The 144179-nt window shown below is 35.4% G+C and overlaps 2 protein-coding genes across 11 annotated transcripts; one reads left to right on the forward strand and one right to left on the reverse strand.

The window, feature by feature from the left end:
* The first annotated feature begins 3942 nt into the window (after positions 1-3942).
* MIA2 (MIA SH3 domain ER export factor 2) lies at positions 3943-85324 on the forward strand. Of its 10 annotated transcripts, XM_010983774.3 has the most exons (31): positions 3996-4011; positions 4153-4268; positions 6310-6443; positions 8537-8623; positions 11459-12677; positions 18847-19065; positions 19172-19272; positions 33928-34059; positions 35826-35847; positions 35936-36024; positions 42251-42319; positions 43884-43910; positions 44486-44596; positions 45226-45297; positions 45828-45932; positions 49988-50110; positions 51857-51965; positions 53439-53485; positions 54238-54328; positions 57228-57366; positions 61818-61919; positions 62840-62900; positions 63479-63514; positions 66725-66792; positions 68010-68092; positions 69733-69861; positions 72970-73128; positions 78235-78357; positions 82708-82766; positions 83381-83618; positions 84709-85324. In XM_010983774.3, the coding sequence occupies exons 2-31, from the start codon at positions 4154-4156 to the stop codon at positions 84873-84875; spliced, it is 4236 nt and encodes a 1411-aa protein (XP_010982076.2). In that variant the 5' UTR covers positions 3996-4011; position 4153; the 3' UTR covers positions 84876-85324. The 10 variants fall into 10 exon arrangements, with proteins under 10 accessions (XP_031309498.1, XP_031309497.1, XP_010982076.2 ...); XM_031453638.2 differs by lacking the exon at positions 69733-69861 and having other exon boundaries at positions 3943-4268; XM_031453637.2 differs by lacking the exon at positions 43884-43910 and having other exon boundaries at positions 3944-4268.
* An 11253-nt stretch (positions 85325-96577) lies between these two features.
* Positions 96578-126170, reverse strand: FBXO33 (F-box protein 33). Its single transcript, XM_010983798.3, has 4 exons — positions 125374-126170; positions 101376-101486; positions 100208-100893; positions 96578-98622 (listed from the first exon to the last, which is right to left on the reverse strand). The coding sequence occupies exons 1-4, from the start codon at positions 126003-126005 to the stop codon at positions 98351-98353; spliced, it is 1701 nt and encodes a 566-aa protein (XP_010982100.3). The 5' UTR covers positions 126006-126170; the 3' UTR covers positions 96578-98350.
* Positions 126171-144179: the final 18009 nt, after the last annotated feature.

Consider the following 144179-nt stretch of genomic DNA (forward strand, 5'->3'; position numbering starts at 1 on the left):
CAGCTGAGGCAGACCTGGAAGTAGCTGCCAGCCAGAGGCTGTCTGATAACTGCACTCCCTGCAGTTGGGGACAAAGTCTTACCTTGAAGATGGGATGTGGGGGCTGTCTCCATGTCTTCCACACCGGTTTGATTTCAGTCTCTCCTGGGCCTTATCTATCACTATGCACCTGTCTATCATGGGAACTGTTTCCAAAGGCTCTGTTCTAGTGCCCCCCTCCCTAATAAGAAGTACCCCAGCTTAATTAGTTCAACTTATTCCAAGTACCTTCTACAGTAGTCCTCCTTTATCCATAGGGGACACATTCCAAGACCCCCATGTATGCCTGAAACCATGGATAGTACTGAACCCCATACATGCAATGTTTTTTTCCTATACATACATACCTATGATAAAGTTAATTTACGAATTAGGCACAGTAAGAGATAAAAAATAATAATAAAAAATAGAACAATTATAACAATTTTTTGTGTTTTTTATAATGATATATTGTAATAAAAGTTATGTGAAGTGGTCTCTTTCAACATTTCTTACTGTACAAATTTAATGCCTTTTCCATCTTTTTAAAAAACTGAAATATAGTCAGTTTACAATGTTTTGTCCATTTCTGGTGTATAGCATAAAGTTTCAGTCATACATATACATACATATTTTTTTTTTCACTATAGGTTACTACAGGATATTGTATATATTGTATAGTTCCCTGTGCTATATGGTATAAACTTGTGTATCTCGAACTCCCAGTTTATCCTTTCCTACCCCTTTCCCTCCCTGGTAACCATGAGTTTGTTTTCTATGTCTGAGTCTGTTTCTATTTTGTAAATAAGTTTATTTGTATCTTTCTTTTTAGATTCCACATATAAATGATATATATGCTTTTTCCATCTTAACTAAGCACTTACACACTATATGGTCATAACTTTTGCAGTTTGAGGTGTGATAGCAAAACGAGCGCAAACTTCTTTTTCCTTCTTCACGGCTTCCTGATAGAAGATTCATTCTTACTGTCTATCTTAACAACTTCAGCATATGACTTTTATTTCTTCCCTTAGTAAGTCAAGAACGTTCACCTTTTCACTTAAAGGGAGCACTTTACAGTTTCTCTTTGGCATATCCAAATTGCCAGTATCACTATTCTTGCGCTTTGATGACATTATTAAGGAAACCAAGGACTCCTTGAACACAAGCACTGTGATATCTTGACAGACGATCTGATAACCAAGACAGCTGAGGGAGTGACGGGCAGGATGTGCTGCACAAAGGGATAATTCATGACCAAGCAGGAGGGAGCAGACAGCATGAGCTTCATCCCGCTATCTAGAATGGTGCACAGTTTAAAACCTGTGAGTTATTTCTGGAATTTTCAATTTAATATTTTCAGACCTCCGTTGACCAAGGGTAACTGAAACCATGGAACTTGAAACCGTGGATAAGGCGGGACTACTGTAACCAAGTTTCTTTGTCTTATAAACTGCCGGAGTAAGAGGCAGCTGGTGAAGAAATATGTTCCCGCTTCAGGAAATCTGAGGTATTAAGAGAAAAGATAGTACTATGTAGTACCAGAAATAACATCACCAACCAGTAGAAGTGCAGCACTCGTCAGTACGTCTATATTCTCATGGACAGTGTTGCTTTGCGATTATTGTCTCCAAGATTTTGAACATGTGTGGCTTTGATGATTGATTCTTAAGCTTTACGTAGTGGGCACTCTTACCTCCTGTGTGGTTTCTCAAGAAAGCTATAGCCTTGCAAATCAGTATTCTTGACAGTGTTACCATGAAGTCTTCCTCAGTAGCAGTATTATATTTTAATATTGACACAGTACTTGAGCTGCAAAATGCATCAGCAATTAGATAATGTGTGGCTAGTTAACAAGACTGTTTTTACAGGGGAAAATTGATACTTTGGTTTCTTTAAACTGAATGTTCTTATCCCTTTTATGTACCATCTCTTTGGATCTGTTAGAGACAGTTGACATTGGGCTCCCTCTTTTTCAGATATCTTGTTAAAATATATTTAAATAATGGTCTGAACATAAAATGAGATAATCTGAGTGCATTAAATAGCAAGAAAGTGGGAGCATTTCTGGCAGGAGTAAATCTCTCCAAGCTGGTATCTTAGGCAAGAGCTTTTTTTCTTGTTTTTCTTGACTCAAATTACCAGGCAAATTAAAATTTACCTAGGTTCTTCTCCCTCTTATCTTAGAACATAGTTAAATTAACTAGTTCAGAATTTAGTGGTAACGTTTTAAATACTGAATACAGAAAATGATAAAGTCATTCATTACTCAGTATTCTTGATTTGCTATCATAGATTATGTAAATAATTCTGTGCCAAAATTTGAAGCTGAAGAGCCAGTCCTTCTTTGTCTTTGACAACATAGTTTACAGATTTGCAAGTGTTTAAGAAATGAACCTACACTTTTTGAGTGTGCAGATGTACAGCTATGCAGTGCTCTGCTTGGAAACCAAAGGAGCCTCCAACTCAGGCTCTATCAGATTCTTTCTAAGGATGTAAAAATCTTTGATCTCAGAGAGCAGGCTTCCTACTAATGATTGGTTCTGGAAAACAAACAGAAAATACACTTTCTTCTGAGGGACTTTGAAGGCAAGTCTTTCACTTTAGCTTGCTCAGGCACTAGAGGGGAGTGCAGTGTCATTCAAGCACTGAGTTCTGTGAACCGCATGTCCTCTGGCATGCCCAGACCCTGGGGAAAGGTACTGCAAAGAAGGGCTGACAAAGATATCTTCTCAGGATTGAAATAGGACAACCTTGGTTTCCAAAAATCTACTGAGATCTAGTGTGTTACACAAAAGTTCCCAATAAAGGGATTTGATCCCTTTTAAGAGACAATAACATTCAACTAACTTGATTTTCATAACTTTATTGATATTTTAAAATGTCCTATGCTCACTGATTTTTAAAAAGAAAGTCAAACAATATGGAAAAGTACAAAGAAGAAAGTGAATACAACTTGAGCTCACATGATATACTCCCACCATATGGGGGAGGATTCTTTCAGATTTCTCTCTCATTCTCTATGTACAAAAATATACATACAATTTCAAATATATAAAATGACATTGTGCCTGCTCTTTCTGGAATAGTACTGTTGCAAACAGAGTAGACCTCTTTCTGTGGCAGATGACGCGGTGTTGAAGCACAGTGGTTGTGAGTGGGAGAAGTTGCAGAGCCCTGGCTTTAAATTTCTTCTCCACTCACTATGTGACACTGGGCCAGTGAGCTAATGTATCTCTGTGTACCTCAGTTTCCTCATAATGCAGAAATGGGGACGATAATATTACCTACCTCAGACAGTTGATGTGAGAGTAAAATTAGATCACATAATTGCCTAAGATAGTGCCTAGAACAAAATGAGTATTTAACACATTCTAACTATTACTCTTAACTAAATACAGATTTTAACTTCAGAGAACACTGAAGGCTTTTAAAATATGAAAATGGAATTTTTTTCAAATAACTTTCATCATGATATTCAAAAATCATGCTTTTAACATGAATTATTATTTCTTCTACATATAACTATATACTTTCTCCACTCTTGCTGTTATCTGTCTGTTTGTTTTTTGAGGAGGGGAGGTAATTAGGTTTATTTATTTCCTTGTTTTCAGAGGAGGTACTGGGGATTGAACCCAGGACCTTGTGCATGCTAAATATGTGCTCTACCTCTTGAGCTAGACCCTCACCCTCTCTTGCTGCTATCTGCACGCAGCAAATACTATGTAATTCTTAACTGATTTGCTGGAAAAGTTTAACGGAAAGAGATGAAGTATCTTTTTGTGGAGGCCTGTTTAAGAATTGCCGCGTGGAGTGCAAGGTGCCTTTAAGCCAGAGAGTTTCACTTGGGCCAGCTTTATAAGACACGACTCCAACTAAGAATTCCTGTTAATTATTAAACCCTTGTGTGTAATCTGGGTACCTGACACTGCAGACACTGCAGATTGAGAACGGAGCGTCCCTCAAGTTAAGCCTAAACACCGATAGAAAAATGTAGTTAACAAGGGATTTAAAAAACCGAAATCTTTTCCTTTAATACTTAGTAAAGAGAGTGGGGTGTCTCCTGTTTGGGCTGGCATATCTACAGCCTAAACAATCAGTTTAACTCTTGTTTGGGATTCCTTCTTGTTTTAGCATGGCGGAGCTTGGAGTTCACAGAATCCTCCTCTTGGTTATTTCTCTGACAAAGTGTCTGGAAGGCAAAAAACTGCTGGCAGACTTTAAAAAATGTGGTGACTCGGAATGTGAAAGTAAGTTGCTTTTCTTTTTTCCTACTTTTCCTCTTAAATGAAGCTTTCAAATGATGTAAAATGTTATTGTGAACAAGTATGACAAAAATAAACATTAATATCATTGAGAAATAGGTGTAATTATAAAGTATAGCTCACTATGAAAATGATATGCTGGAAGCAAAGCATTTTGTGATAGTTTTTAATGTAAATATGCAAAGGGACAAAGATCAGCCTGATATATAAATAGATCAGAAATTATAAAGATATTTATCCAGACCTCAAAAACAAACTAATCAGCACTTTTACTATTTTTTTAAGATAAATGTAATTGATTTATATTAAAAGAGATAGCAAGCCATTTGATAGTTTCTATGAAGCCTTTACATTTTTTTAGTTCTATTTCACAATTAGAACTTTCTGATTCTCATGAGTTTTCTAGGAATGTTTTTATTTCAAACCAGCATGATTTATTGTCTAAACTTTATCAAACATTAATCATTTCTGTGTTCACTTATTATGCAAAAATACTAAAATCAGTGTTAAAGTACATAGTTTTATTTATATCCTTTAATATTAAAGTTCCTCTATCTTCTACAAAGGGAAATTAATTTTCACTTTATTACTTAAGGACTTCGTTTATTTTCTGACATTAGCATTATGGTACAAAATGAATAGCATCCCAATATATTTAGAATTGCTTTAAATATGTTCTCTCTCTCCAGTATGTGAGAATTTCTTATAATTTACCACGTGTAAATTAAAAATGCAAATGATTACTAGTATAAACAAATAACTTAAATTTTTTATGAGTAAATAATTTCCTTAATCATTTGGATATGTAATTTAGTATGCAGAAAAGGTTTACTAGGTGATATCTTATAATAATAATAATCATCATCATGATCATCATCATGATCATTATCATCATCTTTCTTTCCTTCTTTACAATCTCTTTTTAGTTTCCTTAGGGCTGGAACATGGAAAGAGAACATTCAAATTTATAGTAATTGCTACTGTTATTTTAACTTTAAGTGTGTGACAATCAAAACGTTTTTTATATTATATGTTAGTATAATTATGACAGTTAATACGGTATGTATATTACTTTATATGTTGAAGGGCTAAATCTAGCATATGTGGTTAAGATCATTCATGGTTATTAACAGCCTATTATATTCTGAGTCTAGGGGTGAGGGATGTGTATCTAACAGAAATAAAATGAAATGTAAGATAAGTTTATTGTCCTCCAGGAATATTCATTCTGGTGAATAATGACAAGACAGGTCAACATGAAACTGTAAACAGTGATACAACAGACGGATAGTTGGTAACACTGAAATTCAGAGAAGGGGCAGAGTAGGCTGGGCCAGTTAGGGATGGCTCCTAGAGGAAGTAGGATGTGAGTTGTCCATGAGGAGAGACTGATGGGTTTCTCGGAAGGTTTAGGAAAGAGTAGAAAGAAAAGTTCAGCAAATGGAAGGCAAATGTTGCAGTGAAAAGAATGTCAGTGCAAATCTGGCTCCACCATTTACTATGTGTGTAACCAACTCTTTGAGACTTAGTCAAAGCTCATTTGTTAGTCTAAGATTAGATTATTTACCTCATAGGTCTGTTTTGAAGATATAATAATAATAATAATAATAATAATAACAACAACAACAACAATAATAATAATAAGGCATGAAAGAGCTTGTCATGATGCCTTGAATATCGTAGGTGCCAAGAAGAAAACTAATTATCTTTTCCTTCCCTTTCCACTGACAAGAATTATGACACATTCCAGGGAAAATGGATAGACCAGCGTGTCTGTAGAGGAATAAGAGAAAGTCATTTTAAACAGGGAGGGAGGACTTGGTCATGGACAGCCTTGGATACCAATCCAAAGAGCTTACAATTGATTCTGTGCAGTGGGAAGTCTATGTAGGTTTTTGAGGACATCAATGAGATGAAGAAATTAGCATCTGGAAATGCAGAGGATGTTTTGGAGGAGGGCAAGATGGGAGGGGGATAAAGAACATTTTAATTTAAAATGTGTGTTTTTCTTTGCATGTTTACATAGCTTTAATAAGCAGGGTCTTAGCCACAAGAGACTACAAAGGATCTGACTGTCGATACCTGAACTTCACTAAGGGAGAAGAGATATCTGTTTATATTAAACTTGCAGGAGAAAGGGAAGATTTGTGGGCAGGAAGTGTAAGTATCTAATCTTATAAACTGAATACAGAATAAATCACCAGCTTGCACGAGGATGCCTGGTTTTCATCTCTAGAGGAACTTCAAGAATTTCAAAGCACTTTATATATATACCCTTAAACATATTTAAACAAACAAAAAGTGGCCATGTTTGGTGTTGGTTCCAGAATTTCTATAAAAGTAGCTTCTGGGAAGGCAGTCTGGCTGGAATGAAGGATTAATAGTGCCTTTAAATTATTTTTACACAGCATGCACAGTTTTTGGACTTAGGTTTTATATTTACTTGGAGACACTTTAGAGGTGTTGATGGAGATTATGGGATGACCAGGCAACCTCAGCCATCTCTTGGTGCTGCCAATGGCCAAGTTTAAGAGAGACTGGGAAGTTTTAGTTAATCAGACTAAAAGGCATGTCTTTCTGAGCAAATAAAGGACTGAATTGCTGAAGAGAGCCTCAGAAAGATTAGTAGCCTAGGGAAATGAGGTATATAAATTTTTCATGGAAAAAAGGAATAACTGAGAGAAACTTTTATTTGGCCAAAAGTCCTATTACACTGAAATTCTAGAAGCCTGACTCATCTCTCTAAATACCACAAGAAAGGTGTTTAAACTCAGAAGGGCCAAGATGGCCCACCATTACACCTCAGTTGTAAGTCTTCCAGCTCCAGTTGCTGTAACTATTTGGAAACTGACAAAGTGAACTCTACAATGTTGTTTCTTAAACGGGTATCTGCCTGGATTAAACATCTAATGCACAAAATGAAGTGTGCTTGGAACTTCTCCCTGGTTCTACACCAAAGTACATGCTGCTTTTGTGCAGAAGTATTATTTTCACACAGAGAAAACAAGAAATAATGCTTTCTTTTCCTTCTGTGTTAACTCCTGTGTCATTTTTATTATACCTGCATTGTATACCTCCAATGCATTCAAGGCAGAGAAGTGGTATGTTTAAGGCACCACAAACGGTAGGAAATCTTGGGAGCTGCAAAGTCCAGGCAAACAATTCTGGCCAAGGAGAGGTTCAGTCATATAGTCCCTGATGCTAAAAAGCAGGATAGACCCAAATAGATTCTGTTCCTTCAAATAAAGATCACAGAGGCTACACAAGAAAGAAATCTTAGTGTGGAGGAAGATACAGCTCAAGTGGTAGAGTACATGCCTAGCATGCACAGGGTCCTGGATTCAATCTCCATTACCTCCTCTAAAAATAAATGAATAAATAAACCTAATTACCTCCCTTCCCTCCTCAAAAAAGAAACAAACAACAAAAAAAGAGGTCTTATGTATACACAATATGGAAATGATGTAAGTATCAGACTGGTTATACTTGTTCAGCTTGGGAGTAAAATTTCTCATGGCATCTTTTCATTCTAAAGCATAATAATGTAATATAAGATACAAACCTATTTTCAATTGAAAGCTTTAACCATCCATTTTCCTATGATGCTGGATTAAAGGACCAAAATAAATATGTTCTTTAAACTTTGACAGGTATAGGAAATGGGCTTGTGAGATGCCTTCACTCCTGGGGGACATCTTGTAAGCACTTAAAAGGGATTAAGAATATCATTGTTACCTAGGTACCCTCAGAAGAGTTGAATGGAACCAAATCCCCCCTAGAGGACTCATAGATCTTCACCATCTTGATGAATCCACCTTGGTCCTTCAGAGTTTTAACATCTTACCTGATTTTGACATCCTGAAAATGCTGAAATGTCACAGCTCCATCGAGCATGGCTACTGTTACCATTCCCTTGCCTTCTGATATTCCAGGTTACTAGAGTAAATCTGCGGTCCACCTGGGCAAGAAAGGTCATTAAAGAACAGAAAAAGGAAGAAAATGAGTGGTTTTCCCTCTCAAATTTGAAAAAGTGGCATTTTATAACTTGGCCCTTTATTCCCTCAAATTAATGTTCTTTTGAATAGCAAAAAGAATACCATTTCACGCACTTTCTTTTATGTGGCAAATGAAAGCCAATTAATGTCTGTAATTTAAAATAGATGAAAGTCAAGGACATGAAACAAAATTAGGCTCAATAGCTATTATTGCTTTGATCACTCTTACTTGCTAATCTTTGTTCTTCATTTTGATAGAAAGGAAAGGACTTTGGATATTTCCCCAGAGATGCAGTCCAGATTGAAGAGGTGTTCATATCTGAGGAAGTTCAAATATCAACTAAAGTGAGTAAACTCATTTTGGTTATTAATTGAATTAAAAATGTCTTGGCTGGAACAGTTTTCTGTAGTGAAAGTGCCCATTGGTCATGCATCTTGTATAGTGGGTCCATAATAGAACTTGTGACTGAGAACTCACTCTAAGAATAGTTTGAGATATGAGTAAAGTTAGGTAAGACTAAGGTGATGACAAAGATTTTGCTTTCCGGAAAATTAACAGACAGGTTAAAAACATGGATTCTGGAGGTGGACTGAGTTCAAAGCCCGGCTCAGCCACTCAGTAGCTATGTGGCCTGGTGTGCTTTAGTTTTCTCTTCTGTAAAATGAAGATGATGATTCTAACGTAGTGCCACCTCATAAATTTATTGAAGAAAAATGAGCCTGTGTAGAGCACATAGAACAGCACTCAGTAAGTGCTACATAAGTGTCAGATATTATTACTGTTGTTATTGTCCTACTGGGACAGAGCCTATTATTTCCCATCACACTTTCTAGGTCTCATATCTCATATCTAGGTCTCTTTCACTGTTGGAGTTTTAAATGGGCTTCATAATGTTGGGCTTAAGAGTGAGAAAGGGCATCAGAAGGTGGCTTTTCAATATGTGAATTTGATGAGCCTGTTTAATTCAGATTCCACGTTAAGCCAATTTCCCTTAAGTGAGGTCAGTGTGAAGGGAGTCTGCCTAGTTCAGTAAACTATCATCTGGCTCTCTACCAACACAAAGTCTGGGATTAACTGTTCACTGGTCCTGTCAGTTCCGTCTTCTCTTCATTTCCACTCTTCCCAGAGCTTGCATTCAAGGCCTCACTATCTCTTGAGTAGAACTGTACAGCAGGCTTCTTACTGGTCTTCTTACCTCTACTTTTGCCTTTTTCCAATTCATTCTCCAAACGACAATGGTTCTTGTAGATACAAAAATGAACATAAAAATAAGCAGATCATGTCATACGTTTGGTTTAAAGCCTTTAAATGGCTTTTTGTTGAACTTGGATTCAAGCCCTGACTCCTTATCCCGGCCCTACATGATCTCTTCCTGCCCCGCTGCTGACACTGTCTTCACCACTCTCCCCTCACTCACGGTGCTCCTGGCCACACTGGCCTATTGACTGTTCTTAGAACATGCCAAGCTCTCTCCCAGCCCAGAAACCCAAATAGGCTGTCCCTCTGGAATGCCTCCCCTAAATTCTTCACTTGGCTAGTTCCTTCTTACCTTACTGGTCACAGCTTAAACGTGAGTGCCTCAGAGAGGTCTTGCATGATGATTCTAAAGGAATTACTGCTTTTTAATCCCAGCTTCCTGTTCATTTCCTGCAGAGCACTTATCACAATTTATAATTATTTTTTCCTGTTGTTTACTGTAGAATGCCAGCACCTGGCACAGTGCAGGGCACACAGTAGTCATATGGAAGGCCCGAAGTCTTAGGTCAAGTTCCCTGGAAAACAGCCTTTGAGCTGGACCTTTGCATCCAAGAAGTTTACTGGAGAGTACTCTTGGGAATGGCACCTGTGACAGAACAAAAGAAAAAGCAGGATTGGGCAGACAGAGAAGTTGAACCGTGATGTAGTTGCAACAAAAGTTTCAGGTGATTCCATAAGGGTATTTGAAGCTGGGATGGCCTTTCAGAGTTGGCCTGAATAGAGGCAAGGGGTTAGGGCTTTTTATCCTTGCATTACTGGCTCATCTGGGGTAGTGTGACCTTGGGTTAGGTTAGGCTAGTATTTACTAGAGATGGTTACTATTTTAAGTATTTGATTCATTTAGTCCTCACAACACCCCTATAAGATAAGATAGGCACCGTCATTATGCTCATTTTACAGATGAGGAGACGGAGAAATAGAAAAGTCATCTAATTCACCCAAGGTCACAGAGCAAGTAAATGTCAGGATCAAGATTTGAATCCAGGGAGCTTGGCTCCAGAGTTTGTTATTAATCACCTACTCTGTCGCAGTGCCGAAAACATAGTATAAAGTTGCAATTCTGAAGTTTCTTTTTAAAAATTCTGAGCTTTATTCTCATTTCATATTGGTGCTATCCAAAGAGCAGTGTGTATCACTGTTTCACACCCTCAGATGAAAAAAAAAAAATGCTCCACCATTTTTCTTCTTGATGATTTGGTTGTTCTGTGAGATGAGCAAGGGGATCCCTATCTCCACTGGCTACATGCAATTTCTCAATAAAAGAAGTCTAAGTGTTTCAGTGCAGCTTGTGACCAGGCCTTCATGCATTAGAGTCTCTGGTTTGTCTGAGTTGTGACCATGTGCCGTGAAATTCCACACCCTGAAACCACTGCACAGCTGCATGTGTCCATTCAGGTACCCTTACAAGGAGCAAGATTGTGTGGACATGTACATCTTTTCATTAAAGTTTATTTGCAGAATATACACAAAGCCTTGGTTGTCTCTGCTTCTCAAACTGTTCAATAACATTAATGCCAACAAGCCAGTTATGATACAAGTGTTTGAGATTAGGAGATATATGATTTTAGCTTTTGCTCTGTTGTTGAGCTAGTTGTGTGGTCTTGGGCAAATCATACTCATCCATCTTATTAAAAATTTTTTTTTAATTCTTATTTTTTATTGAAGTATAGTCAACTTACAATGTTAGTTTCAGGTGTACAGCAAAGCCATTCAGTGTGTGTGTGTGTATGTATGTATATATATGTATATATATATTCAGATTCTTTTCCATTACAGCTCGTTACAAGAAACTGAATATAGTTCCCTGTGCTATACAGTAGGTCCTTATTGTTTATCTATTCATACTCATCCATTTAAAATGATTTAGGGAGAAACAAGGAATTTTGGTATATTAATGTCAATCATAATTTTTTTTCTTTCAGGAATCTGACTTTCTCTGTCTTCTTGGAGTAAGCTTCGTATTTGAAGATGAAGATAGTGAATTAAACAGTGATAACAGTGAAAATATATACCCATATGGAGAAGATAAAGACACCAAATCTAATGTATATGAAAATGATTTTCAGACAGAACCTGGCTTTTATTCAACTCTTGAAAGTATTTTGTTTGAAGATCAATTTCCAGCATCAGAGGCTCCTGAAGATGTCAGAAGTACTAGTGAATCAAAAGACTGGGAAGCAGTAAAAGCTGGAAGTACGGAACAGTATCCTAGTCCAGAAGTGGATCATGTCCCACCATCCTCAGCTGTGCCTGAAGTGAGAGGATGGTTTGGATTTGGAAAGGATCAAGCTGATGGAAGGACTTCTGAATCAGTTACTGAACCTCTACAAGAAAGCTCATTTCAAAGTAGAAAAATAGCAGTGGAAGAGAACAACTCAGAAGAATTAAACAATGGTGAGTCCCAAACAGAACATAAGCAAGAATCTGAATCAGAATCTGATTCAGTGCCAGAGCAGCAGTCTGAGCTAATGAGTGAGTCAGAGCACATTCTCAATCCTCAAGACACTGGTTGGTTTGGTGGTGGATTTACAAGTTATTTTGGTTTTGGAGGTGAGGATACAGGGCATGAATTATTGTCCGAAGAAAGCAACCCACCATTACAAGATGTTCCTAATTCCATATCCTCTGAGGAAGAACCCACAGTTCCATGTACAGAAGTGGCAACAGAAAAAGAAGACACAATCACTAATGATAGCTCAATTCTCAAGCCAAGTTGGTTTGACTTTGGTTTTGGTATGTTAGGTTTTGCATATGCTAATAAAGATAAAATTACATCAGATGATGAAAAAAATGAAGAAGGAGGTGGGGGAGATAAAGGTGGACATCCTCCAACAAGTGAATTTGACCCTGAAATAAAAATGATAAAAATTATGGAAACTGAAGATCAAATAGTCAAGGAAAGAGTCTTAGAGAAAACAAATGATTTGGATACTTTACCATATTTTAAAAAGTTCTTGTATAATTTTGACAACCCCTGGAACTTCCAGAACATTCCAAAGAAAACAGAATTGCCATTTCCCAAGCAGACATTGGATGAAAATAATGTAGGTGAAAATGATGAAACAGAAGAATTTTCACTTGAAAATTACCCCACAGATAATATGGAAGATACGATGTTGAAAAGCAGATACAGTCAGTCAGGTTAGTATAAAAATATCTGTAATTTATTTCTAAAACATAATTTATTTTTCAAAGTATGTATCACATGAAGAAGTCCAAGAATCCATATTTCTCAAAATACTCAATAATCAACAGCAACCTTATTAACCACCCTTTTTTCAATTTCTAGTTTACTCCAGGACAGATCTTAATATTATAAAATAAAATCTCAAGGGAAAAAATAACTGGATATATATGGATGTTTCAAGGAAATCTCAAGTTATTTTACAATAAATTTTTATCAAATACTATATGTAAACAGGTCAAAAAATATAAATAGTGCTAAGGCTTTTTTTTTTTTAAGCAAAAGCAATTTCTGTTCACTCTGTCCATCTCTACTCACACCTCTGTCCCAGGGATAATAATTTCTCTTATTTTTTTAAGCAAATTCCTTTTAGTATTTACATTTGTTTTCTAAGTAAAATATTTATATTGTTCTGCTTTGATTAACCTTTTTTAAATAATGTCCATTGACTTTCTGTTCTGGTAGGTGAGGGCTTGTGCTTCTTTACCCTCACTTTTTAGCTCATTTACACCTTCCCAATACAGCTATATTTGAATGGTGTTCCTAGAAACCTAAGCAAAGGAAGACTTCAGTAATTCAAAATAGTCTTGATTCCTAAATGATACTTTATTCTAGGTCTGTATCTCCTCCCCGCCCCTCCCCTAGAAGAACCAGGGTTTACTTTAAGTGTATGAGATGATAAGGAAACTCAAGCAAAAATAATGTAAAAAGTTTTCAACTTTCTCCCTCAAATTTCTCAGTTCTGGGGGCTCAGCAGAGGGCAGCAGAAGAGAGCAGAGTATCAGAGGACACTTCTAGATCTAGATATCCAGGTATCTAGCTCTCCTTTGGCTAAAAGCCTGTGGATTATATTTTAAGTAAAGAATTATATAACATGACTTTTCCATATCTCCATTCTGATGTCTATATGAAGGGCAGATTAGAAACTCAGCAAATATTGGCCAATAATACAGAAATAGTTGAACCCCAGAATGACAGGAAATCTTTCACAAGAAGAGATCAACAATCAGTTGCAAAACTCAAACACATTTCCATTAGAGCTAGTTGATTTTTTGAAGTTTCAGAAGAACTGTATGTCATTTCTTTTCTTTCTTTTTTTTAAATTGAAGTATAGTCAGTTGCAATGTGTCAATTTCTCGTGTACAGCATAATGTTGCAGTCATGCATATACATATATTTGTTTTCACATTCTTTTTCATTAAAGGTTATTATAAGATATTGAATATAGTTCCCTGTGCTATACAGAAGAAATTTGGTTTTTTTAATCTAGTTTTATATATAGTGGTTAACATTTGCCAATCTCAAACTCCCAAATTTAACCCTTCCCAACCCCTTTCCCCAGTAACCATAAGATTGTTTACTATGTCTGTGAGTCTGTTTCTGTTTTGTAGATGAGTTCATTAGTGTCCTGTTTTTCCTTTCCTTTTCTTTTCTTTTTTTTAAGATTCCTATGAGTGATATCATATGGTATTTTTCTTTGTCTTTTCTGGATTACTTCACTTAGAATGATGATCTCTAAGTCCATCCATGTTGCTGCAAATGGCATTATTTTATTCTTTTTTATGGACAAGTAGTATTCCATTATATAAATATACAACTTCTTTATCCAGTAATTTGTCAATGGACATTTAGATTGCTTTCATCATTTCTTAATATTCTACAAAATGTAAGTTTTTTACTTGATCAACATCCTTAACCAGATAATATACTTTAGATTCTAACTCTTTTCTAAATAAGAAAGATGTAGGTGTGATGATTTTCATCACTGAAAAACCTTAGAGACCTAGACTGTCAAAGTCTAGAGGAAATTATTTTATTCTAAACTTGTTAGATCCTAAAGGAATATTTGTGAAAAAGCATATAAGAATAATTGGAAAGAAGAGAGACTAAAACAAAGCAAAACAGTATCAGGCCCAGAAATATAGAAGATTCAAAATATAGATATATAAAAATATTTTAGAGCCTATTTATAGAAACTCCAGGGCATTCTGAATATCACTTTAGTAGAATTTATCATTTCATATAGTGATGCTGGGAGAATTTCTAAATATGAATAACTTGGTGAATAGTCAAATGAGAACAGGGCATTGAGGCAATTATAACTAGTTTTTGCAATTTGCAGATAGTAACTACTATATGTAAAATAAACACATGTTTCTTCTGTATAGCACAGGGAACTATATTCAATATCTTGTTGTTACCTATAGTGAAAAAGAATATGAAAATGAATATATGTATGTATTTGTATGACTGAAACATTGCTGTGCAGCAGAAATTGATACAACATTGTAAACTGACTATACTTCAATTAAATAAAACTAGTTTTGAGGGATTTTTATAAAAATATTCAGAAATTCCTTTAAGTTTCAAAAAAAGTATGTCTTTACTATATAAACAAAGTGAGTTTTTTAAACATTTCAATATTAATTGAATGAAAAGCAACCTGGAGTCATGCAAAGTTTGTTTTAAAGAAAAAATACTAAAAGGGGGATTCAGATAAGGCCACAGACTCTATTTTCTGGATATTGGAGAAATAGTCAAAACAGCCAATATTTTCAGATAATTTTAATAACCTTTAGAGAATAACAAATGGAAACTTGACTCAATTAGGAGTACATAAGAAAAATGAATCACTGATCTTGAATCAATATTTGTGAAAAGTTGAGATGTGAGATAACCACATATACAAAGAAACTAATATGCTGACATAAGAATTTGCAAAACAGATAAATTAGGGAACAGTTATTTATATCGCAATATTAATAATTATTTTATAAGAGGACTCAATTGAGCTTAAATAATGAATTTCCCAAGTACAGTTAAATATGAAAAATTATTCATTATTTTATTTGACATAAAAATTCTGTTTATTAACAGTTTTAAGAAAGTCTTACCTCTATCTAATGTAAATTTTAAAGCTTAACTTTAAGTCATGTGAAATTAATACCTCGAAACTAATTAAATATGAAAATACTATAGGAAGTTTTCATTTTTCTTAACATATATTTATTTTAAATGCAGTTTAAAATAGTATCTTAAAGGAATCACTTTAGCCACATATAAATTTGGTGTAATTAATTGTTGAATAAACCTTTTTTCCTCTAACGCCATTAAACATTAATGTAGATCACTCTTTGAATCTTGTATTTACAACAGTCCTATTGTATTCAGACTCTTGAGTTGATTGCTCATTTTCACTTTAATGTCCCCAGGTGGCATTATTAAACTACAGATATGTGTTTGCTCAGCTGGGACTTTCATCTTTTAAACGATGCTAAACAACTGACAGCATCAAAGCAATGTGTTAAATTCATAACAATGAGTTAGAGATTGAATAATTCACTTAGGACTATTCTTTAATACTGTTTTTCAGGACTGCACTGATACTTTTCTACCTTTGTCTTAAAAAGTAACTGAGAAATAAATCCCACAATTTACTTGAGTACTACACTTCAGGCTAGGACTAGTTAAAATTTTTTTTTAATCCTGTTTAATTCATTCAATCAAGTGATCAGTTTAAACTGTTTGGAAACTGAATTGTCTTAAATTGATGGCTCTTTGACATGGCATGCACTAAATATATGACACAACATTACAAACATGGAAAACTTTATGTCTCAACATTTTTTTTTTAATTTTGGGGAAGGGTAATCTTATTTAAATGAAAGTTCTCAAGATGTGCATATATATATCTTCATTCTAAATTTGAACTCAGGTGTATTTTTGTTTAAAGGTGTAAATCATTTAAATGTTTAATATGTAGCAGTAGAAAAATCAAGAATATTTTATTTAAACCTCTATCAGCTTTGTTTAATTGAAACGCAAAATAAAACTTACATTTTCCCTAAAGTAATGATCATATTATCAGCTGAGTAATATGCATTTTTATCAATAGTGTAGATTTATATAAATTCTGTAAAAAAAAAAGCAATGATGATATTGATAATTTCTTGAGTTTTCTTTCTGAAATTTTTGACACTCTTATCTTACTGAAGCAATATGTGAATTTCATGATATAACCAAGTTAAGGAAACATAAAATCTCTTGTGAAGTTTTGACTTTGTCAGACACATTTATAGCATAGAAATAGAATTCAAAACACAACTTGGTATTGATTTTAACTTGATTTCTCAGCACAGCTTTATGCTGTTATTGTATCTGAAGGAAAAATAAGCATATACCTGTGTATATTCATGGCAGCATGTACTTTACTGACAATTGTATGAGAATATATTATAGTTGTTATTTTTATGTTCTATTTATTTATATAAAATTTTGGGGGGGTAAGAATTAGGTTTATTTATTTTTTAAGTGGAGGTACTGGGGATTGAACCCAGGGCTTCAAGCATGCTGATCATGTGCTCTACCACTGACCTATACCCTCCCCCTATATTCTAATATCAGTGTTTTCCCTCTACTGAGCTAGCACAAATACAAAATGTTATTTTAATGCTGTCAATCTTTTCTTGATAATTTCTGAAATAAATGGATAATTCCTAAAATAACTTAAATAATGATGTCAAGAAAACGTTTTGGATTTATATTATCGATATTTGTTTTACACAACACACTCTAGTAAACTAGTAAATAATATAATATGCTTTAAAATATAAAACATTTTATCAGTGCTAACTAATAAGGATTGCTCTCAATTATATCTTCCTCCAAAATTTTCACTTGATATAAAGAATGTAGTTGATTTTGGGATTGAAAAGGCTTCTATTCATTCATTGTTTCTTGTAATATACTTAGTAGATGATATATGATGTATGGTATGGTATACAATGATATACTGGACACGGGTTGAAGGGAATAAAAAGATTGAGATTTGAAATTACTAAAGCTCCAAGAGAGTGGGAAAAGTTCAACACCTGACATTTGATTGGTACCTTATCATTTTCAAATTTGTTTCAAATATCTTAAGAATATGGGTACCTTTCTGTGCAAACGACTAATATAGTTTCTTTAGTAGCAGGCAATTCTTCCACCTTTGGAGTAACCTCATTAAAAGACTAAGTGATAATGGCTTTTATGTTTAATAGTACATATTAGCAAATATGTGTTGTTGATATGCATGATCCAGTGGATTAGATTTGAGAACTTGGAAATTAATTGCTGTTAAATTCTAATATTGCCTTTCTTTATCCAACTAGCTCAGTTTGTCCTATTTTACTAAACAGAATTAACTATCAAGTTGGATGTAGAAACTAAATAATTTTGTTCATCCTGACTCTCTGGTTCTCTAACAAATAGAGCAAGAAAAATCTAGCTCACCAGTTTTCTTGAGTGTCAGGAATACATATTTCTTGCAAGCATTTAAATATTATACCTTCTTGGATAATAACTGTATCTTAGAACAGTGAAATCCTGTGGGGATCTATTTACTGTCTGAATTCATAGTCATAAGCTTTTACATGGTGTAACAGGGTTGTTAGTAATAGTTATGTTTTTTAAAAAATATTTTTAGGCAGTGTAGAGAATAGAGTAGTATACAGTTTAAAAAATTCTTCAAAGGTCAAAGAATAAGGGGAAGGCTATGTGTAGGTTGAATAATGGCCCTTCAGTCTCCAGACACTGTGAATTTGTTACTTTACACGGCAAAAAGGTCCTCGCAGATGTGATTAAATTAAGCATCCTGAGCTGGAGAGATTATCCTAATGGGCCCAATATAATCACAAGGTTTCTTACAGAAGGAAGGCAGGAGGGTCAGAGTAAGAGAGAGAGGTTAGAAGATGATGCACTGCTGGCTTTGAGCATGAAAGATGGGGCCATGAGCCAAGGGATGCAGGTGGCCTTCAGAAGGTAGAAAAGGCAAGGAAATGAATTCTCTAGCGCCTGCAAAAGGAACACAGCCCTGCCAACTCCTTGGTTTTAGGGTTTCTGATTTCCAGGATTCTAAGAGCATACACTTGTAGTGTTTAAGCTGCTACATGTGTAGTAATTTATTATGTCAGCAGTAGGAACTAACACAGGCTACAAATTTATGTTTTAATGAATTCTTTCCATAATGAAGTAGCACAAGGACCACAAAGGTTCAAAGAATGACCTTCCTAGAAAACAAATAGGAAGCCCACAACAAAGCAAGTGTCAAAAAATCCCCAAACATTTCTCTTTATTTATTTGCAGATAAGGTCTCTAATACAGAGTTACCTATGAAAATTCCTGAAGAAGTACATTTCAAAACTCTGTCTTCTAAAAGTAATGATGAAAAATCGGAAACACCACTAGATGCTGAAAGGCCTGCTCAGGTAGAAATAGACACACCTGTGGAAAACTCCCTGCCAAACAGCCAGATCTTTTCAATTGATTATTCTTTGTCTTCTCAAAATTACATTGTTCAAAAAGGTAAGAAACAGGTTATATGTTCTCTAATGCAGCCATTTAGGAAGAAATTAGATTCAAAAGTTACATCATATCAAATGTTAACGTATTTTTATTTACGAACCGACAGAAGATGCTTCTGAGTGTCAGATTTTGAAATATTTATTTCAAATTGATGTTTATGATTTCCTGAATTCTGCGTTTTCACCAATTGTAATTCTTACAGAAAGGGTAAGTTGACCTTTAAAATTTTTTTTCAATGATTTTACCTACTTTATTAATATAGGAGCAACTGAAAATTATATTTGAGTGAATCCTCCCTATTTAAATGTTAAATAACTTTTATCTTTATGTAAAATCTTACATATAAGCTTTCTCCTTACATGAATGATTTGTTGCATGGATATTATTAACAATTTTTAAAAAATTTTTTCCTTAAGCTTTGTTGATCTTGAGCATTGGTTTTTTTTTCTTCCTTTTTTTCAAATCAGGGAAAATTAAACTAACAGTTAACTCAGAAATAAAAATTAATCTTAACTTATTAGTATTTGAATGAGAGCTGTGACCCCAAAATGGTGTAATAGGAGAATCCTGCAAAAGCAACTAGTATCTCAAAATTTAATCAAGTCATAACAAATTCCAAAATCTATCTACTTTTTCATTTATTGTAAATCCTATTAAATTCTAACTCATTTATTGTAAGTACTGTAGTACTCGACACATAGGAGGCCTTTTTACAAATGTTTGTTCCTTTTCTCATCTATTGCTATTATGTAAATAATTGAGGAAGTACTTTAGTTCCTATTTACATTTTAAGATGAAATTTAACACTGGTTCCCTTCAAGGAACTCACTCTAGTTGGAGGACACAGGTAAGAAAAGCAGTAATTGTAGTACGGTGCTGGAATAGCCACAGGATGCAATGAATATACAGGAGGAGCTGTCTAGTAGACTGATTGGAAGTGGTAGGTAGAGAGAGTGGAGAGCCTGGGAAAAATGTCCCAGGGGAGACCTTATTTGCGTGATCTTGAAGGAAGAGTAGGAGTTAGCCAGGCAAGAAAGGATGAACATTCCAGGTTGAGGGGAGAGCATTTTTAAGAGTACAGAAGTGGGAGAGATCCTGGTATTTTTGAAGAATCTATAAGCAATTCAGTCTGATTGAATATAGGGGGAGACTGAAGTTGTATACTGGGATTAAATAAAAAACAGCTTTGCATGTTATAGGAAATTCAACTCTATCTTTTTTTAAAATTTTTTTTATTGATTTATAATCATTTTACAATGTTGTGTCAAATTCCAGTGTTCAGCACAATTTTTCAGTCATTCATGGACATATACACACTCATTGTCACATTTTTTTCTCTGTGAGTTATCATAACATTTTGTGTATATTTCCCTGTGCTCAACTCTATCTTTTAAATGATGGGGGCACTACTGAAGAATTTTAAGTAGGGAGTAAAATGAAGTTTCATTTATAAAGTCTATCTGTCAACATTGTCAAATAAGAATTGAATGGGTGAAGATCAGAGGCAGGGAGCCAAATCAAGAAGGTATTGCTTTAGTTCAGGAAATAAATAGTAGAGGTCTAAACCAGGCTTTATAAACTCAAATGGGATGACTGTAGCATAGGTAAAAGTGGGAACTGTAACCAGCTGGAGAGTATATGCTTTCTCCAAAGGATGTAGGTAGCTACTACTTATGTTCAGCCTGATTTTTGCCATATCTTTTGATATTTTAAGAAAAGTTAGAAATCTAGGTATTTTGGGTGTGAATGTCCCGATTGTTAATGCTGGCAAATATTCAGATTTAAAAAAAATACCATGCAGTTTAGACAAAACATTCTGTGGGTTGGGTTTGGCCAACATTTTAAACCTTTAACCTAGTATCTGATAGTGGTTGTTAAAATGATTGGAAGGACAATCTAGATAGATCTTTTGTAGATAAAATTCATTAGATTTAATGATTGATTGAATGTAGTAAGGAGAAGAATTAATTCTACTTTTTAGTAGGTCCTACTGACATATCCCTCCTCTCTCATTCCCCTCCCCTAGAAATTATACCAGTGAAGTTACTAAATTAAAAAATGAATTACTAGTTAGTACACCATAGTCACCTCTCATATAAAGTGCTTATTTAATAAAGGCTATGCTAAGTATGCTTACTTTTGTGGACTCAATAAAAATAGCCAAATAGAGTTTAATTGAACCATTTCGGCTGAAATCCTTTAGACATGAAAATATTAAATTTAAATTTATGTCAATTATCTTGTGACCTTGAAAAGTCACTTAATCTCTGAGGGAGCCTCAGGTTTAAAACTCTAACATCAGTAGCTGAGACTAGATGACAGGCTACTGGTCAAAACTGGCTTGGGCATTGTTTAAAAAATTATGAACCAGCCAGTTGCTAACATTTAAAAGGTGAGTTCATATAAAAAATATGGATTTCTGGGTTCTCTTGAAAAAGTGGAAGGTTGTAATACATAGTCTCCCATTTTTCTATGACAACAAGAAATTCAAGCCGGATAGTCCCTGCATTGAATAGACATGCATTTTTCATTTCTCTACACTTATTTATACTGTTTGGCCTCTATAGGCTTAAGTTCATAATGTTAAGACTAAATGCTCTGAAGAGTTTCTGCAGATCAGGAATTCTAACAGTCTTAGTGTGTTTATTAAGCACCCATAATATAGTTTTGAATAGCTGTAGTAAATAGACAATTTAAGCAATTTTTCCAGCTAAATTTAGGTGAAAGGGTTTCCTTTTCTTCTTACCTAAATGTTTCAAGTAATGGTTTCTATTCGCTGGTAATTTCAGTTAGATACTTCCTGTATCTGTATGTATTTTCTAACATACTCTCACTGAAGGGTTTAAGTAATGGGAATCAATACCACTTTTTATCTACTATCTTTTGTAATTGAGGAGGCTCTTTAAGTTATAACATTTATATACATATTTTTCCCTTTTCAGTTTTGTTAGGTAGAATTATTACTGTTTGACTGCACATACACATTATATATATATTTATATATAACATTTATATATTCTTAACTAGAATGCTTCATTTATCTGTGGAATAAACAATGGAAATTATCCAGCTGTTGTTCAACAAGTAGCTCCTGATGTTATATGTTCTGAGAACACTCTTACATCATTAGTACAGAAAATGAAGATGAAGCTCAGCATGTTTAACCTCCTTTCAAAGACTAGATCTTATAGCCTGTGACAGTGCCTGTTTAATTAAACGGAGTAACCGGTATTTACAGTTTAGCAACAGGGCCCTTCATGGGGGAAATCAGCTTCTAGGTTGTGGCCAAGGTTTACTGGTTAGCATGTTTCTAATGCTCTTGTTTGCTTTCTTTCTTTTTTTTTTTTTTTTAAACATTTTTTATTGATTTATAAACATTTTACAATGTTGTGTCAAATTCCAGTGTTCAGCACAATTTTTCAGTTATTCATGGTTGTTTGCTTTCTGATAGCTGTCGCAACACCAAGGGCATTTGTTCTCCATTTCCTTTAAAGCAGGCCTATATAAGACAACAAAATCTCATGTCTACTTCAGAACAAACCTTGACTATCTTTTTCATGGTAAAAATCATGTACTCTATATAAATATACTGTAGCATAAAACATTCAATGTTATTTTATCAGTTACCAAATTCAGGATTTCTCTTTTCAATTGTCGATTTTGAGAGGGTAGAACTATGCGTAATATTTAAGTAAAAATTTCATCAGGACTTATGTCCATGAAATTGGATTATGGGTTGGTAGTCACAACTCCACCTAAAGCACCCCTTTACCAAACAAGTGTCAGAACAGGATCACTGTCAGTGTGGAAACAGAAGAGTGAGTGCAGGATGTATTAGAATGTGAAATCTTTCGCAAGGATATGATGTCCTTAGTAGAACTTTATTTACATATTATGATATTTTAACATGAACTTTTTAAAAAAATGGAATTGAAAGATCTAGAGGAAGAGGTAAGCTTCTATATGACTATTAAGTGTGCAGCAAAGAAATTAGGTTTAAATCTGGTGTTGTCTGCTTGACTGTTTTTGCCATGGGGGAAATTTTTGGATTTTTCTTTAAAATTTCACTTATTCTTTTGTCCCTGTCTATTTTTAAAAAAATTTGGAATGGTAATTATTGAAAAATCAGAAAAAGGCACAGACTGCCTTAGGGAGGGCAAAGGGATTTTTCCAAAAAGTGTTTTAGGTTGTAAGTCCTGAAAGCTGATAACGATTCTAGAGTTCCCATGAAAACGTTCAGACTTATTAAAGAATTTTCATTCAGTAATACAAGGATCTAATTGAGGCACATATTGCTCTAAGATTCTTTGAAATTCTAAAGTTTTGGTTTTGCTTCTGTTTTGACTTTAGTAAGCTATTTACATAGTTTAATTTCAATACACACTGTCCAACACATTTGAAGGTTGTGTGAGATCTTAAAAATGGATAACTGTTAAGCAATTTCTGCTCTTTGATACTGATGGTTCCGGAAACTTTTTAGGCTGATGTGGCAAAAGAGAGAGAGAGCACGTTGAGTTTCGAGAAACTAGGTTGCATTTTGGTGCTGAAAATCATTTGTTGTGAACTTGGGCCATTTTTGGATTTTTTTTCTGGCACAATAGTTCTGTGGCTGCTAGAGCTTAATATTAGGGAAGTTTCCCAAGGATCTAAGATTTTGTTCAACTGTTGAGTTCTTTTGGGTGATTTGTTTAGGAAAGAGTATCTGTTCCTTTTTGAGTTGCTTCACTGAGGACTTCAGTTAGAAGGCTGATTTGGTGAGAACGATTATTATGGGGGCAGGGAAGACTTAGAGATGGGTTATACTTTACACCTGTGTCAGTTAAAACCCATTCCCAAAACAGATCCAGCCCTGGGTACTTTATTCAACAGATCTAAATATAGGGTCCTAAATTTAGAGGGCAAGGTGCTACTTTTAGCTACACTTCTCAGAGAAAAGCACGCGCCCAGCTTCGTTTCAGCGTCTGGGTTAACTAGGAGCTCATCGCGTTTAAGACAGTTTTGCTGAGCAAGTGCCCAGGTAACTCAGGTAAAAGTGAGTATACCCCTCGAGCCCTCCGCTGGGCAGAGGAGGCCCCATCGGTATTCTCTTGCGTGGGAGAGGTTAAACTTTTCCCAGACCGCAGCTAAGCCAAGACGCCTTCCTGTCCAAAGTCCAAAGTCCGGACACGGTTGGCAGGACGCAGAGGCGCGGGGCCCTACTGGCCATTCTCTGACTGGAATGGAGGCGGTCGCCGGTTTCCCTGGGCCGGCCGGTTCCCCCGGGGTACGACGCCGTCCGGGCTTCTGCAGAGGGCCGCAAGAGCAAAGAGCTGGGGGTTGGGGCTGGGCCAGGCGCCGGTCCCAGGGCAGATGGGGCGCGTCGCGCTCACTCCGCGGGGCTTCGCCGAGGGGCCTCCGCCGAGGGGCCTCCAGGAGAAGCCTCGCCGCCGCCACCTGAGGTGGGGATTCATGGGCCATAGCTCTGGTCTTCGGGGCGGTGCGGCCCACTCCGCAGCGCAGAGCCCGAGGTCGAATCCCACACTCAGCCTCGAGCCCCTCGGTTTCCAAGGGTGGGTAGCTTCGCCAGGTAGAGCGTCGGCCCCTTTAAGAGATAACGACCAGGACACGTCTACCAACCTCGCGCGAAGAAGGAGGGGAAATTTACGCGGCCCCGCGACCCCGCCCCCTGCCGCGGTTTGGCCGAAACCAAACTGAGGGGTAGGCCGGCGAGGAGAGTGCAGGTCGCAGGCTTGTGCTGGAGGGCTTGGACCTTCGAGTCTCGGGACGGAAAGCATAACATGGGGGCTGAAGCTCCCCTGGTGGGCAGCGTGGACACTTGAGGCCTGTCGGCGCCGCTCACCTTCAGCATCCCCCCGCAGCCGGCTCCGCAGTGGTCTGCTCCGGTTGCCGGGTGCGGGTTTGGGTTCCGGACCGAAGGCTGCGCGTTCTTTGCCGCTTGTTGTGGCTGGGCCAGGCCCTGGTTACGGCCGCCACGGCCAAGGCAGCCTTATCGCCATGGAGGGGCCCAGGACTGCCCCTCAGCCGTACTTGGGGCTGGTCCTGGAAAAGCTTCGCCGGGTGAGTCAGGGCGCGATCAGGGTTACTTGGCCCAGAGGTCGCGGGAGCCTAGGGAAGGAAGCAGCAGAGTTTGGGTTTGGGGTCTGAGCGGCAGGGGTCGGAGGTCCTGAAGTAGGTTCTCACTTGCCGCCGGGCTCCAGGCAGTAGCTAGGTTCGTAGGATGCTTGGGCGTTTATTTGTGTGTGCGGTGGAAGGGGACATGGAGATGAGGAAGGTGAAGAGTGGATTTGCTTAGCGGGGCTTGACAAAGGTGTGTTTCCCGGTTCCTAAAATGAATTAGTTTTTCCTTCATGTTATTTATTTTGAACAGAGGTCAATGACACGTGGTTTCTCTGGCTGTGAGAAACTTGAGGACTGATCCTCTGAAATGATTTCCTTTTCGTGCTGAAACTTCTCCTTGCTTGAATGGACAACTAAACCTAGTCAAGGAGTCAGACTTCTGATTCTGTATTTTCTTTTAATAAAGAATGCTCTTTTGAGATGCTTTACCATAAGTGAGATTGTTTTTCGCTTTTTTTCCTGTGTCTTCTTAATGTAAAAGGTTGTGTTAATGTAAAATCTGGTGATATTAAACTCCCAGTGTTCACAATTTTCCTCTTCTTTTTTTTTTTTTTAGGTTCACTTTGTAATCAGGTTGCAGGGATTTTTCTGTTTACACCTGTCTTTATAGACATGCTTAGGCATATTTATGTCACCGTGTTTTAAAAAACTATTTAGATTAAAAATTTCAAAAGCCCCTTTAGATATTGGGGCAGTTATGATGATTGGTTTCTTTTTACGTAAATTAAAAAGTTCTGTTGCCATGGCGTTTATTCAACCGTAGTGTGCCTACTGATTTTACATATGTATACATATAAATACGGATGACAGGTCCATGGAGATTCTAAACGGACTAAGATATGGTCTGGGCCACTGGTGTCATACTGTCTGTTAAGGTAGAGAAGACAAAAACAGTACAAAGTAAAAACTGATGCATCCATACAAAATGCTGGGGGAATAGAGGGGTAAGAGAGATTACATTTTTTTAAGTGTTTATGAAAGCCTTTTCAGGCTGAGCGAATAGCTTAAGCAGAGTAGGCATGAAACAATATGCTGTGTACAGTAAAGTAGGAGCTGTATTATTAGAGTGTAAAGTGGGCTCAGAGAGTAAGGCTTTTGGTTTAACTATATCTTCCTGATAGTAGTATGTAGGTTAGATGTAAGGACAACAAAAGTAGAAACAGGGTATATGGGAGAGATGACAATGTTGTCAAGTAGAGCTAGAGAAGAGGGTACTGAATGGGAAATATTTAGGAGCTAAGAGCTAAAATGGGTAGGAATTTATTGATGGGATGCAAAAGATAAGAGAGAAAAAAGAAATCTAGAATGACTCCTAGGTTTCTGGTTATGGCAACTTACTCATTTGAAGAGTTAGGGTTTATAAGAAGAGAAGGATATTGTGGGATGAGGTAATTTCAGATTGCACACATTTCCCTTTCTTCATTAAAAACAACAATAATCAAAACTTAGTTTTTATAGGACCATCAATGGAGAGAGACATGGAGAAGGGTAGCCAGATTTTGTAGAACTTTTTTTCTAATCCATGAACAGTATCTTCACCTGGATTTTTTTTTTTTTTTTTTTTTTTTTTTTTTTTTGTGTGTGTGTGCTAAATATGCTATGCTCACAATACTGGCCTGGGACCTAGGATGGCACAACACTGCTCTGCTTTTTGATTTTTTTTTTTTTTAGTTACATTATTTTTTGAGATATAATCACATAACATAAAATGTATTCTTTTGTACTATCAAATTTAGTGATTTTTTTTGGTATGTTCACTGTGTTGTGTAAACCATCACCACAACTTGCAAATACTTTTATCACCCTAAAAAGAAACCCTGTGCTTATTAGTAGTCAGTCCCATTTCTCCCCTCACTCCATCCCTTTGCCGCCACCAGTCTACTCTGTCTCTATGAGTTTGTCTTTTTGACATTTCATGTAAATGGAATTGCTCAATATGTGGCCTTTTGTGTATGGCTTCTTTTACTTAACACGCTTTTGAGATTCACCCATGTTGTAGCATATGAGAGGACTTCATTAATTTTTATGGCTGAAAAATATTTTCGTTGTCTAGATATACCACATTTTGAGTATTCATTCATAATTTAATGGATATTTGGGTTATTTGCACTTTTTGACTATTATGAATAACGCTGCTGTGGACATTCATGTACCAGTATTTTTAATGAATATATATTGGATTTATATCTAGGGGTGGAATTACTGGATCATGTTTACTGTGTGTTTAACATTTTGAGAAACTGCCAAGTTGTTTTCCACAGATGGTGCACCATTTTACATCCCCACCAGCAGTTTATGAGGGTCTAATTTCCCACATCCTCTCCAACACTTTTTTTTCAATTGCTACCCTAAGATGAGTGTAAAGTGGTGTCTCATTGTGGTTTTGATTTACAGTCCCCTCATGACTACTGATGGTGAGCAACTTTACATGTGCTTATTGGCCGTTTGTGTATCTTTGGAGAAATGCCTATTGCCCATTTAAAAAATTGGACTGTTTGTCTTTATTGTTGAAGATAAAGGGTTCTTTATACATTCAGGATACTAGCCCCTGATTAGGTATATGATTTGCAAATAGTTTCTTCTGTTCTGTAGGTTGTCTTTTCACTTTTTTGATGGTGATCTTTGAAGCACCAAGGTTTTAAATTTGATGCAATCCAATTTATCTTGTTCCCTTTGGTTGCTTATGCTTTTGATGTCATATGTAGGAAACCATTGCTTAAAATAAGGTTACAGAAATTTACATCTGTGTTTGCTTTTAAAAGTTTTGACTCTTACTTAAGGTCTGTGATCCATTTTGAATTAATTTTTATATAATATAAAGTATGGGTCCGGATTCATTAATTTGCAAGTAGATATCCATTTGTCCCAATACCATTTGTTGAAAAGACCTCTCTTTCCTCATTGATTTTGTATTGGTACTGCTGTTGAAAACCAATTGACTATAATTTTTTTAAATTGAGATATAGTTTATTTACAATATTATATTAGTTTCAAGTGTACAACATAATGATTCAGAATTTCTACAGATTATACTCCATTTAAAGTTACTATAAAATATTGGCTATATTCCCTGTGCTGTACAATATATCCTTGTAGCTTATTTATGCATTGTAGTTTGTACTTCTTAACTCCCTCCCACTATCATTCCCCTCCCTGTTCCCTCTCCCCACTTGGTACCACTAATTTGTTCTCTATATCCATAAGTCTGTTTCCATTTTGTTACATGTATTTGTTTGCTTTATGTTTTAGGTTCCACAAATAAGTGATAGCATACAGTATTTATCTTCTCTGTCTCATTCATTTTACTATGCATAATAGTTTCCAGGTTCATCCATGTTGTTGCAAATGGCAAACTTTTATTCTTTTTTATGAATGAATAGTATTCCATTGTATATATGTACCACATCTTTATCCATTCATCTACTAGTGGACACTTAGGTTGCTTACATATCTTGGCAATTGTAAATGATGCTGTTATGAATATTGGGGTGGGTATATCTTTTTAAAATTAGTGTTTCTGTTTTCATTGGATATATGCCCAGGAGTGGAATTGCTGGATCGTATGGTAGCTCTAGTTTTAGTTTTTTGAGGAGCCTCTGTACTGTTCTCCATGATGACTGAACCAATTTACATTCCCACCAGCAATGTGCAAGGATTCCTTTTTCTCCACATCCTTGGCAACATTTGTTATTTGTGGTCATTTTGATAATGGCCATTCTCTGAGGTGATACCTCATTGTGGTTTTGGTTTGCATTTCTCTGATGATTAGGAATGTTGAGCATCTTTTCATGTCCCTCTTGGCCATCTGTATGTCTTCTTTGGAAAAATGTCTGTTCAGGTCTTTCATTTTTTAATTGGGTTTTTTTTTTTTTTGATAATGAATTGTGAGCTGTATATATATTTTGGATATTAAGCTCTTATTATACACAGTGAGCTGTGTATATATTTTGGATATTAAGCTTTTATTAGTCAGATTATTTCCAAATATTTTCTCCCATTCAGTAGTTGTCTTTTCATTTTGTCAATGGTTTCCTTTGCTGTGCAAAAGCTTTTAAGTTTAATTAGGTCCCATTTATTTATTTTCACTTTTTATATCCTTTGCCTTAGGTGACAGATCCAAAAAAATTTTGCTGTGAGTTTTGTCAAAAAAAGTTTTCTGCCTGTGGTTTCTTCTAGGAATTTTTATGGTTTCTGGCTTTGCATTTAGATCTTTAATGCATTTTGAGTTTACTTTTGTATATGGGGTGAGAAAACATTCTAATTTCATTCTTTTACATATCACTGTCCAGTTTTCCCAGCACCGCATATTGATGAGACTTGTCTTTTCCCCATTGTATATTCTTGCCTTATTTGTTGTAGAGTAATTGACTGTAAGCGTATAGGTTTATTTCTGGGCTCTCTGTTCTGTTCCATTCATCTATGTGTCCGTTTTTGTGCCAGTACCATACTGCATTGATTATTTTAACTTTGTAGTTTAGTCTGAAGTCAGGGAGCATGATTCCTCCGGCTCTGTTCTTTGTCAAGTTTGATTTGGTTATTTGGGGTCTTTCGTGTTTCCATATAAAATTTAAAATTATTTGTTCTAGTTCTGTGAAAAATGCCATTAATATTTTGATAGGGATTGCATTGAATCTGTAGTTTGCTTTGGGTAGTATTGTCATTTTAACAACATGAATTCTTCCAACCCATGGGCAAGGTATATCGTTCCATCTATTTGTGTCATAATGTTTATAATTTTAATAGTTTATTTCTGGATTCTCATTTCTACTCCATTAGTCTATATGTCTTATTTGTGTCATTATGTTTATAATTTTAATAGTTTATTTCTGGATTCTCATTTCTACTCCATTAGTCTATATGTCTATCTTTTAAATCATTACCAAACTGTCTTTATTACTGTAGCTCTGTAGTAAGTTTTTAAATAGGGAAGTATAAATACTCCAACATTGATCTTCATTTTCAGTATTGTTTTGGCTAATATGTGTGTGGATAGATAGATAGCCATGTGCTTGTATGTATGTATGGCTATATATCTGTATATAAAGAAATACTATTCCTTGCATTTCTATGTGATTTTTAGGATCAGCTTGTCCATTGTTATGAAAGAGGCATTGGAATTTTGACAGGGATTGCATTGACTCTGTAGATCAATTTGAGGAGAACTGCCATCTTGACAATATTAAGTCTTCTGATCTATGAACATGGGATATATTTTCCTTTATTTAGATCTTATTTAATTTCTCGCAAGTATTTTGTAGTTTTCAGAGTAAATTTATTCCTAAGTATTTTATTCTCTTTTTGCTATTGTAAATGGAAACATTTTCTTAATTTCATTTTAAGATTGTTTATTGCTATTGTATAGAAATATGACTAATTTTTCTGTTTTCATTTTGTATCCTGTGGCTTTGCTGAATTTGTTTGTTAACTCTACAGTTTTTTTTCTTTGGTATGTCTACATGGATTATTTAGGATTTTTTATATATAAGATTATGTCTTCCTCAAAGGTAGATAGTTTTACTTTTTCCTTTCCAGTCTGGGTGCCTTTTAATTTTATTTATTTATTTTTCTTTCCTAATGGTCTGGCTTGAACCTCCAGAACCATATTGAATCAGTGTGGAGAGAGTGGACATCCTTGTCTTGTTACTGATCTTCAGGTGAAAGGTTTCAGCGTTTCACCATTAAGTTTGATGTTAGCTATGAGTTTTTCATAGTTGCCTTCAGTCCTAGCCTGCTGAGTGTTTTCATCATGAAAGGGTATTGCATTTTGTTATTCCCTCCAGGATATCCATGTAGATTTGTCCAATAATCTGGTATTACAAAACTCACAGTTGGAATCATAGATTTGTGCATTATTATCATAGTGGTAATTAAAGCCATGGAAATGGACAAAGTTGAAAAGATAGTATGTTTTTTAAAAAGTATCTGGAATATAACTTGTTAATAAATGTGGAATTAGTAGATGGGTAGATGGATGAATGACTGAATGAATATTAGCAGTTTCTAATGAGGTAATTATTAATTTTACATACCCCATTTCATCTTGTTTGGGTGAACTCTAATTCTACCTTAACTCTTTTTAGACCATTTGACTCTAAAGCTCTTTTGATATTCTTTTAAAGGCAGAATTATTATTTTTAATGGTCACCAGTTTACATTTTTGTAAAATAAAAAAATTAAAGAAATTAAGAAGCATACTCAAAATAGTTTTTATCAAACTTAATTATGAATAATGAGTGAATCAGTACCTCTTTTAAACTTTTTGGTGGTTTATTACTAATTACAGGAAAAAAATCTAATTTATTATGTAAAGGAGAATTCATTTTTCAATTTTTATGTCTTGGAGAGTGTAGCTTCATGAAACTGCATTACAATCTGAGGGCCTGTATGTTGACATTCAATTATATTGTCTTTATTAATATAGATCATGTTTACTTGCAATTAGATGAAAAACAATTTTAATTTAACCTTACAATATTTTGTCAACTTGATTAATTGATTCCTTTAAGATGCTTGGTTTAGAATTCCTTTAATACTCATGTTAGGGAGTAGAATTGATTTTAAGTATTCTGTGATTAATCACTACCGTATTTTATGGAGGGTTACCCATTACTTCTAAAATTTAGGACCAATTTATAGAATCATGTGTAATTATGTATTTCATTATATTTATTGATGTTTGTTAAGTTTGGGTTTTTTCCCTATACTTTTTTTTTTAACGTTTTTTATTGATTTATAATCATTTTACAATGTGTCAAATTCCAGTGTTCAGCACAATTTTTCAGTCTTTTCCCTATACTTTTGAAGAGATAGGGTTCTATATTGTAGTTAAAATTTAAGGGTGAAAAGTCTCTATGAGAAAAACAGAATTACTAAGACTAGAGCAATGGATTTAAGATCAATTCTTGAGACTCAGATTCTTTTCTATTTCTCAGTCCGCTAGATCTCACTAGATTCCACTGGCTGAAGGCTTTAACCTAGGATTTGCCATTTCCTTTCAGAAGGAGTAATAAAATGCTACTGAATATAAGAAATATCACCATACTAAAGATAATTGCTTGTTTAATCTGAGAGATGCTCTTAGAATTGTCCCTTAAAGTGTTATAGTATTGTAAAGAGATCATGTCAATTGTTAGATTTTTGAAGTGATGTGCATTTTATGTTTTGACATAGTTAGCTGAAAGTAAGATGGTTGGAGACTATATAAACTGTAAAGAAAACTCCTTTTCTCTTCAGTTTTGTGGGTTGAATACCTCTTTCTCAGAAACAGAAGTTTTTTTTTTTAATCATTGATTGTTTCTAGTGATGTCACAATTCTATGAGCTGGTAACCAAGGTAATGTAAGGAGTGGCAGAGGTAGAGATAAGGGTAAAGGGGTATTTTTTTTTTAGAAGATGTATTTAGGTTTTTTTTTTTAATACAGTTGAATGAACTATAAATAACATTTTAGAAGAGAATATATATAGATCAGAGATATAAAAAAGATTTTGGAGAGGAGAATAGTTGATAAAGGGTGTTTTTCTAGGTAGAAAAGGCCTAAAAAGGGAAGATTTGCCATAGAGGTTTTGGATTGAACCCTGGAAAGCATCAAACCTGACTTGAGATTGTTCGTAAAAGGGTATTTTTTTTTCCTCCTGTATTTTACCTTTGTATGTGATTGAGAACTATGTGGGCCTGGTAACAAAATAAAAATAACCACATAGGATGAGGATGAAAAATGAGGTGACCCAGAGAAAGATGAAATACAGAACTGCAAATGCCTTAAGCTGTTTTGTGCTGAAGACTTGCTAGAGAGAGGGGTGTAGAAAGGACATGGTTACAGGATCATGGTCTTTGGAGGAGGAGTAATAGAAATAGTTCCCTTTATTGAGTACCTGCTGTGCATTTCATGCAGCATTATTCCCATTTCTAATAGAAGGGAGCCACAGAGGTAGGGTGGAGGGATTCAGATTCTAAATCCAAGGCACCATCAGTATTTTCCAAACTTTTTACAAAGTGAAGCAGCAGATCCTTTTTGCCACATAGGGAAATTGTGTTTGGAACTCAATATACAGAAAAAGCCGAAACTGGTTGAATCAGGGTCAGAGCACCTGATTCAGCTTCTTTCTCTGGCCTTCTCTCCTCTTACTCTCCGTTTCAGAAGCTCGGAGGCATCTGTTGAATACCCGTATGAAAATCGTTGTATTTCATCATACTGCTGTCCTTTATCACTTGTAAATAGTGGTTGAAAATTGCCAGAAAAATACCTCTGATACCTTCTGCTTGGTGGTAGCCTGGTAGTCAATTTCATGAAGAGAGTGTTAATAGTGTTTACTTGTAAACTTGTAGTTATGTTTGTGTCTTAGTCCATTGGCACTGCTGTAACAAAAGTACCATAGAGCGACTTAAACAACACGCATTTTTCTCACAGTTCTGGAGGCTGGGGACACCAAGATAAAGGTGCTGTAGATCTGGTGTTTGGTGAGGGCACACTTCTGGTTCATAGACTTCTCACTATAACCTCCTGTGGTAGAAGTGTCAGGGGAGCTTTCTGGAGCCTCTTTTTTAAGGGGACTAATCATTCCCCTTTATGAAGGCTCCACTCTCATGACTTAAGGCCCTACTTTCAAACACTATCAGATTGGAGATTAGTTTTTCACATAGGAATGTTGGGATTGAGGGGGCACAAAACTTGTGTATAGCAGTTTGTAATCAATAGTTTTTATCAAAAGTGCATTTTTTAAGAAGTTGATTTTCTTTGTCTTGAAGGTTGTGGCAGTATTGCCTGAGAATATGAGGCCGGGTTCTAATTTCTATGGTTTTCCATGGGAATTGGTGATATGTGCAACTATTGTTGGATTTTTTGCTGTTCTCTTGTTTTTGTGGAGAAGTTTTCGATCGGTAAGTAACCAATGCTATATTAAGTTATATAATACATAAGAGAATGTTCATTGTGTCCTCATATTGAACAAATAATATGAGAAACATACCTTTTGTTTTAATGAAACAAGTTCAGTTGTAATCTGGGCTCCTCATGTTAATATGTGGCTCTTAGAAACTGAATATGGATTTAGAGGAATTTTTTAAAGTGTAAAAATTAAAAACAATTTATTTGTAGGAGTATTCCACACTAATACTAAAACCTTACCTTTATTTCTTAATTGTTTATTATTTGGGGTCTGTTTATTTTTAGCAGTATATTAAACACCTGTGAATGTACCACCCAAGCTAGAATCAAAAACATTGACTGCCACTTACATATAGGTGATCCTTTCTCATTTCATCCCCCTGCCTCCTAGTACTAGAGGTAATTCTGTTCTGGAGCCTATGTTGATTATTCCTATGCCTTAAATTTTTTTTTTCTGGGGTCTTATCTACATATATCCTTCAAAAGTATGGTAATTTGCTTAGTTTCATGACATATATCATGTCTTGAAACTGTTTTTTACTCCATCCTGTATTGATTGCTAACATTCCTCCATATTTTGGGCCTATTTTGATTGTACTAGAATATGACATTGTAAGAATATACTACAGGTAATTTATACTTTTTATGGGCATTTGTTTCCAGATTTCTCTATTACAAATAATGCTGTTGTGTAGATTCTTACACATGTTTCGTGTTGTATATTTGTAAGAGAGTTCTGTCTTTTTAATACTTGAAAACCCTTACTTCCTTGTCTTTTAACATCAAATGTTACTTATTGAAAAGTCTAGTGTCAATGGGATTCTTACTCATTTGTAATTGATCGGTTCTCTGTGGAAGCTTTTAACTTGATATTCTTACTTCAATATAATATGTTTAGGTTAGATTTTATTTCTTCTTTAGAATTTTCTTGAATATTTAAATATGAGATCTTTTGTCTTTTTTAATTCTGGGACATTTCTTCTGCATTTTACATTTTTTTCCTCTGTGGGATTATTATCTTTTTAGATATTGGCTCTTCTCCTGACTTTCGTTATCTCAACTTTTTCCTCCTTTTTTTTAATGGTTTAGTTACCTTTTGAGATTGTTTCTGAATCTGATGTTTCAGTTCCCTAACTGTTCCTCATCTATACTTATTTTCTGTACCTTGACTTTTAAATCTTGTTTCTTTTAATTTAATTCCTATACATCTTCTGTAGATGATTTATGTCCCCATTGTTTGTTTGTTTGTTTTTTTAACTTATATTACCTTAGCCCTAAGCCTGGTCCCCTTAAAAATGGAATTTTTCCTTCATTGTTTGAGAGAGAGGTTAAAGAAGAAAAAAAAATATTTTTTAAGCTTTTCCTTATGGTTATCAGATCCATGGCCCCCTAGTAACATTTTTTAAACTGTTATTTTGGTTATTAATACTAGGGGAGATGATAATAGGGGCTTCCTTAAGTAGTTTGTTTTAGGGTCAAATACGTTTGAGGAGCAGTGGGCTAAATGAAATGAAACAGGTATGTTTAAGGTAGACTTTATTTCAGAGCCGTTAATGTGCTAACACAGTGAATCCTCAGTAGGGAGACTTTAACATGTAGCATTTTTTCTCATTGGAAATAGAGCACTTGTTGACTAACTTATGTTTATACTAAGGCAATAAGAAACCTGTTGTTTTTAAGTTGGCTGTAGAAGGTAAATAAATTATATTTGCTTGAATGTGTATTTGTTTTAATGTAATTTTTGTTAAAAATTTTTCAGATTAGAAGTCGGCTTTATGTGGGTAAGTTTTCTTTTCTGTTTTAGAGATCTCATCATTGTTATTTATAATTGAATAAATTAAAAAACTTGATAACATTAACTTTTTTTAGGAAGAGAGAAAAAGCTGGCTGTAGAACTTTCTACACTAATCGAAGAAAAATGTAAACTACTTGAAAAATTTAGCCTTTTTCAAAAAGAGGTAAGACATTTTTGAAAATGTTGACATTCATGTTAGAGTCAGAGGGCTTTATACCTTTCAATGCAGCTACTTCTGTGTAAGTTTATTAATGCTTTGTTTGCAAAGAATGAGAGTTCAGTTGCTCTCATATTACCAATCTTAGTAATATTAACCCTTGTGGTAGGTGCATAGTGGTTTCAGTTTTTGTTTCCCTGACTAATGAGGTTAAGCACGTTTTCATATGTTTATTGACCATTTGGATATCCTTTCTGTGACATTGCCTGGTCAAGGTGTTTTTTGTTTTTTTTTTTCCCTTCCAATTTTTAAAGGTATGGTTATCTATCTTTTTCCTTTTTGGTATGTAGGATTTTTTCTGTATTTTGGATACAAGTCTTTGTTAGATACCTGCATTGCAAATATCTTCTTCCACTCTGTTTTGCCTTTTTATTTCAAACGGTGACTTGGTAAGCAGAAGTTCTTACTTTTAACATAGTCTTATTTATCCATCTTTTCTTTATGTTGACTGCTATTTGCTTCCTATGTAAAATTTTTTTTTTGGTCTACTCAAGAATATGAAGTTATTCTTCTGTGTTATCTTTTAGAAACTCTTTTGTTTTACTTTTTTCATTTAGTCTTTATATTAGTTTGCTGGGACTGCCATAACACAGTACCACAGACTGGGTAACTTACACGGAAATTAATTTTTTTCACAGTTTTAGAAGCTCTTTAGTCCAGGGTCAAGGATGTACACAGCTGTACATCCATCACTACAATAATTTTTGAACATATTTTTTACCCCCAAAAGAAATACTGCACCCCTTAGCTGTTACTCTTTATGCAGTCTCTCCCACTCCCAAGCCATAGATGACTCACCTACTTTCTGTTTCTATAAGCTTGCCTACTCTGGATTCCATTTCATGTAAGTGGAATCATGCAGCCTGTGGTTCTTCATGACTAGCTTTTTAAACTTTGCATAATGTTTTCAGGAGTCATCCATGTTGTAGCATGTATCAGTACTTAATATCTTTTGTTTGCCAAATAATACTCCCTACCACAGTTGATATATCCGTTTTTCAGTTGATGGACATTTGGATTATTGTACTTTTTATTATAAATGGTGCTGCTCTGGATTTTCTTGTACAGGTTTTTGTGTGGATATATGTTTTAAATGCTCTGGGTATTTGCCTAAGAGTAGAATTACTGGATCTATATTTAACTTTTTGGAAGAACTGCCAGACTGTTTTCACAGTGATTGTGCTAGTTTATATTTCCACCAGCAGTTTGTGAGTGTTCCGTTTTCATATCCTTCCCAACACTTGGTATTATGTCTTTTTGATTATAGCTATCCTTGTGGGTGTGAAGTGTTGTAGCAGTGAAGTTTTAATTTGCATTTCCCTGATGGTCAGTGTTGTTGAACCTCTTTTCATGTGCTTATTGGCCATTTGTATATCTTTTTTGTAGAAATGTCCACTCAGTTCCTTTGCCTATTTTTAAATTGTGTTATTTGTCTTTGTTACTGAGTTCTAGCTTTATATATCATAGATATGAGTCCCTTATCAGGTATATAATTTGCAAACATTTTTTCTCATTCTGTGGGTTGTCTCCTCACTTTTTTGGTGGTGTCTTTGAAGCATAAAAGTTTTAAATTTTGATGATTCAGTTTATCTAGTTTTTCTTTTGTTGGTTATGCTTTTGGTGTCATTTCTAAGAAACTGTTGCTTAAAACAAGGTCACAAAGATTTACGCCTATGTTTCCTTCTAACAGTTTTATAGGATTAGCTCTTATGTTTAGGTCTTTGGTCTATTTTGAATTAATTTTTGTATATTGTGCAAGGTAGTAAGGGTCCAGCTTCATTTTTGGCATGTGGATATCTAGTTGTCCCAGTACCATTTGTTGAAAGAATTTATCTTTCCCCATTGAATTGTCATGACATCCTTGTCAAAAATCAACTTACCGTAATTGTGAGGGTTCATTTCTGGATTCTCAGCTGTATTTCATTCCTCTATATGTCTATCCTTAATGCCAGCACCACACTGTCTTGATTAGTGTAGCTTGGTAGTAAGGTTTGAAATCGGAAAGTATGTGTTCTATAGCTTTTCAAGACAGTTCTGAGCTTTTTGCATTTTCTGTGATTTTATGATCAGCTTGCAATTTCTGCAAATAAATTAGCTGGGATTTGATAGGGCTTATGTTGGATCTGTAGGTCAATTTGGCGAGTATTGCCATCTTAACAGTATTAAGTTTTCTGACCCATAGATATGAGATGCTTTTCCATTTATTTAGGTCTTCTTTGTTTCAGTTTTGAGGTTTTCAGAGTATAAAGTTTGGACTTTTTTTGTTAAATTTATTTCTAAGTATTTTATTCTTTTTGATGGTATTGCAAATGGAGTTGCTTTTTTTAAATTTTATTTTTGGTTTGCTCATTGCTGGTAGGGTGTTTATTCTCTTGTTTTTCTAAACATTTTTGGGACTTTTAGAAAGATCTACTCTTTTATTTCTGATAATTATTTGTCCTTCTTTCTCTCTTTATCTTCTTAAAAGCCTTGACAGTGGTTTATCAGTTTTTTAGTGTTTCCAAAGAATAATCTTTTGGCCCAGTTGATTCTTTTTACTTTATTTGCTTTCAATTTCGTTACTTTATTACTTCTTTTTTTCACTTCTCTTTCGTTTATTTGCTCTTTGCTCACTTCTTGGGATGGGTACTTAAATCATTGAGTGTTTAGCCTTCTTTTGTAATTTCTGTATTGAAGTTATAATTTACTTGGGAAGTTTGGCTTTCATTAAAGTATCTCACCACTTTTGCTATGTCATGGTTTCCTGATATTCAGTGTAAAATATTTTTACAATTTTATTGTGGTATCTTCTTTGAAGTATTGGTTATTTGTTAGCATATTTATTAATTTCTAACATGAGGATTTCCCAATAATTTGTTATTAAGCTTTAGCTTAATTTTACTTAATTATACTTAATTTAGAGAATATATTCTGTATAATTTCGGTCCTTTGTTGTTTGTTGATACTTATTTTCTGGCTTTACATAGTATTGATATTGGTACATGTTTCATATACAGTATATATGTATTATCCTTGTACCAATACCATTCCATTTTTTTTTACTAAAACTTTTTGTTATATAAATATAAAAATTAAATCACTTTTTAAAATTCATATTGTTTATTGGTTATTGTGAGAAATATGTTAACATTTCCCATTAAGATTTTGGATTTCTTTTTCTCTTTTTTTAGTTTTGTTAATTTTATGTATATTTAGGCTATGTTAGGTGCATACAGATTTAAAATTATTTTATCTTCCTAGTTAGAAATGAACCCTTTTATCATGAAACGCATTAATGAAATTAATATCATGAATTATTTCTAGTAATTCTTGACTTTTTGTGGTATATAGTGTTAACTACCTTAGTTTTCACTTAGTGAATATTTGCCTGATAGATCTTTTCCCACTATTTTACTTTCAACCTTTTTATATATGTATATTTAAGTTGTCTTTTTGGGAAATAGTATATAGTTGGGTTTTGCTTTTTTTAATCAGTCTAAAAAAACTTTTTATTTAGACTATTGAATTCATTTGCATTTAATGTAATTTCTAATTTATTAAGGTTCAAATCTATCATTTTAACTATTTATTTTCTATTTGACCTGCTGTTCCATGTGCCTTCTCCTCTTCTCTTTTGTTTTCTTTTAGATTGAAATAGCTTTTTATTAATATCTTCTGTGTCAATGGGTTTATTAGTTATGGATTATTTTCTATTCCTTTAATGGTTACCTTAGAGATTTGCAACGTGTATCCTTAACTTATTAAAGTCTAATACAAATTTGTGTGTTTACTACTTACTGGACAATGCAGAGATATTAGAATGCTTTAATTCCACTTGCATCCTTGCAGCCTTTGATCTAAGGGCCGTTGCACTATATTTTGATTTTATATTTATGTAACCCCCCAAATCATTTTGTTTTCCTTTGAAACAGTTAACAATCATTTGGATTTATCCACACATTTATTCTTTCTGTTGCTCTTCATTCTTTTACTTCCCTTCCAGCTTACATCTGGGATGATTTTTCTTCCTCCTAAAGAATAATAAATAGAAAGACCTTCTGGTCTTTCCTTTTCTGGAATAAGAAAACTGTTGATAAATTCTCTTAGCTTTTGCTTGTCTGGTAATGTCTTTATTTCTTCATTTTGTAGAATACTCTTATAGTAGTCTAAATTGGCAGTTATTTTCTTTAAGTGCTTTGGACATCTCATTTTACTTTTTTTTTTCTTGCCATGTTTGTGGGCTAAGTCAGCAATAAGTTTTGTTGAAATTTGATGATAGTATGTCTTTTTTCAGGATCTTTTTTCTCTTTCAATTTTTAAAATTGAGGTATGATTTTATAGTAAAATGGAGAGTCTTAAATAAGCAGTACCATTAGTTCTGACAAGTCTGTTCACCCATGAATCTGCCACTTCATCAATATATAAAATATTTCTATCACCCTTAAATTTCCCTGTGCTCATTTTCAGTCAGTCCCTTACCAGTACCCACTTTGTTTTTATCACTATACGTTAGTTTTTGTCTATTACAGAGTTTGTATAAATGAAATCATACTTCTGTGCTTGTCTGTTTTCATTTAGCATGATGTTTTTGAGATTCACTATGTTGTTGCATGTATTAGTAGTTTTTCTTTTTACTTATAAATAAATTTGTGTTGTAGCAACCTAACGCAATTTAAAAAATCCATTTATCTCTTAATATGCTTATTTTCCAGCTTTTGACCTTTATGAATAGTTACTATGATCATTCTATCAGGCTTTTTTTTCTTTTGTGTGTGTGTGTATATATATGTTTTCATTTCTCTTTAGTAAATATCTGTATTAGAGTTGGTGAGTCATAGGGCAGATATTGTTTAACTTTATGAGAAACTATCTGGTTACTTTTATGATTTTCTCTTTGTCTTTTATTTTCAGCAATGTTACTAGTTGTCTGGATATAGTGTTTTCTGTTTCTCATTCTTGAGGTTCATGATGTTCTGGAATCTGTGACTTAATGTCTTTCATTAGTTTTGGAACACTTTCGATCATTACTTTTTCAAATTGTTTTTGCCTTTTTTCCCCCTTCTCTTCCTGGGATTCTAAATACTTATATTTTAGCTTTTTACTATATCCCATAATGTATCTATGTTCTTTTCTGGATTGTCCGTCTTTTTGTTCACACTTCATCCTGGATATTTTCTTCTGATGTAGCTTCCATTTTACTAATTCTCTTCATCTGAATCTTTTAAATCATCTATTGAAATCTTTTTTTCTTATTTTTTTAATTGAAGTATAGTTGGTTTATGATATTGTATTAATTTCTGATATACATATATATGTATATATTTATATATTCCTTTTGATATTCTTTTTTATTATAGGCTCTTAAAAGATACTGAATATAGTTCCCGGTGCTATACCGTAGGACTTTGTTGTTTATCTATTTTATTGTTTATCTGTTATTGTTTATCTATTTTAGTAGTTAGTATCTGCAAATCCCCGACTCCCAGTTTATCCCTCTACCCTCCCCTCCTGTAACCGTAAGTTTGTTTTCTGTGTCTGTGAGTTTGTTTCTTTTCTGTAAATAAGTTCATTTGTGTCATTTTTAAAAGATTCCCCATATAAGTGATACCATATGGTATTTTTTTTTTCCTCTTTCTGGCTTATTTCACTTAAAATGATGATCTCTAAGGTCCATCCATGTTGCTGTGGATGGCATTATTTTATTCTTTTTTATGCATTGTGTGTGTGTGTGTGTGTGTGTGTGTGTACTGCAACTTCTTTATCCAGTCATCTGTTGATTGAGATCTTAATTTTATTATTACTTTTTTCAGTTCTAAAGTTTCATTGTGGCTCTTTTTATAGTTCTTTTTCTCTGGTTCAATATTGTCTTTTAGTTCTTCTTATATATTCAGCTTACTTATTTTACTGTCCAAAGGAGAAATCTGTTACCTACATCTTCCAAGAGTCTTTCTCTTGCTCATTTTTCCCCTTGCTTCTCAATCAAATCTTATTTTCTTGAGTGCTGGGTTATTTTATGTTGAGTGTCAGTAATATCATAACAAAAATTGTAGAGGTAAATTTGAAGCTGTGGATGATGTTCTCTTTCTTCAGTTAGGATTTACTGTTGCTTTTCATAGAATCAGTGGATTGTAGGGCATGTGTAGGTTGGAGTAAAATTTATAGAACTTTTACATATAGTGTCGCTTTCTTTCAGTATGAAGGTTTAGAGTCATCTTTAAAGGATTCCAGCTTTGAGGAGTCAACAGAAGCACAATGTTTGGAGGTAAAAACAAATAATGTAGTTATAAAAGTTGGAGAAGGAATCTTACTAAATAACAAACTTTAAAAGTAATGTATCTTCTCAAAACTGTTTCAAAGGAAATGTGAAAGAGCATTTCTGGATGTTAAAATGTAAAGAAAAAGTTAAATATAGAAAATAGACTATTAGTAGTTAGCAAAAGATATCCTAAAAATTTGAGCTCTTGTTGATAACTTGTTTCGAATGAAGCATATTCAGTTCTCTGGAATCTAGGGCTATTAAATTGAAGCTCTTTATTCTTCATCCCTGGGAAATATATTGAGGTAACTATCCCTTTTTGACTCAGTTTGCTCCAGGATGGAAAAATGGAATTCATTTTTGTAAATTTAGGAATAGTTGGTGACAAGAAGTTATGTAAATTGAGGCAGTACTTTCTTTTACTTCATCCCAGTATTTTAGGAGTTGACTAGAATTAGACCATAGATTTACATTACACACAGTGGTTTGCTGCTAAATGTTTAACACTTGGTTCTCTAAGAAGCAGGGGCCCTTAGTTTTGCTGAGTTCTGTTGTGTAACTACTCCCACCAATTCCAAGGTACCAACGATGCCACTGAATGTGGAATTTGGAAGAGATAATGCATAGTTGGCTCTCCTGAGCCAGGTATGATTAGGCGAGTAGTAAGGAGGGACTGTGGTAATTTGTGATCGAGCTAAACTACAACAGATTAGGGTAAGTAATAGGTGTGCCTTACTACTGTTTAGAGATTGAAGCATTGTAAAAAGCATATTCATTTTAAAATAGAAAATGAAGGACTTTGTGCCTTTGGTGTATGTGTTTATTAGTCAGTTCAGCTTGACAGTTCTCAATCACTGATGTCTGCAATCACCAGAAGCTTATGTATCATGATTCAGAATTTCCTAGTAGAGTCCAGAGGTAGTTATAAATTGAATTCCAAATGATACTAATTTCTCAGTCTTCTCTTTCTTCATTTGTTACCTGTTAATATCCTCAAGAGCTTGTTGAAATTGTTTTATCTGTTGACCCTTTGTTTTAACTACTGTTCCAGTAGTAATTTATTGGATTGATTAAAATACAGTTTTACAAGGAATTTGGTATACTAACAAAAGAGCAAAAACTGGAGAGCATAAACATTTTCTCAAGTTTTGTGGCATTGTGGATGAAATAAAACACACCGATTTATTTTCAGGCATTGAATTTACATAATCTGGCAGTAAAATTAGCTGAATTTTTACTTTAAAATGAACATTTTGCAAGTTTTTCTCTAATTTTAGTAATTTTTTGAAACATTTAATGTTTATTTTTAAGATTGGTAAACGTAAATTAAACATAAACTATATTGTGATACAATTAAAAATTGATATTTGAATCTGTAGATAAAATCAAAACAACAAAGTAATTTGATTCAATTCAGAATTCATATAATCAGATAGTCAAATTTGAGTAAATATATATAAATAAGTTTTTTAACTACTATAATACAGTATGTACTTGTTCTGCTTTTGTTTTGACCTGCATTAAATTCTTTGATTTTTTTCGGTTTGTTTATTTATTTTTTTTTGACAAGTTTGTTGAAGGATCACAAATACCGGAGGTATGTTTATTACAGTATTTGAAATCCAATTGGAATAATCCAATAACTAATCATTTTAAATTAAAAAGATCACAATCATTTAAAATGAAAAAGTCTTAATTTAGTGTAGAATATTATGAAGCAATCTTGATTGTTTTTTGAGTTTATTTTTTATTATGTCTTTAATGACATTAAATTAGATTTATTTATTTATTTATTTTTTGGTAATGCTTTAGAGCAGAGGTTGGCAAACTAGACTCTGGGCTCGCCACCTGTCACTGTAAATAAAATTTTATTGAAACACAGCCATGCTCATTCATTTACGTGCTGTCTTTGCTTTCTCACTACATACACATACCCCTTGAATAGTTGGGACAGAGACTGCTTGGCCTACAAGCCTTAAATGTTTACTCTCTGCCTTTTTATGGAAAAAGTTTGCTGACAACTGCTAGAATTGCTATTATTTCGATGTTATAAAAATGAACAGATATACAAACTGGGACTTATTTAATATATATTTATTTGATTATATTCATCTGATTTATCTTAACCAAAAATTCCTATGTCTGTCTTATAAAGTTGGCTTCCTCTTTTAGGCAGTCTGTGAAAAGCTGCTCAAGTCCAAATCTGAACTTGAGGATGAAATTCATTTTCTAGAAAAACAGTTAGAAGAAGGGAAATCTAAACATTCGGAGCAAGATGAATTGGTAAGACTTTTGTGTTTGAGGAAACTATACGAAAAAGAAATTTATTGAGTTAAAAAATGATATGATATTAGTTAAACTATTAAATGCACTGTAAAAAAAAAAAATCCAAAGAATACTGACTGCTTTAAAGAGGAGAGTAAAATTTTCCAGATTCTCTAGCTCTTTTTGTTTGTTGGAGGTTATTACCATGTTACATTTCTTGCATGTTCTTATAAAAATTTGCTATTTGCACTATGAAAGTAGCTCACATAAATAACTTAACTTGCACAATCACATACGTAGTGGATTTTTTTTTAATTACTCATAAAGTGTGTTAAAAACATTTTAACTTTGTCATTCTGTTTTAAAATCCATCTTAAGGAAGACCTTGATGTGTGTGAGATTAGTAAGATATGATGCTAGTGGACTTCTTTTGAGCCTATATAATGTAAACATTATGAAATATTAAAGATGAGTTGAAATACTATTGTTATATAAGTTTCATATGAAATTCTTTTAAGCAGATGGCTGAGAATTTTTCTTAATTTGAGTCCTTTTTGTGCAGTGTTAGTTATACCTAATATATTGGTATCTTGGAACCTGGAGGAGTCTGGTAAATACTTGTTAATTGACTGATACTGTCTTTTTAGATGGTGGATATTTCAAAAAGGATACAGTCCCTAGAAGAGGAGTCAAAGTCCCTCAAATCACAAGTTGCTGAAGTAAGTTGAATTGGTTTAATAGGTTTATTGGTTTTGAAAATCATTTACATTTGACTATCACTTTTATAATGAACGAATAAGTATAATATTAGAATTTAGATTTTTAAAAAAATACAGTATAGCTCAGGAAAGTTCATTTTTTCATTGGACAGGTATTTATTGAATTATTGCTGTGTACTGGTCACTGTTGAAGGTGATTGGTACTTAACATTGTAGACAAAATAGAAAAGCCCTCATGGAGTTTACATTCTGGTATGAGACAGACAGTAAAAAGTTAACAAAATTTGCTGCATAGTGCATAGAAGATTATGAGAGGTTAAATCATTTGTCTAAGGTCAAGTTAGTGGCAGAGCCAGGACTAGACCTTGATTCTAGGCCAGCCTTTTTTCTGCTAACAGCATGCTGCCTCTCCTGTTAATATAATATTTGGCATAGTTTTGACTTTAATTCCATGTTTTAGGGAGTGTGTGTAAAAAGAGCTGTTGTATTAAACTAATTCTGATAATCTCATTCTGTTGTATTTTACTTAGGCCAAAACAACCTTCAAAATATTTCAAATGAATGAAGAACGACTTAAGATAGCTATAAAAGATGCTTTGAGTGAAAACTCCCAACTTCAGGAGAGCCAGAAACAGGTTTGTACTGTAAAGGGACTCTTCTGCTTGTGAATATATAATTATGAATGTTTTGGGTGTACTCATAACTGACTCGTGCTAGGGGCAAGAGTAGGCTCTTTCTGGAGACCACGAGAGCAGTTCAGTCTCCCATGTATTCTGTGGCGTCTCTTTAGTATATGATACAAAGGTCTATACTCCTCGCACCCTTTTCCCCCATGAGTGGAAGTAACCCAGGGCATTCAGCATTTTGATAATCACAGCAAATAGCGTTTAGCACTAACTCCTCAAAGCCAGCCTGAAGGAGGGCAGAGAACACCTATGAGAGGTACTGCAGCTGTGGGTGTGGGGCCTAAGGACAGAAGCAGCTGTGATGACAGATCTAATGAGGATTTAATTTAACTTATACCCTCTTCCTCTCCCACACATGTAGAACAGTCACACACCCATAGATGTTTCTTCTCTCACTGTTCTCCCAATACAGTTAGAATTTTTCAGTGGGAAGAATTATCAGTGATTGCATCATTTATGATTTTACAAATATTACAGCCAAGTCACGTGATGTGCTCTGAATACATACTCTGTTTGACCCCATGTTTTATTTGCCCTAGAGTTAATAATTGTCTCATTTCCTTTATATCTATCTGTGATTCATCTTTATACTCTTCTAGGGATTATGTAAGTATTTTATTTATGTGTTCAGATGCTTTGGGTGATCTGCCAATTTCATTTTTGTCTTGAAGCAGTTCTTCCTGGGGTCTTCATCCTCTTGGTCCAGTAGGAACTTGTTCTCTAGGTCTGTTGTCCTCTGTTGTCCTAAGATTTCACTTCACTCCATCCTTCTCCTTGTCCTTCTGTGTTGGATCTTCTATTTCCTGTCCTAGACAATGGAGAAAAGGCAGTCCCTTCAGCAAGTGGTGTTGGGAAAGGTGGGCAGCTGCATGTAAATCAGTGAGGAACACTCCCTCACACCATTCACAAAAATAAACTCAAAATAGCTGAAAGACTTAAACATAAGAAAGACACTATATCCTGTGTCCAAGCTGTGCTCTTATGTGGGTAATTCCCATGATTAGCTTCTTGAGAAAGGTAGAGAAGGTAACTTCTAAAAAACTGGCATACCTTAGAATGTCTTCTCTCATACTTACTGACATTTTGGTTGGGTATCTTCTGTGTTGAAAAATTTTTCTCGAAATTTTGACATTATTGCTTTATTGTCTTCGTTTTCTGGTATTGGTTTTGCAAAGTCAAATGCTGTTTGGATTACTGAACCCTTTTTGTGATCTACTCTTCTTTCTTTATCTTTACACTTCTGTATCTTTCACTTTCATTGTTTCCAGTTCTCTGAAATTCCATGGTGATGTGCCTTAGTGTGCCATACATTTCTTGGCTACTCTCAGTTTGGAAACTCCTGCTGTTGATTTAGTTCTGGGAAATTTACTTGAATTATTTTATACTTTTTGGGATATATCTTCTATGATACATGTAATTATTTAAAAATGTCCTTTTTGGTTACTTTGTCTCTGTGGAACTTTTGTTCACTTATTCTCTGATATTTTTCACTTATAAGAGTTTTTGTTTTCTTTTGCTTATGCCTTTTTCTGGTTTGATGGATTCAGTATCTGTCTTTGCTGAGGATATTATTTTTTCTTTGAAGTGTTTTTCAGATCTTTGAGTTGTCTTGTTTCCTTTGAGTTCCTTTATTTTCTGTTTTGGCTTTTGTATTTTATGTAAGAGTTTCTTTTTTCAGATGTTTGGTGATTCATGGGTGTCTGCTCATTAATAGTGAAACTCTCCAAATCTAATTGGAAGCTTTGTGTGTGTTTCTCCTGGGCCCTTCTATGGGGTAATCTGGCTAGAGTGTTTCATTGGAGGATCCCCAGTTGTTGGTATCCAAAGACCACCTCCCACAGGCGTGACTCCTCCATAGTTCCCATTTGTGGGGTATAAGCCTGTTTGCCAGCATCTAGGACAGCAGCTTAGTGAGGTGGTGGTGGGCTGGTATCTCACTACTCAGTAAGTCAGCTTTCAGTTAATGCTTTTGCGTTTTCAGTATGTTACTCCCACCTTCTCCTGGTTCAGATGTCCCCGAGTTTTAGGTTCCAGCTCTCCAGAGAACAACCCTCTAGGCTTTTGACAGATGTGTATGTATGTGTGTAAGTATGTGTTTGTGCATGTGCATGTGAAAGACAGTGGGGTGTGGCGGAGGAAGTGGTGGACCGAGAATTAGAATGTGTGTGTGTATGTACGTACAAGGAGAACATGGGAGATTTTCTAACTGCTTTTCATGCAGACTTTTGGGCATTCCTCCTCTTTTCATTCCACTTATAACCCAGTGCTTGTGCCTCTAAATTCTGAGTCTTTCTGGGTTGTATCCAATCAAGCTGCTTTTAGACTTTCCTGTCTTCCACCTTAGATTTTAGTTCTATGTAGTCTTTTACTATGTTTCCGTCTCTTTCAACTTTCCATTTCTGGAGTTATCTTATTCTTCATCACCTGTTCTCTTTTTCCTTATGGGTTTATGCTTTTTTCTCCTAAACCTCTTTTCTGTCATCTTAGTAGATTTCAGGAGAAAGTGGTAAGTCCTGTGTTAAATTTGCTGTGTTATAATCAAAAGTCATCTTTTCTAAAAATTTAGCCCCAACCCCTCTCCCACCTCCCCCACCAAAAGGATTGTAATGAAAAATAAATAAACGAGGGACAAAAATCAATTAGGATTTTCTCTATTAGTGAAATTAATTGAACTTTGGATGTGACATAGACTTTAAAATTTAAAATTTTAAAATTTTCTGTGTAAATCTTCATTTTATATTTTACCTATGATACCTAAACAATAAAGATATTTGTTTTTGTTTGTGAAAAAAAGTGGACCTTTCTACTTTGGAAAAATTTCACATAGATTGTCTTAACTCTTTTATAGCTGCTTTCATCTAACTCTTTTTTAATCACCAAAGTCCTTGAAACAAACTGTTCCGTATTCACTGATTCCATGTTCTCATACACTCTTACATTAACCTTAAAAAACGGCTTGCTCTGTATGCAGTCTCTGTAGTAACTCACGAGAGACCACCTAATCACCAGATGCAAAATTTCTTCAGTTCCCATTTATTTTTATCTGTTGGTGTCATCTTATACATTAATGGAAAAGGATTAGTTTTTTCTTGTGCTAAGGAATATGCTGATGAAGTCTGAGTTTTGCAGAGAAACCCAGTAATTGCTATTTGATAGAATAGTATTTTAAGACTTTAAATTTGGCCTTTTTTTTCATATTTGTATGGCTCAATTTTTTTTATGAATTGCTTGCTCATTCGTTTGTTTTGTTGTTGTTGGTTTTTTTTTTGGCCCCTAATTGACTTCTAAGAGCTCTTTGTATGTTAATTGATTGATACTGTCTTTTTATATGGTGGATATAAGAATTCCTTTCTAGGAATCTTTTTTAAAATTTTATTTGTAATTTTTTGATTTATAAAGCTTTTAAGCATTATGTAGTTAAGTCTATATTTTATAATGATCTGTATATTTTGTGTCATGTTCAGAAAGTCTTTCATCTCCTGTGAAAGTATATATAGTGAAAGATTGTTTATGTAGAATTTGATCTGTGCCAGATTAATGGTATTTCTGAAGATTAGTTATTTTAACTACAAAACAGCACATGACTAAAAAATAAATTTTAGTGTAAGGTATGGCATTTTATGTGGAGTATAAGAAATGGTAAGGAGTGGCTGAATCTAATGATATGTTTGTTTCAGAAAGCTTTTTATTTGATGTAAACTTGTTATGTTACTCAGTTGAAGAATATTTGTGTCTGTTATTTTACATTACCCCTGTTTTGAAAGTTCTTTGAAAACCGGAGGCCTTCCTTCCTTCTTTCACTTCCTTCCCTTCTTTCCTCGTTCCATTCATCTGTCCCCCTCTCTCTTCTTTCCTCCCTTCCTTTTTCTCTCTCCCTTCTCAGGGACACGTTGTGTTGTATGATATTTATTAGTGATACACCTAGATACATAAATAAGTGCCTCTACACATAAGTATGATAAGATAATATGAGTTGCTTTTCTTTTTCTGGGTTTGAATTTTAGCTTTTACAAGAAGCTGAAGAATGGAGAGAACAAGTGAGTGAACTTAATAAACAGAAGGTAACACTCGAAGACTCCAAAGTACACATGGAACAAATTCTGTGTGATAAAGAAAATCAGATTAAGGTAAATTCCCCTGCTGGTTTGTGACTGAGTCAGCCAGAATTTTATGCTAATTCTTAAATTTGAAAATTTTTGTTTTTAGCAGTTTTTATTTTGATAATTTATTTGGCCACATTTGAGGAGGTGTCCTTTTTGGCATATGTTCCAGTTTGTACCAGGGTTGTTATCCTTGCTGCCAAATGCTCCTTGAAGACTTATAGATTTGTAGCATATATACATATCTACATTCTGCATGTCCTTCCCCATCCCCCTTCCCCTCCCAACCCTGTATTTCAGCCTAGGTATTTAATGAAGCAAGACAAGAGATTGAGGGGAGAGGGATATAGGTCAGTGGTAGAGCACATGCTTAGCATGCACAGGGTCCTGGGTTCAGTCCTCAGTACTTCCATTAAAAAAAAAAGAAGAGGTTGGAAGGAATTTTAGAAATTAGATTAATGAAATTATATGTATTGACTGACTATCTTTAATACCTAGACTAACTGGTATATGTACTTTCACAGAGATGAGTACTTTGTAAAACGTAAACCTAATTGAAATTTGACTCCACTAGGAATAAAATAATTGATGTAACTGTTAGGATTTGTTGACTTTATCCTACTCCCTATCTCTCCCTCCTACCACTTTTTCCTGCCTACTCTTTGAAATCTTATGCAGTCAAGCTGCAGACAGATACTCAGATGTGAGTAATGAGTGATAAGAGGTAAAGCTAACATTCCGTAGTCTGCACAGAGAAGTAGACATTGTCATCTTGAAAGCTATACATTTATGCTGTTTACGTTGCTACTAAGAATATTTTCAAGATTCCATCTTCAGGAGTTATATTCATAATTTGCATATTGTTTTATTTTTTTCCCTAAACTCACTCTGTTAGAGGACTTGTGACTCTTCCTAACAGAATAAGAACTCAAAGCTGTAGGCCATGATATTTGTGCCTGGAACTCTCAAGAGGGTGGAGATCGAAGGGTAGAAATTGTAGAGCAGGGTTTTTAGGTGGGTCCTTCCACAGAAATACTGGAATAGTCTATTTTATTCTCTATAGTGTTTGAAAATCTTCCTTTATTCAAGAAAATTCCAAAAGTTTGTTGGAAAACCTCTAATGTTCCAGTTCAGATTCTTTTTTATGACATTTTTTTCCCTTATGTCAGTTAAGTGCCTCATCTAGTTGTTTACTTGAATAAGTTGAACCTGAAATCTGATCTTTTCATATGGCATTTATCTCAGTTGTGGGTATGTGTGACTTCACGTAAAATTTACTCTAATGTTGAGGGGAGAGTATAGCTCAGTAGCAATATAGCTCGTGCTTAGCATGCATGAGGTCCTGGGTTCAGTCCTCAGTACCTCCATTAAAAATAAATAAATAGATAAATAAATAGGTAAACCTAATTATCCCTTCCCCCCACCCCACCAAATTTACTCTCATGTTAATACCACTTATCTGTGGCAAGTGAGAAATATTATATAAGAAAATGTTTTGTTACTTTATAGTCATGTGATACATTTAGCAAAAATGGGCCGTTATCAAGTATTTTATTTGCTTTAGGAATACCCAGTTTTGGTTTTTTAACTTGAAAAGTTTAATAGTCAATAAATGTTTATTTTCCAGAGTATTTACATAGCTTATGCCAGGTGGAGAATGAGAACTCATGTACTGTTATCTATGTGGACTGATTTTTGAACTACAGAAGTTGTAAAGCCATTAGAACAAGTCATTACCTTCTCTCTTTTTTTCCCCCTTTGCTAAATGTCAAGTCTCTGACTGAGCGCTTGCTAAAGATGAAAGACTGGGCTGCAGTACTTGGAGAAGACATAACTCATGATGATAACTTGGAATTGGAACTGAAGAGTGATTCAGAAAATGGTGCGCACTTAGGGATTACGTCGTGACTCACACTCTTGCTAAAAATGATGCCTGGCTCTTGTGCTTCCTTTTAGTTCCCCATGTGCACCACATTCTTTATACACTTGTGTGATATTCTGTCCCTCTCTCACTGTCCCTTTTAGTTAAGTTTCATCTGTAATACCACCTTTTCAGTTGAATCTTTCTCCAACCCCTCAGACAGACCTACAGCCTCCCTCCCTTTTATTGGCTGTACATATGTATCTTCATTACGGTGGTCTTCACACTGCATCATAATCATTTTCGTGCCTGTTTTCCCCTGTACTGTAAGGTACTCAGGTGGATGGGTGAGTAGTTTAAAAATGAGTGTTATATAAGTGAATGCCTCAGGATACTTTTTTTTGCTTTGGTTCAGATGATCACAGTACTTTAATCTTGGCCATCCCAAATTCTTACTGCCATTGCTGGTTGCAGTCTGGAAGCTCAGGCAAAGGTTAGACTCACTATAGCCACTTAGTGTATTTTCCAGCCAATTTCTTAAAAATGGAACATCTTGTTTTGACATAATTATGGACTCATAGAAGTTGTAAAAGCCGTAAAGAGAAGTCTTATGTATCTTTCATCCAGTTTCCCCCAGCTTTAGTTCTTGTGACTTCTGTGTGCTTTCTCTTTTCTCTCCCTCCATCCTCTGTATAATTAATAAATTTATTAGGGAGAAGGTGAGATTTTTAAAAGATTTCCTTTAATGATAGCATGAATGTGTTAGAAGAAAAGTACATTCCAAAGTAAATACATATAGTTCTGTTTATACTTTTTCACTTCTGCTTTATCTCATAAGAAATAATTTTTTCTTTTCTTAATGTTTTTTTAAATTCTAATTTTTTATTGACATGTAGTTTATTTACAATGTTAGTTTCAGGTGTACAACAAAGCAGTTCAGGTGTGTGTATATGTATACACACACACACACACACACACACATATTTTTCAGATTCTCTTCCATTATAGCTCATTACAAGAAATTAAATGTAGTTCTCTGTGCGATATAGTAGGTCCTTGTTGTTTATCTGTTTTATACATAGTAATGAGTATCGGAAATAATTCTTTTTCTAAAGAGAAAACTCCTGCTTGTTGAATGTTATTTTAATTTGAAGTATAATTCCACTTATATTTTGTATGCTGAAGGATTCTAAGAATAATTGAGACTGTGGGCTGTATTTAAGTGAATACCAAGTCCTTGCTATAACCCTGTTCTTAGAGTTAAGGGTAAAGAACCTTGTTAGATAATACTGTGGTACTTCCAGTGCTTTCTTTGTTTAGTTTCTGCTTCCTGAGGGCAGGTCCAAGACCGTTGTGCCTTATATTGAATTCTTTATTGTAGCAAGAAGAAGGATTATGAGGCTCTGGCTGAGTGAACTGATAAAATCATTTGAATGTATGTTGTGGCATCGCACTATTTTCTCAACTTATTATTGTTTCTGTTTTTCACTATAGATAATCAACCAAAAGGAGCTTTGAGGAAACTGATTCATGCTGCTAAGGTTTGTATTGCCACATAAAACATAAAGAATATAGAGAAAGAAATAGAACGTGGATTAAATCCATATGTCCTAGTAACCGTTTTAAAAGTCTATTTTATAGTTACCATGTAAGTGATCAGAATTTTTAGAAATGATCAGAATTTTCTTCATTTGCTTTTTTCTTTTTATAATAACTAGAAATTTATATTGTTAATTTTTAGAATTTCTTATAATAATTTTCAAAATGTGCACTCATTTGTTTGGGTAAAGAGTATATTTTAAATGTTTACTGTATTTTCTCCCATACTTCCCTGTATGAGCATTCTTCATCCTCTGGTCTCAGTATTTTCTGATCGCCTATTGCCTCATACCGTGTTTCGAGAAGTGAATACTAGATTCATTTTCTTGTGTTTTATCTCCTCTCTTTTTCATCCTAATAGTGGTATCCTATCTTTATTGATCTGTGTGATGGCTTGGTAATGTAGTTTGAAGGTTGCCTTAATCAGAACTTAGGTGCTGAAAGCAAATAGCTACTGTTTAAGCATCTGTCACTGATCCTCTCTGTTCTTCTTCTGAGAGTTACAACTATTGATGACTTTGCTAACTTTCCAGGACGGAAGCTGCATTGTTGGTGTATGTAGTCTAGCTGGTAATTTCATCAAAATGATAAAAGAGCTTCAAAAGTTTGGGATGGTATATTGAGTTTTTTTTATTTTTTGTTTTATAATTGATTAATGTTACAATTTTTCCTTCTCCTTCTCCCTTCTTTGAAGTTAAATGCTTCTTTAAAAACTCTGGAAGGAGAAAGAAACCAAATTTATACTCAGTTATCAGAGGTGGATAAAGCAAAAGAAGAGCTTACAGGTAGGTAATCTACATACTTATGAAGTTTTTCTGAATAAATACATCTCTTTATAGAGAATGGTAGCATTAATTGACTCAGTTAGGAGATACAATTAGATTTAAAAAAATTTCTACTTTTGTTGGTTATTTGTGGAAACTTAGTCCTGAGTTTTCATTATTGTTTGTAAAGTCATCATTTTCTCCATATTTATATAAAATTAAAATAATGGCATTATTTAAAAAAATGGTAAAACTATACTTTAAATTTCAGTGTCATAGGTGTGGTATGGTTTTAGATATTAAAATGTAGCAAGTTAAAACTCTTAATTAAACCTGTGTTAATTGTAAAATTGATTTTTAGTACTGCTATACTTTATAGATCCTTTTATAGTATAGTTTTCTTCTTTAATGTACATGAATAGCATATTAGCATCATATAAGAGTGAAGGAGCAATGTTAGACCTGTAGAACTGAAGTGTTTTTTCATTGAAAACATTTTTACTTATTTTGGTGGTAGTGGTTTTTTTTTTTGAAGTAAACAAATTCTGTTAGTTATGTTTGAAATTTTTTTAACTTGATATAAGTAACATTCCATTTTTTAAAAATTTCACTGTAACTGTTAGCATAAAAAAATAATGGAAGGACATTCTTAAATATCAACAATGACTCTCTTTGAATATGGGATTATGAACAGATTTCTGTTTTCTCTTTACTTATCTCTATTCCCAAAAATTTCTACAATAAGTGAACTGTATAATAAAACATTTTTGGAAAGATTGAACCACCAGAGATACAGATAATTTAAAAAATTGTCATATCCCTATTCACATGATGTTGGTAATTGGATTATTTTTGGATTCTGAAAAACATTAATATTAACTTTAAAAAGTTTTGCTGTATGTAAAACATAGTACCAAAAGCCAAAATTTTCAGGAGGAAAAGATACAGATATGCCTGTTTTTAAGGAGCTGTATTTGAGTACATTAACAGACTCGTAGTGAAAAATTGTGTACTAAGTGCTATAATAGCAAGGAATTTGCTCACCAGTTACCCCATCGCTTAATAGAGTTTCTTGGCAAATCTCTATTAGTTTCTAAAATTAGCATTTGGAGATTTTGTGTTTGTCTGTACCCTTCTTCCAAATCTAACTTTCTTTTTTTAATGTGTCAGGAAAGATACATTTCTGTAATTGATACTCCGTTTATAACAGGAAGGTTTTCTTCTAAACTGTTTTTCCTCTCATTTGGCCCTTTTTGGTAATCACTTACAGTGCTCTTTTAAGAGGATTTGAAACCAAATAGTTAAGGTAGAAGTACAAAGATATAATGAAGATTTAAGTGTGGTTTATTTATTTATTTTTTTAAATAGAGATAATCCAATTAAACATTTTTAAAATTGAAGTGTAGTTGATTTACAGTGTTGTGTTAGTTTCTGGATACAGCATAGTGATTCAGTTATATATGTATATATTTTTCGTATTCTTTTTCATTATAAGTTATTACAAGTTGTTGAATATAGTTCCCTGTACTATACAGTAGGACCTTGTTGTTTATCTATTTTATATATAGTAGTTTGGAAGTGAGGGAGGGATAAATTAGGATTTGGGGATTAGCAGATACAAACTACTATATATAAAATAGATGATCCAATTTTAATAGAGACAATACTCAACATTATTGTCTGTTAAGTGACTTAACAGTGGCTTATTAGGAATTAAGACTTAGCAATGGCAATGGCTAAAAGCCTAGGTCAACAGACTTTTAACAGATGTAGATTTAAAAATTTCTATTTTTAATAGACAGATGTGGACAATTTTCTGCACACTTATTTAATGTTAATGTATTTACCTAAACTATCATTTTGGTGTGTACATTTTTAATAGGTGTTTTAGAATAATTATATACTATTACATATAATTAATAATATTTTAATACTTGTTAGTATGATTTTGAAGCTGCCCTCTTTAGGCAGAGTGAATTTTGACTTGTATTAAGATATGTGGTAGTGATTCATACACATGTTGTAGGTGATGGCACCCCAGTCTTAAAGGAGTTAGGTTATGTTGGAAGAGAAATGAGGTTTTAAAAACAGTTGGTGCACATTCAAACTATTATATATGAAGTAAGCTACAAGTAAATATTATACAACACAGGGAGTATGGCCAGTATTTTGTAATAACTATAGATGGCGTATAACCTTTAAAAATTGCAAATCACTGTACTGTACACCTGTAACTTACATTGTACATCAACTATACTTTGATAAAAAAATTAAAACAATATAGTTGATGCACTAATTATAAAATATAAACAGTTACTGTTTAGAATTGTTTATTTTAGTTTCTACAGATTATTCTTTTAGGTGGCTTAGCAGTTGAAGCAAACCTAAAATTGATATTTTTCTCTTCAGTCTTGATCTGGCTTAAGCTAGCAGGACTTTGGAACATTTGTTATCAGAAGATCTAAATTCCCAGCTTGATTTATAGCATAGTATCAAAATTTTGGCTTAAAAGGGGCTGAAGTTATGTATTAGCAGAGAAACTTAAAAAAAAAAACGATTAAAAAAAAGCATTGTTCATTTCTGTGAAAGTAGTTTCACAGAAAATATTGAACTAAAATATTTGCCTATAAAACTCTCATCACTAAAACCTTGAGAATTTTATTGGCTTTTAGCTCCTAGACTGAAAAAATTAGATAGTAGAGTTAGAATATTGAAGATTTTGGAAGATCTTTAAGTGATAAAAAATTTTATAACAATTTATATAACTTTAATTAAAATGTTAAAAGGCATTTGGGTAAACAGTACCTTATAGATTTTCTGTTGTTGGAAAGAGTTTATTAATAATTTATTTTTATGAAATATTAATGTGCAACTTAGAATATTTACTTCTTTAATTGTGATTTTAAAACATTTTCTATAGAGTGTATTAAAAATCTCCAGACTGAGCAAGCATCTCTGCAGTCAGAAAATACACAGTTTGAAAGTGAGACTCAAAAGCTTCAGCAGAAACTTAAAGTAATGGCTGAACTGTATCAAGAAAATGAAATGACACTTCACAGGTAATAAAATTACATTGATAACTCCACTAAATGGCAAGTAAAATAGCTTAAAAATGTCACATGTTGAGTTTATGTTATTATTCAAAGTTCTCAATTTATTATTGGGTTACATTTCATCAATTCATTTTTAAGGAGGTTATTTCATCTTGAAACACTTTTTCTTCAAGGAAGAAAATATAAGTGATATTGGAATTTCCAAGCTAATTCACAAAATCCTCTTTAACTTCTACTAAATAGCCGGCACATTACTGCTGATTAAATGTCACAATATGGCTAGGTAGGTCAGGGAATCTAGGTGGACATTCTAGTAATTGAACTATCCATTAATTCCATCTCTGATTATGTAAAACCGATTCTCTCCCTTGTGTAAATTGCTCCTGCCCAGCTGCTCCTTGTCTCAGTAAATGCTAGTGTCATTTGCTGAACTGCTTAGAGCAGCTGCTTATGCCTCCTTGACTTCTTTTTTTTTTTTTTTGACTTCTTTTATATCCAATATTCATTCTCTCATTAGATTCTGTCAGCTTTTCTATATCTTGAATCTGACCACTTTCCCCCACCTTTCATTCTAGTACTCTGATCCTAGCCGTCATGCATTAGTACCTGGTTTATTGCAATACCCTCATGAGTGATCTCCCTCCTTCCATTCTTAGCTTCCTGTACTCGCTTTCAGTAGCATAGCCCTCTAAAACGTAAGTTAGGGGTATTGGCACTCTCTTGCTTGGAACCTTCAAATTCCTGTACATCACACTCAGAATTTAATCCAAAGTTTTTACCATGGCCTATAAGACCCTACGAGATCTGGCCCTGGGCAGCCTCTTTAACTTTAGCTTGTTTTCTTTTTCCCTTATTATCTTCCAGCCACACTGGCCTTTTTGATGATCTTTAGCATGCTAAGACATCTGTACCTTAGAGTGCTTTGTACTTCATCCTGTTGCCTTGGAATGGTGTTCCGCATGTAAGGTTCAGTCCTTCACCTCATTTGAGTGTAGGTTCAAATGTTGTCTGAAAGAATCCTTCCCTGGTTCCTCCAACTGAAATAATACCTGCCCCTCCCTATCCTCTTGTCTTGCATCTTGCTTTATTTTTCCTTATTGCTGCTGTTGTCCTCTGGTGATTGATTATCTTTTTAAAATTCCCTACATTTAATGTAAACTCCATGAGTGAGTTACCTCATTCTCTTCTCTTCTTTATTTCCAGTGCCTGAAACTGTGCACATGGTATTCAATAAATATTTGTTGGATATATGAATAAATATGTTTAGTGCTTTTATATATTATATTGAAAGATTGTGTGTGCATGTGTATACTGATGCCTGAATGCATACTTACACAGAAGACCGTTGAGATACCTATCTGGAGACAGCAGATTTTCAGATACCACTATCACATTTTTCATTGTTAAATGAAACAAAATGTAACAGACTTGCAAGCCTCTTTAAAAACTTAACGGAAGTTACTACAGTTGATTCTCATTATCTGTAAATTCTGTATTTGCAAATTCACCTACTTGTGGAAATTCATCTGTAACCTCAAAAGCAGTACTTGCAAAGCTTTAGTAGTCATTTGCAGACTTGGACAGAACAGTGGAAGATCTGAATTGCCCAATGTGCATGTTCCCAGTTGAGGTCAAACAAGAACTCTGCCTTCTTGTTTCAGCTCTTACTCTTGTAAACAAGTGCCCTTTTTGCAGTAAATTTATTTAGTGCCACATTTTTGTGTTTTTGTGTGTTTTTTTTTTTTAGTGATTTAGCCATTTTAAATGGCCCCCAAGTGTAGTACTGAAATGCTGTCTAGTGTTCCTAAGTGCAAAAAGGTAGTGGTGTGCTGTGCCTTATAGAGAAAATACATATGTCAGATAAACTTTGTTCAGACATGAGTTCTAATGTGGTTGGCCATGAGTTCATTTTTATGAATCAGCAATATATATTAAATGAGATTTCTTTAACCAGAAACACATAAAACAGGGTTATATGTTGATTGATAAAAATGCTATGATCCGAGCTCTTAGGAATCTAATGGTGTATTTCCTTTAGGAGCAGTAGTTCAGTGTTTGCTAATTTAAGACTTGTGGTGACTTTATAGACTATAACCAGTGGGAATAATGAGATTCTGTTGTATGCATTTGGAAACTGGTAGAGAATATTGAAACTCCATTGATGTCAGGTGCTGGGTGGTAGGTTACACTCTTTCACTACCAAGCTGTATACTTCAATCATGCTTTGGATTCAATTCAGAGTTTAAAAACTTGCTATTCATCATGGAATTCTGGGCCTTTTGCAACTGCTCTGGGCATAAAAGAGAAATAAATTAGACTAAATGGAAGAACTACAGAGTAACCTAATAGTTTCTGTCAGTAAACCTAGGAATGGGCCCTTCTTTTTAGGTTAGGATGAAAGATATTGTGAGTAAACTTCGGACAGAAAAAGGGTTATCTGAGGTGAAAGGAATACTTTTGAGTGTATCTTTTTTTTTTTTTAAACTGATGTATTGTCAGTTTACAATGTTATGTCAATTTCTGGTGTACAACATAATGTGCAGTCATATATTTGCATACATATATTATTTTTCATATTCTTTTTCACTATAGGTGGTAGACAAGATACTACATTTAGTTCCCTGTGCCTGTGCTATACAGTATAAACTTGTTGTTTATCTATTTTATATATAGTAGTTAGTATCTAGAAATCTCAAACTCCCAATTTATCCCTTCCCACCTCACTCCCCCGCCCCCTGTAACCATAAGTTTGTTTTTTATGACTGACTTTTTCTGTTTTGTAAATAAATTCATCTCTTTTTTTAGATTCCATGCATAAGTGATATCATATAGTATTTTTTTTCTCTTTCTGGCTTCTCTTAGAATAACGATCTTTAGGTTCATCCATGTTGTAGCAAATGGCATTATTTCATTCTTTTTTATGGCTGGGTAGTATTCCATTGTATAAATATACCACAACTTCTTTATCCAGTCATCTGTCAGTGGACATTTAGGTTCTTTCAATGTCTTGGCTATTGTAAGTAGTGCTGCTGTGAACATTGGGGTGCATATATCTTTTCAAATTAGAGTTCCCTCTGGATACATGCCCAGGAATGGATCTTGAGTGTATCTTTTGAACAACAACAACAAATGTTTAATTATAGAATTTTAATGAGTAATGTTTAGAATTTGAAAGAAAAAAGGTATTCTCTGTGGATATTCAAAGCAAGGATGGGAAGCTGAGTAGAATCCTAGCTGCATGTGTGTTGTTCATTAGTTTGAAATGTGGTGAATTCCCAATTTCCATCATTAATGAGCCCACCCACATTCAAGAGGAGGGTTCATAGACTTTACTTCTCTGTGGGAGGGGTGACAAAGGGATTCTGGCCATTTAAAATCTATATAGTTTATAGGAACACACCTGTCTTCCGTCTCCAAGCCCACTACACTTTTATGGTTTTCCTAAGGAGATGGTTTTTATTTTCTTATAACACCTATGAAACAGTTGATCTGAGGAGTGCCTCCTAAGCAATAGATAATGTAGTGTGTAGACTAGAAAACAGTTACCGTTGTACTGTAGAATTTCTTTAATGGTTTGTCATGTTTTTCCCCAAAGTCATGAAAAAGGTGAGGCACCCGCCGTTAGGACTCCAAATGCGTTTTCTGGTGGTGTTCAAGTATTTCTTTAGGGACCAGTGTTATTAATGATACCACGTGAAACAACATGGGTGATGTAGTATAATGGAATCACTATTTACTAGCTCTATGCCTCAGTCCAGTTATTTAGTTTCTCTGTGCTGCATTTTTCTTTTTGTAAACAGTACCCTTTGTGTAGAGCTGTTGTGTTAAATAAGATACTGTACGTAAAGGTGTAAGAAAAGCTTTACTCGAGGGCTCATTAAATTAGCCATTATTGCTAAAAGAACTAGCAATAGTAAGTTGGACTACTACTGTGAAATTTTATTTACTTTGGGTTCATTATGTGTAAATTTGTGTGTGTGTGTGTGTGTGTGTGTTTGTGTGAGAACTGGCCTGGAAGTCCAATCACTATTTTAACAACTTAACCAATTTAAAAGTTATTGAAACACAGTTCATTAATGACTTCTTGTTTAATAAATGCAATACTTTATACTGGAAGGCTTGGTAAATAATATACAGTTATAATAGTTTTTATTAATATTTACCTATGATAATCTTATTTCTGTGATGAATTCTTATAGAAAGCTCTTGAAAACTTCTATATTAGTAGTACTGTTTTAAACAAGATGCTTTACAGTGTGAGTTTATAGTATTAAATTCCACACTCAGAATCTTTACACAGGTACATTTTTTTTCTTGCATGTGATGTTTTCATTGGTATTATGCATATTGCTTTATGGGAGCAGTAAAGTTAATCACCAGTTGTCATATAATTAAAAATATATAATTGATCATTTTATGACATACAGTAAAAGACATAAAACACTTTGTGTTTTAAGGAAATTGACAGTAGAGGAAAATTACCGGTTAGAGAAAGAGGAGAAACTTTCCAAAGCAGATGAAAAGATAATCCATGCAGCTGAAGAGCTGGAGACCTATAGGTATTGAATATATTTTTCCCTTCTTTTTGATGTTTAAAGCAACCAGACAAAGCCTGTATTTTTGTTTCATTATTTTTTGTTCAGATATCTTGCTGTTACACACTTATACAGGAAATATAAAAAGGAAGAAATGTTTTTCTTTCAGTGTATGATTTTAAATCTCTCACATTAGTTGGATTTGAATATGGGTGTCCTATTTTCTGTTAATGTTAAGAACTTTATTAATGCAATTAGTTTTAAAGTCTTTCATCTTTGGTTCACATGGGGGAAGAATGTGTATGATGTTAATCAATTTGAGAAGTATGCCATGAAAGGGAGAGTAAGCCTCACTTAAAGTTATGAAGGAGTATTTAAAGACCATAAGCCTAGTTTTTATGTTAGCTTAGTCCTCAGTGAGCAAAGGTAAAATTATAGAAATAGTAAAAACCTTGAGAAAATAAGAGGCAAGATTCAGCAGTATTCCAAATAATTGTGATGCTTCATTTTACATTAGGACTAGTAAGCTTGAGTTTTATCCAAAAGAAGGAATGGTCTTGTTAGTCTTATAAAAATAATAAGTAACATTTTATTTCTCACAAATCATTAATTTGCTAACATTCTTTTAAGGTTATAGACATCTGAATAAATCTCCCAATATCATCCTTCTTAAGAATAAAAATGAACCAGTATGCCATCTAAATCTTCTCATGGTCTTTGGTTTAGGTAAACCCAAGTAGTAGTACTCCTAAAGCTTAATTAATGTCGAAATTATCTCAGGCAGAAATAAACTTTAGAAACGCATAAAGGTGGTTAACACGTGGAATTCTGTAGTTATATGAAACAATGCACTCTAGGTATTTTAATTAATATTTTCAGTAGAGGTAGTGTTCTATCATTTCTTAGTATATGTTAATAGCAGAATGATTATTTGTTCTTTATAGAAAACGAGCCAAAGATCTAGAAGAAGAATTGGAGAGAACCATTCGTTCTTATCAAGGACAGGTATGTGTGTGTGTGTGTGTGTGTGTGTGTGTGTGTGTAAGTAACCTAAAACAGTTGTGATTTGTTTGAATTAGTATCTCTCTGTTTTGATGCAGGAGTGTACTTATTTGACGAATTGTATACCTCTTGAGGTTTTGCATGGAGCTGTGGAACATTTCTAGGGAGGCAAAGATTCTGTGATAAGAGACCTTGTTTAAAGTGGCCATGTGTCCTGCTGCTGCTTTGGGAATGTGTGTTGTGTAAATAAACAGATATATATCAGCACCGGGGTCTTTTCCACTTCAGTCTCCTTGTTGTCTCTTAATTGGCACTTCCTGTTGTAGTTGATTATTGGATAAAATAGACATGTACTAGACAAAAATTTTAGTTGTCTTTATTTTTCCAGTTTTGGTTTTAAAAGCAGAATAGAGTAGATCATGTGTATGTGAAAATTTGCTTTAAAATGTTACTTATTTTTTTAGGGACACTTGAGTTATTTTTGAGTTTATGAGTTGTATACTGAATCACAGCGGTAGATGTGCATTTTTTTAATGAAGAAAAATAGTTATCAGTAGTATTTTAATGACTTTGTTTTTCAGATTATTTCTTATGAGAAAAAAGCACATGATAATTGGGTAAGTACTAAATTATCTTAGGCTCTTTTGCCAAATTGTTCTTTTTCCTAATTGAAATGAGCAATGTAAAAGGTCTACTTTTACACTGAGAATAGAGGTAGTATTTACAGAAATCAGTTTCTTTTAATTTTGCCAGTAGTGAAATTATGTTCCTTATGAACTAAATACTTCGTTATGACACAGTTATTCACAAAATCTGATTTTTCCTTCTCTGCTTTCAGCACATAGCTTCTTTTCAGGGAGCTTCTACTTTCTTTGGGGAGGTTAATATAATGTTCATGGACTTGTTTCAGGCACTGGATTGCCACTAATTGTGGACAAATAACTTAAAGTTCCTTAGGTCTGTTTACCTCTCTGTAAAACAGTGGGGCTGGACTAAGTGATAATCTAAAGCCCTTCTAGTTCTAAAAGTTGTACCATTCAGGTATCTGATTCTCACTGTTGAATTACTTGTTACACATTAAGAAAAAGACCATCGTAAGAAATGACATGTCAGAGCCTCAGAGGAACTGTATGAGGAAATAATAAGCATGTAGGTTTTGACTAATTGTCCGAATGATCCCTCTAACGTGAAGAACTGTAGAAATAGCTGGCCCTCGGAAGAATTGTCCCTCAGAGTCTTCAAGGGGAAGCAGTTTGCACAGTGGGTGAATGTGGGGTCTGGCATCAGCCTGTCTTGGTTGATATCCTGGCTGTATCACCTGCCACCAGTTCTCTTACCTGTAAGATAAAAGATATCATTAGTATCTATTTCATAGTTATTGTGATGATTAAAAAGGATATTTCTGTTAGCCAGGTACCCGACATATAGTAAGCACTCCGTAAATGTCAAATTATCACTGTTATACTGAAGCTTGGAAGGTATTTTTTAGGCATGGATATTTCTTGGAGTAGAGATTCCAGCTTTGAGTGAGAAATTAGATACATCGAATATCAAGGTCCCTCCCAATTCTAAGATTTTGTACGCTTCTATATTGAGGTTTCAGTGAAGATTTGTTACTGAATTAAGCTGGGCTTGGAGATGAGTTTAGTCTTCTTTGGTACTCTTCACCACTTTCTAAATACTAGATGCAGACTATTTTTAAAGATTGAGAGGAATTGATGTTTATTAGTATCTGTTATGTTCTAGGCACTGTACTTAAAAACATTTTATATATATTGCTCATTCAATCCACACAGTAACTGTAAAATAGGTATTATAAATTAGGTCTTACAGACGAGGAAACACCCTGAGGTCACATGATTAGCGATGTAGAGTGGAGATTGAAATACTGACCTTTTAGTTTCTAAGTCTTGTGCTTTTTCTTTTCAATATATTGAATTTCTTGTTTAGTAAAGAATGACATTGACTTTAAATTAAAACATGCAGAAAAATATGCCCTTCTTGTCTCAAAAATCAAAAGATTTTTTCAGATTTATAAAAATAATACATACTCATTGAACAAAAGTTTATACCGTGTAGAAGGGTACAGAGAAGAAATCAGCAGCATCACTTTAATTTGTTCTGCACTTTTTGGACTGTTTAGACATAAAGCACATATATATGTTTAAAAAATGAAATCACATATTAGTTTTATAACCTTCTTTCTTACTGTATCATAGATATTTTCTGTGAATGTTTTATAATTTATATAAACCTTTCCCATTTTATAAACTTTGTTTCCACCTCTTTACTGTTATAATTTTATAATTTCAGATATTACATTCTCTATTGAGCATTTCTTTGCTCTATCCTGTTAGATTTAATTTTTTCTTCCTTTAAACTCTCATAGTACTATGTTTTTTTGTGTCCTATGGCAAGTACTGTGGTCATTTATATTTGTCCTTACCACAGATTTAAGCCTCTTAATAGAGGGACTGGTTCTTTTTCCTTCACACCTGTACCTCATAGAATGCTATTTTGATATTGTAAGTATTCAGTATCTGAATACAGTGATTCAGAATACAGTATGGTCATTCACTGAATTATAGTTTTGTTAATCTTTAGGTGTAAACTTTTCAAGTTTGAATCACTGCCATCAGTTTACTTTTATATTTTTTTGTTGTAGGTGTATTTTTAACAAATACTATTCTATAATCATAGTAGAAGTTACTTTTGACTTTATGCATTTTTTGTGCCATATACTTGAGTAAATATGTTACACTATAGGCGGCATGTAGAAATAATTTCGGTGCTGCGTTATACAAAATTAAATGAATTAGTATTTTGTTAACTAAAATTGTTGGTGTAGTATTCTTTTTTGTTAGTACAAAATTAGGTGATTACATACTGGAAAAAGATGATTCATGGAATCGCTTTGATAGTGCTAAAATGTGGTTAAGCTATATTTTAGATGAATATTTGCCCAGTTAAAGTTAATTTTATTTGTGCAGTTCACAATTTTAAGTGAACGCATTTGATAGTATAGTGCTTTTTAATTGTAAAAAGTTATAGACTGAGTTAATTACCTATGTTTTTGTGATTTTACATTTGCTCTAGTGCGTTGCATAACTTCGGCAGGCCTGATGTGCCGCATACTGCCGCTTCTAATCTGTAGAGTCCACAGAGTAACTGGGAAACATGCAGTATTCTGGACAAGTTTAACCTTTGCCCACAACTGTTTGGGAGTATTGCATGTTCTTGGTCTAAGTGTAAGCTTTGTTTTCTATAACATATATACTCTGATTTTTATTAAATAAAAGTGTCACTAAACAAATGTAAAAGACTGTAGAAATATATCTGTATAGTGTTGTGCACTTAATAAACATGCAGCATGCTGTGATTATATTCAGCCATTTAAAAATAAAGACCTGTATCAGCTTGCTGTGAAGCTATTTGAGACCTTTAGTTTCACAGAACGATAGTGATTTCTTTCCAGAGGTGGTGCCATAGCCAGTGCTGCTGTGCATAATGATCCCTGGTCTCCATTCCAAAGCTGGGATCCTCTTACATTGTCGTGGTGTTGGATATTTACTGCACCAAAAGCATTTATTGGCAGGTACATGATTAAACTCCAGCCTTAGGCTCATGTCTTCTGGTTATATGAAACTCATTCCCTTTTAAAAGAATTCTCTGAATTAAAACATTTTTACGTTGAGTTTATTAAAATGGATGCTTACTTACTCAAGTGATTGTGATATTTGTTTGCCATTATTGAGATACTTAGGTGTGCTCATCTTTCATTTTAAATGTTCATAAATTTATTTTAAAAACGTATTATTTTCCTTAAGTTGGCAGCTCGGACTGCTGAAAGAAACCTCAATGATTTAAGGAAAGAAAATGCTCACAACAGACAAAAGTAAGTATCTTAGTGGAAACACTTTAACAACTTCAGTTATGACTTTTATTCTTAGTTTTATTAATTAGTTAACACTTTTATAAGGATAAACAGGATTGTTTTCAGTGAATCCGGCATATCTACTGGTAAAATATCTGTTATTTTACCAGGATTAACTAGATTTTTTATTAGAAATACTTGTCTCAGAGTGATTACTCTAACAGAGAAGGAAACTTTCAAAGATTCTTCTGTAAAAACTGAAACTTAAAAAAATTGTTTTTGAATCAGTATAGGTAGGAGGAGGTTACAAAGGATGAAGACAGAAAGGATGAATCTCTCTGACATGGTAATTCTTGGAGTATCAGCATCTTTTAGTGGATGAATGGATAGAATAAATATTTATTATTTCTCCTTGTCCCTGGTTTTATTGCATTGGATGGTATTGCTTTACAATAACAAAATGAAAGAGGATAAAAGTATACAATGTACAATTGAAGGGAATAGTAAATGCTTTTCTATGAAGATTGTAAAAGTCTTCCCAGAGTGTTAAAATTTCCTGCCAGCATGTGCTATTAACATTATCCAATATTAGTTTTAGTCTTTTTGCTTGTCTTTTCTACTCAGAAATTAAAATGGAATGATTAAATGTTTTATTTAGATCTGATGGTCAAGATTCTTTTAAAATGTCGTATTTTTAAGATAAGTTCAGGAGTAAAATAGCAGGATGAATTAATCAGATTCCAATTTTACGGTATGATTGGAATCATATGGGTAACATTACAGTGGAAAGCATATATGACTCAGCAGTGGGAGCTCTGTGTTTTAACTCTGGTATTTTAATTTTGCATAAATCATTTAAGCTCCTAGCCTCAGTTTCCTTGGTTTTAAGATGATAGACTTGAACTGATTGACCTTAGAGAATCCTTCAAGATCTTCCTAAAATTTGGATTCTGTGATTATATCACTTTCTGTAGTCTGGTTTTGAAGAAGAAAACAAAACAATGCCAAACCTCAACAGAGCATCACTATCACTAGGCAAAAAGGAATCTGTTACCCCAAAATAAATAGTGGGGGGTATGGAAAGGTGTTTTGGTCAGAATAATTTTAAAGGGTCTGTTTCTTCTATGCAGATATTGAGAATAGTGAAGAGTAGCTTGTACTCAATAGTGGCATTTTTCTTGAAATGTGGGTGCTTCTCTTGGATGAGTAACTTAGAGATGTTTGTTCTTTATTTGCAGATTAACTGAAACAGAGTTTAAATTTGAACTTTTAGAAAAAGATCCTTATGCACTTGATGTTCCAAATACAGCATTTGGCAGAGGTAGTCTTTTTTTTTTAACCCCTCATTTAAAATACATATATTTTTATATATATTGTACATATAGTTTAAATTAGTATAAATTAACACTATTACTTATACATTTTTCAGATTTTGGAGCTAGGGTTCTAATCTAAGTTCTCTCACAATCTCCCAAGTTTCTGAATTTTGTTTCCCAAGCACTAATGTAAATAATGGCTGCCTCCCTTTCTCAGTGCATTTTGTTAGATGATATATTAGTGCCTTGAGTTCCTTGATAAGCAGAGTGCTTGGTACATAGTAAGATACTCATTAATTATTTTTTTTGGGCATGAATGGGTAAGGAGTGCTTAAATGGTGTTAACATTGTGACTGTTTACATAGTAACTATTCTTTGGAATTTGCTTGAATTATAAAAATAAGAATTAAAACAGTTGGTTTAAAATTATTTAAAAGTATTAATTAAAAAGGTGGAAAAACATTAATAATCAGAGTTTTGTTTGCTTTATTATCCCCAAGAGAGAGGACCAGTTCTTTGGAAAATGTATATAGTATTTCTGTCCATTCATTAATGAGTTAGCATTTTTATGATCTTAAGTTTTTCAAAATAATTTTGGTTGACTTGGAGTTAAACTTCTAGGGCAATGAAAACAAACCTTATCGTTATATGGGTAGAATCTTCTTTTAATAACTGTTGAAAAGTGATAAAATTCACTTTTGAAAGTCCAATTTCATTAAAACGAAAGTTTATTTCTACATTGAAGAGATAGCAGATTGTTTTGAATTTCAAATAGTAGCAAAATCTGGAGTGAGGGGAATTATACAGAAGGGATTTTGATCTGAATCTAATGCAAAAGTCTCAGGGTAAATAATGCTTTGATGTTTTGTTATAACTCCATTTGGATATTATATAAGCTATATAATAAAATTGACCATGTTTTGAAAAGTGTTATTTTGGTGGTATTTAAGTTTGGTTTTTGATGTTGTTGCTGATTTTTGATCTTTGAAAGCATAACCATTATTTGGGAGTGGTGAAGTTTGTAAAATAATAAGGCTCTTGGTTATATGGTTTATAGGTAAAGTGATTTACTTAAAGAACTAGTAAATGTAAACTGAATTTTCACTGGTGATGAGATGATGAATCAAAAGTAATTTCTGATGCTTCAGAGTATTTTCTATTTTTTCCCCTACTTTTCAAAACCCAAGCTTTATTCAAGTAATTCATGGCCCAGTGCAGCCTATCTGGCCCTGATTTAAACTGAGCCCTTCCATGTTACAACCCTCACCAGCTGAATGAAATATCAGGAAGTGTACTGCCACTAAAAGAAAGCAAAACAGAATGCCATGCCCCTCAAAACCTCTGTAACTCAAAAATATCACCAGTGTCCTTTGCTTAATATGGTATGGTTATTTAAGTGTATTTAGTTACCAAGAGGATGATATTTTTATTTACTGAATGTCCATTTGGTAGATAGACTTTAAAAACATAGGGTTCCATTTTTAATTCTAATCAGCAAAGCCCAAGGGATGGTTAGTATTTAGGACATGGAATAAACTTAAATTGGCAATAGGATGACCCGATGGTAATTGTTGAAGTGAGGTTCTAATCTGTAGTATAGGTGATTGAAACTATGAATTTAAATATGCTGTTTTAATTATTCCAGAGCATTCCCCATATGGTCCCTCACCATTGGGTCGACCTTCACCTGAAACGAGAGCTTTTCTCTCCCCTCCAACTTTGTTGGAGGGTCCACTCAGATTCTCACCTTTGCTTCCAGGGGGAGGAGGAAGAGGTATATTGTTTAAACATCTTTATTACTCTGGATTTCTTCCTTACTTTATATTTTCATCTCAACTTATCTTTAAAATGATCTTTAAAATAAACCTTTGGGTAATACAGGCATTCCTTGCACTTATTGTGGGTAGTTACTTTTGTTTGGAAAAAGGGAGCTTTATGACATCTAATTTTAATACATTTTTCTCTTAGAAACATTGGTATAATAGATTACATTTTGGTCAAGGACTCGCTGCATCTCTTTTTAAATCATATTTTAACTTCTTAAAAACTACTGTGCTACATAATATATAACTTTATAAAGACTACCTAAAATACATAACAATATAACCTAGCATAAAATTTTATTTTAATGAAACATTATTGGAATATAGAATTTAAAACCTTTTTTTACTTCATTATAATGACCTTCTTTTTTAGAGTCAAGGAATTCAGAAGTGCTCTCTTGTAGGCAGAATTTTGTTGGGAACCTTAATGGAGACCTAAATCATTTGTTAATAGGTTGAGAAACTGACCCAAGATTGTCTGCTTCGTAATCCCCCTTACGTGTTTTTGAGAACTTCCAGAGCCACGTCAAGCCGAAGCATTAGCTGTTGATCTTTCTGCATTTTTTTCATCAGCGTACACCCTGATGTACTTGTGTACCTTGAGTTTTCCTCTTTTGATCTCTCACCATATTTGTTTACTTTGTCAAGTTGCTTTAAAATTTTCTCTTGGAGTGTGGCAAAATTGAAGCCTATTTATTCCAAAATTAGGAGTCTTAGATTTTTATTTCCAAATCTGTGTTTATATAATGTCGTATTACACACCAACATAAGTGTAACTGAAACCAGTTATATGCTACCCTTACTACTTTTGATGCTCCCTGGTATCTTCTATTCAGTTCTATTCCATTGCATTAAAAAGAGAATGCTGATTAAGACAAAGTTAATTTCATGCACTAAAATGGGTTGCAGCCAGCAGTCTGGTGCCCTCTCATAAGGGTCAATTGACTAAACTGCCAAATGTCAATCACTGGAAGTTGAAGGACATAAGTCAAGGATTGCTTGTAGTCAACTGAATATTTGGAATAAGGATACAAATTACCTTTGATTTCTCCTCTCCTATTTAAATTACTTTCCTCTCCTTTTTAATTACTTTCAAGATACAGTGTGGTTCGATCATTTGCAAGGGTGTTTTACTATTTGTTAGAAAAGCTACAGAAGTTTTAGGTAAGTTATTAGCAGGTCTTAAAAGAGTTGCTTTGGACTAAAAGTTTCTATGACCCACCAAAGAAGAATGACCTTTCTTTACCTTCCTCTTACTATCTTTTTTCTTTTTTTTAAATTTGAAAGTTTGGATGCGATATATGTTTGAATAAGATTGCGTATAAGGAAAATAATTTCTTTTTAGAGTAAATTGTATATAACTTTTGGACTGAATGAAAAATCTTAACCTTTAGCAATTTCATGTTTGTAGTTTTTCATCTGGTAGTCAGTCAGTTGGTCTGTACTTTATTCCTTTGGAAGTAAGCAATCAGGAGAAAGCCTTTGAATGTCTCCTTTAAAGATCTGTTCTTCATTCTAGATGAACTCAGCCTAATTGACATTTGCACATTTCTTACTGATTTAACTTTCTGCTTTCCCAGCCTTTTTCATCTAATGATTTGATTACAAGGATAAGCAAGCTATATTTGAATATTCTTGCATTCTTAAAATGCAAGAAATATTTGAGAAATTTAATAGGATGTACAACTATAAGGAAAAGTTGACCTTCTGACATAAAAGTCAGTTGGCCTCCTGACTACTCTACAAAAGAGAGTACATAGAAAAACCTTAAAAGATTACTACTATATATTAAAAAAAAAAAAGAATGGTATACTGATTTGCACAAGTTAACCATGAAAAGGTCAAATTAGTTTTATTCTCTTAAAGGAGGTACTAAAATGTGGCAAGCATTTTAGAAAGATTTCTGTTAAAATAATTTTCTAAAAGCTGTTCTTTGAAAGAGTAAATAAGCTTTTATTTTCTGGGCACTATAATTTTGAGAGACCTCATTCCCCATTCAATGACAGATGAGGTATTGATATATTTTGTTATTTAATATATTAAATTTTTTATATTTGTCTTTTTCATTTTAATTGTATGTGGGCTATTAAATGAGGTACTGTTTTTTTCTAGTGGTCTTAGGATGGGAACTTTAAAGTGATTCCCCTCCTTTATAAATGTAAGCATGCCAGATTTTCTTATACAGATGAGAGTTTTGGGGTGGGGGAGATAATTAGGTTTATTTATTTTTAATGGAGATACTGGGGATTGAACCCAGGACCTCTTGCATGTCAGGCATGCACTTTACTACTGAGCTATACCCTTGCCCTTACAAATGAGTGTTAATCTTGTTCAAAATGTTTATTCCAACAGTGCTGTTGTCTTGAAACTTTTTTTATATTTGCCTTTAGCGTTGTCAGCTCTTTCTGAAAGTGAATTTGATATTTAGAAATTGCTTTTTAAAGCCAAATTTATTTGGTGGGTATAAAGTTTTGTAATCAGAGTGGTTAAAATCATTTTGAGGCAGGAGATGAGTCATGTAACATTAAGTTGTAATTTCTTGAGTTGCTCTTAAATTAATCTAATTAACATTTCTAAAAGAGTTGTTTACTTTGACTAGTTACAGAATTATTGAAATAGGTATATATCTTCTAAGATGACTGTTTTAAAGGACTCATGCTCTTTTTGGCTTTTGACATATTTAAAGAACAAAAAACCCATTTTACAATTATCTTGTTACATTGGTATAGCAGTCTTTACTTTGCAATTTAGTTTCTACTCTTACTTTTCAGACTTAGTATTTATAATTTAACCACAAATTTTATGTGTAAACAATGATGTTGATAACATTTAAAATGAATTTTGTAGACAAGTGCTTGTATATGCACATGGCAAAATTATTTTTTCCTTTTGGTCTTAGAAATGTCTATGGTAGGATAGTTATAGTCTGATGTGTCTTAGGGGAGCTTTGTTGGAACCTGATTGTTTTCCCTTTTTAAAACCTGTCTGCATTTTATTTGGTATAAGTCTTATAATACTTTTTTAGATAAAACAGAGTTGTATTTTTCTTCTTTAATTAGGCTCAGGAGGCCCAGGGAACCCTCTGGAGCATCACATCACCAATGAAAGAGGAGAGTCAAGCTCTGATAGGTTAACTGATCCCCACAGAGCGGCTTCTGACACTGGCTCCCTTTCACCAACCTGGGAACAAGATCGTAGGATGATGATCCCTCCATCAGGTATGAAAAGAGGATAGTTACTACTTACATTTGAAAGACAACTAGTATGTGCAACATACAGGAATGGAAGAAATGAGGTGTACAAGTGTGTCCTGTCTTAAGAAAAATCATGGTATATATAATAAAAAACAACAATACACAAATTTCCAAACAGAATAATTAGGGGTAATTGTTTATATTACCTCCATGCCCCCCCCCCCATTGAATGTCTCTATTGTTTTTGTTGCTCATAGAAGTGATATGTGTTTATGTTTTTGTTAGAAAATTCAAACATTGGAGAAATATGTAATTAGGAAAATGAAAAAGTCTCCCTCATCATCTTAAGCATGCCCCTCCTAGAATTTAGTTTTATATCTTTTTAGGGAGTTCTTTTTTTTGATATGTGTTCAGTTGATTGAATTATAGTTTGTCTTAAGTTAGATTCATTTTGATCTCCTTATTGAGATTTTGGAGTCTTCATGCACTTAATAAGGCATACTAAAATCTACAGCGATGCTCTCATCCTCTTAGAGGATGATATTTACTTCAAGTTGTTTCCAAATTTTTGGTCTCTCACTTTTTGAGGAGTGTATATTTCTTGTATCACTTATATCTCTTCTTGTGTAATGATCCTTTATACGCTCTGATGATTAGTATTTGGTTGATAACTTACTGTCTGCATATTTATATAAAATTGAAAGATCTGTGTTTAATTTTTCAATCTTCCTGAAGAGAGTAGATTGAGGAGAGATTAGGATGTGGGGACAAATGTAGATAAGTTTTTGAAAAAATTTGCTTTTAATAAAAGAAGGAGATGAGATAGTAGCTGGAGGGAGAGCTATTTTTGTTTTTTAAAGATAGAAAGTACTACAACACGTTTATTTGCTGATGGGAATAATCTAAGATTGGGAGAGAAGTTGATAATATGGGAGAGGGTGTAATTAAAAAAATGAAACCCTTGGGTAGTACACAAAGAGGATGGGATCCAGAGTGTAAGTGAGAAATTAAACAGGGACTGAATAACTTTGTGAAAGGAAGGAAGGCGGAGCAGATATGTGCAGATAGAGAGACTGGGCAAGGGTGAATGAAGGTGTTCAGCTGTGTCAATTTTCTTGATGTGGCAAGGTTGTTAACTTGGGATGGGAGGGGAGGGGACTGTCAGAAATTGGAAGAGGGAGAAAAAGGTATACAATAGCCATTTAGGAGAGTGAAGGAACTTAAATGTCAGTAAAATGTGATATGATTACAGGGCAATCTTGAGTCTCTATTTGAAGTTTATGGTCATAATTTTGAGTGAGGTCAGTCAATACTATATTTTGGTATAGTTTATAATCATAAGAATTTAGTTTATCATTACAGCTACTTTGGGATATTTGCTTTGTGCCAGATGTTAAGTGCTTTTTATTAATCCCTTTAACAGAGTATTTTTCCCATTTCACAAATGAAGAAACAAAAACACAGATAATGTAGCACAATCCTGTGTATTACCTCCCAGAATTTCCATATTAATACTTGTTTCGTATGTGTGTGTGTGTGTGAGAGAGAGAGAGAGAGAGAGAGAGAGAGAGAGAATGTGTAAATAAAACAAACAAAAAAAATCACACACTATGTGAGTTGAAGTTTATTCTGTTTACCTTCTCAGGGTCATTACCTTCCTTCTTTCCCAGAGGCAACTACTCATGAGTTTAATGTGTATAAACTAGTCTATATTTGATTTTTTTAAACGTATGTTTCTATTTTATCAAGTTTTTAATCAGCATATGTTCTTGCATTCTTTCCATTTTCATATGAAGTTTGTTATTTTAATTGCTGTACGATGTTTAAATATATGAATATACTGCAGTTCGTTTGTGTAGTCTTATTCAGTCTCATCTGATGAACATTGAGGGTGTTTCAGTGTTTCACCATTGCTAACAATTCTGCAGTTAACATCTTTTTTGTATATATATTCTTTAGAGATGAGTCCAGGTAATGAAATTGCTGGGAAGTAAGATATGCATATTTTAGGTTTTAATGGATATTGTCCATTGTCCTCAAGAGTGATTATCGTGAAGTATTTGAGAGTAGCTTTTTCTTCAATACTTGATGTAAAACTTTTTTTGAATATTTCCAGCCGTATGAGTTAAAATTTTTCTCATTTTTTTTTATTATTCCTTGTAGCTCTTTGATTATTAGTAAGCTTGAACATCTTTTCTTGTTCATTGGTCATCTGTATTTTCTCCTGTAAATCACCTGATTTATTTCTCTTTTGCTTACTAGGAATTCTCAGTATACTTTGGATACTGTTTTGTCTTTTGCTTATTTCATTATTATGTATGTTATTGTTATACAACAGTTTCAAATTTTGTTTTAGGTAAATTAATCCATTTTGTTTTTTTGGAATTTTTGTTTTGTTTAAGACATATCTTTAGATCAAAAAGATATTCTCTGTTTTCTTCTAAAAATTTAAAGTTTTGTTTTTGGTTTTTAAGTCTTTTTAATCTGTATATTTTTTGTTTTGGGACAGTGTGAGGAGTTCCTTTTTTCCCCATTGGATAGACAGTTTTAATACTGTATATTAGTTTATCAATTTGAAATATCACTTTTAAATTAAATGCCCTTATTTGCACAGGTCTGTTTCTTAGACATTCTCTTTATACCATTGGTTTCTTTATTCCAGAGTCATAACCTCTCCATATCAGTGCTTTCATCAACTACTTTCTGGAAGTTTTGCTTTTCCATTTCTTTAAATTCCTTAATCATCAGATTAAACTATTTCTTCACATTCTGTTTTAAGTGAAGATTCTTACTATACTTGATTAGTAACCATTATTGAATTAAAAAAATTCAGATCCTTTGTATATCTTTATAATTCTTCTTAACCATGTTGATATTCCTGTTACGTGATAGACTCCCAAACTGTTAGATTGTTACTCAGGGAACTATTGCTGTCCAAGATTTGTTTTGGAATGAAAAGACATGAACAACATTTTTGTTTTTAACTAGACATGTTGAATTTTATTCTAATTTTTAGTTTATGAAATTGCTTCACAATGCCCTGTACATTTCTTCCCACCCTTTTTTTTCCCCCTGATTCTTTTTCTCTCCCTTCTTTCTTTTTAATCATCTCTTCTCCTATAAGCCTGGTAGAAAAGGTAAGAAAGCAAAAAAGAAAGGAACTGTTCACGTCCTTATTTGTATTTCAGTCTTGCGTTGGTCATATGCCTTCCATACAGTTTTATCTTATTACATTGTCCGTCTGTATATATGTACACGTACTTAAACATGTATATGTATATTTGAGTGTCACCAGAATACCCTTATTTACTCATTCATCCTTCCTTATTTTTCTTTCAGAGCAAACTTTTCCTCCTCCGTGACACCATTTCTGATTCCTCCAAACAGAATTAGATAGGCCATCTCCCATATTATTTGTATGCCCCTTTATTTAAAACATTAATTTGTTTCTATTTGTTTCTATCTCTGTTAGACTATACACAGCCTGTATCAAAACCAACTTTGTGGGGGAGGGTATAGCTCAAGTGGAAGAGCGCATGCTTAGCATGCATGAGGTCCTGGGTTCAATGCCCAGTACCTCCTCTAAGAATAAACAAACAAACCTGATTACCTCCCCCTACCAGAAAAAAATAAAGCTTAAAAAGACCCCCCAACTTTGTATCACTAATGCCTGGCATACAATAGGCACTGGGAGATTTAAGGAATGGACTGTTTTCACCAAAGGAGGACAACATGGGCATATGATTTATAAAGTAAAATACTTGCAGCAAAATTTTGTTTTTCTGAGGTTACCGATATTGTGGGGAGATGTTCTTTAGCAACAAAGTAAGGATATGGTATCTTGAGACACCTGATTAAGAAAGAGTTGGGAAGTCTTCAGGTTTCCCCACTGTATCCCCTTGCCCAGCTGTGCCATTTAATTAATCCCATGTTTAAAGTAGGAAGGGAGAATGCAGGTTAGATCTCACTGGCTGGTATTGGCCTTTTCTTTCACTGGGCCAATTCAGACCGTTGAGTCAGCCGTGAAAAAAGGGGGCAATGAGCCTTCAAGACTATGTGGATCTTTCTGTCCTGTTGCATCCCTTCGCCCTTGGGAGCTCATTAAATACAATTCTCTCCATCGACTCTGGTTAATGTCAGGTGGTTTCCTTGGCTTTGTGTGGGACAGGTCTGTCAGTAAGGTCCCAGTGGCAGGATCAGAGGACAAGTGGCATACCCAATATTGTATGGCATTCACATTATGAACCATTGCCTGGACAGTCACGGAAGGCAGTTTTAGGCTTTTGTCTGTATCTGTTAGGATAGGAGAGAGTCACACAGCTCATTCCCTTCGACCTTTGCCATATTTTGGGGATGGGCAAATGCCTACTTAATGCATTGAAGTCTGCCATCGTCTATCAGAGATGAGATAGACTACCTATGTTTTTTCAAGTGTGGTGAACGCTACAAGGATCCATGGATTATTACCATTTTGTCATCATAAATGACACCTGGGGACAAAGAAAGGTGGTTTAGAATCCCCTGAGTCTGAGTCTGTACCAGATTTGTGTCTCTCCAGATACCCTTAATCTTCCTTCATTCTTTGAGTCAGAGATCTTTCCCTTTGGTTGTAGAGGGAAGTTAAATTCCAAAATATTGAAGTTACTGAAAATCTGATTACTTGATGACCTCTGAATGATGCTCTTTCTGCTTTGGTGACCATTTCTTTTATCATTGTCTGTTCTGCTTAATTTCTTGCTATGTTTACAACATATTCTGTTTTTTCTTTCTTTGCTGATAGCTAGCTCCTAAAAGTCTTTTTTTGGTATATTGATGTATCCACTAACTTCCACTATTATTAAAATTGAAAGCTGAATATATATAACTAATTTCTATTCATATATTCTAATTTACACATAGTAATAGAAATTTTCAAACTCCAGGATAGCATTACACTTGTGTTTACTACAAAAACAGTTATTGCCTTTAGTAAAATGTGTAATTTTCTTAAAATTGTTTACTATTACCTACCAAGAATATGGATCAAAGTCTTTTAGAAAGCAAGAAAAACATCTACATTCATATATTAAACTTCAGTTAACTTGATTTATTTTTATTCTAATGGAGATATTTTAAAAACGTGTTTTCCAGGCCAGCCATATCCTGATGCAGTTCTTCCTCCACAAAGGCAAGACAGATTTTATTCTAATTCTGGTAGACTTTCTGGACCAGCAGAGCTTAGGAGTTTTAATATGCCATCTTTGGATAAAACAGGTAGGTAATACTTTGTGTGCGTATATGTGTTTTTTGATAATGGTGGCGTAGTAAAGAACTGGAAGCTGAATAAAGGACTAATTGTGATCTCTGCTTAGCTCTTAAGGCCAAAATCTCTTTCCTGAAAATTTCCTGGTTTTAAGTTTCTTGTTATACTGTGTGTATCCACGGCATCTACACATATGTAGATGGTTGGTTTGGACAGCATGATAATGAATTTACTGTATGTACCTATAATGGTTAATTTTACTGTGTTTCATGATTAACTTTCTAGTTTTTCAGTCTACTTGTGTATATCCTGTTTAGTAATCAGGGAAGTTAGACTGGCATGAATGGATATGTGAAAATCCACCAGAAAAATAATTTGAGTAATGCTCTGTTGTTGGGTTAATCAGTTACCTTTTAAAAACATTTTCATGCTTATATAGATTTAACTCACATTTACTGAGCAGTCGTTTGTCAGGAGCTCTTTTACTTAAACCACCTCACAGCAACTCATTGATATTGAGAAATATAGATAGCCAGTGTGTCAATTAGGAGTGCAGAACATTAAGAAAATAAAAATATTAAAAGTAAATAGAAAAGTAAAGTAAATTTATTGGTAAAAGGGTTCCCCGGGAAAGGATATATATATATTGAGGAGGGGGATTATCCACCTGAGGTACATACTGTTTTAGGAAATCAGTCTTTTTTTGAATAATAAGCAGAGAAGTAGACTATGGCTTGGTTTTCTGCTGTTGGTTATAATTAAGTTAATTATTTCTGTTTGGGTTTTGAAATTGTTTTCCCCCATTAGTTCAAGCTTAATGGAATAAAAGTGTATGTATGATTGAATCAATGTCTAAACTAATGCTATTTAAAATTTTTCACATGTCCTTTTTTTTTTTTTTTTTTGGTAATTGAACATTGTCCAATTTAGCAGATAGCTTTTAGGTGCCTTCTGTTTAGAAGGTATCCTGCTTGACATGTTAGCTAATATGATTTTAGTAAGGCATAGTTTTTAGCTGTAAGAAGCTAATAATTAAATAGGGGAGAAAGACAAATATATATGCTTAACTAATACAGGTCAGAATAGCAAGTCCCACTAGAGAACATGGCTGTGTTCACAGAAAGGGAGAACTCCCATATAGTTGGAGGATCAGGGAAGACACCATCAGGAGGTGGCATTTGAGCTGCTTCTGAGGGAATCTGAAAAATTAGTTAAGAAGTAGGGGTCTGCGTCAGTAATAATGAACAGTATAAGTAAAAACAGAAAAGACAGCATGACTTATTGATGGATAATGGCTGTAAAACTGAGATATTAACCCCTTGCAAGGTCTTATGAGGGTTAAATGAGTTAAGGTGTGTGAAAGTATTTTGTAAGTAGAAAGATGCTATATATATGTAATACGTTGTTGTTGGTTTATCAACATTTGGTATTTACATGAAGGAGAGTGGTGAGTGATACAGTTGAAGCACATTAACTAACAGTAGTGCTTAGTAAACGTGTATTGAGTGAAATGAATTATCTCGTTTAATCTTCACAATGAACCAGTGAAATAGATACCGTTACCCTGATTTTATAGATCAAGAAACCAAGGCTCAAAAAGGTGTTCAAAATCTCACATAGGAAGCATCAGAGGCAGGATTTGATCCCATGTCTGACTCCAGAACCATGGTCTTGATCCCTGCACGTCACTGGAATGAGAGGGTAGTGGAGCAGTTTAGTGCATCAGCCCCGCCACTGATGCACTAAATGTCTGTAGAATGCTTACTGTATGACACGCATTATGGTAGCTGCTGTATTTCAGCGGTGAATAGGTCAGCAGTTCTTATACCTTGAGGTCTAGTAAAGGTCTACAGGCATTTGCACTATGTACTGACAGAAGTAATGAGTGCATGATGTTATGGGAGCACGTGAGTTGCTAACCTGGATGACAGGTATTGGTGTTTTGAGTGTGAGAGAGTCAAGAAAATCTTTTTGGAGGAAGTGACATATAAGGTGAGAATTAAAGGAGTAGTTAGCTGGGCCAAAGTATGTGGATTTTCTGGAAGGAGAGAATTGCATCCTTAAAGACTTAGAGTTGAGAGTGTCCTGTAAATTATGGCTGTAACACGGAGTGGAAGTCATAGAATATTGAAACAGGTAGTGAAGAGGTAAGTGGTGCATAAAGTTTTCAAGGCCTTGCAAACCTGTTCAGAAATTTTAGACCTATCTGCAGGATAATGGGAACACACTAAAGGATTTTAAACAGAGAAGTAATCAGATCTGCATTTTAGAGAAATAATTTTAGTTGCATTGTGGTGAAAGGACTGGAGGGAGCTGTTGAGACTGGAGGGAGGGTATAACCTTTTAGGAGACTGTGATGGGAATCTACCCTAGTGACAGCGGTGCCTTAGCGGAGGGGATGGATACATGAGAAGAGACGGGGAGAAGACAGAAGTGGAAGGACTTAGGATTGAAGGCATGGAGCAAGGGAGAAGGAGGAGTCTTGGCTGTTGCCTAGATTCTCGGCGGTGGCATGTGGGCCATTCGCTGTTCTGAAGCAAGGAACGAGGAACAGTGGAACGTTTGACAGGAAAGATTGTTTCATTTTGAACTTAGAAAATTAGCAGCACCTGTTCTACACCTGCAGGACTATCCAAGTAGGCATGTCAAGTTTTGAAGTCTTGGGGGAAGTAGCTCAATCTGAATTATACATCTGGAAGTCATTAGTGGCATCCGTCAAACTAAAGCTGTAGGAGTGGATGAGATTTCTCAAGGAGAGAATGAGAAGGGATGGAGGGCCGAGGGTGAACTCTGAGCTGACCACTGTTTAAGGATGGTCAGAGTAGTGGAGCCCACCAGTGGGACTGAGAAGGAGCAGCTAGAAAGGAGAGACAGAGAAGGGTGCCATCAGAGAAGCTGAAGGCTGAGAGGAGTTAAAAGAGGGAGGCAGTAGTCTACAATGGAAAGAATAACATTAAATAAGGACTAAGGAGTTAGTTCTGTTTTAATTTAGTGAAAGAAGAGCTTTTTCTTTCTTTCTTTTTTTTTAATCTGGGGGCAATAATTTCAGTGGAGCGGTGGATGTTGCACATAGATGGCAGTACAGTGAGGACAGAAGGGGAGGAATTCTGAACTATATATATGTATATAGAACAGCTTGTGATGGTGAAGGGAGAGATAGCTGTAAAGGGGTGATTCTCTTTTTCTGTCTCATTTTTAAATAGTAGTTGGGAGAGCCTTGCTGATAGGATGGGTCTAGCAGAAAGGGAGGGAGGAGGGAGGCAGTGGAGAGAGGAGGGTCCCTGCGGAACCTGGAGGGGAGGGATTCTGAGTACAGGATCAGGGTCTTAGATTGTCCAGAGGAATCCTTTTCCATGACAATAGGAGGAAAGATTATAGGACTGTAGTTGCTGATACATTTATGTTTGACTACAAAAAAGTTAGGGGAGTTTCTAGGTGACTGGTATAGCAGGTTTGAGGAGATTGGAGGTTTGAAATTGTTGAGGAGAAAACTGGCTTAAAGACAGAAGAAAGGCGAGGCATTTGGCAGCTGGAAGTATGGCTAGAGCTCTTGTCAGCCTGGAGTGGCTGGAGCTGTCTCCTTGGCTCTGTGATTTATTTTACCCTCAGAAGTGCTGGGTGGCTCAGGTCTAGGCAGAGTGGAAGCAAAGAATTGAATTAATCTAGGGCTGAATGTGGTGAAGCACATGTGAAAAATGGCCATTAGTAGGACGTTAATGACTGGCTATAGTGATGGAGTTTGAAGTCAGTCAATTAGGGAAGGAAATGAAGAAAGGAGGATACAGAGTTCGATCAGAGGACTGGAAGCTTCAGTGACATCCAAGGACAGGTACAGTGAGAGGAACTACTTGCGGTTGGAGAGAAGGCTGTTTGAATTTATGTTCTCAGAGACTGAGCAGTTCTTGATGATAAAGTCTAGGAACACTTATTTAGAAACAGTGACTAAATTCAGTTGCTAGTCTGTGTTACCTGATGGAGGAATAAGGAAGGAAGGATGAGAGGGAAGGAGGGAGGAAAAAAGGAAAGAAGTAAGGCAGGAGAAAAAAGAAGGAAGGAATGGAAGAAAGAAGGAAGGGAGGAGAGGAATGCTGCCTCCTAGAAGCCTCCCTAATGATGCTGCTCGCAGGATTGCCTTGAACAAGCTAGGGAAACCACTGCTACACGCCTTTGCAGAACTCTGAGTCTGCCAAAATTTATAGGGACCGACCTCAAGCTTTCTTTAGGCCCTTAGACCGGATGCTGGTATCAAGCTGGTTTATGCACTGGCAAGGGGAGGGGAATATCAGGAGATACTGTGATCTGGAGATCTAAGCATGGAGTGATAAATCAAGTATTTTTCATGGTTTAACTTTTATGTCTAGATGGGCCAGTGTCCTCAGAAATGGAATCCAGTAGAAATGATAGTAAAGACGATCTTGGTGTAAGTATTGTAACTAGAATTTTATCCATGTATTTTTTATCCATGTAGTTTTTGATTAAAAGCTGCTTCTTTCCCTTTGACAAATATACTTCGTACTCAGCATTATAGCTGTTTTCTTTCTAAATTGCATCCTATAGTGATCAGGTACAACTTGCAGACTCTAGGTTTGAGTTAGTTCATATAGTTAAACCAGACTTTGAATTTTCCTGCTTGGATTTTTATTTGAATGTTTTAAAGTATATTTTTTGTTTACTATGCTTACAATCTTGGTTTTGGTCATGCTGAAAATATCAACATAAGCATCTTTTCTTTTTTTCAGTACATGCTTGGTAAACAAATGTATATTTTGGTACTCTTGGACTATTCTTTGTGTTTTATCTTTAGCCAGACTATTAACTTTGTTGGTTAAGGCTATTTTCTGTTGAGTTAATAAAATATTCATGATAGCTGAAATCTATCTAATATGAAAAACTGAGTCCTTCTCTGGAGCCCTTTAAGATGTCGTAGACTGCTTTCTGCCAAGGTGCCTAGATTCTTTCTTCTAAGCCTAAGATTTTCAGGAAAACTATTGCAAATTAGCTGTTTAGTGACTGCCATATGTCAATTTGTTATAGAATTTAAGTGTACCTGATTCATCTCTTCCCATCGAAAGTGAAGCAACTGGCCCTGGCTTTGCTCCTTCACCTTTTCCTCCAATCAGAGGTCCATTGTTCCCATTGGATACAAGGGTCCCTTTCATAAGAAGAGGTCTTCCTTTCCCTCCGCCTCCTCCTCCAGGAAGCATGTATGGACCTTCCCGAGATTATTTTCCACCAAGAGATTTTCCTGGTCCACCACATCCTCCATTTGCAAGTATGCTTTTTTTTTTTTTTCCCTTTAAGCTTAATATATGTCTTATAGAGTAGATCAGAGATACTAATTTTACTTTCTGTACATGTAGTAATACAGTGGAGGAAAATTTTTCTCATGTTCTGTGAATGTACCACTACTTTTCCAAATTGGAAAGATAGCCAGCCATCAGTAATGAGGCTTCAACTTGATTCATCTGAATAATGTGAAATTACTTCTTTATTTCAATAATCAAGAAAATGGTGTTTTTTTGCAGCAATCTTATGTTAATACTAAAATGATTTGTATCTTATTTGATAGAAATTGGGTACTGTGTCAGTTAGTGAAAATATAATTTATACTTTAACATTAAAATTACTGGCTAAAGTATTTTTAAAAATCTTTTTTCACAAGTAGCTCCCATGCAGTCCTGCTTATTTACAGCCTAATATGTGTTTATTATGTTTTGACTAATTGTTGAATTTATTAAAGTTATTTCATAGCTTCACATAAGAAAAGAGGAATAATTGTTTTTATATCTGTCCATTACCATTTAGAACTATAGGTTTTGGCAGAATAAATACATGGTTACCAAACACTAGGCAAAAGCCTATTATTTGCCTGAAGTAGTCATTCTTTTCCACATTCCTCCTCCATTTTTCAAGTTCAAAGTGAATTAAAATGAATTTTATTTAGGGAATTTGAAGACAGTTTTTGATATAACTGGAAATGTTTTAGGGTAGTATCCAATTAGATTTGGGAATTACTGATCTGGATTTTAAGTCTGCTAAAAATTATATTACCTGAAAACCTTTTTTAGAGTGAGTTACTATCTTTTGAAATAATTCCTCTCCTTTTTAGAAAGTGTTAAGATGTTAAGATTTTCATAGGACAAAAATTGCACCTAAAGTTAATGATATTCCCTGTAATCATGTGTAGTTGAAGAAAGTATGTTTTACTTGATATAAAAATTCATTTGTTAGATCAGGTAGTTCTTCCAGTGCCAGTTTTTAAAAATAAAGAGAAGTACTAGAAGTTATAAGGTAATGATTTATTGGGGCCACAGTTCAGGTGCTTAAAGTTAAAAATGTCTTTTACCAATCTCTTTGAACAGTGAGAAATGTCTATCCACCGAGAGATTTTCCTCATTATCTTCCCCCAAGAGCTGGATTTTTCCCCCCACCCCCACCTCCTGAAACTAGGGGTGAGTTCCCATCAGGGTTGATTCCACCTTCGAATGAGCCTACTACTGAACATCCAGGACCACAGCAAGAAACTTGACAATATTTTTGGCCTCTCTTCAAAAGTAATTTTGACTTCTCTTTTATTTTCAGTTTAAGTAACTGCTGTTACTTAAGTGATTATACTTTTGCTCAAATTGGAGCTTAATGGAATTATAATTCTCAGGATAGTATTTTGTAAATAAAGATGATTTAAATATGACTCTTATGAGTAAATTATTTCTATTTTATTTTATTCTAGATAGTATAATTATTTTAATTTGATTAACATATCCACTATCACATAAACAGTAATGAGAGTTTTATATCTGTAATCTTGTAGGTGAGGATGTTTTAAACTCCAAAGGCTGTGTCTTCATGCCAAGAACTGTATTTACTGTGGTTGTAGACAAATGTGAAAGTAACTTTATGCTTAATTAAATAAATTTTAATTGATTTAAAGATTTGTTTGGCATTGATAACAATAAAATCAGCTAGTTTTTTCATTAATATGGCTCTGTTAGTTAGTTTTTTTTGCTTCTCCCGATAGCTTTGAGGCTCAAAACTAATGCTTTATGAGCCTTTCCCATTCAATTATCTTAACCAGAAATGTGCCTTCTTTCTTGCAAATAGACATGAATGACCCAAAGCAACAAATTAATACACTTAAAAGTCAAAGTTGATTATATTTTAAAGAAAACCAGGATGTTATCTAATGGCAGATTTCAGAATTTGGATCTTCTTAGTTCATTCACTGGTTTCCTGTACAGTTTTATTTTTTTTCTTGGTTTTCTCTTCATTTGGAAGTATATTTACTGCTGAGCGGGGTATGTTGAGGTTTTCTATAAGAGAACTGTATGAGGCAGTGTGTCATCATTTTGGGCTTTGAACTCATTATCTTTAGAATGTTTTTCTAACTCAGGTTTGTGTTCTGTTATTAGCCATCTTGCACATTAATATGATTATGACAAGAAAGGCACTTAAATATAGCTAATAGATGGTACACTATTTATGTCGAAGTTGATTGTTTTTAATTGTTTACTTGGATTTTTTCTTCAGTGCCAGAAGACAGAAGAGTTAATATTTTTGCACCAAGCAGTGATGCATGTGTAATTGGCACACTTGGTTCCAGCACTTTTCAGATGTTCTTCGAAACACTGCTCTTGTGAGGTGTTTCCACTCCCTCTCCAGGCTCACCCGTGCCTCTGAAAAAAAGGCTGAAAAGAAAGGCTCTGTGGGAAATGCTTGGATAAAACAAGAAGTAGAATGAGGACTATAAAAGCTTTGTTACATTTGGTGTTAAAAACCAGATTTCAGGGGGGCATGAAGTCTACTTTTTTAACTTGGGAAGTGAAAGGAAGAAGGGAAATGCAAGAGGAGTGGTGTGGAGTGTTCCAGTCAAGTGAAAGTTTTTCGTTTGCCCTGGGATAGGGGAGACTTGTCCTGGCTTAAGACAGAAGAGAAGGGGAGAGAGGAAGGCAGATCAAACATAACAGAGAGTGGACATAAACTGAGGCGGAGGGTCATGGAGGAGGCAGGGAGAGCGCTGGGTGAGAGCCTGGTGGAAGAGAAGACTTGATATGGGCTCAGTGGTCTAAAATGCTTCGGGGATTCCAGAGTAAATGAACATAATTAGCTTTAAAATGTTTTATTAAAGTAACATAAACTAATAAGAATACATCAGATAATGGTATTTTAGGATGAATAGCAGGTTTTCCCCATTTACTTCTTATCCCCAGTTAAACTTCCTAGTCAGTTTCTGTTTGAACTCTTTTTTTCCCTTTTTAATTCTGATGATTTTAGAATTTTAGAAGATACACTTCTACCTCTAATTCCTGATTTATCAACTTGATTTTTAAAAATTTATCAGTTTGATTCCTGGAAATGGAAAATTAGGACTTAACACACTTACACTATTCCCGTCCCCATTTTCCTTTCCTCTTCATGTTTGATATTTATCCAGGTTAAGGCTTTCTGTTGTTACCTTTGTAATTAATATATTTAAACCTCTATTCATACCCCTTATCTTTATTCCACCTCCTTTCTTCCCCTACCCTGTCCAAAATCCTGTTTTCTCTTGGCTGTACATTTATGTTTTCAAGGTTGCTAATAATTATATTATGCCTACAAGCATAACCTAGATTTGATCTACAATTTGAAAATCATAAATAGCATTTATATCATTATCATCATTAAATATTATTCACCATCAGGCCAAATCATATATATTTGACCCTTGAACAACATGGGTTTGAACTGCCTGGGTCCACTTATACGCAGACTTTTTTCAATAGTAAACACTGCAGTACTGCACAACCCATGGCTGGTCGAATTTGTGGGTGCAGAACCTTGGATATGGAGAAACCTCGAATATGGAGGAATAGCAGATAAGGAGGGCTGACTATAAGTTATAAACAGATTTTCAACTGTGTTTAGGGTCGGCCCCCCTAACCTCCAGCGTTCTTCAAGGGTCAACTATACTAAGTTTACCTTTCCTCCTCTCCAAATCCCAGTCTTATAATTTTTGGGTCACGCTGAAGAGAATGTTTTTAAACATCAGGGCCAAATTAATGATTTCTTCTTACCTGTTCTCTCTTTCCGCATTTACGTTTCTGTGATACATTTTGGTTATCTTTATACTTGGGCCAAGAATACAATACCCCCCCCCCCGCCACTTTTCTAATGTACTTTCTCTCCCCCCCACATTATTTGCTATTATCATATCCTAATTTATAAAAGTTCTCTTCATATCTTTTCTGTTGGATATATTATTATTTATGTTTTTGTTAAAGACTTTTCTTTTGCAGACCTTTGTCCTCCGGCTGCAAACCAGACTGGCTGCGCTCTAGGCCTGTGAACGGAGACTGCCTTTTTTACTGATTTCTTGGAGTTTCTCCTGTTTCCTGTCTTGCTGTTTTTTTTTTTTAATTAATTTAAGTCTTTTGCTGGAGTTCACAAGTAATTTCCTAAGAACAGATGGGGAATGAAACATTTGTGAATCCTTGCATGTCTGAAAATTGCAATCCTTCAGCCCCCTTTTTGGTGTTTATATGGGTGTAGAATTCTGTGTCAGAATTTTGAATATATTATTCTTTTAACATCAGTCAGTTGACATCAATATGTTGTCTTTTAACGTCCAGTGTTGGCAATGAGAAGTCTGAAGGGAGTTTGATTCTTTTCTCTTTGTTGGGGACCTGAGTTTTGTATAAGACACTTTTAGGAATTTATCTTCAGTGTTCTGAAAATCACAGTTTGATGTGTCTACACTTGAGACTTTTTTCACTTATTTTTGTGTTAGTTCAGGTCCTCTGAGGAGGAGATTCTAAGATGTAATTAGACATAAAGAGATTTATCAAGGGAGAACACCTGTAAAGGATTTAGGGGTGAGAATGCAGAAATAGGTGGAGAAAACCTTCAGACCTTGGTTCAGATTGACTTCTGTGAAAGCAGAGAGAGTGGGAAGCTCAGGTAGGAAGAGCGTCAGATTACAGTGCAGCTCAGAGAAAGCTGCCATCTTTCAGATTCAGAAACCTGGGGAGCCGCGATCCCCAGGGCAAAGATTGCCTGTGAGAGGAGTCCCTCGTTGGGTAGGAACGGCTCTGCTGTAGTGCCCATGCGTGTTCTGTCCTGGCAGGGAGCTGTCCCCAGGGAGAACCTGGTCTTGGTGTGAACCCTGTAGGTGCAGCAGCTGGAGGCTGTCAGCTCACTGCTCCTCACAGCCATCTCTCTTTTGGAGGCGTACTTGGCGCACTCCTGGCTGCCATGTTGTTAGGCACTTCAACTCTGAAGACTCATGTCCCATGTCCTAAAACTCTGGGAAATTCTTTTTTACTTTTAGTAAATTCCTTGTCTATCTTTTCTGTCATATTTTTCATCTCTCTCTCTCTCTTTTTTTTTTTTTTTTGTTTGTTCTGGAAAGTTTTCTTAACTATATGTTCCAGTCATTCACTTAAAATTTTTATCTTCAACAATCCTGTTTAATCTTTAAGAGCATTTTTTAAATTATACTTTGTCCCTTTTTCATAGATGCCATCCTTTTTGTAAGAATCTAGTATCTTGAATTTCTCCATAGTATTTTAGAGGTTTCTAAAAGTACTCTTTGAATTATGTGTTTCCTTGGAGGTTAAAAATTCTGTTTGCTTGTTTTGGGCTTTCTTTCTTCACATGCCTGGGAAGCTTAAGTTGTCCATGTTTGGTAAAGATGAACTGGTGATTCCTGTATTAAGCCTCCTGTTTCTTTCATAGTAGCAGCTACTTTGACAGAATTTGATATGAATGCTACAAAAGAGATGGCGGGTTTTGGGGGAAACATGAGAGCTCTCTGGTAACTCTCTGTTTCTCTCTCTTTATCCATCCGTCTATAGACACTTAGATTGTTTCCATGTCTAGGCTAATGTAAACAGTACTGCAGTGAACACGGTGGTACAGATGTCTCTTCAAGCTATTGATTTCATTTTCTTTGGGCATATACCTTGGAGTGGAATTGCTGGATTGTATAATAGTTCTTTTCATTTTTTGAGAAACTTCCATATAGTTCCTCCATAGTGGCTGTGCCAGTTTATAATTGCACATAGTGTACAAGGTTTCCTTTTCTCCACATCCTGTCAGCGATTGTTATCTTTTGACTTTTTGGTGATAGATATCCTAACAAGTGATTATCTCATTGTGGTTTTGATTTGTGTTTCCCCGATGATTAGTGATGTTGTGTATCGACAGCCATTTGTATATCTCCTTTGCAAAAATATTTGTTCAGCTCCTCTGCCCATTTTTCAATTTGGGTTATTTTTTTATTTTATTTTATTTTTTTGCTATTGACTTGGATATGTTTGTTGTATATTTTGGATATTAACTTCTTATCAGATTTGTGGTTTACAAATATTTTCTCTCCTTCAATAGATTGCCTTTGTTTTGTTGATGATTTTCTTTGCTATGCAGATACTTTATAATTTGATGTAATCCCACTTGTTTTTGATTTTGTTGCCTTCATTTTCGGTGTCAGATCCAAAAAATCATTGCCAGGACCAATGTCAGGGAGCTCACCCTCAGTGTTTTCTTCTAGGAGTTTTATGGTTTCAGGTCTACTGTCAAGTCTTTAACCCATTTTGAGTTGATTTTTATGTGTGGTGTAAACTAGGGTCCAGTTTCATTCATTTGCATATAAATATTCAGTGTTCCCAACACCATTTATTACAAGAAGAGATTATTCTTTCCCCGCTGTGTATTCTTGGTGTCCTGTTGAAAATTAATTGACCATATATGCGTGAGTTTATTGCTGGGTCCTCTGTTCCATCCCACTGGACTGTCATATTTGTTTTTATGCCAATATCATACAGATTTGATTTCTATGGCTTTGCAATACAGTTTGAAATCTGAAAATATGATGCCTCCAGCTTTGTTTCTCTTTCTCAAGATTGCTTTGGCCATTTGGAGTTTTGTGATTCCATAGAAATTTAGGATCTTTTTTCTACTTCCGTGGAAAATACCACTGGAATTTTGAATAAGAATTGCATTAAATCCCATAGATTGCCTTGGGTAGTATGTACATTTTAAACAATATCAGTTATTTCAATCCATGAACATGGAATATTTTCATTTATTTGTGTCTTCCTCAATTTTTTTCATTGATGTCTAATAGTTTTCAGTGTACAGGTTATTCATTTCCTTGGTTAAATTGACTCTTAAGTATTTTATTGTTTTTGATGATACTGTAAATGGATTTGCTTTCTTAATTTCCTTTTCAGATAGGTCACTGTTAGTGTTTAGAAATGTGACTGATTTTTGTATATTAATTTTATGTCGTAACTTTGCTGAATTTCTTTCTTAGTTCTAGCAGCTTTTTGGTGCAGTCTTTAAAAAGGTTTGCTGTACACGCATACCTTGGAGATACTGCAGATTCAGTTCCAGACCTCCACAGGGAGGTGAACATCACAGTAAAGTGAGTCATGTGAATTTTTTTGTTTCCTGGTGCATATAAAAGTTGTATGTTTCTACTGTACTGTAGTCTGTTAAGTGTGGAATAGCGTTATGTCTAAAAAAAAATGTACATACCTTAATGAAAAAAATAATTAATTGCTAAAAAATGCTAACCATCATCAGAGCCTTCAGTGAATCATAATCTTTTTGCTGGTGGAAGGTCTTGCGTCTGTGTTGATAGCTGCTGACTGGTCAGGGTGGTGGTTGCTGAAGGGTGGGGTGGCTATGGCAATTTCTTAACTAGCCTTTTAGAAGTTGCCTCCATTTGTTGGGCCCACAAGCATAGCTAGGACCAACATTATATATATTTCAATCACTTGAGAATCTCTAATAATATATCATCCCAAGTAAGTGGAATTCGATTAGCTTCCAGAAATAGTTACAATTACAAGGTAGTGAGTATTTTAATTTTATAGTTATCTTGCCTGTCTCTTGCCAGTAGGTAGGCTAACCATGTAGTAACTATATGCTTTTTCTTATTATAAAATAAAGCAGTACACATACATTAGACTATGTCGTGTATTTACATTTTCAGTGTTTTTTACACACACACATAACACACTTTACATGTGTCAGACAAATTCACACACCTCCATGATCATTCTGTTGCTTTGTGGTTCAGCAGAATTAGTGATACACACACACACACACACAAATATACCAGGGGCAGTTAATACAGTTAAGAAATAAATGGAGAGGATGAAACTTTAAAATTTAATATCTGTATGAAAAACTAAGTTGAATAATAGTATTATCTGCCTAATAATGGTATAGTTGTAGTACTGATGAGTGGCAGGATAGAGGTTCTATAATATAGGGGTCCTGCCTTCTGGGTTCAGATTTTGCTTGACCACTTACTGTTTTATGACCTTGGACATGATTCTTAACCCTTCTTTGCCTTAGTTTCTTCATATACTAAATGGAGATGATACGTCCCACAGGGTTGTTAAGAGAGTTAAATAAAAAATTTTCTTATAAAGTGGTTAAAGTCATGCTTGGCAAACTAAATATTCACTATGTGTCAGTCATGATATTTCTCGGCTAATTTATCCAGTGTTTTCTTAGAAAATTTCACTTAAGTGAATATTTCTTGATTAACTAAAATGCATTCTTTTAAACATAAATTTTTACTTTAGCTATCTTTAAATATCTTGAAAGTATTTCTAAGATGTATTAAATATTCTGTTAACTCATTACAGAGATATTTTGAAGACAATGTATTTTCCTGTTGATTCAGGGTCATTGCAAACATTTATCATCGCTGTGTAATTCAAGGGGTGTTTGTTTCACATTCCTCCACAGATGGTTTAGGATTAGTCATGTTGTCTTTTCAGTGTATAAACTTCTATGCCTTTCACAGTCACTCCTCTCTACTTCTAATCCCTGTAGACTGAGAAACAAGACTAACAGGCTTGTTAGAATTATGCTGAATGTAAGAACAAATGGGCTTAAAGGAAACAGAAGTGGCTCTTCTGAACGTGACACCTTTAAGCATTAGTTCAAGGGAATAATCAGGTCCCCACCAGCCCTTTGTATTTTTTGTGGCTCCTTGGCCACACCCCAAATAGCTGAGGTGGTTTTCTGTAATGCCCATATTAAATAAGCATTACTCCAATGACGGTAGTGCTTTAAATTGAAATCTGAGTCAACTGCAGGGACGTATTAAAAAAAACTATTTAGAACTTTCCTACCTACAACTAAACTAGTCTTGACACTCTCAGTGGCTCTCCAAGCCTCTTTCAGCTGTGACGCACTCACCTGTGAGTGGAGGGGAACAGTCTGTCCTCCAGCCTTTGTCACATTTTAGACTCAGCCGGGATCACAAACCACGTCAGTAGCTTGGGTCATACTGATGCTTTAAGTTACAAATTCTTTAAAATAGAGGAAAGAACTAAAATTAAGTAAGAGATACCCTTTTATTCATTACCTAGATAGAGGAAATTTAACATTTGCCATATTTTACAGATGTTACAGATACAATTGTCCTCACGCTCCAGACGTTTAAGCTCTTGTGAAGAGGATGATGTGAATGTTGTTTGTTTCTCCGGTTAAGTGTGTTTATGTATGTATGTAGGTTTATTTTTTCTGCCTTTTAAAAATGTATATCAATAGCGTCTTTATATATACATATATCTCCTTTAGAATATGACTTTCTTCACTCTACTTTTTTTGTGATTCATCCATGTTAATAAATGTAGGTCAGGTTATTTCATATTGACGACTGTGTAGTACTTCACTGTCTGGCTATGCCACAATAATTTTGTTCTGTTATTAATGCTTTTCATTATAAATAGTATAGAAATAAGCATCTTAGTATGTTTGTCACATGAGCAGTAGTTTGTAAAGCTGTAGTTTTCAAACTGGGGTACATCCCCTCAGAGGATGTAAAGAATTTCCAAGCAGCATGCAGGTATGCTTTTAGGAAAATTCAGAGTTTCACCTTCCAGGTGTATTCTTCTCTAAAGCTTTCCGTCTAGGGAAGAACTTGGGAAGAAGGTGCAGACCCTCCTTTCCTACTCATGGTAGGACAAGCAATGGAAGGGGTTCAGCCCTCCTTGATGAAGGTGCATTTCCCAGGATAGCAGAGAAGATCGCTGGTTCCACAAGGCCTGAGCAGGTCTGGAGATGCTGAGCGAGCGATAGGCACTGTCCAGAGCACAGGTGGGGAGCAAGCAAACAGCAGCCATTGGCACTGGATGTGCAGTGCGAGTCTGGGTGCCAGAGACGAGGAGGCCTTCAGAGCAAGTGGGTGGGCTGGGCAGCCCCACATTTGACATGCAGGCCGCTCAGGGTAGGCAGGAAGCCTTCAAAGCATGTGGGTTGTGCAGCTGCTCTGCTTTCTGTGTCAGGAGGGTGGAAGGAAGGTCAGGCCGAGCCTGCAAGGTGGCAGAGGGACCACGTCTGGGCCCTTGGCTGGGGCAGGCTCCACCGCAAGTCTCACACCTAGGCTGCCTGCTCAGGGAACTGTAGGAGAGCCTCTGCCTTCTGCCATGTCCCCCAAGGCCCTTACTGAGAAAACTTAACATCATGCTGACTTTAAAGGTGTGTTACTTAAAGGAGTTCCATTATTGGAGAGCATATATTGAAGGGTACATTCAGAGCTGAGGCAATAAATTAATAACTGACACATGTATGGGTTTAAGGAGGAAAACAAAGTAAAATTTCCAGATGATCAGGCACTTAGTGCATTTTTTAAATGGATGAGTGGGAGCAGATACGGAATTACTGTGGCATTTAGATCCCATTATATACATTTTTAGCAGTGATGTTTACATTTCATTTTAAATTAATGTTTATATTGACTAAGATTGTGACCAGTTGTATATATATGTAAATATATATATAAAATGTATTATATATATGTATATGAAATACAAAAAGGTGTACAAAGGAGTAGATGGTTTTTCAGAATTCCTTTAGGATTTTTAGGGACTATGAGAATGACAACAAAAAATCAAAAACATGGTATTAGAGAATACATCCAGAGGTGAAATTTCTGGGTTATAGGACACAGGCAACTTCAGCTTTCCAAGGCATTGCAAAGTTGCTCTCTACAGTGGATATACCAATTCAAGTTCCAGCTGTCAGTGTTTCCCTCTTCCTTGTCAGCACTTGGTATTTATTATCTTGCCCTCACTTGTTTAATTTTTATCTTTCAGGAAGGAAGGATGATTCAAGTGAAAATTTATTCACAATACACCTTCCATTTTCTTTCTGCAACCAGCAACCCGTTAGTATACTGTACCAGACTGATGCCCTTCCAGGCTACCTGAGTTCTGGGATGGCCAGGAGCCCCAGCTGGTTGCCTCTTGATGCCTTCAATTCCTTCTTGGAGGGCAGCTAGAGTGGAGCTGGGTCTGATGGTGCATCCTGGATAGAGCGCATGCTCAGGCACTCACTTTGCCCCAGCCAGATGCAGAATTCCGTCAGTCATGGACAACAGGGGGCCTATGAAGCTGTGAGAGAAGCATCCTCCAGGTGTTCAAAGGACAGGTAGGAAGCCCAGGTGTGAAGCTCCAGATGCAGCTGGTGGGTGTGAGCTGGAGATAGGGGGAGGGCTCCCTGCAGGCCTCTAATTGCTTTCATATAAATCAGATACTTCTGTCAGTGATGTGTGCTCTCAGCGGTGGCTAAACCAGCAGCAGGGTTATGTACGAGAAATTACAAATTCGAGCTTCATCATTATTTTGAAAGACTTTTATGTAATGAAAAAAAAAACCACTTGAATTTGAAAGTAATTCTCATTACAAGAAATCTCAGCATTATACTTATCCTTACATTTAGAGCTGTTAGATTTTGTAAGTGTAATTTCAGCCCCATAAAGTTTTGAATGGTTGTGGGGAAAAAAGTTTTAAAAATTATCACCTATTTGTGGGGTTTCGCTGGGTGGCAATATTAAAAATTTTTAGTAGGTTATCAAGTAAAAACATTTGACAAGATTTTATTTGAAAGTTCTATACAAATTGAATAATTATTTCCTCCAATCCTTTGCATTTTTTCCCTCATCAGTTATGTAATGAAGGAAACAATGATTTTTTTTTCTTTGTTCAGATTCCTTCTAGTTATACCATTATTGCTGTATGGTATTTTCTGTATGTGTCAGGACATGAAAAAGGTTGGGAAGCATTGGTATCAACAATGTGGTGTGACTGTTGGGTATTACTCATACCTACTGTATGTGACTCCATTAGCACCATTTTATATCACTGGCTTTATAAAGATCCAGTCATGCTGGAGTCATGCTACAAGCCCCAAGCAAGTTAGGTTCTGAATCTCCGTTCAACCCTAAGCACCCTGTCCTTCCCAAGTCCTACACCACCAACTCTCTAATTTCTTCATTCTGAGGGTGGTGGAAGAAATGGGAAAGTAATTTTAGATCCATAGATTTCATATTGTTTAGCATGCTATGTTTTGAAAATATTTTATTTAATATACTTAAAGATGATCCTGCATATGTCTACAAGCTGTTAGGCTAATAACAGTTGAAACTTTTAGTGAAGAATCGGGGGTTTAGCTAACTAACCAAGTCAAATCCTTCATTTCACAGATGAGGAAATAGAAGCTCCAGGAAGAGTCTGTGCTCATGTAGCATCAGAGTCAGAGCGTAGAGGAGAAAAGAGATAGTGAGCCTGTTTAGTGCTTTATTATATACAACTTCACTTGTACACTATTTTGGTATTTTAAAGACAGACAGGTTGACTTGGTCAAAGGAGTTAGATATGTCCAGGAAATAAGGGAGCAGCAGGTATGGTGACAGTTCTCTGGGAACACCAGGTTATTCCATGATGAGGCAGTGTCTGGAAGGGTGGAAGGAAGGACAGCTGGAAGAAGGAAAAGCAGCCCTTTCCTTTCTCATCAGTGACAACTGTTTGTCTCAGCAACCAAGACTGGAGGTTTGCAAAGCCAAGCAACACAGGGGTTTATAAACTATTTAATACTGGCATGTTGAAGTATTTTCTCATCCAGTATAGGGATTTTAAAAAATATGTTCCTATGGTCTACAAATTGTTTTATAGTATCAACAGTATACTCTAAATACAAAGTAACTTGGATTTTGTCCTAATCAGTTTATCGCTTTTAAGCTTATAATTTGCCATAGGGAGTTAAAAAATTTAAAACCTTCCAAACTATTTCTGCCTAAGACTTTTAATGATATTTTCTCAAATTTCAGCTTTGCTGCACCAGACTACAGTATGTGCTAACATGGTTATGCACAGTGTAAGGATTACTGCAGTTTATTTAACAGAAAAGGTTTTCATGCTTCATGTATAATAAAATATGCTACAATGATCACTTTTAAATGCTTTATTCATTGATTAAAAGAATACACATTTAACATAGACCATACAACATCAGTCATCAGGTCAAACATTCAGCTGGTTTCCTTACAGTTTCTGTCAGGAGTTATTTTATCTGATCACATTTATAAGATAAAATCTCACCACATCTGGCATTTACACACACTGTGCCAGTGGATTCACACTACTGATGTACATATAAAATCCGCATGGTATGTGCTCACTGGAGACAAAACAGTGCACACCTGTCAAAAGGTCATTTTAATATAAGATGGTAAAACCATTTGTAAAATACATATAAACTTTTTCCATAAATAGAATCATATCTGGACATCTGTTGCATAAATTGTGTTTCCAAAGCTTACAATAGAGCAGCCAGGTCTCAGCACTGCTGGGCACCCACGTTGGCTACTTACTTTATTATTGCAGACTGTCCTTTAACATTAAATGCACAACATTCGTACCACTTAAAACTGGGGTCAGGTGGAAGTCTCACAGAGACCACGTCTGTACCGCGGTTGCCCTGAAACAGTTAAATCGGCTTTTAAAGCCTCTCAGATATAACAAGGTTTTAAAACATACTTCATGGAATGTTCTTCATGTATCATAGCAGCTTATACCTGTGATAGAACAAGCTTTCAGTTTTTCCTTTCCTTTACATTCACTATTCACAGTGAAACAGGTGCATGGTTTTTTTTTTCTTTTTTTTTGTTTTGTTTTGTTTTTTTTTTCAGAGTTCTGAGGTTGCTGACTGAGCCACAGCACAGCTGTGTACCACAGGTCGAAATTCGACCTTAAATATTACAATCTAGCAGTATCTGGCTGGCCAGAGTGGGCCGGCCCCTGCCAGCATGTGGGCACTTCTTCAGTTAAGTCTATTCTTTGGCAGCTGACACGCGCGCTGACAGAGAAAAATCCAGTGACTTGATGCTAGGGATTTCACGACTAATGTTTGTTTGCAAGCATGTGTGTTTACAACTCTGTGTTTTGATATTTTTTAAGGAGGTTTTTACCCTGGAATAATGTTTTTTTCTTCCTCCACTACTTGAAATCTGGGCTAAAAAGCTAACTTGAATGTATAATGTAATTGATGAATAAAATTATGTCAGATAATAGTTTAAAAAAATCCAAACAATTTCAGTATTTATGTAAATGCATTAAAAAAAAGATTAAGCAGTGTTCGAACCTAGTACTATACAAAATTCAGAATGGTAACTGGTGATACCAACTCATATATGTAATGCAAGTTAAAGTCTTGGCTTTTCTGTTAAAGATAACTCATTTGGGATCATATTATCCTCCCTTATTCTATTTCAAATAAAAATTAATGAAATGCTATCAGAGTGCATGAATGCAGTGCATTGCATACAAATCCACCAGGTTACGGATATATATCTATATATGTATAAAAATATTTTGGCTCCTGAGCTCTGAACTCTGACACACAAAGAATAAAAACATCAAAAGGCAGAGTAACTCACTGAAAAATAAAGTTAGCCAGCAACCTCAGACAACCTTCGGTTGTGTATCCTTAAGGTTTGGTAGCAAGTCCATTAACCGTGAAAGCCCTACACATTGTCACTTTGAACTTCTAAACCAATACCCGACTACGTTCTTTGATCAAGAAGTAGAATATACATATATAATTCTATAAAGCTAATACTGATTAAACACAGCACAAAGGGATTAATTCACACTACTGAAAAAAACATAATAGGACCCTACTTGCATATGTAACCACAGGAATTGTACATTTTAAAAAAAGCTAAATGTCTTCGCTGAAGCTTTGCATCTCTCTGTAAAAATGACGATTTGGTTCAGTGAAGACACTGAGTGATTCGATGTCCATGACCGCGTGCCAAGGTTGACCGAGGCCCAGGGATACCTGCTCAATAAGGTTGTGTACTGGATCCACATCCTGGTCAGCCAGTTCACCTTGGTCAAAATCAATGCTTTCTTCAGTGACTTCAAGTACTTTTAGATCAGAGCCACGAAGACGAGCTATGGCAATGAGGTTGTGCGCCCACACGGTGTAACCTTCGGAGTAAGCAAAAGACAAGCACGGTCATTCCCTTGTGTCTGATTTTGTCTATTTGATGGGCTAGTCTTTCCCACAACTTTGTATCTCACTTACTACTTTCGTCCTTTTCCTTTAAAAATAGACTGAATTGAAAAAGGTAGTATGATTGTTTAGCCTAGGAAAAAACGACTAGAAGTTTGATGTTGTCTCCAAGAATATCACTGTAGGTGGTGAACAGGTAGGTAACTGTATTCTGATATCATGGTATTTAGTAAAACTGAAGACATTTAAAGTATAATTTTATAGCTTTGGATAGTGATGTATCATAAAGAACAAAAATTTTATGCATATATATGTAGCCATTAACAATACATAGTAAATTGGTATTTCTCATTAGTAAAAAATCATCTCCTATGGTGCTTCACAGTCCAAAGTTATAAAGTGACACTTTGAACTATAAAGATAAATTTTTAACTGTCAGTAGCAAATATGTAAAGTACGAAACAGTTGTGGGAATGATATGTGCTAACTTTAGAATAGTGGTTACCTCTGGGAAGGAATAAAGGTGAATAGATGGAAGGGCTTTAACTGCAGCTAACATTTTATTTATTAATAAAACTTTAAAAAGACTGGCTTAAACTAACTTTAAATAACCTGACATTTCTTCATCCTATACAAAAATCCCCATTTTAATTAATACCTTCAGTATTGATCTGTTCTTTGCTATTACTTCTGATGACTTGTCCAATTTATAAAGCAAAACTTGAAAATCAAGATACACACATTCCTATACTAAAATGCAGACTAAAAAAATTTCAAAAATAATGAAACAGAGCTAATAAAGTTAATTTAAGATGTTTAAACAGACTTTTTATTTTATATTCTGTAAATGTCTTTAAGTTCCAGAAAAGGAAGTAACATGTTTTTCTCACTTGTCAGAAGAGGAACTCTCTCCAAATGAGAATAGTTCACATTAAGATGAAAAGCACTCAAATAAGAAAAGAGCACATCTCAACCAACAGAACCATCATTTAAAAACCTGTAATGTTGTATAAATTAAAATGTTGATACATAGATTCTAGAAGATAAGGCAGGGAGTATGAAAGAAATCATATTTACTCTTCCTTCTGTGTTATGTTTTTAAGAGCTCTTATGATTAGAGGAAGAAATATACCCACTGCAAGTAGATACATTAAGTTTAAAAAAAATTTTTTTTAAATTTTTAAAAATGGAGGTTCTTGGGACTGAACCCAGGACCTTGTACATACTAAGCATGTGCTCTACCACTGAGCTATTACCCTCCCCACTATATGTTTTCTTAGAAAAAAATTAAATTCAAATGTCATTTTTGTGAAATACCATCGATCACATGGTAGAAGAAAAAAACACAAGCTGGAACAGAACACTTGGGGTAGAAATATGACTTTCCATTTCTAAGTGCTGTATCTTATAAATGTTAAAAAATATAAAAACCTGCATATCAACTTGTTATAAGAGTTCCTGACACTACATAAATGTCACTGCTGTCTTTTTATTGTTGTAAAAGGTTTTAGGCGTGATATCAATATCAATATCAAATTATAGTGAACAGAAATCACCTACCATGAATTGCCAGAAGAGAGAGCTTTGTGCACCTCCATGCTAATAAAACCAGTGGGTCTTCATTTCGGTTGTCACTAATATCTGGAAAACCAGACGTGTCAATCACATCATTCATTAGTATAAAGTGAGTGAGGAACTTGTCATACTGCCTGGATATAAGATCAACAATAGCTCCTGAAACACAGGTGATGTAGCTGTCAAAGTGAATCCTCTCGAGCGGTATACTGGGTTTCAGAATCTTTAACATATCTTCACTCTTGATATCAAAAGCCATCATATAGACCCGAAGGTTGGTGCTCTTTCGTGACAAGGCTTTCCAATGCTCATCATTTGGCATGTTGTCCAGAGACTTGTGCATCACGGAAACATTGTGGACCAGGAGAGAAAGTCGCTGCAAAGGCACATGGTTGCTATCGGTTAAGACTCTTGCCATCTCAGCTGTGAAGTCACAGAAATCCAGGGCAAGTGAGCACAGATTCACGAATCGCTCCAGTTCGACTGCAGTGATAAGGGTGCTGTTACCGGGAATATTGTTGTCCAGTAAACTCAGGTGCTCCATGGTGTTGGCAACAGAGTTTGAGAGAGATGACAGTGATGTTGGGGTTACTATCTCCAGCATAAACCCACAGGACAGCCATTTCAATTGCCTACTATTACTCAGTATTTCTTCAAACAGCTGCTGAATTCTGTAAGGAAAACATGCCACATGATCCTATTAACATTTACCTCTAATCTTTTAACACTGACTTTTGAAAACAGGCAATGAAATAGCATATGATGTTGAGATTCATTTTCTTTTATTAATTTCTATCCAACCAACAAGTAATATCATAAATACCATTAAAATTCACCTTAAAACAAGGACTATGAAATATTAAACATATAGACATATGTTCTTCATCCAAGTAAAGGAGCATTTACACCAGTATGGTAGAAAAGACTGATGATATATAATTTATGTTATAGCAAAGACAAGTAGAGAAATGTTTTAAACAGCAATAATGGTCATGGAATGGCATGTACTGATTACTGTATTTCATAATTAAGACATTTCCAGGATATACAGTTTTAGAAAAAAATATTACTCTTCTGATCGTATCTTACAATTTCTCATAAAAACTAAAATTATTATTAATATGAGTCCCTTTCCACTATCTATATAACTTACTGTTTAATTTTTTTGCCATCAGGGTCCACCTTGCTGAGGTATGTATTTGACAAACTTCCTTGCTGTTGTAGAACACTTATGTCTCCAAAAAGGCTGAACTTCTGGAGGTTCCTAAAAAGTAATTTAAAATGATTGTCTAAATAATTAACATAAAATATGAACACTTAAAAATAAAAATATGCAGAAGGGATATTCTAGAAATGCTTTTACCTTATAACCCACTAAGAAGTCAATTAAGTACTTTCAGATTGCTTTTTACATACAATGTGATACAAGAGAAACAGCGTAAGTGTTAAAGAATGAGGACTGGTGCATAATGGTTAGTTCAGGAACTCAGTATTTTAATGACCATGGAAAAGTCTTCTTAAGGTCTTGGGACTCAATTCCTCATCAGTAATAAACACCTACTTTAAAGTGCTTAGGGATGAATGAGTAACAAAATGACATATGAAAACTACTTAAAGCTCTAAGTTTTATATAGATGTTAATTATAATATAAAAATTACCCAAACCAGTTAACTTAATGTGTTAAATGCTCAAGGGTGGGGCATTGCCCTGAAGATAATTTTTAGTAAGAAATATTCTTGGACTAAAATCCAGAGAAACTTTCCCAGTTTTCTGATCAAACGTATAGCTTATCAAGAGAGGTTAAAGAAAAAAACTACATAAAAATCTTTCAATTTTGGAAAACTATAGCTATAAAACATACTTTTCTAATAGTAAAATTCTAAATAAAGTAAGAGAAAAGTAACAACAAGATAAAGATAAAAACTCCTAAATTCCAATAATAAACACAAAAATTCAACTAAGTAAATTTAAAGATCAACTTGGCTTTAGTAAATGATCCATTAATCAGGCAGCATCCTATCTAGCAAACGGGCTCTGCAGAGCTATAGAAAAGTAAAGGGTTTTTAGCGGTAGATAGGAGGTGGGAAAAAGGAAGTTATTAGCAAAGACTTCACTGTTTCAAGCAACAGTCACCCTCCTAAAGGGAACTGAAGGGCCTATGGGTGGATTTCCTCACTACTGCTGACCAGGTAATTCCAGGCTGACTGATTAAAGGTTACTTTCCTGGGGGAGACTGAAACTGCAGTTAGGTTAAGTCTTGGTTTGGTGACCTGGGGTTGAGCACAACTGACTCCATTTGGGGTCCACTGTCTCCTTTTAAATATAACAAATAGAGATTGCACGTGTAACACAAAAGTCAGGGATAACTTTAATACAGAAATGTATAATCTACAAGAGTGATAAAATAAGATTTAAGAAATGCTTCAAAGTATGTCACATTTTCCCAAATTAATAACCTTAGTTTCACTAAAAAGCCTGATGTTTCTAAAACAACTTGAAATAATCATTAATTCATTCAACCTAATACTCTGAGGGCCTACTAAGCATCAGGCACTGTGTACCCTATCAGAGACAGGACAGTCATCAAGTGCTGTGAAGGACAAGCTTGTGTGACACTGTACGTCAGAGGAGGCTCCCCTAAGTGAAGTGATTAAAATGGGACCTTAAGGATATGTGGGACCTGACCAGGAGAATGAGTGTGAGGAGAGGGTGTTACAGGGATAAGGAAAAGCTTATGCAAAGCCCCTGAAGTTGAAAGGAACAAAGTGACCTTGAGACACTGAAAGTAATGTGGAATATAGAGAGTGAACACAAAATGAAATGAGGCTGTAGAAGTAGTCAGAGTTCTATGTTAAATAAAAATGTTTGGTTTTTGCCTTCAAAAATAATGAGATGTCCCCACATGATTGTAATCAGGGAATATCATGATTAAATTTGTGTCTGTAAAGAAGTTGGACCCTATGGGGCCTTCCAGGGACAGACCCCTCCCGTTTATCATCTGCTGTAGCTCCTCTCTGAAGTAGCCAGGTAACAGTATCTGATGCGCATTCCTGAGCTGTTTTACTGGTGCTAAAACCTCCATCAAGTGGAAGACTACTTGATGATTAACTACTTGATGTCTGAGACCACAGAGCCCTCGGGCCTACCGGAGCCTAAGGACTGATAATGTTAACCCCTGTGACAAGGCCCTGTTACCTCACCATCAACAATATCAGAGAATTGTGCGGGAGCCGATCACATATCCTGCGACTCTCCTCCATCACCTGACCTTTAAAAATGCCCGAGTTCAGGCTTTTTGAGCACTAGCTGTCCTGGCCTCCTTGTAGAGTGCCCTACAATAAATGCTGCATTTTCCTTCACCACAACCCGGTGTCAGTATATTGCTCTTGGCAAGCAGACCCAAGTTTGGTTCGGTAACATCTGGAAAATATTTCTGTAGCACCGGAACAGCCTGGAAGGAGGCAAAGTGGGGAGACTGGTTAAGAGAGTATTTTAGTAATAGCGATAAGAGATAATGGTAGCTTGAATTAGATTTTTGGTGGTAGAGATGAAGAAAATGGACAGTCTCAAAGCTGTACTCAGGAGCTAAAACGGACAGGAAAGGGTCTTGGATTAGCTATAAAGGGGTGAGGGAGAGAGTAGTCAAGAGTAACTCCTAAATTTTCTGGGTTGTGGAACTGAATAGATGGTAGATTTTCATTGAGACAGGATTCACAGAAATGAATCAGAAATTAGGGTTTTGGAGGTTTCAGGGGGTTTGGTGAGGTGGTAGAATAGTTAGATTGTGAGCTCTATTTTGCACATGTTGAGCCTCAGGTGCCTTTAAGATAGTCAAGATGTCAAGTAGGCTTTTCCAGGTCTGGAGCTGAGCTGTTATCCAGACAATAACTGAAGTCATGGATGGGAGCAATGGGGCTTAGGATAAGAGCATAAATGAGAAGAAAAGCAGGCAAAAAGTTAAGTTGTGAGGAACTCCAATAATTAAATTAGAGATGGATGAGGCTGCAAAGGAGTGGCCAGAAGTTAGAGAAAAGCCAGAAATATGGAAATCATAGAAACCAAGGGGCAAGTGTTTTACAAAGAATAAAGTGATCAACAGCAGAGTCATGAGGTCTTAATAAGATGAGAACTAACCATGTCCATTTGGCTTAGCAACATGGTGATCAGAATGGAAGTCATTTTGTACGGTGTGATGAGAAGAGGTCAGATTGGATGTGAAGAAATGCTGACAGTGGGTACAGACAAATATTTTTAAGAATATGCTGCGAAAAGGAACAACAGAAGGCACTAGAGAATACATAAAAGCCTCCAGATAAGACGCAAAGAAATAAGAGAATGGATGTGGCTCCTGGTTAGGAAAATAGGGATGAATGAAAGAACTTCTGTTAGGCAGTTAAATATGTGGGGGCACCGGGCAGACAGGTGGAGGAGAGGGAGGATGGTCCTGAAGATGATGTCATGCCCACTTCCAGCATAAAGGGACTTGACTTCTTCTAAATGAATGCCAGCAAGAAACCAGTCAGAACCTGACAGCCACGACTGCTCGTAGCAGAAAGGACTTAACTGGACATGACCCAATGTTCATTGTATTATGATTAACATTGGGATTTAGGCTCCACCCATGGGTTTTTCCATAAGTACCATGGGTAAGCACATGTGCAAAGGGGCCAATCATGACTAAGCATTCTAGAGACAAGGGCTATCAATCAATCAAGAGACCACCTCTAAGCGAGCGTATAAGAAAAAGGGGAGACAAAATGGCCACTTTTCCTTCTTGGATCAGCCTGCCTCCTGTTCTTGGAGGTGTAGATTTCCTTTTCTAGATTTTAAAAAATCTTTCACTACAAAACACACTGTCTCCTGACTATGAACTTATCTTTTGAGTATGACAAGAACCAGGGTCTTTTCCTTTTGGGGTAACACTTTCATACCAGATAGTGAAACCACAGTGTCAAAATTAGTAGAAAACAAAAAGACAAGTCAGCAGAATAGAACAAATACCCAGAAACAGACCCTTGTACATGAAAGAGTTTAATAAATGATAAAGAAGGTATTATAAATAACAGGGAAGGGAAAGGCATATTTGATATGTGATTAGCAGTTTCACAGAAAAATCAAATTGGAGCAAATTCTGACTCAACAGACCAAACTAATCTGCAGACATATTATTACATACTAAAAGTCAAATCAAAGTAAAAGTCATTTCCCTTTTACCCTTCCTTTATTCTGAAGTTTCCACATCCATCAATTATAAAGAGGTTGATTTGCTTCTCACTACCTCTTCTAGAAAGAAAAATAAATTTAAAGACCTCTAAAAGAATATTTATTTTTGGAGAACAAGTTTTCATATAAAGTACAAAAAAGATACCACATTCAATTTCTAACAATATTCAGAGCTCTTAGAATTTTTCTCCCTCCAACCTGATTTAACTACCACTGTATATCTGTAACATTGTCCTTGTGATATTAAAGAGAAACTATTACTTCTTCCACTAAGGATTAAACAGCTACAAGAACTACCTTTTCACTGTAAACAACTAGGAAACTGGACAAAATAAGTGAGGCAACTATTTTCACACACTGGATGATAAGCAGTATACGACCCTGATCCCTGAGAGATGAAATAAAATGAGATGACCACTATGACTGCCTCAGATAATGGCCTGGAGAGAGTTTCCAAGCTGCAACACATGGTCAGGGAACCCAAAAAGAACCCAGCAGTCTCCCTAAGTTGAAGAAACAGAGATTTGAGAGAGCCCAAAGTGGCTAGACTTTGCAGGGCAGAGTACCAGAGACAAAGAGTTCTAATGATTTGCAGAGGGATTTGCAAAGATAATACCGAGGTCTTTGGCTGAGTAATAATGATTGGAACATGCGTGGGGTAAAACTGCACGAGAGTGGAGAAAGTACTACTGAAAAGTACAGCACACGTGGTGGTGGGAAGAGTTTAAGTTCCCACAAGCCAGAGTTAAGAGATGTTATAACACAGGTAGACATCTCAGAAAAGCCATTTGTTAGTACTGGAGATTAATTAGCTCTAGCTAAGAGGTGTTTCGGATCTACACTAACAAAGCTTAAAGGCAAAGTTCAAAAGGATCAAACTCATTTCACATAAATTAACTACGTCTAAGATTGAAGTTCAATACTCTTAAAAAAAAAGAGGACTCAACAATGTAAAAATAATGTCTGGCATCCAATCTCTGACATGGAGGAAAAGGAAAAATGAATCACCATTAAGGAAAAAAATTGATAAACTTTTTCATAAAAATTAAAATCTTTTGTTTTTCAAAAGATAGCTAAGAAAATGAAATGCAAGCAAAAGACTAGAGAAAATATTTGTAAGACATACATTTAATTTAAAAAAAAACCTGTATTCAAAATATATAATAAACTCTTACAACTTAAGACAGAGCACCCAGTGGAAATGTGCGCAAAAGATACGGACACTGTACTAAGGAAGATATACGAGAGGCAAATTACACATGAAAAAATGCTCATCCTGATTATTCATTAGGGAAATGCAAAACATCAATGAAGGGGGTCAGCTCAAGGTGGCGGAGTAGAAGGACATGGAGCTCACCCCTCCCACAAACACATAAAAAAATTCATCTATGTGTGGAACAATTCACACAGAAAACTGACTGGAAACTGCCAAACTCCTGTACAACCAAAGCTGCAAGAAAGATTTTCAAATAACTGAATAGGATGGCGAAAAGTCATAAAGTTGGGACCTCTTACCCTGGAAGGAATCTGAAAGGAAGAGAAGGTCCGCAAGGGTGGATCCTTGCCCTGGGGAGTAAGTGGGTCAAGCCACAGACTGGGCCTCCCAGTCCCGGGGTCCTACACGAAGGAGACAAGCCCTTTGGCTTCTGGGAGAACAGCTGGGTCAGACAGAAGGGCTGGAGAAGCTTAGATGCTACTAGCGAAGAGTGCAAGGGTACTGGCTTACCAATATTCAGGATGGAGAGAGCTTTGCACTGGTGGCTGCTGCCTTGCCACTCTCCCCAATCCGAACGAGGTGAACACACTGGTCCTGCTCACTCCACATCACAACTTGGCTTGATATCTGGACCAGCCAGGCCTGGGAAAAAGACTCAGTCTAGTACACAGGCACAACCTAGGGGAGCCTGGGGTGTGGTCTGGGTGTGGCAGCAGTGACCAATGTAAGCACTTGCTTGAGTAGTGCCACAAAAGATATTGTGACCTGCATGCCATGGTCTGTCTTCCAGCTGAGAAAGCATTCTGGCCCAGCCAACTCTGTGCCACAGTAGGGTGCAGGGTCTGGGGCAGATAGGCCCTGGCAGAAGACTCGATCTGGGGATGCAGAGATGGCCTGAGGGCCTGGGGTGTGGTCTGAATGGGACAGTGGTGGCCACTGTCTCCACTCGCTCAGGTGTTGCCACCAGGAGACTTGGTGCTGGATCTGGGACAGACAAATGCTGGGAGAAGACTGCCACACAGGCAGCCCAGATCACTGGCAGCAGCATGGCCACCTCAATTCATGCAGCCACATGAATTATTATCATATAATAATATATAATAATAATATATTATTATTGTACTTCTCATTCTGTTCATACATTGTTTCTCTGATTTCACTTAGCTGTCTATGTTCTCCTGCATCTAACTGTGCTTCTTTAAGATGATTATTTTGAGTTTTCTGTCAGGCAATTCATAGACCTCCATTTCCTTGGGGTTGGTTACTGGAGCTTTATTAGTTTCCTTTGGTAGGTCCATGTTTGCCTGATTTTTTATCTTTGTAACCCTGCATTAGTAACTGCATTTAAAGAAGTAAACACCTCTTCTAGGCTTTACAGACTGGTTTCATCAGGTAAAGATCTCCTGCCATGTCCCCAGACTGATTAGATTGCTTCTAGGACCATGGCTGTGCTGGGGTAGAGCCAGGACAAGTGGCTGCTGCTGGGTGGTGGCACAGGGGTCCATGGTTTGTGGCCTTTTACCAGACACTTGGGCAGGCATGTATCTGGTCTTGTCCCTTCGTGGAACAGCACAGTTTCTAGGTCCATCATCAAAAAGTTAAAAAAAAAAAAATCCTACAACCCCAAATACCTCTTGGCTATACTGCCAACGGATGTTACAGATATGAGAAAATACATATAGAAAAACACATGGTCTTTTCCTCCATTGTCCAATTAACTCAAATACGACTCAAATCCATTATTTTTTTAAGAAAGTACAAAACCTCAAGAGGACAACTGTCCTGTGCGAATGGAGAAAAAGGGTCACATTTCTTCACCTGTGATGTCATTTTTTACTTTCATTGGCTGTAACTCATTTATCTTGAAGACCTCATATCTAATCTCCACAGTTGTCTCAATCTCAGACTGAAAAAATGCAGCCTGCTGGCTATGGCAATGCAAAAGGGAAGTCCTCTCCAAATTCTCATTTTCTCATTCTTTTGGAGAAACAGGAATGGAAAAATATACAGGCAAAGGAAATAAAAACAACCATGGATTATATAGTTCCTCTAAATAATTTAGCAAGTTTTCTCCACTTACTTTCTATAATTAGGTCCACAGAATTTCACATACTATGTTGGTATTTACTTTTTCAGTTTTCCCAATCATTTTAATCTACATCACTGGCATCAAGGTCTGAATATTCCTTCTTTTTGACTCCCCTGTCATTGGGCTATTCACCCTACACTCTAGATAGAGATCACTGACATTAAGGAAGACATCTATCCTCTCTTCTGCCCTTCTCTAATCTCCCCCTTCTCTACTACTTCAATACATCAAGTCCAAAAATTTCCCTAATTATAAATCAGAGATTCCTCCTTATGAAGATCCCACAAGTGGAACCAAAAGCTCATTTCATGTATTCCACTTTATTTATATATGAATGTACACTATTTTCTGTACTAAATATGGTCAAGATAAATATCTCCTAGTGATAAATAAAAAAGACCTTATTTATAAATAAAAAAAATAAGAGCAGAAGAATCATCTTTCACTAACATGGCTAACAGCCGAGATTACTAAAAGAAAGTGTTAATATTTTTTGGCAATTATTGGCATAATGGTGACTACTTGTTATAGTTACCAGTACTTACAGTTAAAGGTAGGGTTTTACGTTTCCACAATTTATTTTTCTCAGAGCTGTTATTTGGATTTACTGAATTTAAAACATAAAAGGTTTTTTCTATTTTGACTTCCTTTTTCAATTTTAACTAAAATTTCCTTGCAATGTCATTTTCCTAAGCACTTAGATTTTACTGACAAATAGCACTGAATTTCCTCAGCTTCTCAGCATTCTAAAATTCCTTATTATTCAAATCATGACACAGTGTTGCTGTATGTACTCAAATAATCTGGATAGTATTACCTAAAAATGAACTTCACAACTCCTAGCCCTACAAAATTGTATATGAACGATTTTGTTCATTCATTTAAATTCCCATATCAAATTTATTCATCCCTCTCCAACCCAATGGATTTCACTAACTGGAATCCATTTACCAAATAATACTGATTGCTAAACTCATACAGGTTAACTTCTTTTGACAATCAGTAATGATAATGAAAAATTCCAAATGTTACATTTGCTTGGCAAAAATTAATTAGGTATTTGTAACTATTTTGTTTTACATACACTGATTACACTGGTCTGAATAAAGTACTTAGTGTCACTTATTGAGACAATCAACATAAACCTCATTACAATCAGCAAGAATAATGTTATCCACACTTTTAAAGGGTTGCCTAGGAGAAATACAGGCAATGTTGAAAAGGCACTGAATGGAAAACTGAGTGTCCTGAATGCAAAAATTCTCTAAATTGCAGTCTTCTTATCTGTGAAATAAAATAATTTCTAAGTTAGTTAAAAAGACCAAAAAACTATCTTATTAGCAACATCTAATTTCTTCTTATAAATGTGACAATATTCAGTCACGTACTTAAAATTTTGCTCTAAGTTCTCATGTCACAAAACCTCGTCTAACTTATTTTTAACTTGAAAATCCTCTGATTCTATAAATTCATGGTCATTAAACTTTCATTTAAAAGCACTAAGTGAAAATGTTCAGTTAGAAATAAAAACAAAGTAACTGAGTACTCAATGTGCTCTCCCATAAATTAAAAAACCTTTTGTCATTTTGGCTGAAATTATCATCCTCTTTTAGGCTATTCTTGAAATAGCTACAGCATCTGCCTGCAATATTAGCTCACCCCATTTTTAGAGTTTCTAAGATATTTCAGCATTACTGCTACTAATCAGAATACCATTTTCAATTATAAAACTACTCAAATTAATTGTTCTTGAAACGATGAAAAGGAGTCCCTCATCTATAGATTTCAGAGCTTTATTCATTTATATAAATTTAAACTGAATTATTTTATCTACTGGCTGATTCACATTAAAGTTGGGATTAGGACTGAAAAGGAATGAATGAAAAGTAGCTTAGGTATTGAGGGTAAAATATATGCCATGACAGTTTCTTATGAACATTATCTACTTACCAACTTTTAAAATTTCAGTATGTGTAAAATATTATATAACAATATTATCACGAACTGGCAAAATGAAAAAAGGTAATATATAAGGAAGAAAACTAGTTTATAGTTAAAAAAATTAAAGCCAATATTACATAAATAAATACATCCAAATGACAAAAATAAAGATTTACGGGCTTTTAACCTGAGGTCCATCCTAGAATCTATAGGCAAAATACTGTGTTTATGTGCACTTTCTGGGAGAAGGATCACTAGCCTTCATCAGCTCTTTAGAGATTAACCAAAAGATATTAGGAGTAATTGACCTAAGCCTAGATTCCTAGGAGGGATGTTAAAAAACAAAATACAGCAATAAAACAAAACAACAAAAACTCTAGACCTACATACATGATCTGTCCATATTTAAAATGTAGTATTAACCACATTTACCATGTATACCCCTTCTCACAACTGCCAACTTCTTTAAGAGCTACTTTTATCTGTAAGTTAAGAAAGAACACGCAGCCATTAGCCTATGACACATCGGTAGTTTGACAGGAATTGCATTACATCTGTAGATTGCTTTGGGTAGCATGAACATTTTAACAATATTGATTCTTCCAATCTATGAGCATGGTATATATATTTATTTATTTATTTGTGTTATTTTCAATTTCTTTCATCACTGTCTTACAGTTTTTTTTTGGAGTACTGGTCTTTTATCTCCTTAGTTAGATTTATTCCTAGGTATTTTATTTTTTTTTGATGTGATTGTAAATGGGATTGTTCTCTTAATTTCTTTCTGATAGTTCATTGTCAGTTTATTAAAAAAAACAGATTTCTATACGTTAGTTTTGTATCCTGCAACTTAACCAAATTCATTGATGAGTTCTAATAGTTTTTTCTGTGGTGTCTTTACGATTTTCTATACATAGTATCATGTCATCTGCAAACAGAGACAGTTTTACTTCTTCCATTTCCAATTTGGATTCTTTTTCTTTCTTTTTCCACTCTGACTGCTGTGGCTAGGACTTCCAACTCTATGCTGAAGAAGAGAGGCAAGAGTGGGCATCCTTGTCTTGTTTCTGATCTTAGAGGAAATGCTTTCAGCTTTTCATTATTGAGTAAGATGTTAACTGTGGGCTTGTCACACATGGCCTTTATTATTTTGAGGTATGTTCCTCTATACCCATTTTTTGGAGAGTTTTATCATAACTGGATGCTAAATCCTGTCAAAAAGCTTTTTCTGTACCTTTTCAGATAGTCACATGATTTTTACTCAGTTTGTTAATGTGCTGTATCACACTGATTGACATGTGGATACTGAACCATCCCTGCACCCCTGGGATAAATCCCACTTGATCATGGCATATGATCCTTTAATGTACTGTTGAATTTGGTTTGCTAATATTTTGTTGAGGATTTTTGCATATATGTTTATCAACAATATTGACTTTTAATTTTTTTTTTGTGGTGTCATTTTCTGATTTTGGTATCAGGTTGCTGCTGGCCTCACAGAATGAGTTCAGAAGTGTTCCCTCCTCTGCAATTTTCTGGAATGGTTTGAGAAGAGTAAGTGTTAAATTCTTCTCTAAATGTTTGGTAGAATTCACCTGTGAAGCCACCTGGTCCTGGACTTTTGTTTGTTTGTTTGTTTGTTTACATTATTGATTCAATATCATTACTGGTAATTGGTCTGTTCACATTTTCCATTTCTTCCTGATTCAGTCTTGAGAGACTGCACATTTCTAAGAATTTATCCATTTCTTCTAAGTTGTCCATTTTATTGTTGTATAGTTGTTTATAGTAGTCTCTTATGATTCTTCTGTGGTGTTGGTTGTAACTTCTCCTTTTTCATTTCTTATTGATTTGGGCCCTCTGTGTTTTTTTCTTGATGAATTTGGCTAAAGGTTTATCCATTTTGTTTACCTTTTCAAAGAACCAGCTTAGTTTCATTGATCTTTTCTATTTTTTTGGCCTCTGTTTCATTTATTTCTGCTCTGATTTTTATTATTTCTTCCCTTATACTAACTTTGGGTTTTATTTGCTCTTCTTTTTCTAGTTCTGTTGGGTGTAAAGTTAGGTTGTTTGAGATTTGTCTTGATGAATCTGGCTAAAAGTTTATTCAAAACCACATATATATTATTATTCCTATTTTGCAAAAGGATGTATCACATTTTACTAGCAATTATCTTAATTTTTTACTTTATTTTTTCTACATTTTTCAAATATTCTATTTCTGTAAACATATATTATTTGGGAATTTGGAAGAGAAACTTAAATTAGTTTTACGTAGCCTTCACCTTTATAAGAACTTAACTTACATCAAAATCATTAAAAAAATTAATAACCTGCATATTAGCAAAATTTAACAAGTTAATATAAGGAGACTCCCTGGAAGATTTGTTTTAGTTCTGGGTATTCAATACTTTTAAGTGTACCAGATACGTTAGTAACAAGCTACTCATGGGCAATGTAAACAATTTTCTCTATTTGCAGCAATGAAATGGTAATAATCTTTCTTGTTACAGTAGAACCAATAACACATTCCCAAATTTTCCTTACAGATGTAACCACTGACATACTTTTGAAGCTGCAATGATGTGTAGGATTTTCCAATTCAATCATATTTCTTTATTAGAAAATTGAAGTGACTTGCCTAAGACTGCCATACTAGTTACGGCATAGCTAGATAGACGACCTGGGTTCTGACTCCCACTTCATGTTATTTCTTATAATTAAACTGTGTCCACAATTGTATACCATGGTCTTACTGATAATTACTGGAAAAATTAAAGGTGGCATATTTTAGAGCAGTATATGACAGACATTTGTGGAGAAAGAGTTTTTAGGTACTTACTTTCCCATTAGAAATTAAAATTTATTTAAGTGAGGTAGAAAACAGTAATTTACTTTAAAACTCAGAAACACAGAGAAAAAAAAACACCACTGGTAACTTAAGGGCAGCTTTCAAATACATTATGTTGAAATTACATTATGAATAATAAGGTGAAGCCAAGAAAAATGGCATATAGCCTCCAGCTGGCTAACTGTTGTTTCAGATGGTAAAAAAGGGACTGAAAAGAACATCTAGGCAACATCACTAGAATAGGTTCAACAGAACAGAACCTATTGAACCATGGCAATAAACAGATGCCTTACTTTTCAGCCAGGAGAACATACCAGTAACGTAAGAATTGTGCCACGTAATTCTTTTACTTAAAGATGAAATCTGTGACCTGAGTTTTATTTACTTAATTTATTCATTTATTTATTTATTGCTGAATCAGCACGTGAACTAAAGAAGAAAACTGGTTTCATTCCCCTACGATGTTCAAAACATGCACTTGCTCAAAAGGCATGTAACTAAAACATATCAGGAAAACATTACAGTTGGTTAGAAATATTTTCTCATCTTAATTCTTCAAATTAACTTTGCACTGTTCCTATGGTAATATTAATAGGATACAACCTACTTAATAGTCCTTTTGCAAATCCTAAGATGTGTTGTGAAAGAGCACAAAATTATAAACAATGTTTGATAATCAATCTTCCTAACACCATTGCCAAAATAGAATGAATTTCTTTAACCTAATCTCATTCTTCATAAATCCTACTTTAAAAAGTCATCAGTTCCACATCCAGAGCTAAGTCAGATTGTCAAGTACTTACAACTTAGAAACTTAGCCTACAGACGGCTCTCCTATACTCTGCTCATTAAATTAAAATACGTATTGTGTGCCAATTACGTGAAAAGTTATGGTAATTAAGTTCCAAGTGTCCATGAGTTTAGACTCTTGGAGTAGAAATAAAGGGTTTAAAAAGACTCACTTAAAAAAAAAATCAGGTGAGACTAAGGAATTATTAAGTGTATTAATGCCACTGTGGTTATATATAAAAATTTACAGTTTTTTATGTACAGAGTACATAATTTTCCGAGTTTTATATTTAAGTGTGTAGTGTAAAATAACATCTGTGCCTTGGATTTGTTTTCAAATACCTCAGTAAAGATAAAAGAAAACAAATATGGCAAAAATCTAAATTACTGAATCTGGGTAGTAGGTTCACTGTATCTAGTTTTTTATGTGTTCAAAAATTTCACTTAAAAATTAGAAAAAAAGGCAGTCATTTCTTTAATTGTATAACTGGAAAGTTCACCTAACTACTCTGCATCTCAGTTTCACCATCCATGAAATAGGGATAATAGTGCTGCCTACCTCACACGGTTGTTGAATACCTCTGTTTCTCTGGGAAAACTGGTTTAGGATTTTAAGGACTGTCAAGAACACATCCACTCAGCTCTCTGCAGTACTGGCAATACAACCAGGCCTGACCCAGCCCTGTGGCCACGGTGGTGACTCTATTAGGACTTTGGTATGAGGAGGGTGTGTGGCTTGAGAAGGTGGCTCTAAGCTACAGAAGATCAAACTCTCTTGCCTCAGGTGACTGCCCTTCTTCTTTGCCTTAAACAAAAAAATTTTTTTTTTTTTTTTTTAGGTTTCTAAGAATGAGATTCTTTTTCGAAGTAACCAGCAACATCTGAATAATAAACAGCTTAAAAGGTAGCTCAAATTTGGCTCCTGTTTCCTCCCTTTTCCTTGTCCACTTAAGAGCTGTAACAGAAGAACAGTACACACGATGAGTTTCTGGATAGAAAATTAGATTTACCTGGGCCTAGTGTTAACAGTGATGAGATGACTGATTTGAGGCAAAGGAAAGGAAGAATCTTTGTGCAGAGTATTACCTGGGTCTTCTTCTTGACTTAGTCCTACTATCTTGTACCCACAGCTCATTTGTGGGTCAGACTTAGGCAAATTCCAAAGAATAATGGGTTTAACATGAAGCAGGAAAGTGAGGGAGAAGAGGAGAAAAAAAAAATCCAAGTGACTGCAGTAAGGAATGACAGGAAGTCTCTGGGGCAATTCAACAAACTGACTCAAATTTATGTACAGCCTATATGAACAGGGCACTGCTTGAAAGTACTCGGTGGTAAAGGAGCTAGATATCAAAGATAAGCCATGTTTTCAGAAAATAAACGGTGTCCAAACCCTACATATCTCTTTTTTTTAACACAGGGCAAAAACAAAATGAATAAAAATAGCCAAAGGAAAAATCTTTTTGAACATATTTAGGGAGGAACAATTAAAGTTAGGGCATTGTAATGTTAGCTGAACGAGTGTTTCCAGTTTTTTATACTCACATTCTACTTCTAGAAGGTTTCCAGATAAAAATAAGTACAGAATCAGACCACTTATTAGTTCCACTGCTCCCACCCTGGTCCATGCAACCATCATGTCTCACCTGGGTTACTGCAACTGCCTCGTAACCCAGATCATTACTTCTACTCTTGTCCTGCTATAAACTATTCCTGACAAAGCACCTAGAATGTTCCTTTTGTTTATTTATTAATTTTTAAATATATAGAGTGTTTTTTTAACTTTATTTTCTTTTTTTGAGGGGGGTGGGTAATTAGGTTTATTTACTTATTTTTTTAGTGGAGGTACTAGGGATTGAACCCAGGACCTCCTGCATGCTAGGCATGAACTCTGCCACTGAGCTATACCCCTCTCCCCCTAGAATGTTTCTTTTGAACTATTAGGTCATGTCACTCCTTTTCTCAAAACCCTTTCATGGCTCCTCAAGTCACTTAAAGTCAAAGTCCTCATAAGAGCCTAATAAAGGCCTACTGATTTCTGTATCACTTTCCCCCCTTACGTGGCTGACCTCTTCTACATCTCATTGCTTCAGATGCTGTCTTACTTAGCCATGCCAGCCACAGTCCCACTGCAGAGCCACTCCTGGACTTACCGCTACTTCTCCCAGGAATCACTTTCCAGAGAAAGACATATGGCTTACTCCCTACTTTCCTTCAAATACTACTTATAGGAGTTAAGACCTTCCTTAAATACCCTATTTTACACGGCAACACTCCTTCCCACCTCCACCATCTCCCTTCACTGCTTCATTTTGCTTTATAGCATGTATCACCAACTATGATACCATATATTATACTTATTTATTTACTTTTCCCACTAGAATAAGCTGTATGATGGCATGGCTTTTTGATTACTGCTATATCCCCCTAATGATAGACTACATTAACAAAAGGAATACAAAAACCACACGATCATCTCAGTAAATGAAGAAAAAGCATTTGGCAAAATTCAACATCCATTCATGATAAAAACTGTCACTGAAGTGGGTATAGAGCAAACATATCTCAACATAATAGAAGCCATTTATGATGAATCCACAGCCAACATAGTACTCAAGAGTGAAAAGCTGAAAGCCTTGCTAAATTCAGGAACAAGACAAAGATGCCTATTCTCACTATTTGTAATCAACATAGGATTGGAAGTCTTAGCCATGGCAATCAAACAAGAGAAGGAAGTAAAAGGTAACCAAATTGGAAGGGAAGAGATAAAACTGTCATTATTTGCAGAGGACAGGATACTCTATATAGAGAATCCGTAAGTCTCTACACAAAAACTTTTAGAATGAATGAATTCAGCAAGGCATTAGGATACAAGATCAATATACAGAAATCTGTTGCATTTCTTTATGCTAACGATGAAATATCAGAAAGAGAAAGTAAAAAAAAAATCCTATTTAGAAGTTTCGTCAAAAAAAAAACTAGGAATAAACTTAACAAAGGAGGTGAAAGACCTATTTCCTGAAATATATAAAACATTGATAAAGGAAACTGAAGATGATTCAAAGAAATGGAACTATATCCCATTCTCTTGGATTGGAAGAATTAATATTGTTAAAATGGCCATACTACCCAAAACAATCTACAGATTTAATGTGATTCCTATTAAAACACCCAAGACATTTTTCACAGAACTAGAACAGATAATTCTAAAATTTATATGAAATCACAAAAGACCCAGAACTGCCAAAGCAACTCTGAGGAAAAAGAGCAAAGCTGGAGGCATAACCCTTTCAGACTTCAGACAATACTACAAAGTTACAGTAATCAAAACAGCATAGTAATGGCATAAAAACAGACATATAAGTCAATGGAACAGAATAGAGAGCCCAGAAATAAACCCACGCACTTACAGTCAATTAATCTACAACAAAAGAGGCAAGAATATATAATGAAGAAAAGATAGTCTCTTTCTTACAGACATAGAAAACAAACTTATGTTACTAAAGGGGAAAGGGGGAGGGGAAGGATAAATTATGAGTTTGAGATTAACAGATACACTATAAATATAAAAATAGATAAACGCAGGGAACTCTGTTCAACATCCTGTAATAACCTATAATGGAAAAAAATCTGAAATATGTATATGTGTGTATATACATATATATATGTATATGTGTGTATGTATATGTATGTATATGTGTGTATGTGTATGTATATGTATATATACATACACACATATAAAAAACTGAATCAACTTTGCTGTATACCTGAAACTAGCACAATACTGTAAGTCAACAATATTTCAAATTAAAAAAAAAAAAGACAGTCTCTTCAATAAGCGGTGTTGGGAAAGCTGGACAGCTACACATAAATCAATGGAATTAAAACATTCCCTCACACCATATACAAAAGTAAACATAAAATGGTTTAAAGACCTAAATATAAGACATGACAGCAAAAATCTCCTAGAAGAGAACACAATCAAAACATTCTTTGACATAAATCATAGTAATATTTTCTTAGATCAGTCTCCCAAGGCAAAAGAAATAAAAGCAAAAATAGACAACTGGAACCTAATCAAACTTGAAAGCTTTTCCACAGCAAAGAAAACCAATAACAAAATAAACAGATAACCTACAGAATGGGAGGAAATATTTGCGAATGATATGACAGACAAGGGATTAATTTCCAAAATATACAAACAGCTCACACAAATCAATATCAAAAAAAAAAACACAATAAAAAAACAGGCAGAAGATAGAAATAGATATTTCTCCAAAGAAAACATACAGACAGCCAACAGGTACAAGAAAAGATGCTCAACATCGCTAATTATTAAAGAAATACAAATAAAACCACAATGTGCTGTCACCTCACACTAGTCAGAATGGCTCACACCTCACACTAGTCAGAATGGCTATCAACAGTCTACAAATAATAAATGCTGGAAAGGCTGTGGAGAAATGGGAACCCTCCTACACTGCTGGTAGGAAAGTAAATTGGTGCAGCCACTATGGAAAACAGTATGGAGGTTCCTTAAAAAACTAAAAATAGAGCTACCATATATGATCCAGCAATCTCACTCTTGGGTATGTATCCAGAAAAGATGAAAACTCTAATTCGAAAAGGTACATGCACTTCAATGTTCCTAGCAGTGGTATTTATAACAGCCAAGACATGGAAACAACCCAAGTGCCAATAACAGCCAACTGGTTTAAGATGTGGCATATATATACATATAATGGGATATTACTCAGCCATAAAACAGAATGAAATATTGCCACTTGCAGCAACATGGACTGACTTAGACAATACACTAAGTGAAATGAGGCAGAGAAAGGCAAATATTATACGATATCACTTATATGTGGAATCTAAAAAAATAATACAAATGAATCTATATACAAAATAGAAACAGACTCACAGACATAGAAAACAAACTTATGGTTACCAAAGGGGAAAGACAAGGGGGTAGGGATAAATTGGAAGTATGGGATTAATGGATACAAACTACTATACATAAAATAGATAAGCATTAAGTTATTGTACAGTACAGGGAACTTATATCCGGTATTTTTTAATAAAGTACAATGGAAAATAATCTAAAAAAATACAACTGGATCATTGCTGTACACCTGAAACTATCACAATATCACAGTAAATCAACTATACTGCAATAAAAAATAAATTAAAAAAACACACACAACCAAATATGTATACAAAAATTTTACCGAAAAGAGACACCTAATTTTTTTTCAGTATAAGAACTTCCCTATGACTCAAGCAACCATCACAATTTTTTATAGCCTTTTATAAAAACCTATACATATAGATTCAGTGTGTTAGTTTGAACAACTCTTTAAAAACAGTATTAACTACTTATAAGCTTAAGAAATATTCCTCAAGGTCTAACTTCAGAGGGCTGAAAACTCTTCATCTTTCTTGGGAATTTCTGTTGAACTTTAGTATAACTGAGACCCAAAGGCTTCTGATATCTTGGACATAATGACTTTTTCTCTCTTCTGTGTTTCAGAATTGGCAAACTTTATCTGTGGCCGTAACTGTAGTATGTTTCATTTCAGAGGATCCAAAATTATTTAAAGTAATAAGTAGCAGCAGTGGAAAAATGCAAAACACAGCCACCTTAAGTAGAATTAATACAGCAAAGTTTAATTGAATATGGGAAAGGAGAATGAATACATAAGAACTTGGTACTTTAAAAAGATGCACTTGAAAAGGTTAAGTCTTTCCCAATGCTGTAAAGGAGCTCATAAAATGCAACTTTTTCCTTTTCTAAACTAATAAAAGCTAGAACATTCTACATCACTGCATGAAATTCTTTCAGGTCTATTCTAATCTTCTTAGTCCATGTTCAACATCAAATGTGTTTACATTCACATAATTCTTTTTGATAATACATTTCCTCCCCTCACAAATGCTAATAACCACAGCCAAATCAAACAAACAAAACAAACTTTAGAAAAATGCTGTCCAATAGAACTTGCTGCCATGATGGAAATGCCCTATTCTATGCTATCCAATATGGTATAAATTTGAAATGTGGCTAGTGCAAATAACTAAATCTTTAATTTTATTTAAGTAATTAAAATTTAAATAGCTGTATGTGGCTAGTGACTAGTGGCACAGCTTTAGAGATTCTAGAAGTAAGTCATGGGCCTATAATAGTATTCCTTATTAGCTTTATTAGGATCCATTAACTGAAAGTGATTTCCCAGAATTTGCTTTACAAATTCACTTAATCAATTACCATCTAAGAATTACCATCATCCTCAAATCCCAGAAGTTACACAAAAAAGGTTTATTTAAATATGACTGACATTTAAAATTGTTATTAAACATATTATTAAAAGATAATTTTAACAGTACTAAGGACAAGAAAACTGAGTGAGTCTTAGAAATGATGATAGATACTTGATTCTTCCTTTTCTCTTTCTACATCCAAGCAGCAAGTCTTCTTGGCTCTAATTCCAAAATATATTTCAAATCCATCCACTTTTTTTCATCTTTTTCTCCATCATACTCCAAGCTACCAGCCTAGATTATTCCAACAGCTTCCCTTCAGTCTCCCTGCTGCCTCTCCTGTTCACTCTTAAAATTCATTCATCACACAGCACCAATGAGATTGTCTTAAAATGTAAATTTAGATCACATTACTCTTGTCCTTAAAATTTTTTCAATGACTTCTATTCTCAGAGTATAGTCCAAACTTCTTTCCACAAGCCCACATAGCCAACCCCTTTCCTTCCTTCCTCTATATCTCAGAGCTCATTGTGACACCGCTCTCAACCTCAGTTGCATGGTCCTGCCATACTTTCTTTCCTACTGCTGCAACAGGCCAGCAATTTGTCTGGCCTAAGGCCATGGTGCTTAGTGTTTTTTCTTCCTGGAATGCCATTTGCTCAGATAGATGAGTGACTTGTCATTCGTGCTGCAGCTCAAATGTCCTTTTCAGAAGAGGATTTTCCTCATCACTCTATCTCATGTTGCCACCTAGTCACTATTATATAGCCCTCTTTTATTTTCAGATTTTCTTTTATTTTCACAACTGAAACAATCTTTCTTTTATTTGTTTACTTGTTTCTGTCTTTCCTGTCTAGAATGTTGAATCCATGGGAAGGGAGAGCTTGTCTTCACTGCTTGGCACATAGTATGCTCTCAATATTTGGAGGAAAAAAACAGATTTTTTATAACTATCTCTTAGGTGGCATATATATTGAACAAATTGGGCGAAGTCTTACACGTCTGCCTCAGAAACTAACATGTTAAAATGGAAATAATTTACTTACTTGACTCAAAAGCTGCTTAACAGCTTCAATTAACACAGAAGAAATATTTCACTTTGACAATCTTTTGTTGGGTTTTATCTCTTATCCTCTATCTATCAGTTCTCAGTCTCCAGTTGTTAGTCCTCCCTTCTCAATGACCTTGAAGCTATCTCTACGGAACCACTTTTATTTGTCAGTTATCAGAGGAGTCTGTTGGGTATGGTATCTTTTCTCTAAAGGCAACTATTTCTTGGGCAGTGAGGACTGGTCAGTCTCAAATATATTTTAATACATGTATTCTGTAAATGGGCTTCTTTAAGCAAATAATAAAAGTAAGCTTTCAAAAGTGAAATGCTACTATTACATGTATTTACTACCCTGTCATACAAAAGTATGACACAGTAATGGTACTACCTTGTTTCAAGACAAATAAGGTTAAGGTTGTTGGACATAATACTTTCAAGACACTTCCTACCATCTTAGATAGTAATATAAAATGTCCAAAGAATTTTAAATCTATTTTAAGATATATTTTTAAACTGCATTATCAGCTGTTGGGTCTTGGTAGACTGATGTTGAGAAAACAATACAAAGGTAAGACTTTTTTTCACTGCATGTGCCAAATCAGCAGAGCAAATCTAAGAATTATTAATAGATCTTCTACTACGAAGAGGGTATATAAGCAGGCACAGCATGAAATCGGTCAATCTACATACATATAGTTAATACTTGTAACCCAGAATTTTAACAAGAAAATCATCCTCATCCAAAATCTCTTTGGCCTGCAACAGTATTCATCTTTTAAAAAAGTACTGCCCCCAATTTAGCATTTCATTCAAAAAAGGCTTATGCAAGATATTTGTATGGTCCAGAAAAGCATGAGCCAGATGATGACAATGCACCTATCCCTACTGTTTACAAACAAGTATTTTTAATGACTGAGTCTATTGGCCATTATCATAAATCTTATCGTCTACAAACTCTTATTTTTCCTAAGGAGTCTGAAATACAGCATTTTAATAGGCAGTATTCAACTTGACAACCAGGTTAAATCCTAAAAATGCATATTTAAATTTGTTGTTTTAAATTTTTAAGTACAATTTCTTGCAGCACAATTATAGAAGTAATTCAGCCAATTTAACCTCTAATACAGTTGAATGAGTACTCACTGTATTTCTGTTCTTACTGTTGATCAAGAAGGTAAGTATCCTAGTCCCCTGTAGAGAAGGGAGCTCTGAAGCTAGAGGACTGTATTCTACCTTCTGAGAGGCATTTTTGCACCTCTTTGATCCTCATCAGTTGTTCTTAACACCTAATATATCCGTAAAGTGGGTATAGTTACTCTGAGAGTACTCGTGCATATGAAACCCAGGAATCAAGAAAAACAAAATGCCAATTATCCTCTCAGAACAGTACCCCTGAAAAGTTCCCACAATTCAAGGTTATGGTTTTAGTTCTTTTCCTTAGAAACATGAAAATAACTGGAACACAACAAAATAACAGTTTGAATTGTATGAATTATACAAAGGATTCAGTACAAAGCCTGGAAGCATAACGCTTGTGATCTCGTAGGTTTCATAACCCCCATTTTCTACTTATAAAATGGTAGAAATCATTATGCAAAAAACCCACTGTATTTAACTTGGAAATGCAAAGAACAGCGTCAAATGTTGATTCTTCTCATTGGTTATTAAATTTTATAGTTTAAGAAAGCCAAAAAACACTAAATGAAGTTTAGTCTTCATAGAATTTGGGTCTGACGTTTCAGTAATTATGAAAGGAAATAAGAATAGACTATCAGAGTTACCAAATAAACAACTTGGTTGAAAGCATTTACTTCTTTCCAAACATACAAAGACTATTTATAGGGTGGCCTCACAGACAAGTAGATTGAGATGCTAATAAAAGTGGTAGGTACACTTGTATATATCAATTATACCTCAATACAGCTGAAAAAAAAGTGGTAGGGGTCAAGAAGGGAGAGAGAAGAATCAAACAACAAAGCAAAGATGGTATCACACTATTTTGCCTATATAATCTTATCCATTCAAACAATCAACTAGTTGTTAAAACACTTAAAAGGAACTAGGCACTTTGCAAGGAGTGTTCTTATTTGGACAAAAGGCATGCATTTTTAAATGACTGCTCAGAACTGCTATCTGATCTCAGAAAAATATAACCGATACTTGCTGAAATCACCCTCCTCCCCTCTTCTGGGCCCCACTCTTGGTCTCATCCGTAGTTAGTGCTCACTGACTCTGAATCTCTTTAACTTCTGGGTTTCTGGGTCAGTTGGGCCTCTAGCCATACATTCACCTCTGACAAAAGTCTCCAACTTGATCAAGACCAATTTAAAGCCTCAAACAGCCTCTCTTTCCACATAAAAAAATCAAAGTAAGGAAATGAAATGGCTTGGTGTGAAAAGGTGGGGAAATATATAGCCCACTGGAATGATGGAGTTATGCTCCAGATACAACTTGGAGCTATATGCTCCTTTTGATTCAGACACAGAATTAAGAATATATATCTCACCTAGCAATAAACCAGGACCTTCACTCCTCCCTGTACAACATATTAATTGCAAAAGGAAGGACACTGCTTTTAGAGAAAAACAATGCTGTATGACGTGCACATCACTTCACCCTGTTAAGTTATCAGTTTCTTTTCTATAAAATAGAGATGATAATAGCTGTCCTGACTAATTCACAGGGTCACTGAAAGGATCAAATAAGATAGTGAACGTGAAAGTGCTCCTAAACTGCTAAACTATTATTCCTATGTAAGTTGCTCCTTTTTTTGAACTTTTGAATTTTCTTCTAATTCGTAGTTTAACTGTAAGGTTAGTTAGAATAACCAGATTCAGAAAATCTAAATTAATAGGATTTTGGAGAGGACAACAGACAAGTAATGGAAAATACTGATTAGGACAATGGCCCAAAACAGAGCGAGTTAGTCCCCGAATTACAGTAAAGTCCTAATGCAAAACCAGGACAGTTGGTGCTCACTCTTTGCAGACACTGGCCAGCTCCCCCAACACTCATGTTGTACTGTGATACTTTTAGGTGAATCACTGGGGACAAGCTGAGTCTTGAGGTGCAAAAGGGGAGGGGCTTCCAATCCTGAGGATCAGCTGTTCCCCAATCCCTTTAACAACCACTCCTCCTACTCTTTGTGCCTGGCCTAGTTAATCAAAACTATTCGCGGTAAGAAAATGGCTGTTTAAAGATTTTTTTTTTGGTGGGGGGAGAGTCTCGTAACTATGAGAAACCAGTAGCATACTTACTCCTTCCCCTACCACGAACTACTCTGAATGAACAGATTCAGAGTCAAAACAAACAAACAAAAAAACCCAAAAAACAAAATACGTGTTGTTTTGTTTCTCCTAAGACTCATTCACAGGCCTCACACTTCAAGCTTCAGCTTTTCCACATCTGTAAATGCAGAATGACGGCGATGTCAACTCCATCCCACCGCCACCTAAAGGAAGAATGAGACAGTGCCTGGAAGGCTCCAGGAGTGCTATCTGATAAACACCAAGTCCATCCTTGTTTAAAAAGTATTGTCATGAGTTCCGTTATGCCCTTCCGCCTCAAGGAAATCTCCAGATTTAGAACTGACATCCCCACTCACCGAAAAAAGCAACGCCGGGCGTATCCGCACTGAATCTATTTCGAGGTGAGAGGAAGGAGGCGACCTTGCGCCCCAGGAAAGGAGGAGGGGGAAGAGGAGGTTGGATGGAGAGTCCAAGAAGAGCCTACCTGTTGTTTCTGATGCTGACCAGCACGCAGAGCACCAGCTCTAAGTAGGTGCGCAGCACTTCCAGCCAACGGGTAGAGAGCTGCAGGGCATCGACTTCTTCCCCGCCCCTCCCGTTGTCCGCGCTGCCTCCATCGCCCGGGCCGCTGCCGCCGCCGCCGCCGCCGCCGCCGCTCAGGTAATTCTCGGCGGCGAACTCAACGCGCAGCTCTCGCACGAACCAGCCGCACTTGCGCATGAGGAATTCGAGCCGTGGTTGCTCCGCGGGAGAGACGCGGAGGCAGATGCGGAGCTGGGGCCAGAGAGCCGGATAGAAGAGGCACTCGCGCCAGTGCGAGCAGGAGGCCGAGGCCCGCAGCCGGTCGGGCGCGGACAGGAAGGAGAAGATGTGCACGATCAGCTCGCTAGGCAGCGACGCGGCGCCTGCCGCCTGCCCGCACAGAGCCATCCGGCCCCGCCGACGGCTGCCGGCCCCCGGTCGCCCCCGCAGTCCCCGGAGCAGCCCCCGCAGCCGTCGCAGCTGCTGCAGCCGCAGCCGCAGCCGCTGCCGCCGCCACCGCGCCACCCGGGCGGCCCCGGCTCGGGTTCGGGCTCCGGGCGGTCGGGGCTGCGGCACTGACAAGAACAACAACATCAATGACAAGGAAGAAGGGGGCGGAACCGTCGTGGGTCTCGACGGAACCAAGTGCAGCACAAGTCGAGGAGAGGGGGAAAGGCCTCTGCGAAGGTGGCCTCCAGATAGTCAGTCTCTGGCCTCTCAGACTCGACTCACGGGCGTCCGAGGCCTACACATTCAATAACTCCAAAACCCTTGCTGGTACTGGTTCAGGGCCCGGAAGCGGCAGGACTTATTGTAAGGAAACGGCAGCCCTCCCCGCACCTGGAGGCGGAGGCAGAGCGGTGGTAGGACCTGAGTTTGACGTCACCGGTGGTGGGAGGAGCCCAGCGCGACCCGGCGCGACTTCCGGAAGAAGGAAGCGCCTGGTTGCCGGTAGGGAAGGTAGGCGCGGCACGTGACCCCTGACTCACGCAGGCCGGCGGGGCGGGGCGGGAGGCGCTGGTGATTCCCGCAATGGGCGCCCCCTCCCGTTTCGCGCAGACCGCTGAGTTCCGTCAAGTCTGTAAGTGGGTTAACCCGGGCTCTCAGGCGGTAGAAGTGGCGGAACTCGAGTCATTGCGAGGGGTCTTGACGCTTCTCATTCTACGTTTCTCTGTTGCTGGGCTGAGGACTCAGAGCCGAAGTGCTCGCTTGGGTCTTCTGAGCCTCCCACCTGCCCAGAGTACTGTTGAGAGCTGAGAGAGTCGCCCAGGAAGGGGAGCGGGCGCACTCGCGGGCGGAGCCGCAGTGCTGGGTCGGGAGAGCGGGAGCGCGCCGCCGGACGGCGGAGAGGCCGCACTCGGGCCGCAAGCGGACCTTCCCCCTCGGGGGGACCGCACAGGTCGACCTCCGCGCACACCTGGTGTGTGGGGAAGGAGTGAGGACAGCGCCACCCTTTGGGTTTAGAGCGAGAGAAGAAAAAAAGGCGAATGAGTTAGATCTGCTGGTTGGTTATCAGCCTCTTCTCCAGGGTTTGAGGGAGCCTCTCAGTTCCCGGTTCTAAGATTTATTAAAGGCCCTAGTTGTACAGAAGCTGGCGGTTATGGTAAAGGTTTTCTTTAGCTTGGCGCCCCTGACTTCAGAGAGGGATTTTCCAGTGTCCCTTAACTTCGTCACAACTTGGGAAGTAGTTAACTGATTGTGAGGGGCAGTGAAGTCAGAAAGGAAAAAAGTGATTTTATGTAATAATTGAGGATCGCTTTAGTGAGGGTGCCGCCTCAAAGCCTGAACTATGATCTTGGAACAGCCTTGTTTTCTGTGGTTAACTCCAAGAAGCTGTTCTACTGTATATTTTTAGTTCTTTGAACATAAAACTCTGCATTCATGATGTTTAGATACCTCTTGGTGCTTTGCTCATACCACGTTGCCAATAATTTGTGTTGTTACTTCTGAGTTATCTTCATTTTAGTACCTGTTAAAAAAAAAACCTCATTCTTGGTAGGTCACTTTTCTGAACCTCTTGTCTGCAAGAGCTTTTTCTATGTAGTTATTATTATATCTTATGAATGAGTTAATGAGCACTAATGGAAACAGCAGTGAATTAGGAAGTTGAGATTTGGATTTAAGTTTTTAATTTTTTAAACTCATTGAAATATTTTGAACTGAACCATGGACATCTAGATCTCCCACTTCTGTACGCATCTCTGTAAAACAAAAATATTATCACACTTAAGATAAATAACTTATTGTTATCCAATCACCCATCTTCAAATTTATCTAGTTATGTCCCGAATGTTCTTTATAGCCGTTTTGTCCAAGCCAGGATCCAATTAAGGACCACACTTGTTTTTGTTGTATTTCAAGTCTTTTAATCCAGAATAGTCACCCCAACACACACTTTTTTTTTTTTTTTGTCTCTCTGATAAGCTAAAGAGAGGGGGCTTATTGTCCCTTAGGATATCTCCCTTTCTGTAATTGTTTGACTACATTTTCTTGGTGTTTAGCTTACTCCTCTAGTCCCTGAATTTCTAATAGACCTGGAATTAATGATAAAGGCTTAATTAGGTTCATAATTTCTCTCCGTATAAAGTTCTGTGTTCTGTTTTTCTTTTAAAACAAAGTAATCTGTGAGATGTTGTTTTCTACAAATGTCCTACTCCCCCATCAACCATTCGCTTAATGGCCTTAACAGTAATTGATAATTCTTACCTGAATCATAATTTTATTATGGGTTGCAAAATGATAATTACTAAGTCTTTCATTCCATCTACATTTATTAATTTGCATTCTCTGGATAAGAGAGGCTTTCTTTCACAAACTGTTACCCTGAAATACAGCTTCTATTTGAAAAGCAGAAAAAAATGCTTAGTTCTTTTTATTACTAATGTTGAAAGTAAATTATATGGCCTCAAAGAGTAGTGAATGAGTTTTTCTAGCTCTTTTCTGATCATCATGTTCTCATGGATTTTTGTTATGTTTTAGTAAATCAGTCTTTTTGATTCTCAAATTTTGATACTTGTAAAACACCTCTCAAAGCATTCTGTGTAATTATTATTATAATTAAAACAATTTCTTGAGCATTTTTAGTAGAGGTGATGCTGAACTGGGTGGGAAGGTGAGGCTGAATTTTGATCTTCATTCTTTTTTGCTTTCGTCATGATCTACCTGATGACATTTAAACAAGTTGCTTAACTCTTTGGGGCTTCCCTTTCTTCATCTATACAAGTAGAGACTTTTGGCAAGGTTCTCTGCAGCTCTGGTGTTCTCTTAAAAAAAAAGATTTTATTAGGTATATTTTTCATATATAATTCATTCATTTCAAGTATACACATCCTCAATCTAATAATTTTATTAAGTGGTACAACCATCACTGTAAATCAGTTTTAGAACATTTTCATCCCTTTAATAAGATTCAACGTGCCCATTTACAGTGAATCCCCACTCCTACTTCCAGGCAACCGCTAAGGCACTCTCTGTCTTTATAAATTTGCCTTTTCTGAATATTTGATATAAATGGAATCATACAATATGTGATCTCTTGTGTCTGGCTTCTTTCACTTAGCGTAATGTTTTTGAGGTTCATCCATAATGCAGCATGTCATTAATCTATTCCTTTATATTGCTGAATAATATTCCATTTTCTTTATTTCTTTATTTTTGATCTACCCATTTACTAGTTGATTAACATTTAGGTTTCTAGTTTTTGGCTATTATGAATACCACTTCTATAAATATTCATGTGCAAGTCTTTTGTGGACATATATTTTCACTTCTCTTGGGTAAGTGCCTAGAAGTAAAATTGATGGGTTGTATGATAGTTCTATGTATAACTTTTGTAGAGACTTCCAAACTTTTCCAAAGTGACTGTGTCATTTTACAGTCCCACCAGCAATGTACAAAGGTTCCCAGTCTTCTCTTTAATGATCTGGAGATATGCTATGATTGATTTTAGATTGATATTTTCCTTTATCTTAGTGTTTTACTAGCAACAAACTGCCTTCTCCTTGGGTATCATTAATAATTAATCTTTAATTACTAGGAATAGTTCCTAAAGGAAATAAAAATACAAATGGTCTCCAACTCATAAGTGGTTTCACTTGTGATTTTTCAACTTTACAGTGGTGTGAAAGTGATATACATTCAGTAGAAACCATACTGAGAATTTTGAAATTTGATCTTTTCCCAGGCTAGTGATATGTAGTCTGATACTCTCTCGTGATGCTGGACAGTGGCTGTGAGCCACAGCTCCCAGTTGGCCCCACGATCTTGAGAGTAAACAACCAATACACTTAAATCCATTCTGTTTTTCACTTTCAGTGCAGTAAGCAATAAGTTACAAGCGATAATTCAACATTTTATTATAATATAGGTTTTGTGTTAGGTGATTAGCCAGCTGTAGGCTAATGTAAGTTTAGCATGAGCATGTTTAAGATAGGCTAGGCTAAGTGATGAAGTTTGGTAGGTTAGATATATTAAATGCATTTTTGACTTATGATATTTTCAACTTATGAAGGATTTATTGGGATGTAACCTTATTATAAGTCAAGAAAGACCTCTATGTCAATCAGCTGTAAAATAAAATTCAGCTTCTTCATGTTGTTTTGGGATTTTTAAAATTTCATCTAATTTTCACATTAAATGAAGGATTGTAGAAATACTATTGTTAATGATAATGAGCTAAGACGTGAGTTAATAAGATATGGTCTTGGTCAGTTACAATTAAAAACTAAATTTCAATGGTGGCAGACAGTTTGCTTATTTTATTAAGCCAACATCGTTAATATTAATCCATTAAATATTGAATATATATATTCTAAGCATGTTAAAGGAGTTAGATTATTTCTCTTGGCATTTATTATACTAGATAAACTATAAATTTTGGTAAATTATTTTTGATAAGGTTACAAAACTGCCTTCTTTAAAGGACAGAATGAAATCACATTTTGTGATATTATAATGTCTGAGCTATGAGTCAAAGTGTGGGAGGAAGTACTGACGCTATGAAGCACATAAGTACTCAGTAGTACTAAGCTCCTGGTTCCAAAAGTGGCATATTGTCACTATAGCAACTACCCATACTTATTTGGATTTGAAACCCAGGCAACGAATGATGGATAAGAGTATAACATCAAGATGAATATGTACCCTGGTGGGTTGATGTGTGTGCCTGCTGATGGTCAAGGATTTGTTCCATTTTTCTTGTTATGTTTATTATGATTGATTATAGAGATATCTTAATTCTTGTTAATATATTTTTCTGGAGAGAAACATTCAGTATTCTTATGTTCTTCCTTTTCTAACATGCTAGGCTTAGTGCTTTTTCCAGTTTGGTTATTAGCATATTAAATACATTTTTACTGTAGCTTTCTCTCCATTATTGTTTGGCAAGTTGGCAAACAGTATAAAAAACATAACTTTTATTATGCTAAATCACTTGAAATTTTATAACAGAAATAAACCTGTGATGCAGTTCAATAAACATTCAAATTGCCTATATTCAAACATTTTTTGAAAGAATTTTTTTTTCTGAGCAGGATCTGAGTTTCAGACACTGTTGGCAGGTAGAGATGACATAACTTCCTTCCAATTATCTATTAGCTGCATTCAGAAATTTACTTAGAGGCACAGGAGCCTTTTGGGAGAATAGAACTGGGAACTTGATTCTTTCTCTCCATCCTTGTCTGCCGAATTGGAATGGTTCCTAGAGGTCATGTTGCAGGAAAAAGAAATGAAGGGAACTTGTCTTTAGGGAAAGTCTGCACTGGTGAGCTGGGTATAGGACAAAGGATCAGGTCATTGTTTTTTCTTTCCTAGTTGCACCATGTTGCTAATGTAAGAAATGATCTTAACCAAGCCACTCACAAGTTGATTGTGCAGGTTTGTGAACTGGAAAATCTATAGCAATAAAGATGTTATTGATAGCTTATATCCTAAGGGAGCAACAAGAGAAGAATTGAGTCCTGATAATATGGCAGGTAGTGGGGAGGACTGTGGCTTACCAGAGGATACTTCTAATGGGAAACTGGGCTCTGTGTTTCCAGATTTCCTAGGTTCTCAAGAGAACCTGAAATACTAATTTTTTTTAAGCATGAAATGTCCTGATTGTCAGCTTTCACATTAAAAATATTCTGTGAGCCAAACAAAACCAGATTTAGTGTGCAGGTCATCAGGTCACAACTTCTTAACCAAGGAGCTCTTATACATGTAGTCTGGGGCCACTTTGTGTTCCAAGAGCTAAGCCTGCTAGCTAATTCCTGTGTTTTAAGTCCACTCAGAGAGGTACATTTTTCATTCCTCCCTTTCAGAGTTTAAAGAAAAAAAGAAAAAGAGATTTAACTTAAATGTTTTATAGCATTACTGTTTTCTTACCTTTTATTTAAGAGGATGGATGTTTTTAGAGGTACTGTCTTAAAGTAAAAATTAAAAACTGAATATTGCTATCTTAATGCCATTGATTCAACCAATAAGTTTCCTTGATTTGTAGTCAAAATCAGTAACTGGCTGACTTTTATTATCTTGGTTGGAGTTGTACCGCTTATATTACATATAAGCAGTCTCCCACAGAGGGGCTCACAGGACTGTTACTCCAAGGGCACTGTCTCTAAGCAATCGTTTTAATTGGGTTTCTTTAGTTGCTTAACTAGCTTAGGTAATGAGGGGATTTTTTTTTTCTTTCTATTTTTTTTTAATAGATACTTTAGGGAGTTTGGAGGACATCCATAGACATGCATTAGAGCACACCTAAACCTCACAGGTACTAGATGGGGAACTCAAAACAGGAACTAAGAGTTCCATCTCTCTCTCTCCTTCTCACTAGACTTCCTTTGAGTTTTCATTTTGCATAGGGACCAACTAGTGGCGCTTAGCAGTCTACATGATCTTCTAATTCAAGCATCCACTTTCATTTGCAAATTTGTTTTGTCTCTTGTTGAAATTCTTGTGACAATCTGACTGGGTTATTTTTGGAAGATAAGACACAAAAAAGTTGATGGCATTCCTATTAGATTGGCTGCTTTAAGGTAAAGTGTACTGCCCTAGTCCAATTAGCTAAATTTAGGAGGATGGAGTAATGTGCTGAATGCTTTGGACAGATGGATGTGGGGATTTGGGTGAAGAGAGGAAGGAACTTTGTTTAGAACAGGAATCACTCTGAAATCTATGTAGTAGAGTAGATACCATGGCTCTGTGACTTTTTATCCAGAGAGGCCTACAACTCTGTGTTGAACAAAAATGGCCTAAGCTGACAAATGATCTTTTAAATAGTTGTTGAGTAGTGTTCAGTTTCTTTGGCTTCCCTTCCTCTTGGAATACCCACCAGACTTCCAGTTCATACTAGCTGAATAGCCATGAGACTCTGTCATGAAGAGATATATTTTAAAATTTCAATTACTGCAATATTTTCATTGCCAAATTTAATATTTAATCCTTTAGGAAAATCTCTTATACCTGTAAGTGCTGAAAAGGTAAAGTGAAGTGATTATTTTCACACAATAAACATCAATTGGAGTGTTGCTTTTGACAGAGGTGGGGAACTAGGGAACCAAAATTCGGACTTATTATCTAGCGAATTCTTTAAAAGTTTAAATTTTACCTAGGCCTGAGGAGATACTTTTGCTTGAGTAATGGGAAGTTATCCCAAGGGAACAGAAGTCCCAGACCTGATCTAAATTTGTTTGACCGTATTGCTTGAGGGTCTCACCTGCTTAATCTTGTTGGGCCACATTGTTTGAGGGTCCTGCCTGCTGAATTTTGTTTCTGCAAAGTGCTCCCTCCACCACGGAGCAGAACAGCGGGAAGTATGAGCAGAGGAATGAGTGCAAAAAGGACAGCCAATGAGAAGAAGACAAGCAGCCACAAAGAACAGAGAAAAGAACTCAGCTGAGACCCCAAGGGTGGGAGTTCGTAGGTCAAACCACCTGGGCTTAGGGCATCCCTGCTCGAGCACCGTTTTTTCCTTTCCCTTGAGCAATAAGCAGCCTTTCACTCTGTCTTTCTGCCTTAGCTGCAAATTCTTTCCAGCCAGAAGGCAAGAACCCATCTTTTGTGGGAATCCCTATTTTAAGGGGGAGTCTTTCATCTGCTAACACTTTTCTCTAGGGCAAAAAAATTTCACTTAATATGCCAACTCTAATCAGTTTTGGAGGTGGAGTATTGTGTTCAGACGGATTTTGGATTTTGAGATTGTTCTCTTGTCCTACTGGGAAGAGTGTCATGTTTGATTTGTGGTGTCTGCCATGGTTGGAATGAATTGTTGACCTGAGTGACCTGGATTTTTCTCTCTGTAGTTTGGGTTAATTACTTTTTAAATGATATAATATATGTGTTCATTTTCTACTTTCCTTTTTTTGTACCTATACACTCTTCAGTGGGTAGTAGTCTTGGTAATTCCTTATGTTGTGATTAACAGCAGATCAGTTAAGTAATAAATTTTATAAGTAAGTTTTTTCATGTTAAGAATTTTTAAAAATCACAATAATATTAAGTAAATTTCTAAATGTAAAAATTCATCACCTCTTAACTACATTCTCTAGGAATGTGAACTTCTTCACTTAAATTGAATATTAATGGGAAAGTCATACTTTTGCACCATGAGGAAGATATAACCAATTTTCCATCCACTTGAAGGATACAGGGTTTCTTCCATGGTATTCAGTTTATATACAGGAAGATTCTCTCAACTCTAAAATCTAGCCTTTAGGCAATAAGTTTCTAATAGAAATTCATTACTTTTTTTCTTAATTAGAGTTATACATGAACATGGTAACAAAAAATGTAGTACAAGAGTACTTCTGATGAAAAGCAACAATTTTTCATTCCTTGCCTACCCCTAGAAACAAACATTTGAACTTTTTTGGTGTTTGCTCTTTAGGTAACTTTTAATTAAATGCTTTTACCCCATCTCGTTGGCTGATTAAACATCTTTGTTTATTCCCTTTTATAAAAGATGAAGACTTAGTTCAGCTACTCCCCTTTCCCTTCTCCATCTTTCTACCAATATTTGATAGTTAATTATAATTTTTTAGTTTTTCCTCTTGGTTCTTTTATATATATATGTATATACTTTATATATTTATATAAATATATATATATATAAATATAATATATATATATATATATATATATATATATATATATATATATATACTTGAGGTAACACTGATTTAAAACATTATATAAATGTCATGTGTACAACATAATTTGACGACTTTATGCCTATAGCATGCTCATCACCAAAAGTCTAGTTTCCATCTGTCACCATACAGTTGACTCTCTTTATCCATTATGTCTTGCCCTCATTCCCCTTCCCTTCTGGTAGTCATCAGTCTGTTCTCTGTATCTACATGTGTGTTTTTATTTTATTTTGTTTCTTTATTTTTTAAAAATATTTCACGTATGAGTGAAATCATACAGTGTTTATCTTTCTCTCGCTGACCTATTCACTTGGCATAATACTCTCAAGGTCCATCTGTGTTGTTGCAGGTGGCAAAATTTAATCTTTTAAAATTTCTTAGTTCTTATATTATCAGCTTTTGTTGCATAGCACTCACAATCTTTTGTGTACAAGAGTGTGGATTATGGCAGATTAGGTAACTGTTCAACTGATACTTCTTGATCTTGCACCTTACTTTGGGCAAAAGAACTTGGGCAAAAGTGACAGTGTACCAGTTTTGAGCCTATGTCATAAGAGGCATTGAATATTTCTACTTGCCACTTGGGGAACTTCTAGTCTTTGCATGATAAAACAAGCCCCAGGCATCTCTTGGCCACCATGGAGAAGATGTCAACTTGACCTACAGCCTGAAGCAGAGCTGCCCCAATTGATCTAAAGAATTTACTTCTAAGTGAGAAGTATATGCTTATTTTTTTGTATGTTACTGAGATTTTGTGTTTGCTTTTGCAGGAAAAAGTTGATTAATTAAAAAATGAGTATCTAAAAGTGGGGTGCTGCTGTAACTTAACATACACATACATGTCATTGGCTTTGGGACTGGGTGGCAGTTAGCAGGAAAACTATTTTGGGGGCTGGAAAAATGGTGAACTGTGTTATAAAGTAGCAAAATATTTGAAAAAAATTGTTGTCTGTGGTGTTAGGGAAGACAGTTTAACTACTGAAGCTGCAGTAATACTGCTCAGAGGGCAGGGAGGTTTCAAGGCAGAATGTTGAAAGCATGAGCTGATTGCTGCTAGCTGTGCAGGATAAGGTACTGCAAAAATAATTCAATCTATCACATCTGACCTCTTGGTGACACTCATTTATGTCCCTCCCATTCCAACTACCTGGTTCTTCATGTTAGTATATATGTGTGATGGAACACGCCAGCTGTCAGGCTTTCCTGTAGTGTAGGGGATAGAAAGCTGTCAGGCTGCTGGTCTTCCAGATTCCACAAAGGGGAAGGCCTGGCTCTGTCACTAAAACCATAGCTTAAAGTTCATTTTTTCTGGTGATGTTTTTCCCTCCCTCCCTTTCTCTCCTTTTAGGAAAAGGGCTCTAATTAATAAGGATGCTAGTTGCCAAAACCAATAAACCTGAAAGTTTCAATGGCTTAACAAAATAGCATTTAAATTTTTCATTTCTGTAGTAGTCGAGTGAGGTTTTTCTTCTCAGCAGGAAGCTTTCCTTCATGTGATATAGTACCCTGAATTCCTTCTGTCTTAAATTCCTTGTGATTCTCTGTCTTCTCCTAGCAGAAGGGGAAGAGAGAATGGAGAAAGCACTTCTTAACTGCCTTGTCAGGGAAATGACACATTACTGCTTACATTCCATTGGCTGAAACTAGTCAAAATGGTCACGCCTAGATACAAGGAAGTTCTGAAAAATGATGTTTTTGGCTAAGCAGTTACTTAGGGATAACTCTATATTATGGAAGGAGGTGTACGAATTTGGCAGCAGTTGCCCATTTTTGCCACAAAGCAGAGTTATCCTTTTTATTTTTGGCTAGAGGTAAATATTAGGCTCCTTGTATGCTTTGTGGGCAGAGGTGGAAGAGGAAGGCCGAGGTGGATTATTTATTTGGTATGGTTTTTCTGTATTCAAATCTTTAATCTCTGTTCTTAGCCACTCTTTTCACCTCTTTCCTAATGTCCTTTTGAGACAGTACCTCAGGTATCCCTGAGCCTAGAATCCCTCTAAGATTCTGGTGGACAGAGACCTGAAGTCTCTAGGGTTCCAGTGGGCAGGTCAGCTTCCATCTCAATTGCAGCCCCCTCCTAGTGTGTTCTCCTCTGTTTAAGTTGTCAGGATACTCCGTTCCATTTTGTCTTTCAGAAATTTGTTGAATCTCTTGCTGGCCAGTGATCAGCTCTTTCCAGGCTGAATTTTTTTTTCACTGTTATACAGGCCTAGGTATCTGTACATTGTTTTTTTTTAAGTTTTAGGAGTCAAGTGTAGTAAATATAGAATATCTTCAATTAGTACCTCTAATAGAATTTCAATTATTTTTTTTAATCCCTGCTTATTAAATAAAGATGCATTTACTGTCCACCATGTGCTGAGCACTTCTCCAGGCTCTGAAGGACATGCAAAAAGGTATAATATGTAATCCCTGCAAGTGTAGAATCCCCACCCACTCTGTTCCAACTTTGATTCCATTACAGGCCTACCTTTTTAGAACACTGATTCTATTATGGTATTTCTTTAGAAATTTTTGATGCTTTTTCCTTGCTCCTCTTTCTCTCTGTAAACCCTGCCTGGCTTTCAGTTCCCTGCCTATCAGTACTTGCCCCTCAAGTGAGAGCTATTCAGTTTATTGTGTCATCAACATGCCATGTCATTTCTCTCCTCTGTGCCTTTGTACTGCCTCTCTACTTTCGGAGTTACCATCTTTTTTATAACTGAGTAGATTTTAAATTTTGCCTGTTTGAAACATTTCTTTTTAAGTCAGCCTTTAAAAGGTTAGATTGTTGACCTATTGATATGTTGTTGCTTACTTTATTCTAGCTTTAATATGAAGCTAAATAAGTAAAATATAATGAATCAAAGAAGAATAATTGATAATTGATAAAAATTATTTAGTTTTTTAATTTTTTTAAGCCTAAACAACATAAATTAATTTTCTCACAGTTCTGGAAGCCAGAAGTCTGAGATTAAGGTATCTTCAAAGTGATTTTCTTTGAGGCATCTCTCCTTGAATTGATGTCCTTCTTCTCTTTCTTTTTTCACATGGTCTTTCTTCTGTGTGTCTGCGTCCTAATCTCCTTATAGGGACATCAGTGATACTGGATTTGGGCCACCTTAATGACCTCATTTAACCATAATCACGTATTTAATGTACCCTATATTTAACTATATATAGTCACATTCTGAGGTACTGAGAGTTAGGATTTCAATATATAAAATTTGTGGGAATAATTCCGCACATGAACCTGGGGTGTTTGAGGCTAGTTTATTTTATAGTTTTAATCAGTCAGAATCCTAAGATGGTGGGTTTGCAACTCACAGCTTCAGTAGGGGAATTTGTACTTGTTCTCTTGGTAGAAATTGCTGCATCTGAAGAGAAGCTTTAGCATCTTACTTGACTCTGGTCTAATTATATTTCAGGACTACCATGAAGATATATTGAAAATTCTACCCCACTGGAGGAGTGCGATATCCCATTCAGTTGGTGATCTTCCAGCCATGGAAGTTGCTTACCAGCTCTGATTTTGAATGAACACAGTAAACACAATGATGAAAATGTCAATTAAAAATATCAATGAAAAAATTCTACTCTCCGTACTATGTGTCTGTTTCCCCATGTGTTCTGGCCTAGCAGATACCATCCACACATAGTTGTCTGTAGCTTTGTTTTGCCATACTGTTAAAAACAGTCTTAGTTAAAATCATCTTTTTTTTTTCTGTTCTGCCTTCACTTTGCCTTCAGCTCTTGTGGTATCTGGAGGGATTCTTCTGTCCTTTACCACACAGTTCCTTTGTCAGGAATTTCAGGATTTCCTCCAAGTTTGCAGTTATGTGTTTGAATTTCTTCCCTAATTTCAGCAAGGACTTTTTTCATTTTATATTTTACTACTTTTGTAATTTGGGTTGGTTCTTTTAAATTATTTATTTATTATTTTTTAAATTGAAGTGTAATTGATGTACAATATTATTGTTGTTTCAGGTGTACAACATACTGATTTGACATTTATATACATTACGAATTGATCAACACTGTAAGTTTATTAACTAGATATACCATATGAATTTATTACAGTATTATCAACTGTATTCCCTGTGGTGAACATTATGTCCTGATATGTATAAGTGAAATCATATGGTATTTGTGTTTCTCTGACTTATTTCACTTAGCGTAATACTCTACGTCCATCCGTTTCATGGGGGCTTGTCTTCCCAGTGCTGATCCTCCTGGCTGCGGAACCTGATGTGGGGCTCAGATCCCTCACTCAGTGGGGACCTCTGCGGTTGTGATATCCTTCCTAGTTGTGGGTTGCGGTGTGGGTTCTCTGCCCCTCCGGCCCATATTGTTGTGGCCTTTTCTTTGTATCCTTAATTGTAGAAAATCTGTTCTGCTGGTCTTCAAGTTGTTTTCAGAGACAGTTGTTCTACATGTGGTTGTAGTTTGGGTGTGTCCATGGGAGGAGGTGAGCTCAGGGTCTTCCTACTCTGTCAGCCATCTTGATTTAGATCCAATCTGATAAAAATTATTTTAAACTTAAAAGAAACCAAACTTGTTATCACGTTGTTCTCTATTTTCTTTGTCAGTTTCATCTTGGACCAAAGCTTTGCCTCCTCGTTACTGAATTATAGTTATGTAAATTCAGAGACCTAGGATTAAAAAGAATATTGATGTAAACATTGCTCCTGGAGAATTAACATTTAGTTTATAGCACAAAATATGAGCTGAACTAGTTATTTTTTTATTGTGGTAAAATATATATAACATAAAAGTTACCATTTTAAGCATACAGTTCAGTGGCATTAAGTACATCCACATTGTTGTGCCCCTACTATTACCACCATCCATCTCTAGAACGTCTTCATTTTTCTAAACTAAAACTCTATACCCATTAAACAGTCATTCCTCTTGTCCCTTCTCTACCCTGAACTAATTATTTTAAATTTACCTATTGTTGTGTTTGCTTACTTGTCTTGTTTGCTGTTGTTATAAATGAGTTGGAACTGGGCCATTTGCTGAGCAGGGTTGAATTACGTGTATAAAGAAGACTGAGCAGTTTGCCATTAGGTGGTTTCCTGGGTGACAGGGCCTTGTTGCATCATATTCTTTATTTTACATCCACGCTCCAATCCATTAAATGTGCAAAAGTACACAAGCTGTTTTTTAGTTTCAGAGATTCCAGGAAAATTCCTAATATTTATACAAGTGTGATAATTCTAAGTTAAGATTGAGCTGAAATACTGCTTCGATTTCACCTGAGATTTTTAGTACCTAAATGAACATATTTGCAAAATTATTAAACGTGAAAGTGGATGGTAGCTTGGATATTTTTTTAAAGCTGGGAGAAATTTTATATATATATAAAATATCTATATCTATATCTATATTTGAGATGTCCTGATTTTCTTTCTTTCTCTCTTTTTCCTTTTCTTTGTTATGTTCACTTGCACCTTTTCTTTCCCCTGCCCTATAAGGTTACCTAATTCTCATAGCTTTTGCTTTTAGACTTTTGCTTAGAAGTCTCACCTTTTTCAGTTCAGTTATCTCTCTGTAAGAAAATAACCCCTGAGTCTATCCAGTTTACCCTTGAACAACATATGTTTGAACTGCGTGGATCCACATATACGTGGATTTTTTTCAATAGAAAATACTACAGTACTACACAATCTGTGGTTGTTTAAATCTGCAGGTGCAGAACCACAGATAGAGGAGGGCAAACTATGAAGTTATACACAAGTCTGTGACTAGGTGGCGGGTTTGCACCCCAACCCCCGTGTTGTTCAAGGGTCAACTATATTCTTAACTTCAGTCACAGTTCTTAATCTAGGACTTTTCTGAAAATGTCTCTTATATGGTCTGGTATTACCTCAAACAAACTGTCTAATGTTGGACTTTACATTTTTCCGTCCACTTTAAACCCGTCCTCTTTTCTCTTTGTTTAAAGTGGCACTACTATTCTTGTCACTATCTAAGTGTGACACTTAGCGGTAGTCTGCTCTTCATGTCCCAATTTAACTAGTCACCAACTCCTACCAACTATTTCTATCTGTTATAATGATCATAATCACATGTGATCATTTCCATTTTTATTACACCCTCTCCAGGGGCCTGATAGCTGGTGCCTAGGTTACTGCAGTGGTCCCCTAATAACAGAATTTTCTCTTAAGTCCTTATACCACTGTTTTTTGTAACTCTCACATGAAAGTTGTGAATATCTATTTCGGATTAGTTAATTATGTCTCACTTTTGTCTTTTTCATCTTTGTATCCCCAGAAGCCTTGCATCATAGTTGGTGCTCAACAAATGCTTTTGAAAATATGGTATTCTAACTATAATTTCTTCTCCTTCTAATGTATTTCGACAGTATTACCAAGTTCTTTCATTTAACAAATACTTATTTAGTATTTTTTTATGTGATAAGGACTCTAAGCTGCTAAGGGTCTAGTAATCAACAATCATGTAAAAACAATGCTTCTGGTAGCTTCTGTTCTAGTGAGGTAGAGCAATGGCAGAGTAGCAAAATACATAATGTGTTAGATGGTGATAACTGCAAAGGAGAAAAAAATAAATGAAGAGGGGAGATAGGGAGTATTGAGGGTGAAAGGTTGACATTTTGTATAATGTGGCCAGGAAGGCCCTCCTGTAAAGGTGGCATTTGAGTAAAGACTTGAAGGAAGTGAGTGGAGAAGGCAGTGAATAGCTGGGAAAAGAGGGTCCAGCAAAAGGGAACAGCCAATGCAAAGGACCTCAAGTGCAAATGTGCCTGGCATGTTTGAATATTGGGGAGGAACAGAGTGAGCTGGAAGGTGGGTAGTAGGAGAGGTATGGAGTGGAAAAATACAGATTGAGCAGGGCCTTGTAGGACACAATTAGGAGCGTGGTTTTTTTCTCTGAATGAAATGTCTAGCCTTGGGAGGATTTTGAACTTACAAGTGGCATGATCTGGCTTACATGCTAACAGAATCACTGTGGCAACTCTAAATGAGGCAAGAGAGGAAGTGGGGAGATTAATTAGCAGCTTTGACACAAATCTTGGTCAGAGATAATAGTGGCTCAGACCTCAGTGACAGCAGTGGGAGTCGTGAGAGTTTTCTGATATAGTTGAAGTAGAGCCAACAGAATTTTCTGGTGGATTGGATGTGCAGCATGAGGGAGAAAGAAAAGCCAGGGATTATTTGAAGGTCTTTGGCCTGAGCAGCTAAAGAATAGAGTTGCCATTAACTGAGATACAGGTACCTCTGAGAGGAGCAGGTGTGGTAGTGGGTTTTCAGGAGTTAAGCTTTGGATGTGCTGAATTTGTGATTCCTTGCTTGACATCCAAGCAGAGCAAGACTGTCTAGGTTCACGTGGGTGTATTAGACTGAAGTTCAGGAAGGAGGTCCGAGAGTCATCAGTATTGAGGTAATATTTAAAACTATGAGACTGAGTCATCTGGTGAATGAATATAGAAAGAAGAGATAAAACTTGTTAAAATACTTTGCCCCACATTTCTGCTTAGTACATACTCTCAAAGGCTGCAAGTTTCACAGTCTCATAAAAATCTCATGTCAGTCACACTGGAGTACATATGTTGCATAAGATCTCCTTTTGTATTGCTGCCTTCCTATTTTTGCTCATCATTTTCCTTAGAATGTTTTCTTCTTTTTCCCCAACTTAAATCCATCTTTTTCCAAGCAGCTTTACCTTATTACCACAGAATGATCTATTTCTTTTTCAAACACCGATTATTCTATATCCTTTTGTGAAAGTCTGCATCTTTATTCTACCCATCCCCCTTATCTTGTCTGTATTGTGCAGTTCATCATATTTTTATGTGTCCTTTTTTTTTCCCCAATGAGCTAATGAGATTTATGGCAGGGACCATGATTTTTTCTCCCCATTTTAAAGAGCTGAAGTAGTTGATTTACAATGTTGTATTAGTTTCTGGTGTACAGTATAGTGATTCAGTTATACATGCATATATACATATACATGTTCTTTTTCATTATAAATTAGTGCAAGTCATTGAATGTAGTTCCCTGTGCTACACACAACAGGACCTTGTTTATATGTTCTGTACATAGTAGTTTGCATCTGCCAGTCCCAAACTCCCAATTTAACCCCCTCTTCCCCTGTAGTAACCATAATTTTATTTTCTATGGGACCATGATTTTTAATGTTTTCTATAGTGATCAGAACCCCAGTTCTGCTCCTCAGGGGATATCTTTGGAAAAACAGTCTTTCCAAACACTGGAAACTTGAAGGAAGCAAGGCTGTTCAGGAACATCTGGGCATTGATTCTGCTTTCTCCCATTAGATAAAGTTGTGGCCTTTTTGGCAGTCGGTTTGGCTCAAGAACCAGCAGGAACCCAGCTGTTTGTAATTTCTTCCCATTAAAGGGCATAGCTAGTTAGAGCCTGTTCTTCCCAAAATGGTGATGTAAGCCCTAAGCGTAAAAGAGAAGTGGAACCATAGCAGTTGAGCTTGCCAAATATCACAGGGCCCTACCTTGTCTTCTCACTGGTAGTGCATGACTCTAGAGGCCAATGGAAGCTATGATGAGATATGCTACATCTGTCCTTGCTCTTGGTGGCAGCCTCACTGCTGATAAGATTTTGGATCCTTGGCCAAGTAAGTCAGGAACTAAATGTAAACTTGTGTGTGTGTATGTTTTCTTCCCTCTAACTCATAGCTGATGGCTAACGTTTATTTAGGGCTTACCCTCTGTGGGCCAGTCACAGTTCTAATGCTCTACATGTGTTAACTCTCTTAATCCTCATGACATCATGTGAATTAGCCATTTCAGCATATAGCCATTTTTAGATAAGGAAATTGAGGAAAAGAAGACCACGTAAGTTTCTTTAATAGCACAATTAATACTAAGTGGAGGATGGGGGTTTGATCCCAGGAGGTTTTGATCCAGAGCTTTTATTTTTAACTGCTGTACTATACTAGCCTATCTGAAATACTGCAAGCAAATTTTAACTATTTCTTTTTGTCTAATAGGTGCCTCTGTAATTTAAAATAATACAGCACTATTTCTTGATTCATCAACTAAGGCAATAACTATTGATGACCTGCCATGAAAACTGAGGATTTAGTTCATTTATGCTACTCTTGTGCTACTCTACTCTCCTTCAAATTTTGTATGGTAATGTGTTATTGATGCTATTTCCTCTGTCTGCTACTCCAGTATACCTAAGCCTCTCTTACATTTTCCATTAACTTTTAGCAGTACCTCTTGTTTCCTTTTTAATAAAATAAGGGTATTATCACTCATTTCCTTTACTTCAACTCTTTCACCTTTTTTTTCTGCCTTTTGAACTTCTGTCAAATATCTATTGGCTTTAAAATTATCAAAGTTCATGATATTTGTATTTGATTTAAAGAAGGTAATATAACATTGTGGTTAAGAATGTAGTCATTGGAGCCAGGCCGCCTGGGTTTCAATCCAAGCTCTACCACATACTAACTGTATGAAGTTGGCAAGGTATTTAGTCTCTCTGTGCCTCACTTTCCTCAACTGTAAAATGGGGATAATAATGTTACTTATTTCACAGGATTATTATGATGATTAAGTGACTTAATATATGTAAAGGATTTAAAACAGGGCCTGCTACATATTGAATACTATGTGAATATTTGCTATGAGTGTTATCATAATTATTCTGTAATCATA

Source organism: Camelus dromedarius, chromosome 5, assembly GCF_036321535.1.
Source record: "Camelus dromedarius isolate mCamDro1 chromosome 5, mCamDro1.pat, whole genome shotgun sequence".
NCBI lineage: Eukaryota > Metazoa > Chordata > Mammalia > Artiodactyla > Camelidae > Camelus > Camelus dromedarius.

What these genes read in the sequence shown, in the direction of transcription:
- MIA2 (XM_010983774.3), top strand. Translation starts at nt 4,154, where the DNA reads ATGGCGGAGCTTGGAGTTCACAGAATCCTCCTCTTGGTTATTTCTCTG. An exon ending in AACTGATTCATGCTGCTAAG is followed by an intron (nt 53,486 to 54,237) that starts GTTTGTATTGCC and finishes CCTTCTTTGAAG; the next exon opens with TTAAATGCTTCTTTAAAAAC. An exon ending in GCCATCTTTGGATAAAACAG is followed by an intron (nt 78,358 to 82,707) that starts GTAGGTAATACT and finishes TTTTATGTCTAG; the next exon opens with ATGGGCCAGTGTCCTCAGAA.
- FBXO33 (XM_010983798.3), bottom strand. Translation starts at nt 126,005, where the DNA reads ATGTTGTTGTTCTTGTCAGTGCCGCAGCCCCGACCGCCCGGAGCCCGA. An exon ending in GTCAGCATCAGAAACAACAG is followed by an intron (nt 101,487 to 125,373) that starts GTAGGCTCTTCT and finishes ATTACTTTTTAG; the next exon opens with GAACCTCCAGAAGTTCAGCC. An exon ending in GATGGCAAAAAAATTAAACA is followed by an intron (nt 100,894 to 101,375) that starts GTAAGTTATATA and finishes TTTTCCTTACAG; the next exon opens with AATTCAGCAGCTGTTTGAAG.